At 42.5% G+C, this 144,179-nt stretch overlaps 1 protein-coding gene across 6 annotated transcripts; it reads right to left on the reverse strand.

Annotated features, from left to right (window-relative positions):
• Positions 1 to 717: 717 nt before the first annotated feature.
• On the reverse strand, positions 718 to 113,102 carry LOC119650978 (protein windpipe). Of its 6 annotated transcripts, none has more exons than XM_038054280.1 (3): positions 112,763 to 113,102; positions 111,915 to 112,124; positions 718 to 3,855 (listed from the first exon to the last, which is right to left on the reverse strand). In XM_038054280.1, the coding sequence occupies exon 3, from the start codon at positions 3,838 to 3,840 to the stop codon at positions 1,744 to 1,746; it is 2,097 nt and encodes a 698-aa protein (XP_037910208.1). In that variant the 5' UTR covers positions 3,841 to 3,855; positions 111,915 to 112,124; positions 112,763 to 113,102; the 3' UTR covers positions 718 to 1,743. The 6 variants fall into 6 exon arrangements, with proteins under 6 accessions (XP_037910208.1, XP_037910200.1, XP_037910189.1 ...); XM_038054272.1 differs by having other exon boundaries at positions 112,750 to 113,102; XM_038054261.1 differs by having other exon boundaries at positions 112,741 to 113,102.
• Positions 113,103 to 144,179: the final 31,077 nt, after the last annotated feature.

Genomic DNA, 144,179 nt, shown 5'->3' on the forward strand with positions numbered 1-144,179 from the left:
AGGATTTTGTAAAAATCGGATCGAAGGGCTCAAATTCCCGCGTTCAAATTCCCGAGGCTGGCTAGCACAGAGGCGTATAAGAACGTGTCAACCGAGCGCTTATTGAAGCCTCAGTATTTGCGGGCGGACCTTCATGGTCACTTCACCAATTTTTTTAAGGTTTTGGGGTAGCTCTTCCCTCTGGCTCGTTCTCGGCCACGCAGCATGCTCGTTTGACCACCCTAATCCAAAGAGTTAATTTCTTAATTCTCTTCAACATGTTTTCTACTTTCTTTTTTACTCCAAATATCCCCTTCTTCTGAAATGGCTTTCTCCTTTTTCCGCGCTCTAAACCCCATAAAATCATCTGCCTTGAGCCCCCCCCCCCCCTTGTCTCCGATGAGGTATCAAAAGTTTCGCGCGTCACCAATTCCATCAAGCCGCCTCTCACCGCTCACAAACAGTACGCTCAGCAACAACAAAGGTTCAATCAGTTCACAACTAATGTACGTAAGTAAAAAATTCTCCATTGCTTGAATCGATCCGTTAGACAAAATGTATCCGATGGCATGCAATTAAGGGAAACATACAAGATCAATAATGATTTTAGTTTGAAATAGTTAGTAAATAGGATTTTAGAGTTGTTGGGAAGTTAAGGATGATTATAAAAATTTTAAAGTGGAACTAAGTTGATTATTTAGGACTAAGGACTATTTTTCAATGTAAATGAAAAACATATTTTTTTAATAATTATTATAAATTTTATTTTTCTTCCTTCGTATGCAATAAAGTTCTCTACAACATCAATGACAGTTTTACAGCTCGTGTAAAGTATCTGACAATTAAAATAGTAATAATTTACATATTAAATTCTTTTAATACGAATTAAAATTTTGACTCGTCACTCATATTTTACATTAAAACGTATTTTCACTAGGCTCGCACGTCTTCATCTTTTGGCATTTGATTTACTTCCTCACTCTGTATTGTTTCTTCACTAGCATTATTTAATATAAACTTTATCTTTATCTTGCTATTTTACAAAAAACTGTTATTTTAGAGGAGTTACCCTTCTCTGCAGCGCATTCGTTTAAAGTAAGTTTTAACTCTTATGCCCTTTTTTGTTTCTTTACATATAACTTACTTAATTTACTTCTTTAACGTTAAAAATAAAAATTATATAATAGTAAAATAATGATAGAAACAAAACAATAAAAAACAATATTTTAGAATCTAAAATATTTATAGTAATAGTAGCAGTAGTAAGGGCGGAGCAGGGCCACCCTTCACATATTTGTTTCTTTTTTTTTACACATTTTACAATTTTTGCTTGATAAAGTACAATTTGATGGTAACAACGACTAACACCATGAAATTTAGACTGAATTCGCTTCTCAATGCATTCCATGCAGGATATCAGTTCTACGTATTAGAATTTACTTTTCCTTCTTAAAAGATACGCACACACATGCACAGGATATATCGTAATAGGAATCTTTTTCCAATGGCATATTTTAAGTACCTCGAAAATGCAATACTTGATGAATGTGAACACAATTCGGCTCAATTTCTCGGCGTGAATTTATGAAAAAATGTTGAGCTAAGGCACAATAAAATGGTCCACCCGTTTCCTTGTGCCCTTACGGAGCAGTACTTAAAATTTACCATGGAAAATTCAATGAAAATTTTGTTCCGCGTATTTTAATTTACGAAAGAAAACGATAAAGAATCTAAATTAAATGTTTCTTAGGGGGAGGATTAGTCTCAATGACTTTGGTCGGGCGACCGCAGACTATTGCCATTGGGGGTTGTGATTACGTCGCCGGCATTCGATCTGGTTCGGTTTACCAGGAGTGGAGTCTTGGGTTTGGGTGTTTCCAGCAGTTTGATTTTCACACGTCCTGTTTCGGGCGAGTAAACCGGACTATATCTGGAAGCCTTTGGTGACGAGGGGTTCGAAGTCGGTGCAGAAGCTGGCAGGAAGACTTCGTCATCGCTAGGAGGAATGCCGTCTGTTTTTCGATATGGGTCTCTTGGACTTTTGGGTTTATGAACTGGTTCAACATTTTGAGCTGATGGTTGACTCTCTACTGGTTTGGCAACTTGCGGGGAAACAGCATCGTTTGCGACGTTGTTGTTCGATTCAGGTCCGGTGGTGGCTTCGCCGTCTTTCAGGAGTGGCTCTTGTGATTTAGGATCCTTTTCATCACTGGGTGAGTAAGGAGTCTTTTTGTCACCATTGATTGGTTTCGCTAAGTCAGACTTGTCACGATCGCCTATAAGAGGAATATGTTCTGGAGCTCCGTTCTTGTTGAGTGGTTTACCGAGGTTCTTTTTATTCATATCGACGAGTTCTGTTGCCCGAGGATTTTCAACGTCACTTTGGCGCCTGCGATTTGCCTTTCGCCGTTTGACTGCCACAAATACAATTAGCACAACCAGTAAGACTAGCACAACCACCAATAAAATATATGTATTTTTACTAGCTCCACTATTTGCTTCCTCAAGTCTATTACTTTCTCCAGCCACCATATTTTCCTTTTCTGCTGTCTTGGGTACTCCTTCAGCAGCTTCACTGGCGACGGGTCCATCCACTTCATCTCCAGGCTTCGCTTGATCCACAGTCGCGACTTTCTTTTCCACAATTGGTTCTTCCACAACTGGTGCTTTGGTCACTTCTTCTGATGTCATAATTCCTAAGCCCGGTCCAAAAATGTCATCAGGCGACTTTGTCACCTCCTCCTGAGGTGGTGGAACTGGCGTATTTTCGTCCTTTTCATTGTCGGCAATATCATCGTCATCATTTTTGTTATCTGCTTCCGATTCCAGTTGAATTTTCGGTATATATGCAATCATACCGCTACCAGAACCTTCATCATCATCTTCCATGAGTCTTCCTTGTTCATCATCTTCAAGTTCGTTGCCACCTGATCCAATTTCAGGTGGTATTCCATCGACGACATCCGTAATTGCTGATCCATTCGCAGCATCGGATGTTTTGTCCAGTTCGTTTATTGGGAAAATTTCTCCAGATCCTTCTTCCGCGTTGATATCAATGGTATCCTCTGTTTTCTTATCCTTTTTGTCATCAACGGGCAAGAAATCTTTCCCCAATTCGTCATCGTTGCCTTGACCGGAACCTTCACTTTCGATAGGCTGGTCGCCCAGCATAAGTTCATTCTCGTCATCGCTGGCTAGTTCTTGTTCCTTATAGAGAACAATTTCATCCTTGTGGTCGTCGCAAATATCTGACTGCTTAACATGTAACCAGGGCTTGCCCTTGGCTGACAGTGGATATGTGCATTTAATGTGGTTGTCTGTCCAAACATGATGCTCTTGCAGCCAATTTCTTATCTCTAACGTCTCACACGTGCAATTTATAGCATTTCCAGTCAGTTCTATTGATTTAAGGGAATGTAGTTTCTTCAGGTCCAACGGCAGATATGTGATTTCATTTTCAGATAAGTCTAAGTTCTCCACATAATTTGGAATTTTCCCTAATTTCCCTGATGTAATTTTATTGTGGCTAAGATTCAATGTCTTTATTCTCCTTCCCAGTTTTCCAACCTCGGATAGTTGATTGTTCGACAGATCTAACATAACAAGGTCCCGGAACTTTTCCAAGTGACTCGTTATCCGTGTCAGATTTGCATTCGATAGATCCAAGGAATGGAGCGGGATGTGCTTCCCTTCGACAGCTATAAGTCCTTCAAGGCTGTGGCACTTTGCATGATTCTGAAGAGCGCCATTATCTTGTGCTACAGTGCATGTACAGAAGTCCGGACAGTCAAATGAGATCGCTGGGTTTAGTGATGAAACTAATATGGCAAATCCGATTAGAATACTTTGTGGTGACATCATTTTTATGAGTTTTATCTGAAACGAAAGAAAATTAAAAAACTTTAGTTGTTTTATATTTAAACTGTTTGACTTCTATAAGATTGTAACTAGATTACTGGCTTATTTGGAAAATTTAAAATGTATAATGAGAAGCTTCGGTAAATCTAATTTTCGTTTTTGAATTAGGGCATTTCCCCAAAATATGAGGATGCCTGCATGGATTTTTATCTGCGATTTACATTCCTCAGTTAGGTAGCTCCACACCCAGACTACACACGGGAGATTGAAAACATATGGTGGAAAAAAACTATTGCGCATATTCGACCTTCTAAGGTACGTGCGCGGCAAAAAATCCACGTGTTGGTTCTGGCGTTAGAGTCGTCCATGTGATTCAGTGCATTGATGTGCGGCTACGTGGTTGAGATCACATGGCTGCGAGCATCTCGCATTTATGACTTGTCAACTGTAGTGAGAAAGCATACACAAGAAAACCGTCTAGACGCCATCAACCCACCGACACATCGATACATGAACCCCAAGGACAAGAAGACTGTTTACGGGAGATTCAACTCCCAGCGAATTGTTCGAAATTTTATGGAGGAGAAAAATCATTGCGCATCTTCCGCCGTCAGCGGTAATTGACATGACAGACATGTGACATTGCACAGCTGTTTATAGCTGTTCACATGGATCGGGGAAACACATACGAGAAAACCATCTAAACACCATCGACAAACCGATAAACCTCTATATTAACCACAAGGGTCACGCCAGTTGGCTACCTCATCCCTACCCCAAAGATACTCAAAGACATTCCATTTCCATCCAGGATTTGCTCCACCTGTATACAGCTTTCTTGCCCATGGGTCACTTAGCTTCCTCGTCCCTACCGCACGAATACGCCATGGCATTCCGTGCCCCCTAACAACCTGATATGTTCCTCCTATGTTTAGATACCATGGACCAGCCACTAACTTGCAGTTTTCTCCCTACAGCTTCATTAAACCGAGAATTGAGTTAGTTTTTTGTGATCTTTCATACTCTCCTATAGGGTCCACAATGTCCTTGTGAGCCAATATAACCCCAATAAAAAGGATATATTTTCAGTCCAGGTTTGTCTTTCTCCTCGTATTATAAATCCGGCTCTACACATTTAGTACTTGCCGCAAACACCAAACCTCCCAAACGTTTGGCTTGATTTTGAAAACCAGCAATTGCCATCCACACGTTGGCAAATGCGTTAGTGTTTTTCGAGCAAACAAGCAAATTCCCTTTGATTTGTTCCAAAAAATGGTCGGTCGGGTCGACTGCAAACGCTTGCACAAACCAATTAATCAACCCACAAGTTTGATTTTGCGTTGGAATACTTATCTTCCTTTTGGTCCTCTAAAACGTCTCTTTGGTTTCTTCGCGTAGTTTCAACAGATTTTTAGTGGATGCGGTGACCACTTCTACATCATTCAGCTTTTTCAACTCCAAGTAATCTTTCAGCATTGTTTGTGTCCCCATGACATGGTTCGAATACTTTCGCTTATGGTGCTGTTCAGTTGTTATTGAAGCTTTTCGGCATGTTTGTACCATTCTGGTGGCTTAAACCTAGACTTTTTGGTATAGTTTGGTAGTGCGACTTATTTCTTCTATTTGGGAATTTTTTCGTGGCAGTCAGTAGTTACTACCTTGTGCTTAATTCTCCACTCTTTTAAACACTTTGCAAATGTCATTAATGTGAAAGTTGATTCTCCTGCTGAGATTATTCTCCGTGGATTACTGAAAGTCGCTTCTGCTCAGTCACTTCACCACCTCCACCCTTGGTGAGGTATCATTATCATCATCAACGACGCAAAAACTAGTATCCGATCTAGGCCTGTCTTAATAAGGAACTCCAGACATCCCAGTTTTGCGCGGACCATAGATATTGCCCTTATAGACTTTCCTTCATGTAGAGGGCCAAAAATTCTTCGAAGGATTCTTCTCCCGAACGTGGTCAAGAGTTTGCAATTTTTCTTGCTAAGAACCTAAGTTTCCATGGAATAAACGAGGACTGCCAAGATCATTGTCTTGTACAATAAGAGCTTTGACCCTATGGTGAGACATTTCGAGCGGAACGGCTTTTGTTAGCTGAAATAGGCTCTGTTCGTTGCCAACAACCGTGCGCGGATTTCACCATCGTAGCTATTATCGGTTGTGATTTTCGACCCTAGATAGGAGAAATTATCAACGGTCTCAAAGTTGTAGTCTCCTATCTTTATTCTTCCCGTTTGACCAGTGCGGTTTGATGTTGTTGGTTGCTTGGTTTTTGGACTACCACTGAGGTATATATAAGAGTTCGAGGGAAAAAGGTAAGTTTTGACAAGCCTTCGGTATCGTTGTGTATAACCACGAACTCATTTGCGATATCGAACCATTCCACAACTATTTATTGGAGGATGGTTCACCGGTTTCCCGGGGGTCGGCATAATCTGTTGGCGCTTGGAGTGCTTTCCGAATCCCATAGATCCTTAATGTGATTGAATGGACGATTCCATCGACTTAGGAGGAATGTTTTGTGAACCTGTGCCTTGGGGTTGGGCAGCGGTTAAGGCATGCTTCGTATGCGCTCAACGGTAGAGCTGGACTCGAGGTGGCTTTGGTGTTAAACAAGTCAACCTGCCAAAGTTCCACCCCCAGTGAGGGTCTCATAAGGGCGCACCCTTCGACAAATCTTCCATCTGGTTTGCCAGAAAAAAAAAACGCCGTCTCTTCGGAGGGGAAGTGTGGCCGAACGGCTTAGGTATTTTCAAGGCTAGTGCAGTAGACACACATCTCTGCCTCCAACGTGTCACCGGTGTACCGACATAATCTCGAATGAGGAGCTGTATCGGCGTACGGGCCAAGTATAGAAAGACGTGTTGATTAGAATAACTCTATTCCAACAATGCAATGCAGTAGAACCTACTATTCCCGAGTCGTCGACCAATGATTCGCCTTAGAAACACATGGCGGAGAGTAGTAGAGCATAACCATATATTTTCGTGAAAGGAACTAATTTGAATGTCAGAATCTGGAGATAAAATTTCTCCATTCGAAACAATGAACTTAGACAAGTTTTCAATTTGACATGTTTGCTAGCTTCCATGAAAGGTTTTCCCCCTATACTAAACTCAAATATTAAGAAAACACTATGAAAAGGGAAGTGCGTTTTCTTGTATAAAAATTTTCTTTATTTGAGTAGATGACGTATTTATTATTTATTTTATTGGATACAATTGGTTCCCGAAAAAAAAAATTAAACCCTTTTAGCCAAAAAGGGGGCATATTTCTGTATATATACTCAAAATTCACAAACTATCTTACAAAAACCATTATAATATCAACAATATTATTTTCCACCAGAATCTGTAAATGTAGTAGCATCATGTAGAGTATGAGAGAACTCGAACGACGCATGGTATTTTGGATAGTAATTTACATCTAAGAAATGCCACAGTCGCAACAATGTAACATTAACCCTCTCTGGCACACTTAACTAAAGACCTACTGCACCCACTGATATGTATGAATATACATTATAATCAATTTGTTATGGCGACAATAGCGCCGATTTATCAATTTGTTGAAATGACTTAAGCTGCATCTCATTATCAATTGGAATCGTTGTCGCGTTCAATAGCACCATTATCACTACCCGTCCATGCAATTTTAGCACTTGTTCACAATTGCATCTTGCCACCAGTTTTTCCATTCGTTGGTGCACTTTATATTTTAATGTAAATCAACGGGCGAGCAGCATGAATTGACCAACAGACAGACAGACAGAGAGACAGATATCCCATTGACACGTGCTATCCTATATAGACATCATCTTATGAAGATTTATTAGCGGAACTACCTCTTTTGGGGTCAGGAGATGAATATTGTGGATGCACTACATATGGTACATATGCACAGAGTTTATTGATAAGACGGAGATGTGCGACTCACATATTTAAGATAAGAACTTCAGGGTGGTTTGAACTCTTATGAAATAGGAAGGGTTCTGCTCTGAAGAATGAATGAATGATGAGTTTTGACCGACTAAACTTGAAAGAAAGTGTTAGATTGTGGGTTAGGTTTGGTTCACCTTCATTTCTTCAATCTGTTAATGAAATTTCCCGGATCGTTCAAGGAGAGGGATTGATTACACTCCTGCGTTCATAAAGTCTAGTAAAAGACTGAAGAAATATCTACTATTCCTTTTTGGGGTGAGTGGCGGGAATGTAAAAATCATAGGCTCATTGGTAGCTCCTCTAATCACTGTTGTCTCCTTCTAAATGGTGTTCTGAATTTTTATAATGACGCACAAAATTACCAGCCTGTTTTCCTCTCCGACTCAAGAATCTCACCTTTTCTTTTTATTCTGGTTACACCCTTCAACCATTGAATCTGAAGCGACGCAAATACTACTTATAGCAACCACTGTATTCCGTCACTCCACTGAATAGTACGGACACGTTTTTGCATCTACATCTACATCATCAGTGATTGTACGTCTGGCTTCTTTCTGCGGGTCTATATTCTCTTCTTGTTTCCGATAAGTCCATCACCCTTTTTTGTAAAATGAATTTATCTTTTGACAATTCGACAAATCTACAACATCTCCATCCATTCGAATGAGGCATACAGCACAATAGTTAACACTATTCCAGTTATGAGTAATATGTCCCTGTGTTTCGACCCATTGACCTTTGGCTTTGATATGACCGTGTGTCTAGTGGCCTCCATCTTGATTTTGCTCCTTTTCAAGTAGACTAGGACTAGGGACTAGTTCGCTGTAGCCTTAACGGAGCGGTGGATGGGGGATCGACCGGTCGGCTCGGTAGAGGGGTCTCCCACCACTCAATTGCATTTTAGTTCAGACGCCTGAGGGCCTTCGAGACAGGGGGTAGATTTTTGTGACGCTACGCCTGATGATGCCTTTATTCGACAAGCGTTTTTGAGTGGCACAACATGTTTAAGGAAGACGACCACTCGAACCAATGCTCAGGTGGCCAAAGTGGAAAATCTTTTGGACTCTGACATTGCCCTTATCAGTGAGGAGACCTGCCTTTCAATTGGAACCGTCTACATCATTAAGATGAATTGAAAACTTCACCATGACAATGAAGTACCCAGAAAATGGCAGCTGCTGGCGAAATTCGGCATTGCAATGTTACCTTACCCTCTCCCCCTCCTACAGCCTACACTTATTTCAACCTTTCTTTTTTTCACGAATAAAAAAGCAGCTCAAAGGATATCGGTTCGACTCCATCAAGACGGTTCAAGCGGTGGCGACAAAGGCTCTCAATAGTATACCGGAAACCGACTTCCAGCGGGATTTTGACGAGTGGTAGTCGCGCCGAACTAAGTGTATCGATGCAGGAGGAATGAATTTTGAAAATTATTAAGTAATTGCAGTGCAATAAATTTTGATTTTTGGAACCACTCCCGATACTTATTGAACGGGCCCTGTACATTCATATTTCAAGTTTCTCCTGTGTCTGTGTCAGCTCACTTATTTTTTCATTCGAATTATTCACTCTCGATTCAGAGCTTTGCCATACCTCAGCCAGATACTTCTTATCTTAACTATATGTTCTCAAGTAAGTTTTTCTATCTTTGCCGGATTCACGGAGGCTTATTATCTTATTTTCAAGAAGTGAAGCAAAAGCTGTTCCCGTGTGATCATTTTCTCCGGCTGACACGGAAGAAACTCTGCAATGACAGCTGGTGCTTCATGGTACACATATGAAAAACTTCAAGATGCACAACAGCCTAGCAAATTTCAATTTTTAAGCATGCAATTGCGTTTTTAAATTAAGAAGTGTTGTGCGAAGAAAATTTGGTGATCTGTACATATATCCTTTTATCACATTAACATTCCGTTGCACCAGTAAAGAGTACTAATTGGGGCTAGTTTGTAGGATCTAAATGTCACGTCCTGCACCCAGGAAAAATCTCGGACGATTTTGAGGTCCAAAGCGTAGTCCGTCAGGGCTGCATTCTGTCACCAATATTATTTCTTCTTGTCATCGGTGATGTTCCCCATACTGCCGGATGACGTAGAGGATTTCAGTGGACGATAAACTCTTTCCTCAAACACCCCGACTCATGACATCTGCTTGCTCTTTCACCGGGTCATGGACCTTGACCAAATGGCTCTAGATTTAGAAAGTAGAATTGGACTGAAAATAAACACCAACAACACCAAGGTTCTCAGTATGACGGGTCAACACACTCTCCCAATCTACATTAATGATCAGAGCATCGAAAATGTCGAAGAATTTGTATAGCTGGGAAGCGTGATTTCTGCGAGGGCGTCGACGAACTAGATGTTGCTCGACGCACTAACAGCGGTAGATCCGCTTTCGAAGCTTTGTCTGAAATCTGGAAATGCGATCAACTCAGCACTAAGATCAAGTTGAGATTATTCTGTGTTAATGTTGCTATATGGTAGTCGCACATGGAAAGTGAACTCCACTGTTACCCAAAAGCTTCAAGCTTTCGTCAATACGGCCTGGCTGGCCTGACATTATCTCAAACGAATAACTTAGCCGGCACACAGGCTTGCCACTCGTATGCGATGGGATCAGAAGACGGTAGTGTCAGTAGATAGGTCGCACTTTAAGGAGGAACAATAATTGCATTGCGGGCAATGCCATTCAGTAGAATCCATTTTCCCGAGATGGCTGACGAGTGTGTCATCCCAAAGGCAGTAGAGGAGGAGTGCGAGCGTCTTACGAAGTTGTGGGGGAAGCGAAGCACATTTCAAGTAACCGCGAGCGATGGCACGTAGGTGTGGTTGACGTTCTATACCCCACCAAGGGGTGAAAGGCAGCCATATCTCCTGTAAGATTTAAATAATCATTGTGGCTTTTTCGGGTAAACAAAAATGTTTTCGTAACAAGATAGACTTGGCATAAAAACAACTTAGTACTTTTCAAAGATAAATACAATCTCAGTATTAACTTAAAAAATCCCTGAAATTCGCACATGTAAACATTTTTACTCTATTATTATGTTCTACCGGTGGGAAAAAAACATTGCGCATATTCAATCTTCTTAGTTACGTGCGCGAGAAAAATTCTGCGCATTAGCTCTAGTGTTAGGGCTGTGTGTGTGGTGGATTGCACTGGTGTGCCTGGACCAAAAACTGGGAGAAAATTTCTCTCTAATTGGTCAGGTACCCTAGCGGTCTGGGGCCCCTAAAACAAAAATTAGTTCTACTACTAATACAATATTATTCACACTCATATCCGGTTTGTGGATCTAATAAGGGAACAGATAACACGTAGTAAGCACTTTGGTCATGTTGCTCCCAGAGCAAACGTAAGGCAACTTGTGATGAGTTGCTTCTACCCTGGACGAAACTGAAAGTTGTCTGTTTTTTAAAAAAGGGGGTAGTAGTCCAAAAGGAGGGACCACTTTCAATAGTTCTAGATTGCAATTTTTTATTAACCCATCTGAAGGCTAAACTCATTTTTCTGCACTACATAGAGGTATATATTCCGCCTGAATTAATGGATATTTTTATAGTGAAGTATCCGAGATGCCCCAACTTCATACAATGGGCTTTGTAACATAAAACAATAACCGCCCTCTTATCAATCATTAGAAATTAGATTGTTACATAATTCTTGTGGACAGCTAGAGACCAGCTACGAACAGTGTAGAACAACTACAATAATGATGAGTCGATTAATCTATTCAATGAGCTTCATTTTGTCGGTCCCACATTCAACTGAAAACTCTTTATTCGCCAAGATCTCCGCCGGTAAATTCAGCTTTGAAGAATTTCAATTTCTCGATTACTGGACATTCTAGAATCATTCACAACCTCTAGTCGGCAACAAAATCAACCAAAGGAATAATACAGACATTATAGAATCTAATTAAGGTTGTAAAGACTCATTTGTTGTCGGGAGCGGATCAACAACTTTTAACTGATCCTATACGTTGGCTAGGCTTACCAATCATAGGTTTCTTCTGTAGCACTTTTTCTCATTGGTTTGTGATTCTCATATGTTATGTTCGAAAATGTGGCTTTGGCTGATAAAAAATAATTAAAATGCAATCGAAGTTCATTTATTTATATAGGACTTTTATATATATCTAACAATTGTAGGAACTGTGTCAACAATGACTTCATTCTCGGTTGAAAAGGATACGAGCTTCTATGACCTGACATATAAGATAGTGACACCTTTGTGGACTACATATTAGCAGAGGATCCCCGTGTTTTTATTGACTTGCTCTATAGTCACCTGGAAAATCCATCTAATTATCTCCTTCTCCTTTGCACCCTTCTTGCGCCAACAATGGTTAAATTTTATTTTCCTCTCAACATTTGCTTTCAAAATCAATTTTGTTTTCTTCCCTTCATTAATCTTTAGGTTGCTGTACAACTATATTGACAATTGGTTGCATGACATGAGGTAAGCAGTGCTGAGAGGGTAACAATGTCTGAGCGTGGAATCTCCGTTGTGCGTAATCAGTTTCGCTTCCTTCAGTGCCTCTAACGCATAATCGGATCCATTTTTTCTCAGCCCTAATTATTCACTTATAAAAGTTCTCATTTAATTATTATTTGTTTCATTATTATCTCTCCGCCAGTTTTCATTTCCTTCCACTTCATACGTACTTTAGGTAAACTAGACTACAGGATACTCAGCATATTCAAAAAATATCCGTTTTCTCTCCATTCCCATTTGATTGAATTCAACTAATGAACGTTGGTACTTTTCAACCCAAATGATCGACATTTTCAATTGACACTGATCTATACCAGCTCAAGCTGTGCTACTGAGAATTTCCTGAGTAGTTGCTGAGGATGAGGGTGAACTTTCCTCGGATACGTTGGGTCCTTAGTAAACCATTATGATTTGGATGGGCGCCTTAACTTACTCGTACTTGCATTAAAAGCATGCTACTGGGAAATTCGAAAGATGCTGATTGATCAGCCATAATCTAAGGTCATAGTTAACGGATCGACTGATCGGAGGATTTCGAGAGGAAGATATGGATTTTGATGATGACTGATTCTTTCGTTTTGAACCAGGTTGGAGTTCAACCTGAATGTTTTAGGGTTGGGGCGGAAGTATGGTCAAATAAAAAGTACTTTCAGTAGGCAGTAAAGTAAAACGAAAAGTGTAATAAAGTGAATAAAGGTTTTAAAAACGAAAGTTATTTTCCAAAGAAAGAGCCAGCCAGAGGTGCAAAGGAAGAAGGGAAAGTACAGGTTTGAGACACACACATTGTACAACAGGAAAGCAGGAAATAATACAAATGGGACGATGATTGCAATTTTTTCGTAGAAAGAGAATTAACATTTACGAAAGGGACCTGGAGGGGAAGATTATCAGGCATCCAAGTCTCAAAAAGAGGGAGCAGTAGGTTTTGCAATCAAGTTAAGATTCGCTAATCAATGCAACCAAAACCTTGTTAAAGTTGGTTTACTGTCTGACTGTCTATCTATAAGTCTGTATGTCTGTCTATCGCACGCATTTTTCTAAGGAGTGGTTATACCAATTAACATCAAATTTGGTACGAAGGTGGGAACTTTAAACATCGTGAACTGGGAACATCGTTCTATGTGTAATTTTCTGGGAAGTCTCCATAAATGCAAAAGAGATTGTACATTTTTTCCTCAAAGATAGTCTAGTGGTCTCCTTTCAAAGCTGGCTTCAGTTCTGACATCTAATGCACACGGAGGGAGGGGAAGAGGCGGGGTTTAGAAAGTGGGTAATTTCTTTCACGAACCCATTCTCAGAACTTGCCCAACCGAAAAATCTTAAAAAATCAAACAACTGGTGCTTAGGTTCCACAACGATATCTGTTCAAATGAAAGTAATAATAGCATTATTACTTCAATTTTTAGTAATTAACTGCTAAAACCACTCCCCCCCCCCTAAAATTCATTCGAGAATCTGTTACGAAGAGAGCAAGGCGTTGCATCGAATTTAGCCTCCAACGTAGGGTCCGAAAAGTAGCATTCCCGCTATCTTTTGATGCTTGATTGTATTACGATCAGAGCTTGCTTCGCTTGCGAATAACTGTGATGCCTAAACAAACTTAGCAGAATTTTGTTCGCCAGGTGAGCATCTTCTTGTAAGCTCGGTGCTCAAAACTTGGCTCTTCAGCGGATTCCTCTGCATAACCGGTTGAAGCTGGCGCCAAGGTGATACATCGCTTTGCTCTCATCACAACAAATCAAGTTTGGCGGAAATCCCACTATTATTAACAAAATTATAATAGGCCGAAATTGTTTGCTTCAGTGCCAATAATAAGGCTCTGAATGTCAGTATCACGCTAAAGTGAATATTTTGGCCTAATATATGTAAATACAATACATTGCGTGCTAGGTGCAAATGGAACAAATGTCCACTGATATATTTTCTTGAAAGAAATACATAAAAAACCTTTCATACGTGAAGTGTCCAGCTTCCGGTTTCCTGACTTGCTTTTATGAAGTTTTAATGTTTCCAGAAATTTCCCAAAATCATAATCCTCCTCTTGTATGCCCGATATGTTTTGAATTTTTCCGCTTTTCCCTTTCGATGGGTTGGGACGATTTATACTCATACTCACTCCGATTTATGAGTATAAATCGTCCCAACCCATCGAAAGGGAAAAGCGGAAAAATTCAAAACATATCGGGCATACAAGAGTTATTCGGCTCGTCATATGCGGTCAACGTAGAAATTTTATTTTTATTTTCAACGTCCATCATCCTATTGTTTTCCATTGTAAAGGATTTAAAATTCATCTGGGTTCAGTTTAGCTTTAGATTTTCTATGAAACAAAAGGAACACCTCCATATATTTAGATTAGGAAATACCAGAGCTAGCAGGAGACGCTAGAAATCATCTTAGCGAAGATTAGCAAAGAGGCGATCAACCATGCGGTACTAGAGGACTTGAACTGCTAAAAATTATCCTTTTGTCTACTTGATTGATAGCTTTACTACTGTGATTGACAGTAGTTAATTCAGATGAACACTTTTGAGCAGCTAGCCGATACCCTGTCCCAATATAAGGCTGATGTAACAGCATTGACAGAGATGCGATGGACAGGCATCGGTTTCCTGGAGAAGAGCTGCTAAACCATATATTATAGCTGCCATCCAATAAACCATGTGTTCGGAGTAAGTTTCTTAGTCAGCCAAAAAATTAAATCTGCTGTTATCGGCTTTGAAAAGAAATATAAGCCTCTTAAACCTTCACGCCCCTACAGAGGAGACTGCAGAGTCGGAGAAGCATACCGTTTACGAGTCTATGATATCAAAATCATACTTGGAGATTTCACCAGTCAAGTAGGCATGGAGCCCGTATTCAGGCGATACGTCGGCTCCCATAGCTTACATAGGAATACTAATGATAACGGACTGCGGATTATGCCACCAGCAGTATCGCATGAAACGGTTTACACGGAAAGCGCTCCACAGACATACGTGGGCCTCTCCAGACGGGACCACTTTCAACCAAATTCAGCCTTGATGAATGTCAGAATATATAGGGGGCCAATATAGACTCGGACCACTATCTCGTTGGCATAGTGCTCCGAGCTCGAATTACGACACCACCTAGAATCCGACAATCAGGTGAGAGTAAATACCGAAGCCATTCACAACGCAGCCCTCCGTAACACCTATAAGGGGGAAATGGATGCCGCAATAACCGCAGTCAACAGAGATCCTGGAGATGAAGCAACACCAAATGATCTTCACAACCACCTGAAGAATGTTATCATTGATACGGCCACAAAGATACTTGGCCCCAGCCGCAAAAGGAGTCGGAACGGCTGGTTTGACGATGAATGTAAGCTAGCTACGGAACAGAAGAATGCCGCATACCAAGTAATGCTGCATTCACAAAGAACGCGGGCACGTGCAGAGAGTTATCACGAGCTCCGTCGAGAGGAGAAGCGACTTAACAACCGAAAAAAGGAAGCCTGGGAAAACCAACAAATCTGTGAACTCGAAAAGTACAGGGAGCAACCGCGCCAAGCGAGCAAGTTTAACGAAGTCAGCAAGATGAAGCCTCATACACTTCTATGCTCACCCTGCCGAGACAAAGAGGGAAATCTGATTTCCGACTGAATGGGCATATTGGGTCGATGGATTGAGTACTTTGATGAACTACTGAACAATCAGAACATCGGTGGGTTGGAGGTCTCGCCAACTGAAAACGACGGACAAATACTTCTACTACCAAGTATAGGAGAAACAGTCCGTGAAATTCATCGGCTTAAAAATTGGAATCACAACCGAATTAGTTAAATATGTAGGCGACCAGTTACACCAAGTGGTTCATCAACTTGTGCTCAAGCTGTGAGAAAGCGAATCAATGTCTGAGGACTGTTAAAGAGGCATTATCTGTCCCATACATAAAAAGGGAGATATCACACAGTGCAGCAACTATAGAGGTATTACGTTGCAGAGTATCATCCATAATATACTCTCCCCCATCTTGCTGGGCCGGATAGTCCCACACGCTCAGAACATCATTGACCCATACCAAAAAGGCTTCACTCCAGGCAAATCAGCAACAGATCAGATTATCTCAGTGCGGCAAGCGATGGAAAAGCTATTGGAATATGGACATCAGTTGCACCACTTTTCATCGACTTTAAAGCCGGCAATGATAGCATAGCCAGGGTAAAACTGTACATGGCCATGAGAGAATTCGGTATCCCGACGAAATTGATAAGACTGACTAGGCTGACACTGACCAATGTGCGGGGCCAGATAAAAACAGCAGAATCACTCTCAAGACCATCCGACATCGACAACGGTTTACGATAAGGAGATGCCATGTCATATGTCCTCTTGAACCTGGCCCTGGAGAAAGTGATCCGTGATGCTGAGGTTAATCCGAGGAGGACGATTCTCTTTAACTACTGACGATATCGACATCATAGGAAGAACGACCCGAGACGTACAAACTGCATTCATCCAGATCGAGCAGGCGGCGTGAGATCTTGGGCTGCACATCAATGAATTCAAGACAAAATATATGGTGGCAACAGCACCGAAAACCAACCTGCCAACAACATCAAACCGCACTGGTCAAACGGACAAAATAAAGATAGGAGAGAACTTTGAGACCGTTGATAATTTCTCCTAGCTAGGGTCGAAAATCACAACCGATAACAGCTCAGACGGTGAAATCCGCACACGGTTTTTGGCAGCCAACAGAGTCTATTTCAGCTTCCAAATATGTTTCGCTCGAAACGTCTCACCATAGGGTCAAAGCTCTTACTGTACAGGACAATGATCTTGCCAGTCCGCATGTATTCTTCGGAGATTTGGGTTCTTAGTAAGAAGAATTGCGAATTCTTTGCCGCGTTCGAGAGAAGAATCCTCCAAAAAATTATTGGCCCCCTACATGAGGATGGACGATTCCGTAGCCTACATAACGACGAAGTCTATGATCGATACCATGACCGTCAACTTGTGGATAAAATCCGGCTCAATAGGTTACGGTGGGCGGGTCACTTAATCCGTATGGATGAGGATGATCCAGCCCGGAAAGTCTATAAGGGCAATATCTATGGTAGAAAAAGGAAACGAGGCAGACCCTGCCTGAGATGAAGCGATGGCGTAGCTCAGGATGCCAGACAGCTTTTAGGGATATCGAATTGGTGGACCTCGACGCAAAACCGGGATGCCTGGAGTTCCATATTAAGGTAGGCCTAGACCGGGTATCGGTTGTTGCGCTGTTGATGATGATGATGATCCGCCTTCTTCTTTATGCTTAAGAGAAACAGCTCAGGCGATAACCTCACTAAATCGTTTTCGACTTTTTCACTTCCAATTTCAAGAGTCCATGTCTTAAGCACTAAGCATTTTTGAGATTCCCCGTGTTTCTAGAAGCTTTGGCTATGGCTGAGTTTAGAATTGTCTCTTGGTCTCTTTTTCTAGTACTACCATTGCACTGATCCCATCGGTACTTAATTTGACAACATTGACATTGGTCAATGGCTTCTAGTAAAACCTGGTAAACCTCCTGTGGTTATCCATTAATCAGATTTCCTATGTTTTTCATATTAGAATCAAATCACCATTGGTAACCATTTCGTTAAGCCCCCGACAGGCAGTGGCACCCTGCTTCAACAAAACATCGCTTAGAGATGATGTTAACACGTGCATTGCGGGGTCTATTTTGACCAGAATCCATTAGCTAAATGTCAGACTGTAAGCTCATTATCTAATTTGAAGATCTGCTCTACTTGTGTATGCAGAAAAACCAGGCCAACCACCTGCTGTCGACATAATGTTTTATTAACTATTTAGTGCTGAAAATAAGTATTAAGTGTTTTAAAGTAAAAATATCTTCTCATTGAAAGATATTTGCTTGTGTATACATGCAAGCGTTCAGCAAAAAATAAAATAAAAAAATATATTTGGTAAGAAAGGTAAGAAAAAGTGGCATTAGACGAAATGTTTGGTGTAGACGTTTTATTGTATTAAAAAATCGATATTTAGCTTGAGTATCTACGAACGGATTTAAGATAGTTGATAGAAGCACGTGTCGATATGAACACTTAAGAACTTTCCAACCTACAATTTCTTCAAAACTACGTCAAAATTCGAGCTGTCTAGTATGAGTTGGCCTTAATTCTGATTGGTAACCCTTCATATGAGTAGCAAACTATCTAAACAACATGAAAATCCTATTCAACTTTCATACACCACAAGAGGTGACCGAGAAGATCAACGTTCGATAAGCGGCCGATCATCTGGACACGTGCCCAGAACTTGCTTAGTCACAGCTGGGCATCGACATTGATACCTTACCCAGGTAAATGGATTAATAAAATTCTGAATGGTCAGATAGATTGGGTATCAAGACAGCTTTGATTGTTGTTTACTTTTAGATAACGAACTGAAATCCGTTTCCAAAGAAGCCGGCTATTAATAGACGACTGTAAACAAGACGAAAGATACAATCTTCCCAAAGAAGAAAGTGAAAGTTCTTCTAATAATACCTATTTCAAGTTTGTCGTCTGGCAATGGATCAATCACTGGTGACTCACCGTTCATTCAGCCATAAAATCACTCAGACGATTCTTTAAGTAGATCTATCTTTTCTTTTAATCTGGCGTCTGCGGTTCGCATAATACGTATTTGCTAATTTTAGTTATATGTGTCAAGGTTGGCTTTGAATCCGCGGTGCTCGCGTTTGTACCTTATTAAGTAATGCAACCGTTTTGGAGTCATATGAGCTCCATATGACCGTAGGTGGTTACTTGGATTACCTCTTCCTGGAAATGAGTCAATGGCTTGTTTATGATCATGAACGACACGGTCTGAATTGAAATGCAAAAATAAATGTGACGAATATGACGGCTATTTTGAGCTTTAGATAAGAGGCGATGTCATCATAGCAGAAACGCCATTTGATTAGGCGGAGAATGGGGTAGGTGAGGTTTAAGCAGTTAAGTTTGCTGTAAGGAAGGGCCTGGTTTATAGAAGGTACATATGATGCACAAAAGCGCCTGATCCCCACCTTTTTGAGCGCAATCTCTACGATTTATATGATAGTTTGGTACATATTAACTAAATGATCGCTTTACACAGCGAGATACAAAGCTATTCAAGTCATAGATATGGTTTTATTGCCCACCAAAAAGACAAGGAAAATATCTGTTAAGCATGTAATTTTCCAAGCCCCATGCAAGCCGTGTGCTTATTCCATTCTCAAACAAACTCACTATACGTCGACGCCTATTTGCTTTGTATTTATTAAGAAACAGATACGCAGGTAACTGAGCAAACACCGCCTGGAAGTCATACATTTTCTTACGCGAGTATTCTGATTCTCTAGAATCTAGTTGTTGAGTACTGAATACAGACTCGATAGTATCTTATCAGTTTTCGTCACTAAGCGCACGTTTTATCTTAGTTTATATAGAAGAATGTCTAATTATATTCGCTTGATCGGGCTGTATTAGTTGTCCACATTCCAAGGTGCTCACCGCAATTATATGCTCATTTTCCTGTGGTGAAGTTATATGGGTTATTTTCACTGGACATACTCGTACCTAGGTAACCATGTCGCCAATGGCTCAAGCTACCTTGATAGGGTTAATCGAATACAGCATTAGCCATAAAAGCTCATCTATTTCTAGAGCTAGTTCAATTACCTAATGCGATTGAGCCCAATCTTGGAATGAAATTGAATTTATAGGAAAATTGCTTTGAAATTAAAGTGGAATGTGTTGTCTTTGCCATTTTATTTAAACGTATCAATTGATGCAATCGGGAAAGTTATTTTTACAGGGTAAAGTCGTTATGATGTGCACTATTTAGAGCTCACATTAGTCTCGAAAGAAGGCACGACGTTTTTCTGATTAATACATTGAAATGATCGAGTTGACAGCATTGGACCTAAAGAGATAGTTTACGTCGGAATCATGGGAAAATCAATTAATTTCTCCCTCGAGATCGGAAACTAGAAAGACATTTAAGAGAAATACCAAAGCGTAACATAGAAATCGACAAGAATGAATTGCTTTATGAGAGACCTTGAGATATTGCAAATCGAGAAGTAGATGTATGGTAGGTAGGTATCAATGGCCGCTATGGTGCGCCGTTTTGATGCCACAAATCATAAGACCGTGGCTGCCATTGTGAGAGAAGGGAGGCAGAGTCTAGCCGGCTCGGATCTTCAGAGGCAGCCCGTAGCATTCACGAAGGAAAGCAACTCACTGCAACACTGCAGTTAGGAATCTCTCAGGGATCCCCAAAGAATAGTTTACCCAGTGTCCGTAGCCTGACTCTATCTAGAGCTGGACAATCGCAGAGAAAGTAAATAAGGGTTTCCCTTCCTTCTCCGTAGCTTCGGCAATGCGAATTGTTGGTTATGCCGAGCCTGGCGGCATGGTCCCCTATGGGCCAGTGCCCCGTGCAGACCGCCATAATGTTGAATGCATTTGCGCGTATCTGGCACAGGAGTTCTCGTGAGCGGGTTATGTTATAAACGGGTCAAATTCCCCTTGACTTGGCACAGCTCGTAAGCCCTCGCCATCTAAAGCCCGCGGCTGCTAGGTAGTGCGAGTAGACTGCGCCCTTGACAGCCTCCAGCAAAACACCGACTGTATTCACTGAAGGGCTTCCAAGAGCAGAGCCTCGCTTGTCCAATCTGCCAGCACGCTCATTCCCCTTTATGTTCCTATACCCGGAAACCCAGAAGAGGGTGACCTTGAGTGTGCCGCCCAAACGGTTCAGCACGCCTCTGCACTGCCCCACCAGTCTGGAAGTTGTCGTTGCTGAGTACAAGGCCTTGATGTCTGCTTGGCTGTCGGTCAGAATGGCTATACTACACTTGGCGCTCGAATCTCGCTCCACTCATCGACAGACTTCCAATATCGCCAGTATTTCCGTTTGGAGTACACTGGCGAAGCATAGGAAACTATCCAATTTGGATACACTGTGTGAATTCAAAAAAAAACCCACGCTGACTCCACAGACCATCTTTGATCAATCTGTAAAGAATACTGAGTCATAACCTTGCAACACGCCGCCAGTCTTCCACTTTGCCTTTGAAGTTCAGCTTGCGTGTGGCATAGTCCGTGGGGAATGCCCAGATTTCCCGATGTACTTGGTCTCGGATGTTGCTGTGGCCGGAGGACTTCGCTGCTCAGCATCCGGACTCACATTCAATGTGGAGGTCTAGGGGGAGGAGATGTATTATAAGAGTATATTGAGAGCAACTGCCGGGCAGAATTGCAGAGCCCCAGTAGCACCTGCACATGCGGTTCTTAGCATCCTATTAAGCTTCATCCTATTGTATTTTTTGCTCAAAACTTGCCACCACACAATAGAGTAGTACGTTAGGATCGAAGGCTCTACAGCGGTGTACATCCAGAGAACCATCCTCGGTTCGCTTATTTTTTAGGGTTGCGTCTAAAAAGTTGAAATGTATGTTCTCAATTATTATATGCTTCGAAATTTTCCGACTTTATTGCACTTCCAAATCATTCTTGCATAAAACGCCTTTATCATGCTAGTTAATTGATTGCACGCTCTTTCAGCTCAAATGACTGGAACTGGACATTCCCGAGGGATAAATTGGCACAACTTCCCAGCTGAGTATGAACCCATAATAATGAGTATTACTAGATGCGGCTCAGTCACCTCAGCAGTTTCAGCAAGGATGAAGCTCCTGGAAAACTCAAGGGCGTGAAAACAGAAAAGTATTCTAAATCGCCACTCCCTGCTAGAACACGAAAAACACCTGATGTTACTACTGCGGTAGGCATGAGCATTTGGCCTATTTTCATGATAACACGTATCACGTAGAACACACTGTCAAACGCATTTTCTAAATCCGAAAAAGCCAAAGAGGGCGATGCTTCCCACGGTGTTTCTCTACGGGTAACCGCGCAGAGTATATTGTGTCAGTTGTTCTTCAGTTCTTGACAAACCGGGCTTGATTCACGGTTATTTCAGCGATGTCACGAATACAGTTTTCAAGAATGCGTTTCAAAATCTTCATGGTATGGGACAGCAACTGGATCCGACGGTAATTTGAACACTCTGCAGAAGTACCCTTCTTTTCCATATTGGAAGGGTCGAGTTTTCTTACCAGTCAGATGATATTTTCCCTTCCTCAATGACATGATTGAAGAACTCATTGACCCACAGTGTTGGGTCCCAGCTCTTCGCTTTCGAGACCTCAGATAGTTGTTGTTAGGTCATGTTGCTTTCCTTGAATTCATTCGTTTTATTCTTTTCTCTACTGCAGTTGCGCTAACAGATGGAATTGCTCCAAACGTCGGCAATGATTGTAGAAGTAGAGGATGAACAAATGATGAAAAGGGGTCTCGGATGATCCATTGCGAATCTTCTCTCCATGATGAGGACTTACGGAAGCTTTCGAGTTTTCCATTATTTTCTTTTCACTTTTGTTACGCATTTGTTGTTGTAAGATAGGTGAAATTTCGCGTATGACGTTGAAGGAAGACTGAAGTGTCCAAAAACCGTTCAACCTCCAAAACCAAGCTTCCAGAGAGGCATGCAAGTAGGGTGCCGAGTAGACAAGTCAGTAACTTGATGTTGGCAGATCCCTCGACGACTAGATACCTTGCCGTGGTGGAGGAGAAGGAACAACAATCCCCTAGGCAATAAGAGGAAAATTCTGAAACTAAATGGCAAACAAAATCTCGAGCCAAGGTCTGACAGTATCGGGAACTGAATGGACAAGTTTGAATGTTAAGATGTGGCCGTGAACGGTAAGCTCCGGATTCGAAACGACTCCCGGCTTTAACGAACCTTATCTCGGTAAAACGGAGCTATGCCGGCAATAAACCCCAGTAAAACAAAGGTTAGAGCAGCCAATCATGATATGCAATTGTGAGCAAGGGAGCAGTCCTGAACTTATCGGTATCAGAGTTTAGGCTTGTATTCTTCACTTATTAAATTGAGGACTAATCCTGTTGGGACCCAACTTTTAACGAGCAAGCCGAGGTGAGTTTCTCATGTCAGCACTCCAGACCTTGCCTCTGGAAAATCATTCGCTTGCGAGCAAACCACTTTCGAGCAAAATACCGTCGGGCAAGCCACAAACTCTCGGATTATGCTATCATCAAAGGGGAGGCTAATGCGGTCCCAACTCGTTAACCGAAATGACAGCGAAGGGAGTTTGGCCGGAAACGGTCTTCATTTTCCGGTGCGACCAGCATGTAAGAATTTCATCGTCAAATAACATCATACTTTGCTTTCAGTCGATTGATGTATACCGTAAAATGTTATGGCGAAACCTTGCCGACAATAATGCGAACAGTTGCCTTCAGCAATATTGCTTTTCTCTGAACAATGTGGGAGGAGTTTCTCGCCTAACCATGAATAGAGTCTTTGAGCTTAGGGATCTAAATTAACGGAATGGTTATCTATTGTACTTTATTGCATGGATTGATAAAACAGAAGAGAATAACAAAGTCACTACCAAATCGAGGGCAGTGGAATCCAACTGACATCAATACTTATCTATTTAGGAGTGTACCTCGACTCCAAATTAACGTGAAAAAGATAATATGCAAAAACAATATCAATTCTGCAGATTACTACTACTATTAACGATACATACTTGACCACCAGCCATACGGCCATGCTCCCACCTGGAAGTCAGTCGCATATATTCAGAAAGTTGGGCAGCGTTATCAGAACTAAATAACAGCTCCCTATTAAGCCAGTTATCAAGGAGCTGCCACCGTTTATTGCTGGAATTTGGCCCACTGAACCAAACATTCCTGATGCAGGTAACAATGCACTTGAATATTGCTGACAGACTGGCTCGTCAAGGATCTGGTTGCACAATGGTCGGACCAAATCCAGCATTTGGCGTCATGGCATCTATTACCGAAGCCGTTCTAAAGCAGAATTGAGAAATTTTTATTTCTGCGGCCGACAAAAATCTTCATGAAAAAACTCCGAGGCCCCTAAAGCGGTATCTTAAATCCTCATTAAGAAGCGGGATATGAAAACCACTGATAGAGCTTTTAAGAGGACCCTGCTACTCAAACTTCCCCATGGGAAAAACTGGTGTAGTGGTTTCGGCTATACGTAGCTAAAGCCCTCCTTTTGAGTTGAAGTTATCCAGCGACCCCAGCCCTTAGATAATGATCCCTCTGAAAGGTTTTCTTCAACGAAGAATCTGCGTCGAGGTCCTAATAAAAGCCCTGAGTGTTTGAAGTTGTGGCTTTCCCACTAATCCAACTGAACTTAACCTAGGTGTTGTGAGGACCTGCACGGTCAAGTTTCATCATTTTCTAGGTTCTTGGGATAGTCAGTCCTACTAATATTTCCGCATATACATGCGAACGTATGAGTGGGTTAGAACTGTTGTCGTTTAGATGTGGTATACAATGAATATGAGCAACGTCAGTTTCCAGTACCCTGATGTCATACTTATCGATAAATTACTGAATCCGAAAGACTAATCGATATTTGTTGTTACGCATCGGCAATTATGCGCTTCTACCATTTCAAAAGTACTACTTCAATGACATCAGTATTATTCTGCTGATGTTTACTTACAATTTTGGCACCCCTACTTTTAGTTTTTGACTCACCTTCTCACAGCAGAAAATTAGTCATCGGTTTGGCTTCAACAATCTTTTTAAAGAATAATCGACTGCAATTATCGAAATTGAACTAGCCAAACAAAGAAACAAAATAAAAAGTTTCTGCAAGAGACTCCATTTTGGTAAGTCTGGATGTTTTCTTTGGAATCTAATTTCTAGAACTGCGCTCGTATTTAGACATTTCAATAAAGTGAATTCGTTGTCAGTTGAACTCATTTTCGATTTCTCCACATAAACATTGACAGAAAAATTCAAGAGCAATTTCCGTTTCATTTAGCGTGTTCAAGGTCTGTTTTATAATTACAATAAAATGTTCAATACTTGACATGATAATTGCTCTCCATTTTTAAAAGAAATATTTAGGGGCTTTTCTGGAATTTCATTCGCCCGTGTTCAAGAGAATCAAGGGGAGTGAGTGCGAATATACAGACGAGTTGTATACAAACAAACTTAAGAACAAATTAAGTGTAATGAGGGAGAATTTATTTTTCGGAAAGTGTTTAGACTGCTTTGATGCTGAGTGCACGCGAGTTTGAAAATTACTTCAGTATAGTCTGGAAAAAGTCGGAAAGATATCTTTCTTCAGGATGAGTCTTCATCTTTAAGATTTCATCTGAGGCATGCAAGTACTATATCTTTCGTTGTGTTATATCCACTTTCGAGTGATATTGGCATTCATAGTTTCGAATTTCTAAAGAAACCAGAACTATAACCTAATATTACTTTGTTAGTAATAGTGCGATTTCCATAAAACTTGGGACGATTACGCTCTATGTTATAGCCTTACTGCAAAATTTCATGGCACTAGGATGAACTTAAGGGAAGTGCTTAATATACTATAATTAACTTTATTTGAAGGGATATCGGTATGGGAGGTATTTTGGAGCCTAGGCAACATATAGTGGCAGCCTCTTAATTTTTTTCAGATTTTTCGGTTAGGCAGTTTCTGAGAATGGACCCGTTAAATAAATTGTCAATTTCGACCCCCACACTCCCTACCTTTCCAACAAATATGAAAACTAATACCGACTTCAGGAAGTACTAACCGAGACCTTTCATTTGATACCCCACATGACTATATTTGGTGAAAAAAAATTACACGCTCCTGTATGGGAACCCCCCTCCCCCTTAAATTCGACGTTAAAGGATGTAACTCATTGAATGCGTGAGCGTCCCAACTTTCCACCAAATTAGGTGTTTATCGCTGCAACTATCTCCGAGAAAAATGCATGTGACGGAGAGACAGTTGTCTGTTCTGCAGGCAAATAAACGACATTGACAGCGCCTATATCCCAGACAGCAGAACATGTCCGGTGTATAGAAAGGCGATCGACACTATGCGCAAATGAGGTTCCTGCAGCTAAACCTGAACCATTGCCAAGCGGCTCAAGACCTGCTCTCACAGACGCTATTGGAAAACAAAATCGGCGTTGCTATTATTTATGAGCAGTACAAAAATCAAAAAAAGCAGCGATATAGACACGCGGAAATGGAGCCATAGAAGGAACCACGAAGATTCTCGGGAGTCGCTTCATTAGAGCTAAAATAGGCAGAATATCTATTTACATCTTTTATGCGGCTCCAAGCTTTACGAGAGAGGAGATCTATTGTTTGGTGGAGAGGCTAGAAATGAATGACCATAGCTCTAAGATAGTGGCTGGCGATTTCAACACATGGGCTGAAGAATGGGGCAGCCGAGAATCGAACGCAAGAGCACGTATATTACTCGAAGCTCTTTGTCGTCTGAATCTTGTAGTTGCTAACACCCGATGCCGGAATACTTTCCGAAAGAGAGAAATGGAGTCCGTGATTGATGTCACTTTTGTTAGCGATGTTTTAGCTAAGGATCTCCAATGGTATGTCAGGCAAGAATATACACATAGCGACCACCAGGCCATAATTTTTTAAATCACGACACGAATGAAATGGTCCCGGACGAGAGCTGAAAGGTGGGCAGCTAATAAGTTTGACGAAGTGATTTTCAAAGAAGTTCTGCAGCAAAATACAGCGCTTGAAGGAAGTGCAGAAGATAAAGCTTTACAGATCGACGAAAAGTTGCGGCGGGCAAATGACGCCTCCATGCGAAGGAGTGTTGTACGGCAGGAGCGAGTTCCGAACTTTTTGTGGAACTCTAAATCCGGCAAATGCCGCAAGGCCTGCCTCAAGGCCATAAGGCGCAGTCAGCGAAATAGAAACCAATCTGGATACATGAAGAATACAAAAACGCTCGGAATAAATTACATGTGGCCATAATATGTATGGAACGCTCCCGACCGATTTCTCACCCTACTCTGCATAATGTAATAGTAACAGATCTTTGTCCACAGAATGTGAGTACCGCTATTCTTCCCACTGTTGAGATAGACACCGGCGAAGTTCGCATGGGAAGTGAAAGGGAGGCCCTCGAAATTGCAGAAAAAAAAGAGTTGGAAATAAACACCTGGCTTGGATAGCATCCTCAATAAAGCTCTAAAGGCAACAGTAAAAACAGCTCCTAATATGTTTACCACATGCCTTAAAGAAGGAGCATTTCCTACACAATAGAAGAAGCAGAAATTAATACTAGTCCCCAAGCCAAACAAACCTTTGGGGGAAGCTTCATCCTACAGACTGATACGCCTTCCAAATAATACTGGCAAACTTTTCGAACGAGTAATCTATAATAGATTACTTCTAATTGCCGAAAAGGATGGTGGACTCTTCGAGAATCAGTTCAGTTTTCGAAATGTGAGGTTTTCAACGGATGCAGTTGTCCTAGTAGCTACATAGCTAAGGCTGCACTTAACAAGGACAAATATTGTGCAGTGATCGCACCCGATGTGAAGAACGCCACCAATTCCGCTAAATGGAGTAAGATACTTGAGTGCCTAATCAACTTAAGCATGGCAAAGTATCTGGTGCGTATCGTTGCCAGCTTCCTAATCGATAGGGGCTACGAATCAGATGAAAGTATGAAATTATACCAAACGACATGCGGAGTTCCACAAGGGTCCGTTCTAGGACCACCGCCTTCTCGAAGAATTCGAGCTTTACGCAAATGAAGCAGTCTATGAGATTAAATCCTGGTTACGAATGCTGGTCTACAGCTCGCAGAGCATAAGACGGAAGAAGTACTTATTACCAAGCGGGGAAAGTGAACTTCCATGAAGATCAAAGCTGGAACCTAAACAATTCATTCGAAGCTTCCGTTTAAGTACTATTAAACATCAGATTGCATGTGAAGGGTGCAGCAACCAACGCATATAACATCGGAGCGCTAGTTGGCAAATAAGAGAAAAATTGGAGCTGCGTATCGTGTAAGTGTACTCCGAACATGCTGCGCTTACAGAACAATATCCAATGAAGCAGCTTGCATGATAGCAGGAATGGTCCCGATTGAGATTCTGGTGAAAGAAAGACAACGACTTTATGATCGAACGTATCTCACCGGAGAATCTCCTGCCCATCGAGGACAATTCGCACGAACTGAAAGTGTCGCAGAATGGCAGGAGAAGCAGGATGAGTCACAAAAAGAACGCTGGTTTCACAGAATCATATGGGATATCCGGAAATGGATCGAGCCACCCCGCGGCGAGGTAGGTTTCCACCTAACTCCATTCTCGTATCGATTTGGGCATGATGATTCGCCATATTGCCCAAAGTGCCCAAATATTGCAGAGGACGCAGAACACGTTTTTTTACATTGCTTAAGATTTGAAGCCCAAAGGACTGCTTTGGAAGCTCCAACCGGGGAGCATTTTACACCCGAGAACAAAAAGGAACATATGGTGAAAGCAAAGGGGATACGTCAAAGGGTAGTACAGGTCCTAGGGCGAAACGTGGATTGGTACCCACGATGAAGCATAAAACCTGGGAAACGCCTGCTCAACCAACAACAACAGCTCTACTACCAAACCCTATCTTCACCTCCACGTGGTGATCACTGGGAGTTCTTTCTTCATGAAAAACTGCAGACGGAGAAGAATGAAGGCGAATCTCCCGCGCCTAAAAACGGAACAAATTCTACTAACTGGTCCTCCGAGTTGGGAGTTGGGTAGGGCTGACAACCTTACACGGAAAACCGATGTTACGAAGCCACGAAAGGAGCCTCGGACAGGATGGATTTTACAACGACGAACCCGGCAACGACAACGGATTAACGATTTGTGCATTTTCTCATGGAATATGCGCTCCCTATACAGAGATGGAGCTGCCAAGCAGCTAGTCGATACCCTGTCCCCCCTGATGTAACAGGGTTGCAATAGATGCGATGGACAGGGGACCGGTTTCCTGGAGAAGAACCGCTACACCCTATATTATAGCGGCCATCTAGTAAACCATGTGCTCAGAGTAGGTTTCTTATGCTATGCATCCAGCGTTTGCGAGGCAAGTTTAGAAATATAAGCGTCATAAACGTTTACGCTCCTACAGAGGAGACTGCAGAGTTGAAGAAGGATACTTTCTACGAGGCAGTTGAGCGGACCCTGTAAGCCTAACCAAGGGACGGTGCCCGTATTCAGGCGATACGTCGACTCCCATATCTTACATAGGGATACCAACAACAACGGACTGCGGATTATTCAATTAGCAGTATCGCAAGAAATATTGTATCTGGTTTGCACGGAAAGCGGTCCACAAATATACATGGGCTTCTCCAGACGGGACCACTTTCAACCAAATTGACCACGTGCGAATTGAACGCCGTCACCTCTCAGCCTTGATGAATGTCAGAACATATAGCGGGGCCAACACAGCCCTCCGCAACACCTATAAGGGCGAAATGGATTCCGCAATAACAGAGATTCTGGCGATGAAGCATCAACAAATGATCTTCACACTCACCTGAAGAACCTTATCATAAATACGGCCACAAACATAATTGGCCCCAGCCGCAAAAAGAGGCGGAACGGCGGGTTTGGCGATGAATGTAAACTAGCATCGGAACGGAAGAATGCTGCATACCGAGTGATGTTACGTGACTTATTACGAACTCCGGCGAGCGGAGAAGCGACTTCACAGACGGAAAAGGAAGCCTGGGAGAACCAACAGGTCTGTGAACTAGAAAAGTATAGGGAGTAACCGCACCAGGCGCGTAAGTTTTACCAACAATTCAGCAGGATGAAGCCTTATACACTTATCCTACCGAGCCAAAGAGGGAAATATGATTTCCGACAAAATGGGCATATTGGAGCAATGAGTTGAGCATGCGTTCTCTTCAACCTGGCCCCGGAGAAAGTGATTCGCGATGCCGATGTAAATGCGAGAGGCACCATGCTCTGCAAGCCCACCCAACTACTGGCCTACGCTGACGATATCGACATCGTGGAAGGAACAACTCGAGATGGTACAATCTAGCTGCATTCAGATCGAGCAGGCGGCGATTGGCGCGAGATATTGGGTTGCGCATCTATGAAGGCAAGACAAAGTATATGGTGGCAACGATAGCGGCAAAACCAAAAGAACGAACAACATAGAATTGCACTGGTCAAACGAAAACAATGAAGATAGGAGACTACAACTTTTGAGACCGTTGACAATTTCTCCTATCTAGGATCGAAAATCACAACTGATAGCAGCTATGACGATGAAATCCGCGCTCGGTTGTTGTCAGCCAACAGAACCTATTTCAGCTTACAAAAACTGCTTCGCTCGAAACGTCTCACTATACGGGCAAAGCTCTTATTGTAGAAGACAATGATCTTGCCAGTCCTTATGTATTCCTCGGAACCTAGGGTTCTTAGGAAAGAAACTGCGAACTCTTGGCGGTGTTCGAGAGAAGAATCCTGTGGCGAATCTTTGGCTCCCTACATGAGGATGGACGATTCCGTAGCCTACATAACGACGAAATCTATGAACGATACCACGACCGTCCGGTTGTGGATAAAATCCGGCTCCGCGGTGGGCGGGTCACTTAATCTGTATGGATGAGGATCATCCAGCCTGGAAAATCTATAAGGGTAATATCTATGGTAGAACAAGAAGGCGACACAGACCCTACCTGAGATGGAGCGATGGTGTAGATCAGGACATCAGACAGCTTTTGGGGATATCGAATTGGTGGACCTCGGCGCAAAACCGGGGTGTCTGGAGTTCCTTTTTAAGGCAGGTCTAGACCGGATACCGGTTGTTGCGACTTTGATGATGATGAAAGAGGATATGGACCGAAGTCAAAAAGGTGCTTGCAGCCATCGGTAAGAAGCTTAGGCAGGAAGAAGTCATCCGAAGGAATGAACGCGAGAGAAACACGAATGTTAACACGAGCGCAGAATAAATTCTGATCCAGCCGACGTAATACCAAATGGGAGTACCGCGGGGAGGGTGGAAGGAAAAGGAGGTGATTTTAGCGGATAAAAGTCCCACATAACCGTGTGGCAAGAGCCTGCGGTAGCTTTTGAAACTTTCCACCTTCCATTGGTAAAAAGAAAGACAGACAGACAGACAGTAAACCGATTTTAATAAGATTTTGTGTAAAACGAAGCATATTTGACTGATTCTTAATTGGAAGTCTGCGGTGCATTTTATTAGAAATAAATCAAATCATACTCAATGGAAAATCAATTGAAATTATATTCAATACAAGAAAAAACCGGATATTAGCTTCTGTAATCAATACCTACCAATCTAATCTCATTACATTAATCGTTTCTAATCCCCGGCAGTATTTCTGGATTACAACCTACATCCAGTCACCTCATTGCAAATGTTGGCACAATAATTCAAAACGTTGATGCAATTTCAATTCAGTTCGAAGGAAAGTCGAACGGTTGAATTGCTCCATGTATTCCTGACCCACTTGCTTTAATTGCAAATTTAAATATGCATGTCCAGATTTAAATCTGCCAGGGAACGTACACAAATGTGAATGTTAGTGGTTATGATATGCAACTTTCGCAGCGAATTTCCCCTGCAAGAAAACCCACTCGAATCGTCTAATGGTCTTAAGTGACCGCCGAGTCATTCGGTTCAGTCCATTCTAGCAATTGAGCGGCCTCACTCACAGTCCAATGCCAAGATCAACTCGATGGAGTTTTTGCTTTAACCAATATTTCAAAAAACTGGGTTTGGTCTGGTTCCCGACTGTCTGCTTAATGGTCTTGTGGCTTGGTGAAGTGGTTAATGGTCCAGTGCTTCGAATGGTGTTACCGGGTTTTGTTAACTCAACTTGAGAACTTCTAAGCTAGCTCAGTGGTAAGTTTCGAAAATCAGCCTTCGATACTTGCATTACAAAAGAAAGTATCTTCATTGACTATATGGTTGTATCTAACGAAGTAATATCACTTCGCTCAGAACTATTCGCTGTGGAGTTTGCTTTGGCATTTTTTGGTGTTTCCAACTATTATTTCAACTGTTTGGAACCATTAGCACCTACTTTGCTTGGAAGACAGAAAAGTTGATTTCTGTCAAAAACATACCGCGTTCATACCGCGATACCTGTCACTGTAGGAAGGGATTATTGAAATTTAAGACAGTTTTATCAAATGGTATCACTTTAAGATACGTATTTTTTAGTTATCGTTATTCCTCAAATTAGTCCTTTTTCACTTGTGTCTATGCATACTTTTCTAGCTGGTAAGTTCAGCGTCCAACTAATGAGGACTTTGGAAGGCCAAGAGAACGCCAACCATTATTAGATGCTAGCACACACCTTGGGGGTATGCTGCATACATTCACCAACCTACACTAGTGCCACTTAACCCTGGTATCTGGACAGGTTCCGGCATTCAGTCAAATGCACTTTGAGGTAATTACCAGTATGCAGCCTAAGATGCATTGAACCAACAAACAGGTGTCGATGCATGTAGTTCATACAACTCACTGTGATTGCTTCTCCCATGCCAATATTGAAATTAATTGATGCCATAAGTCAAAGTGATTACTGATTAAGCTGCAACACTGTGGTATTCACTCGTACTGTTACTGGTTTAGTTGATTGTATGCATGTTACGTTACTGTAATTGGCTCAGGTTTCTTTTGATTTATTAGCGAAACAGCACTATAAAGCTCGCTACTTCTGAGAAACACAGTCAAAATATTTTATTAGCCTTTAAAGTTATGAGGTTAAGCGGCTTGTTTATTGTAGCTCTTGTTAACACACTGCTCTACATTCTGCAGTAGATAGGGAAATGGTTTTACCTTATGGCCATCAGGAGAGAGCACGGCGAAATTTTTTGATGATTATGAACTGGTAAAATATGAGTTTGGCGAAGATTTTCCAAGAGAGAGTGCTCAAATGCCCGTACCAATTTGCAAAGTATGTATGAAACTGTATAAGTAATGCAATGCTTACTTCAATAATTAAATTCAGTTGGAAAAATTAATAATTCAAATTAGGTCAATTATCCTCAATGCTGTTTTCGATTTAATCTCACTGCAATGGCCCTGTAAGTTAGAGCTTAAGTATACACTCAAAGCTTTTCCTGCTTGTCGTATGAGGCGACTAAAAGGTTAGAAATTTCTGGGCTAACAACCTGCAAATTTTGCACATTTGATACTACCGAAATGTCAACAACGCATCGGACTGACTCACGCCGAAAATCTTTTTCTATCGAAAACGGACTCCAATTGGTTTGTGTAAACTGTAAGGGCCAACACCCAGCCAATTACAGACCTTTTGAAGTAGTGAAAAAATTACAGAAGCAAAGACGTAAAGGACCACTGCCGCCAAAGTTGGCTGCTCCAAAAAACGACAAACTGGGCCACGCAAAAACCAATCCAACGACCAACATAGAATGCAAATGGACTGTAACAGCACCTCAAGAGTTGGAAGTCTTTCTTAATACTGAGAAGATGGACATATGCCCTATCTCAGAAAGTGACCTCACGGGGCCTACGAACACTAATTGCCTAATTGAGATACAAAGTCGCACCTAAATCGGACTTTGGACTTCGTAGCGAATAAATCCAAACAAGTCTTCAATAAGGACCAAGAGGAACTATTAAATATGGTCTTAAACTTTCCACTCCAACAACCAAGTCTGACGAAAGAACAGGTCGTCATCAATATTGAGAAAGCATCCTTTCCTCGCATAATAAGCCTGCCCTCAAGGAACAACGGATGGCGCAAAGACAGTGAAAAGTCATGAAGGGCCCAAGAGAAAACTCGGTATTTTATTTAAAAGCGGACAAAGGAAATGCGGTCGTAATAGTGGAAAAGATGGATTACGACAGGACTATCCTCGAAAAACTTCGGACGGGAGGGCACTTTAAATTCAGGAAAGACCGTTCGCCGGATTCCATTAAACGGGTGCCAAAAGTTTAAAGGAATGTCACCGTATTATTTCAAATCCAGTCAAACTTCAGATGCCCAACCCCGTGCATTTATTCGGCGTGAAGGCCTTATTTCCAAACATCCTTGGGCCTTGTTCCCCATATCCTTGGCGTGGAAAAGAGAAACAGGATATTCATGAAACTTGCGGGGGTATACATGTCGAAAAACTACCTGACATTCAGAGGAACGTTCTACAAAGGAACCAGAGGGATGGCAACGGGGAACCCCCTTTCACCCTTTTTGAGTGATTTATTCATGGACAGAATTGAGAATGATCTACATTCCAAAGATCTGGTGTTACAGCATTTCGTTCAAAACCATAACGATGCACTACAGGATTATAGAACACTATAGGAGGCAATGTGGTCAGCATTGCGCTCGCCTGAGATTATAACCCTGATTTTACTCAGGTACTCATTCACAGCTGAGTCGATGACAAACCACGATACAAATCCCACTGCCACCAGCAAGATTTGAACCCCGACCTTCCGTAAGACAGCCTTGTGCTCTAACCACTCAGTTATCCGGACACTGTGTGCCTCCTAATAAAGCTCCTGGCAATGAACTTATTACAGGGAGAATACTAAAACAATTGCCAGAAAAGGGTTCAGACCAATAATAATTAATACAGCTTTCAGATTACGTTCCTCGACAATGGAAAGTGTCCGAAGTTATAATGGTCCCTAAGCCAGAGAAGAAGCCAAGTACGGTCGAATCGTATCAACCAATATCGCTACTCAGTAAATACAGCCAAGCATTTGCATGGCTTTTCCTTAAAAGACTGAAGCAAATCATTGAGGATCGAAATCTAATACCACCCCACAAATTTGGTTTCCGCGAAAAGCATTCCACAATCGAAAAGGTGCACAGTATCACGAATCCGATAGAAAATCCATTGAAGAAAACAGGCGTGCTCAGCTATTTTTCTGGATGTCGCCTAGGCGTTTGATAAGGTGTGTTGTATAAATTGCATAGAGACCTCCAAGAAGAGTTTTTCAATATCTTAAAGTCATATGTAATAAAGCACCTATTCAGAGTGACATACGAAAGAACCTACTCTGAACTGAAAAAATTACAGCTGGTGTACCGCAGGGCAGTGTTTTGGATCCAACACTGTTTCTCCTGTATATCAATGATATACCTTGCTATGAAGAAGCCTATATAGTGACATTTGCGGACGACACTGCTATCCTTACTGCGGGTGAAACTACGGAAGAAACAAAAATAAAGTTACTAACAATGTACATTAACTTCACATTCTACAAACAAAAACGTGAATCCAGCTAAAGTCATAATAAACGAGAGGGACGAGCTAAATGCCAGATCCAGACAAATTTACAGGCTAGCCATTAACAACAAGCTGCTAATTTAATTTAGCAATCCTAAGGCCCATATGGACGTATGGCATCCAGCTCTGGGGCTGTGTCAAAGAATCAAACCTGAAGGTCGTACAAATGTTGCAAAATAAAGTGCTAGGAAGCATAGTAGACGGTCTCTGATTCATTCATAATGAGGATCTACATAGGCACCTGAAAGTACAGTTGGTTAGTGAAGTCATCATAGACCAAGGAATTAAACATAGCCACCGACCACGACTACGATAATGAGACGGCTGAAAAGAGTGATGCCAATCGACTTTCTAAAATAAAGAATACCTAAATTATAAGCTACTGTGGAACTGGCTGTTCCTGTGTGGCGATGCCACACCACCACCAGTCCAGTCTTCTCCCAACGAAATCAAAACCTTAAAGATTTCCACCTCTTAACAAAAAAAAATGCGCACGCTTCTAGACAACGGTAGCGAGGGTCCTCAGAATGTTCGACTACTCCAACTCGAGCGAGAATTCCAACAATATAAGCTGGACATACTGGACTCTGAAGAGTACTCCTCTCCCTCTTGTGCCATTGTACAATTACACGCAGTCCAGGAGAGGCTTCCTAAAGGTGACATTATGATCGGGTAATCCGAATGTCAACACCTTGCTTGGACATTCGATGGAGAAGCACGGTCTTGGCGATTGAAACGATAATGAAACAACTTTTCTCACGAATTCAAAAAACTGAGTTCGCTGGGAGACGCGGCGTCTGCCCGAAGCGTAGCAACACTTCGCCTTATAGTGCACGACCCACTTATGTGGCGCAGTTATTTAATAGACAGATTCACGGAAGTCTCAGTCCTCTCAGTCCGCAGACCCAACCAGCTTTTCCCTAACAGCTGAAATTAGCGGCAGCAAACTTCACGCTCATCACAACTTATGGCTACGGGCAAGTAGACGTGAGTCTTGGCTAGCGTAGGACCTTTTGGCGGCACTTCATTTTGGCTGACATCAGTGTTCCTATATTAGACACAGACTTCCTCTGTCACTATGGGCTGCCGGTGAATATGCAGCGTAGGTCCCTGAACATCACTTAGGTGGTCAGGGAAAATATCAGCCAGCACTGTTTCTATCGTCTTTGAAGACGGTGCCGACCCCGTATTCTTCACTTTTTTTTAAAAAAAAACCCGCAATATAATTACGGAGCGTAGTTTCGCTGAGCCAGTTAAGGTGTTGTGATGTTTAGCACCACATCAACACTCAGGGTCCCTAATCTTCTCGAAGGTGCGTCTTTTACTACCCCGTTGCGCGGAAAAAGTTTGAACTGCTGCTTAAACAGGATATATGTATGTAGACCTTCCAAGAGCGGTTGGTCATCTAGACTCCATTTAGTCCCCAAGTCCAACGACGAGGTACAAGCCTTCTACAGATTCATCCACTCTGTACTACGAAACTTGGGCTTCTGTTTCGTCTGCTTGAATAACATTCTGGTTGCATCTTCCATCAAATCCGAACATTTGGCATATCTCGAATGCATTTTCCAACGTCTTCTTAACAATGGTCAAATTCTTAATGTTGAAAAGTGCAACTTTCTCCAGCAGCAGATGAAATTTTTAGGCCATCCCATCACTACTGACGCGGTACAACCTGACCCAAACATGGTGCTAGGGGTCGCGAGCTTTCCGCTGCAAAAGAGGCTCAAAGATCTTAGAAGGTCCTTGGATATATTAAACTTGCACAATCGTTTCCTGCCCAAAACCACTCATCACTGCTGCCTTTCTATCTGGTTCTGAAAGCAATTAATCGCGGGTTGTGTGGTGTCCAGGATCCATTCAGTGTGCTCACGGACCATAAGCCTGGAACTTTTGCCTTAAGGCAGAAGTCCGACAAAATGCCCCCTCGACAATTTCGGCACTTAGCCTACATCAGCCAGTTTTCATCGGACATTTAGAATGTGCCCGGTAAAGACAACATAGTTGCAGGTGCTTTCTCACGGATCTCTAAAATCAACATCCCAGCCGCAGTCAACTTTTCGGAAATTGCTGTGCCCCAGAAAGATGTCACAGTTCTTCAGGGCATTCAGTCAGGCTCGAAATACAATATTAAGTAGGGTTTTTTTAGTTTAAAAAAAAAAAACAAAATTATTCTTTTAAGTCAGTGAATTATTTCTTTATTCCGCATATATCAGTGGTAGCAGTGGGGTGACAACCCACTGATGAAGGTAGCATGTAGCTTGTGAAATGCGCATGTGAGATAATAAATAATTCACTGACTTAAAGGAATAATTTTGTTTTTCCAAATATTAGTTTAAGGAGTTCCCCATCTTCCGCTGATCTTCCTCCATCTATTGAAAGATTTTCGAAGACTGACCTAGGCCATATATTCCGGCCGGAAAGTATTTCGCTCAGTGACGATTTTGCGCACCCCCGTATTCAGACAACGAACCGGCTAATCTCCTACCATATATGAACAAGGACATGATCTGTTGGGCCAGAAATTGCATCGTATGCCAAAAGTGTAAGGTTACAGCACAGTCATGTGCTGAGCCCCTCTGTCGACAGTGGACTCCGTGCTTTAGTGTTCCCGCCGTTATTATCACAGACCAGGGAATGCAATTTGACTACACTCTTTCTGAGAACTAGAAAAGCTCCTTGGAATCAAGTGCCAGTGGACAACCACAGACCATCCGCAGTCCATTGAGATGTTGGCATCGGATGCTGAGCCATTATAGTGTGCCACGAGCCCTCCTGATCGCAGGTCCGCAAACAGTTTGCTGATAGCCATGCTGTTCTTTTGTAAAGGGAACTTGAAGTTTACACCCATGTTCTGGTGAGGATTGATGCCACTCAGAGACCGCTGCAGCCACCGTACGATGGTTTCTATGAGATTCTTGGGCATGGGGAGCACGCGTTCAATTTGAACGGCGGTGACAAGCCCAAGACGGTCTCCTTTCTCCTGAAACCTTTCTTCAAGCTGTGCGGTATGAACGTACTCGGTTTTACGAATTGTTTTCCCGATGTCGGTTGTTTAACATCAACCACTTGTGTGATCCAGCTGTCACTCGACAGTGAGAGAGCTATCTTGCTGATCAGATGGCAGACATACTTAGTAAACCGCTTGGGAATATCGATGAGCATTATGCCGCCATCAAAAACGCAGAATCGTGGTGAAGCATCAATGAACGGAGACGGGCTAATGACACTATCGACCATTGCGAATAATGGGGGACATGACGCGCTCGAACTCCAATACTGAGCGAAATCCCTGGAAATTCAGCGTAATATGCGACGTGGCAAAAGGAAATTCGGTAAGGGGAGCAAAACGCAATGGTTTTGACAATCGCATACGACATTACTAAAAAACTTACATTGGTCTTACAACTTTCGTTAAGGGTCGACTTCCCAACCACGATAACGAGTAGCTGAACACTTCACCACGGTTCTTAACCGTATCATATCCGGTGAGGTTTCTCCTTTTGTGGATGAAATGGCTAGTCACTGAATTCGGATACGGACTGTTCGCCCAAGCAGAAAAGACATCATTTCAGATATCAATGCACTCAAACGGAGTAAAGCCGCTGAGCTCAACGGTCTCCATTTAGAAAGAAAGAGTTAAGTTTAAGAAAGCGATCATCGTTCAAATTGCAAAGGCACCCGTCCTAAGTGTGACATGGGAAAGGTATCTGCGTGCTTCCTGCCGTAGCAAAAGTAGTACCTAAAATAACCCGGAAAGACATCGAAGAACACCTCGAAAACCTGATCAACGGAGAGCAAAGAGTAAGGCTCAGACTTTCGTTTCAAAATCTCAGATTTTCGTTTCAGCTGGTCGGCACGCAGGCCTGACACCCGTAGGCAATGTGTAGTGTTCGTAAATGGAGCACAGTATTTGAAGATGTGAATTCCTTTGATTTCGGCTCTTATGAATCCTTTTTCTAAATACGCCAATATCAGCTGTATTGGTTTTTCTAAGTCATACCCATACATTGCTACTTGCAATTCAGTAAAGCTCACTTATTATCTTAACCTGTACTCCCGTTTCCTATAAGCTTCATTAAAGCAGATGTTGCATATTTCGCACTGGTTGAGGTTAGTTGTTGTCAAATTCGGTATCATAGGACCGTCTTAAATAGCGGGTGCCAACTATTGCCCAGAACAGGATCTACTTAAACGCTACGCTTTTTTTTTGTAGAACATATATTTGGGGTTTTTAGTATGTCGAGGTACTGAATTTTGTTCATTGTTCCCTCAATAAAAGCTTAACTCCCAACTCCGGGTGCGGAAATTCAGGGTCCACCCCCACATAACCACCCCCACGGGTGTCTTGAGGTTCTCTTTATTTAGCTCAGTATTTGCTTTTCGTCAGACAAAAGACATCCCATCAGAGCCGAAAGTGCTAAACTTTGACTCGTTCAAATAATTACGGCACTTCAAAACGTAGAATCCTTACTTGGTGCTCCTTGGCAAATCGGTGACTATACCAAATAAACTGGTAGTCACTGTAGGCCTGATAAGAGATTAGATATTCACAATTTCCTGCTCGTCGCAGAAGATTACTAAAAAGTTGGTAAGGATTGAATTTCAAAATGACACCGAATCACCCCAACGTGGAAAGTGTAATGAAAGCAACTTTACTTTGAGAAAGTAAAAGTGCATATGACGAAACCATCTATGCACTCTTCACGACTGAAATAAAAAATTTTATGGAAAAAAGCCAGTTGCCATCAGCTTGCATTAACCATTAAAGTTCGTAGTAAATTGTAGGAATGGAAATCGTCTTAACCAGCACTAAAAACCAAGGTAGAAGATAACAGCATAAAATTCTTAGAAAGGTCAGTAAGCCCCAAAAACTCGAGGAAGACGAGCGCTTCGAAGTTTTCGGGATAGTCCCTAATTAATTGACTCTGCGCTATCAGGGAATATGTCCACACTTGTATTTTTTTATCGAAAGCAAAAGTTAGAATATATTCATGCATATGCATATTAACATAAACTTATTAATGGGTTGCACGTTAGAAAGTAAAAATCAAAGAACAAAAAGAGGATGAGAAAAGCTTTAAGAAATATCATCAATTTGACTTGTCTTGTCAGTTTCATAATTGGCCAATGACGCAACCGAAGTACAAAATCGAATAATCGCTAACTGTATCAATGCCACTAACCCTAAAAAAGATTCCCATCTTTTGAAAGTCAAACCATCTTACACCCCATTAATCTAAACCAGAAAAATGTTAAAAAAGTATCCGCTCCACTCATTCATTGACCTATCAAATGCAAATTTGATCAAATCTTATATCTCTAATCTTTGTTGAAAAAAAATATAAATTAAAATATTTCATCTGGACACAAAACTTAAACTTGTTCCATTCAAATCAATTTCGCAACATGTGGGCGTGTAACTTAGACGAAATAACGAAAATTTATGCTTTTGAAAGAGTTTTATGAGTAATTATCATAAAAGTGTAATTCAAAACAGATTTACAGGAAAAATAACACAGTTCAGCTTAGGGCGTTCAATGACTCCTCAATGTGAAACCAGTATTTGAATATAAATAAACCATTTTCATGGATGATGATTTTACTTATTTTTATTACAACAGAAACATATGTATTACAATATTTTTGAATTTTCATTCATGATAATTGCCTTTTAAATATTTTGCGCACTTATCATGCTCAAATAGATACATCTGGGGATTCGTTGCTAATCTATGCCAGCCAAATCCAAGCCTCTGTGTAAACGAAGCTATAATCAAATTTTTATCCTTCCAATTCCTTCACAAATACTGTCATGTGAAGCTGTTGACAATCTTTCTTCTACATTTAACATCAATTGCAATTTATTACCGCACCTAGGCGCCGCCCATATTGGATTCTGGGAATGAATTTCAATTCCCAATAAAACTTTGCGACTCTCCCTCCACTGCCAGGCAATTCTCTTGTCGGGTATCTTGGGATAGTAGGTCGATTTAGCACTCTTAATACGTCAATCGATATTAAGTTAGATACCGCTGTCGATAGAAGCAGCAGTTCCTAGATGCATAAAGTGTTCCACGCCCCCGAAATTGCAAATTGCAAAGAACGATCCGATTGAGAGCCTTGGTCAACTTCGTGTTTATTTTCAGTCCCTCTTTATATGCCGCTTTCTCCAAATTCAGATCTATTTGTCCAAGGTCCATGACCAAGGTTGAATATGATGCAAGGAGTGTGCATCCACAAGGACAACTCTAGTAGGTTCACTCTTCCAGAAAAAGAGCCCTGTACTTCCTTTCTCCCCAGAAAGTTATCGATTAACGAATACATATAATATTTTCATCTCCGTCGACTTCTTGCAGGTGTTATCAAAGTGCTATAAGTTTCTATTCATTAAAATGCAGTACATTCGTTATTAGCTAAGCAACGCTGATAGCTTTACTAATAGGTGGAAGTAGAATTCTTCAATAATAGTCGATGAGCGACCGTAATAGGGTATACACTTTGTCTACTTCTTTCTAGGCTACTGCGATTCCGTAAGAGAATGAGAAGACGCAAAGGAAAGCATAAGTGTTTGAACTCACGCTAACATGGTCTAGGCAGACAACTATGAATCCCTGATACTTCTGCGAATCAGGAGGTACGAGTATTAAACTTTATTGGGAAAAATTGAACACAATGGCAAAAGGAACCCTTTTGACCTTTGAATATCCGACCAGGAAACATTATTAGACACAGATAAATCAGAAATTGCAGCTTTGGTGCTTTGTTTAAAAAGATCCTCAATTTGACTAATACAAAGATTGATAAAACAATTACTGCTTCCACCATGCTTTAGAAGAAAGAATGTAATGTAATTGAATTCAAAGCCTTTGGCGCTCTACTTTCTTTATATGGGGGTTCGAACCCTTCAGAGAGACAAAATTTTAAATATTGAAGACCTCTAGGCGTCCACCGGCAATATTGTTGAAAGAATGATCAATCAACTGGAGTGAAAAGAATAAAGATATAAACAGCTTTAACAAAGGGACGATAGCAACAGTTGACGTTGCTGATAAACTGAGCTTTGCTAAAAGTATTTACCGAAACTCGCGCGAATAACGTCTAACCACTTTGCATTACTCAATGTTGTCAGAATAAATGTAATGGTTGCTGATTGCCATAACAATAGCACCAGCCAAGTTCAACCTAAAGTCTTGACCCTGGGTTTTACAAGTAAATCTTTTTGGTTCAGGGATAAGTGATTCCTCAGTAATTCTGAGGAGCGACTTAGCCCTTCTTTCTCTTGCACGGACCACTCTTTCCTGTAATCCAATAGATAGCGAAATGCATGTGAAACAAAACCTTATTAGAATCGAGTCGATGTAAGTCTGTCTTCTGTTCGTCTGTCACACCCGATTTACTCGGAAACGGGTGGTCTGTGGATTCCTTTACATACATTCCTCATACCTGCGAAATGAATTTTTATTCACGGAATATGACCATCTGGGATATCAAATGAAAGGGCTCAATTGGTACTCCGAAACTAGTCCCATATTTGATCTCGTTCTCAGAACCTATCCAACCTAAAATTTTGAAAAAAATCACAGTGGTGTATCTAAATGAAATCTTGGCCGAAAAATACATCCCCTTCCAACATCTGCTCAGATGAAGTTAGTAATAGTAGCCCACGCTAGAAGTACAAAATTTGGCACTCGCATAAAAGATAACATAGGGCATAACTTTGCGAAGTTTGAAGGAAATCCAACCATTATTAACAAAGTTATAGGATATAACTTGATGATGAACAGTGCATGAAAGGCAAGTACGAAATTTAGTTTTTACGTTGATTTCTATGAGATCTGACCTTACTTAGTCTGTATCATGCAAGTTTTTTTCCAAATGCCTTTTTTTCTTTATCTGATGTTTAAAAAAGAAACCTAAATCTAGTTAACATTTTCAGTTCAACTAGAAAAAACTCATTAAATTTTATTACTTTTCTCATAAAAATCACGTTTATACGAGGGCGGTCCGATAAGTACTTAGCCTACCAAAAAAAAAACGAAAATTTTTGAAAAGTGGCGATTTATTTCTCGACATAGTCTCCTTTTAACTCGATACACTTCTCCCAGCGATGCTCCAACTTCTTTAACCCGTCTGAAAAATACGTTTTCTCGAGGTCTGCAAAGTGGGCTTCCGTGGCGGCTATAACCTCCTCATTCGACTCAAATTTCTGCCCGGCGAGTGACTTTTTCAAGTTAGGAAATAAATAATAATCGCACGGGGCCAAATCTGGGGAATACGGTGGATGGGGCAGCAGTTCGTAGCCTAATTCGACCAATTTGGCCGTGGCGACGGCGGAAGTGTGAGCCGGTGCGTTATCGTGGTGGAAGAGCACTTTTTTCTTCACCAAATGCGGCCGTTTTTTCCGCAATTCGGCGTCAAATCGGCTCAATAATTCGGCATAGTACAGCCCTGTGATCGTTTTGTCCTTCTCCAGGTAGTCGATGTAGATCACACCTTGTGAATCCCAGAAAACGGCGGCCATCACCTTTCCTGCCGATTGCACAGTCTTTGCCTTCTTGGGAGCACGTTTGCCGGGTAAAGTCCACTGTTTCGACTGTTCCTTGGTCTCTGGAGTGTACCAGTGGATCCATGTTTCGTCGACGGTCACGAAACGACGAAGAAACTCCTTCGAATTGCGCTTAAACAGCGTCAAACACTGCTCTGAAGTGGTTTCACGGTTGCGCTTGTTATCCGGAGTGAGCAAACGCGGCAGCCATCTCGCCGACAGCTTTCTCATGCCCAAAATTTCGTGCAGGATATGACCCGCGCGGTCTTTTGAGATGCCTACTGTCTAGGCTATCTCGCGTACCTTCAATCGGCGGTCTGCCAATACAAGGTCATGGATTTTTGTAACGTTCTTCTCCGCAGTAGCCGTTTTCGGGGCACCGGGGCGTGCTCATCAAAAACTGACGTGCGACCACGTTGAAATTCATTAAACCAATTTTTGACGGTCGCCATCGAAGGAGAAGCGTCACCGTACATAGCATCCAAGCGTTCTTTGATTTCGCTGCGCGATTTCCCTTCCAAAAACAAGAATCGAATCACCGACCGATATTGTTCTTTTTCCATTTTTCTAAAATTCGCCCGCACGCCCGCTTCTACACGCGCTAAAAACAAAACTACAAGGCCTATTCGACTAAAATTTTGACAGTAGCCGTCTACGAGAATGTTCTACACGACAGTAAATACTTCTTGCGATAGTAGCGCCATCGGGCGGAGAGGCTAAGTACTTATCGGACCGCCCTCGTATATTGAAATAAGATTTTTTAATAGGGAAATAACCGAGAAGTCTCTTTTAATAAAAAATAAAGGAAGAAGGTTTGAGGTAACTTACTTTGCACTATCCTCAGTAAAACAAAAATAAAATGCTGAGATCAGGAGAGAGATAAATATAGTTTGAGTTTTTCCACTATGCTAAATCCTATGTGATCTCTCTTTATGACAGATCTCGCGATAAGTCGACCAAGAAAATGCATCCAATGTCATTAAACACAAAATGATCGTGTTGAGTCATAAGCCTCGGAGAAATGCTACGACGTTCACCTCAGTCGATGCAGCAAGACGGGTCCCGGTCCTGTCGAGGAATGGACAAGGGATCTTGGCGCATGGACGATGTCAGGACGTAAGTTAGTCCGGGCAAAACAAATACGTGTCTGCACACTAAATCTTGCACTCTCACTGGAAAGACCGAGGAACTCGTAAGAGCCTTCGGAAAAGGCACATTGTTAACTGCACCCTACATGAAACCCGATGATCTGGTGCCAAAAGCTGCGACATAGAACGCGAGCCCACACACTTAATACGGTGTTAGCATCACCACCTCTCCGGGTTTCCGTGATGCCATTAAAGAAGTCGAGCTATTTGATGAGTGGCTGATGAAGCTCTGCATTATATTAGCTAATCGCATGACTCACTTTTCCACCGCGTACGAATAATAGACAGGTCGGCCTGATGCCTAGAAAGGTGCCTTCTAGCAACTTCTTGATGCCACATCCTGTAACGTGCCCGCTGGTGAATATGTTATCATTGTATCGTTAAACTTAAGATCCAGGATGACTCCCAGATATTTTACACAGGAAGAAAGAACCAATCTTGGCTTGGTGATAAAGAGCACCAGCTCCATTTTGATGGATTTATATATAAGTCCGCATCTTGCACCTTACATGCTTACCTATTCCAACGAGCACAAACATTATTTTGCTAATAACAGAGGGAAACATCCCTGACACTAATATCACCAAGTCATCGGCATACACCACCACCTTCAACGTACCTGTCCAATCAACCTGAGTATTGGAGAGGTGGTGACACCATGGGGCATACCTCTGCTCACACCTTTTGTCAAGTGGCATCCAGAACAGATTGAATTATCTTAGTTCTTAACATGAATACTATTCAATACGTAAACCACCCCTCCAATCCTGGTTAGAGCTGCCTTGATGTTTTTGATTCTTAAGTGCTTCCTCTGGAGGAAGCTGAGGAATATTGTTTGTGAAGAGCAGTTTCTGTGCTGAGACTTGGAAAAGGCCGTCATGATCGTCTTTAGGTAGACGTGCAGGATTCACGATTCAAAACGAAAGACTGAGGCTGATTGATCGATAGTTCTCCGCGAACTCATGACTGCGCCTGCCCGGTTTCAGTGCTAAAACTAAGCTCGTCTCTTTTTGCTGTATTTTGCAGGACGCAAGACTGTATGGTAGTTTCGAATGCTTGTTGCGCCAATGTCACTGATTCGCGCATCGGAGAGTTTACTCTTGACAACTAGACCAAACTTCCTCTTATCCATCCTCCTAGGCTTTCTAAAAAGCTTGGAGACCTTTACAGCAAAGATTGTATTGAAAACTATCCAACTGTGATCTGAAAAGGACCCCAGATACTCTTCAGTTTTCAACCGTATTGCGTCCCAAAACGTATGCGTTCCCTGTTGTGATAACGGTTGTCAAATAAACCAGTTCCTTTCGCGAAGCTGATCAATCATGAGCCATGTAAGCCGAGAAGATATCCACATTTTCCACTCACGCCTGTTATAGTTTGACCAGGGTTATATTCCTGGAAATCCCCCCTCCCCACAAAGAGAAAATTTGCTGGCATAGAATCCAGATACCCACTTTAATGAAAAAGCAAAAGTGACAGCAAATACCACACATTGGGAAGGGGTGATAGCTTGCAGTGGAAGACACAACTCGAGGATGAAAAATTATACAGCCAATAAGAAGGTTTACATCTTAAAATTTTAAAAAAATAATTAAGGTAGTCTCAGGAGAAGAGAGAATAAATCTGCTTTAAACAAATTCCCTGAATAAGGGCCAGAAGTTTCTGTCAGCCGACATCTCTATCATAAAATCACCAACTTCTTGACATGTCTACATTAAACTTTCTACAAGAATTTGGCATCGATGACAATCGGTCTTTTCAGAGCTCTCTTTCGATTATTTCCACGTCCTCAAAATGCGAGCTTACCTATCATCGCTATCATCTTCCCTTTTATCCTCACCTCATTTGAAGTATAATATGTATATACTTCTGTTTCTTGACAAAGTTATAAAGTACGTTTACCGGCGGCGAAACCCTTCGCAGTTACCACTAGCACTTATGACACGGGTCAATGCTATCAGCCAAAGGAGCACTGCGAACTGCTTCATGCATTAGCTCATCCTGGATGAAGTAGCGTTCCACAATTTGTGTTTTTTGGGTTCGACTTATCAAAGATCGTCTCAGGTCTAAAATTTACCGCAGTGTCGTTCGCCTTGTCACCTCTATGGTTCTGAGTGTTGGCCATCTATAAAAGACAATGAACGGCGCCTCGTGATAATGGAGATGAAGAATCCAGATCAATCAATCAGAGCAAAATAGTGCAACCGATCGGAACGAGCCAAGCCTACTTCTGAATGGGACAAAAGCTAAAGAAGAGTTTCTTTGATTTTTATTGTTACGCTGTTGCCGGTATTATAATGTACTGTATAAAGGAAATCCCGGAAACATTTCAAACAAGCAAAAAGGGAATTATCCAACTGCCAAAATGAAATCTAGATGACGCTAGAGGAATAAATGGTGTAGTTTTCCTTTGTTTTCTAAGGCAAAACGGTCGAGAACGATGACCAAGTATCGTCCTAGCTGGAGCGGGTTGGTCATCAATCCAAACAAGGATTGATTAAAAACGACGTTTATAATTTCGTTTCGCAGTTTTCTGAATCGAACTTGACCAGGTCGGGTTGCTTTAAGTAAGGTCTACTTGTACATATTGTGTCACCCTTGAACGTTGCTTGAAAAAATTGACAGAATTCAATATCCACGTTAAGCCATTCTCATAGTGAGGGAGCCAATAATGCGCGCAAGCATTTGAAAAGAAGATGATCGGTTGCGAGGCGGCAAAATACGCTATTTTAGTACCAGTTGCGCTGCATAGCATGTCGCATGTAGCATAACATAAAATGATAACCGAGTAATATCAGGTAGCCGCTAGTGACGGGAGAGGACTACGTTGAGAGTAGGGCTGTAGGGCAACCAAAGAAAACCAGGAAACAATGAACCATATCCCACGATGATTTCTGCAGAAACATCGGTGAGGTAAGCAGCCTAAATGAATTTTCTCACCAAGTTACAACAAAATATTTCCATTTCTATGTTCGTTACATCCGCTTCCCAATTATTTCCAATAACATACATATGTACGTATTCCCATCCCACTCAAAATGCCAACCAATTCTGAACCGATACTAAACATTCTTTCTCTTAATTATGTGGAATAGTTTTCATTCCCGCCTAATATATAGTAACATCTTGATTATCCTCCTTGGCTTTCTCCCCATCGAATCACACTATATTCATTCGTGGATTGTTTATAAACAAACTAATGAAAACATTTCCCCCGAGAGATTTATCCTCTACTGATGTGCGTATAGTATGTTACGTATGTCGTAAAGTTTAGTGAACAATCTTAGTGGAGCATAAAGTTGCAACTTATGTGTAACGTTCAAGTGTAAAGAAAATATGTATGAGTATCCACAGAGAGGTCTAAAAATAGGGTATCGATAGGCATAAATATTCTGGGAACATAAAAGACATTTAGTTCCACTCTAATTTGAATAGTCAATGTAGTGTGCGATCGGTTTTGCTTATTTACATGCCAAGAAAAATTGTTATCGGAATCTTGACATACGGTGTGAAGCGTAAATACAATTTTCACTGTGCTAGGTATCCAGAATAGACAGACAGATTACCATACTTACAGAAATGTGCTAGCTCAAGCTACTTTCATCATCAAGTGTCTAATTACCTGCAAAAGAAAAGCGTTAGTTAGCATAAATCTGGTTGAAATATAAAAAGATACAAATTTATATAGAACCGATGAAATCATAGTTCATATGTATAATATATCAATAAACCTAGCTTCAAAAATCAATCTAAAAAAGTAAAACCAGAGTCATCTCATAATCATTCGTAGAGAATCAAGGCTAATGTGTTGTGACACCAAAGAATCCATACAAGTTCATAAAGACGGTATTGATGTACTACAAACTGTTATGTACGATTATTTGCACAATTCTTTAATAAATAGATATTACATATTCAAGAGGGAGCTAATCACCAGACATGTCTCGTATTCGACACTAAATTGATTTAAATTTACAACTGCCTTCAGTGAAATGGTCAAGAGCGACGTCAAGATGCTAGGTGGAGTCAATGTCACCAGGGAATTATCTGTTATATAAGAAACTTAATTTAGATCGCTGGTTACATTTATAGAATTCAATTTAATGTTTACATTCTAACTGCTGATTTACTTTAGGCATATATGTTATAAATATTCTTTAGGGATCAGACCGGTAAAGCAACGATATGGGCTTGTGACGGGCAGGCCATTCAGGAAGTAATGTAGCTTCCGCAAGCTGGTTTCGTGAGAGCAAAGTTGGGCGGGATTTATGTTCACAGCTGTTACGAGAAGATGTTGCACCATTTGGTGCTGGACGCAAGAAGTCATAACCTGAAAATCATAGCTGGTGACTTCAATGCCTGGGTCTGTGAGTGGGGTAGCCGAAGGAAAAACGAGAGAGGACGTATCCTGCTTGAGGCATTTGCCGAGTTGGATGTTGTTCTTGTCAATGTTGGGAACTCATTTACGTTCAAAGGGAGAGGCCTGGGCTCTATCGTCGACCTAACATACGTGAGCACCGCATTGGCGAGGGGAACCACCTGGTATGTCAATGAGCATTACACCTATAGTGACCACCAGGCAATCTTTATTAAGGTCGCTGGTTGGCCAAGTGGCGGGTTGAACGCTTGCAGAAAGTGAGTAGGTATGCCGGGCTGGACGACGAGGGCGTTCGAGCAGGATACATTCTCTGAAGCTCTGGCGGGTCATGACGTCCTGAATGGTCCGGCGACCGAAATGGCATTCAGAATCATCATCGATGGGAGACCGAGGCATGCGACGCTGCTATGCTCCGGACGCGAGAGTTTACAAGCAAACTGCCAAACTATGGGTGGAATAGCGAAATCGCGGAGCTAAGATCGACATGCCATCGACCTGACTCCACTAGCGACTCCCCACAACAATACTGCGACCTTCTCTGCACCTACTTCTTTTCAGTGTTTTCTCCCTGGAACCCTTCACCCTCTACACCTCTCATAACTGCAGACTGCTTCGAATCTCTGGCCATTCCTCTCCTTATACCTTCCTTGGTTGAGTTCCTCATTGGTAATCTTGACCCCAATGTCGAACCTGGCCACGATGCGCTTCCTAACCTCTTCTTCCTTAACTGTATAAAACACATTTCCCTCCGCCTGAGTATAATCTACAACAAAAGTCTAGATGAATGCTACTTTCCCCGTCTCTGGAAAGAGGCCCTTATCATCTGCTGTGAACTACCGCCCCATTTCTCTTCTCTCCTCTTGCTCCAAAATCCTCGAAAGATACGTCAACGATTGGTTGATCGCACACTTCGGTAACCTCATTGTCAAGCAGCATGTCAGCATGATTTCGTGAAACATAGATCTATGGCTTCAAACCTTCTGTTCTTTACCAACTTTATTGCTAATTGCTTGAATTCACAACAGGAGGTACATGCTATTTATACCGACTTCTCCAAAGCCTTTGACACCGTTGACCATAGCATTCTCCTCTCTAAACTTTCATTACTAGACTTCTCTCTCTCAGCCATTTCCTGGCTTTCCTCCTATCTCTCATACCGTTCCTGCAAAGTTTCTCCTTCCTTCCTTCCTCCTTCCTCTGGTGTTCCCCAACGCTCTATACTTGACCCGCTACTCCTCCTGTTTTTTATCAATGACCTCGCCTCCATCCTCCCCTGCCCGTATTTGCTTTACGTAGACGACCTTAAATTGTTTGCCTCTTTTTCGTCGCCAGCCCTCCTTAACACTCTTCAATTCCCTTGTCAGAAACATCCTTGAATATTGCTGTATAGTCTAGTCCCCCTTCCGCATTCGTGACTGTAGCGTTGTTGAAGTTGTACAACGTAAATTCGCTCGGACCTTCTTTTACAAAAAGAACCTACCACGGGTTGGTTACCCGTCACGACTCCGATCCCTCAATTTCCCTCCTTGCAGTAACGCCGTGTCTTCCTTGATATGTGTACTCTTTTCACACTTCCGTCTCGCCTCGTCTCATAGCACATGAGACCGACATTTTTTATGTACCCTTCGCGAAGTTCGAGATTTACTTCCACTCTCCTATTCCGAGACTATGCCGGTCCTACAACGCCCTACAACTTGATTCCTTGAGGTCTATTTCCTTCTCTAGTTTTAAGCGTAAAATAAGCCATTCACTTGATCCTCCCTCTGAGGACAATATGTAATAGGGAATTTGTTTTCTATGGATTGTCCTCATTAAATAAATAAAGAAAGAAAGGAATTCCAGCGATCCAGCGGAAGATCCGATTATGAGGAGCGCGAAGGGATTATAAGACGTTACGCGGCAGAATAAAGGAAGCCAATCGTAGGAGCAAAAGATATTGGTTTAGGCGACCGTGTATGAATGCCAATAAACCCTAGGGCATGGGCGACAGGCTGATTATAAAGAAGTTGAAGGGCAAAGGTAACCACGCTCTTTCCTCACCATACTGGAAGCGGGTATTGAACTGAGGCCCAATTCGAGGTGGTTGTAATACCTCGCGTTACCAAGGAGGAACTTCGGGAGATCTGCGGAAGAATCGGCGATGGCAAGGCTCCGGGTTTGAATAGCATCCCTAATAAAGCGCTGAAGCTTGCGGTGGGGACCAGACCTGATTGGCTTATAAATACCTTCGAGGCACGCATGGCGGAAGGCGTATTTCCTCCACAATGGAAAAGGCAAAAACTGGTGTTGTTGCCCAAGCCCGGCAAGCTACCGAGAGACCCAGCATCCTATGGCCTATCCATTTGTTGAACACCATGGAGAAGATGTTCGAGCGTGTCATCTACAATAGATTGCTTCCAATCGTGGAAGATGGGAATGGTCTTGCGGATGAACAATATGGGTGCGGGAAAGTTCGCCCTACTGTTGACGCGGTGGGAAGAGTGGTGGACCTGGCTCGGGAGGCAATACTTTCTAGCAAGTGCTGTGCTGTGGTGACGGTGGATATAAAAAATGCATTCAACTCCGCCGACTAGGGCCGCATTAAGGAGTCATTGGCCAGAATTAGTGCACCTGGTTACTTGGCTAATCGAGAGTTACCTGTCGGGCGGAACTCTTTGGTACGGGACGGACGACGGGTCCAATGAATACATCAGCACAGAGGGGGTACCACAAGACTCAGTGTTGGGCCCTTTGTTCTTGAACGTGATATATAACGGGGTGCTTTTGCTTCCCGTAGCAGAGGAGGCCCAGTTGCTCAGTTTTGCAGATGACTTGACCATAGAGACCGTTGCAAAACTCCCGGAGGATAAAGAGAAAAAAACATTTTTTTATATAACTTTAAAGGAAATGTGATGCGTATCGATGAATAATTCTTGAATTTTATGTTTAATTTTTGTAGAAGTTTCGACAACTTAATGGAAAATCTGGCAGATAAAAACTGTATGAAGCGTTGACTCTCTCGTTTCATAATTTACCTTATAATGCTATGTGCATAGCCATGTAAGAGTGCAATTATATGCATTCATCTAGTGCGTTCAGCACAAGCAATAGAAAAATATTCAAGGAACGGGTTTTTGACTTTTTGTCTCGAGGGACTGACAGAACAGGTGGCTGATAAAAAAGAAGTGAGTTTTTGGATCAAAAGACCGATGGTTGTTTGTTTTTAATAGAGAGAAGGTTTTTGGTACCGGTTGAGGCGATTGAAAATGACACTGGCGAGAAAAAGTAAAATGGAAAATCAACCTTGTGAAAAGTTGTATCTTTGAAACCCTTAATGAACATTTCTCGAAGCCAAGACAGTTTTTCCGTTTCGAATTCACAAAAGGGATGGTAATCGCCTGTTTGGATGGCTCAAGTGGTTAGAGCGCTGGGCTGTCATAGTGGAAGGTCGCAGTTCAAATCTCACTGGTAGCAGATGGATTTATTATCGTGACTGGATGTCGGATACCAGTCGACTCAACTGTGAATGAGTACCTGAGTCAAATCAGGGAAATAATCTCAGTAGGGCACAATGCTGACCACATTGACTCCAACAGTGTACTGTAATGTACCATTACGGCCTTGAATGAAGAGCCCTAACGCATTTCAAAGCCTTGATCCAATATGAATTGTTGCGTTATTTTTATTATTATTTGTTTTACATGGAATCTTAAAAAGAGATAACGGAATATTTATTGGGTAGTTTTGGCTCAGTTTTTATTTTTGGTTTTCAATCTTTTGCTTGTGAAATTGTTATTAAAATCCGTTCAATATCTGTTTGTCTGTGCGTCTGTCCGTCTATCGATCTGTCGGTCTGTCCGTCTGTCCGTCTCTCCATCTGTTCGTCTGTCCATATGTCTATCTGTCTGTTTGCCACACGCACTTTTCTCAGAAACGGTTATACGGCACGAAATTTGGTCAGAAGGTGGGAACTGTGAACACCCACACATGCAGTAAATTACATCTTTTCACGTCAAAATTAAGGGGGGCGGGGCGGTCTTCATACATGCAAAAGTGGGGAGGGGGGGGGGTAAATTTTTTTTCCCCGAATATAGTCAGGCTGGGTAACAAATGGAAGGTCAAGACCAGTACTTTTTGAAGCCAGCGTTAGGCGGGCCTAGACATTGGTTGTTGCACCGTGGATGATGAACCGTCTATTACCTCCCTAGCTGAAATACGGTTTTCAATGGTTAAGTCGTTCCCTGCTAAGTGTTTAGGAAAAACCGATCTTTCCGATGCCATTATGCAAAGTGAATCAATCTACATCTGTAGAGCCCACCAACTGATTTCCAATCGGTGTTTTTGAAAGTTTTGTGTAAAAAGGTCAGTAGTCAAAAGTCGGTTTACGGCTTATCTATTCGCAAAACCTTTTCATGGCTGTAACGGCGAATTTCCAGTCTCCGCCTGATTTTTAAGATTTTGTGTAAAACACAACCTTATTAAAATCGATTCACTGTCTGTCTGTCTGTCACACGCACTTTTCTCCAATTCGAACAAAATTTGGTGGGCAGATGGGAACTATGAATTCGCACGCTTACAGCGAGTGACATAAATTTAAGTGGAGTTTAAAAGGGGGGCTCCCCATACATGCAAAAGGGGGGATTTAAAAAAAATTTGACCGGATATAGTCGTCCCACTGTTGTTTCGATCGTTTACCATTAACTTCGATGTTCAGACCAATGTTGGTAAGTGAATTCTCGTTAGCGGGAATTACGTAACCACACCATCGAAAACACCTCTCTCGCAGTTTTTCCACGATCGGTGCAAACCTATATCGATCGCGGATGTCCTCATTTCGGCTGTGGTCAAAACGTGTCACGGCACTAGTCCTACGCAACATTTGCGTCTTCATTACCGCAAGACGCCATTCGTTGTCTTTTATAGTGCGCCAACACTCAGAATTATAGAGAGCAGCAGACGGACGACATTGCGTTGAATTTTAGCTTTGAGACGTTCGCTGATACGTCGATCACAAAGAACACCAATTGTGGCACCCCACTTCATCTACATTGCATTAAAGCGTGAAGCAATTTCATTATGCAGTTCGCAATTGGTCGATAGTATTGACCTGAGATATTTAAATCGCTTAGTTGTGGGCAGGTCACTGCCGCTGACAGAACTGAACGCTTTAAATATCTCCAGTCGATGCTACCGACCAACGGAGAACTGCGTTATGCTTCCCACATCAGGAAACACAAAACCTTTTATACCTCAAGCATCAAGTATCAGGTTTTCCGACTTGTTTTGGGTTTTTCAGGATTTTGATACTTTAGATTTTCTTGGTTTTTATTATAGAATATCCCCAGAAAAATACATTTCTCTTCACATTTCGTCGTGTCCTTCTGTCAGATCAGTTTTATGGTGTCAAGAGACTAATATAGAACACTTTGTTAGGCAGAATAGGAGCTCCATTGAAGGTTCACGTTCTCCTATCTGTAGTACTAAAATTTAAAAACTATGGTTCCCAAAAGCTAACCGGATATTTAACACAATTCTTTATGTGTCATGCTTGAGTCGTGTTAACATCGGAAGTGTCAAATAATCATTCAAAAGTATTTTTGCACGAAGGTTATTTTGCAAATTTAAATCACCGAAAATGCCAAGAATTTATCTCGACTCTCAGCACTTTCTAATTCCCTGTCTAATTTAATTATTATAAATAAGATACGATACACGAAGTGCCCATTAATTTAATCTTCCTGTATTTATTGGCTTCTACATTTATTTCCTCACTATATCGGATAGTTCTTTAGAGATTTAAAGCGGGTCTTACATTGATTTACAAAGCAGTAATAATAGAAAACGGACACCCAATAATATCCTCGGAAGCAAAAAAAATTACTAGGTTAGTAGATGCCAAAATTTGGATCATCATTTTTCTATTTGTTATTTTATACTATTAAAATTCGTCGAGGAAATATTTTATTGCGTCTGAATAACAAATTATAAATAGATGTACCTCTTTTACCTCTTTAAATATATTTTATTCACTTCTTTTGTTGAGGAGAAAAAAATAATAATAAAATTTTCTGCCAAAATGAATGGTGTGAGAATTTTCAAAAGTAGCTCATGAGAGACAAGTTTGAAGAAGAAACTCTGGATGTAGATACGTTTGGCGTTGAAACTGTATAAGAAAAACTGGTTAATATAAAGATGGATATTGTATTTTTTTTTCGCAAAGTAGTTAATGCATCAGAGGTATTGGCAGGTTGATGACCAAAAAAGTTGAATCAATCATTCAATCTAAGCGCAGATAGGTGCTGCTTGATCAGATATTATGCATATCTACTATGGTATATATATGTATGGGATTTTCATATGCAATTATTAATAGAAAACACGAGCACGAAATCCGAGATTCGTGCATGCAGAACACCGACCCCATCTTAATGAGTGTAAATTCTGCCACAAACCTGTTGATGCTTTCCTAGCAATAAAAACAAGCCAATAAAGCAACAAAGGAACCAATCACACTTATTACACCAATAATGGAACAATAAATGCTTCCAATAACCTGAGCGTCCTAATAACCAAAATAGCTGCTTCCAATTGCTCAATCATGACTACTTCTGCAAGCGCTTCTGAAACGAAATCATATCGTGAACTTGAACAAGTATTCGCTCCACACTCCCCACAGACTGGGGGGTTTGACAATGAAGCTCCGCTCCGTTGCCAATTCATAAAAATAATGTGTGCAAATTTATTTTTAGTGTTTGTCATCTTTGCACATTTGAGAGCAAATAGCGTTACCAAAGAAATAGACAGTGGGTCAGCTTTGCAGTTCTTTCCCATGTTGTCTCCTCCAGTTACGCAAGAATGAACCGCCGAAATAAATCTGGGACAACGGGTTGACATTGAAGACATCATGGCATATTTGAGACAACGATTAATCTTCTGTAGTTCATGTACAAAAGTTGTTAATCCTAGACGGTATACAAAGGACCACTTATTTGTTCATACCATTAAGGTGTCTACATATGTAGACATATAATGACCGAAATTTCTAGCCCCGGTACCAACTAAACCGAGTCATTAATGAAGACATTTTGACTCTGAAAACAGCTACAATTTAAAACAATCCTATTTTGGTCTTTGTTTTTAAAATCATTCTTTATTTTTAAGAAATAGTTAACAATAATATATAGATTGGAAAAATGAACAAAAAAAAACAATCTACCCTTTTGTCCGCGGCCCGTCCATGTATACGATACATAACCGGGTCACCGGCAGAGTCAAGAATTAGACCATTCTTGTCAAGATACACGAACGCTTCGGGAGGAATTAAGCCTGCCGTGAGAGTTTTCTCAAAAAAACCCATCATTTGGGTAGAACTGCTGCCAAACCCAAGGGTTCTCGCCATGCGAACTGTGTCGATTCTCGGAACAGCAGCAGCTGCCTACATCACGTCATTAGTTACATAGTGCTCATAGTTTGACGAAGCAGACCTATTAAGCCCCAAGCAAGCACGCAGACATTTCCTTTCAAAGACCAAATAGGACACCCGTAGGTGAGCACCGGTCTAACCAAAGTAAGATAGCGAATAACCCTTAACCTTCCGGCTAAGATGTGGAGCATAAAAGAGTCTTCGAAGAGACATGAGTGCCTTGCGAGCGCTTTCTAGCGCGACTTTAACGTGCTCGGTAAATTGGAGACGCTAGTCAAGAGGCACACCCAGGTATCTAATGCACTTCTTATGAGGAATGCGCTCAAAACTATCCTCGATGGCGATAATGTGGAAATCTCTTCAATTCCCTTTCAAGTTCCAATGGGCGTACGCTAAGAAATTTCAAAACAGAATCGTTTAACACTTTTCATCCGCCAACTGTTCGTGAAGAACTTAATATCATTGAATATCTTCTGAAGTTCAACTTTCACCTCAGTTACCTTCTTGTGTGCCGTGTAAGCTATCAGATCGTCAACAAAGGCAACCAACGACCTTTTAGGAGATTTATTAAACTCAAACGAGTTGAGTAATTCGCCGGCAAATACTGCGAAAAGTGTAGCAGTCACTGCCCCTTGCTGTAATCTATTCAGAACATGAAATTCTCTGCTAGTAGTGAGATTTCCGTCCGTAATGACAAAGTACTTGTCATACAGCATACTACACATCATCGCTACGAGGTGGCTGGGAAACTCATTCTTCAAGAGCCTGAAAATGTGTCCATCCATCAAAGGCCTTCTCCATGTCTATAAGACAAGCGCCTAGGCACTCACCATTGTTAATCCGCCAGCAAATATCAGACATAACCGTTCTTCTTCTTGATATGCCCGTTCAAGGCTTTCAATACCAAAACCTCAAACACCTTGCTGATGTTAGGCAGCAAACTGATTGGACGGTGGTAGCTCTTAGTACAGGATGAATCCTTCTCTCTCTTTAAGATCGGGAACACTCGGGCTTTCTTCCATTTTCCTGGAAAGAAAGAATTGTTCAATAAATTATTGAACAAAATGCAATAATTACGAATGGCAATGTCTGGTAAATGCCTCAGGACCACGTTAGGAATGCCATCCATACCGGATGGATATGGAAGTTAACTCCACACATGAGACGAAGTAATCAAGCAGATTATCACTCGGTATGAGAACAGTCTGCAACTCAGTGCTAAACTGGAGAACTGTGGTGCCGTTCAGGCAATATTTGAAATGGAAGAACATCTCGTTCTACAATATCCGAAAGTCGCGTTGAATCTTAAGCCCGTTCTGGGCCGATGCACCGACTCAAAGTGCTCCCCTATAAGTTCGAGTTTCAGAGCATCATCCATCACGATGTAATGGCCTTACGCATCAGCAGTTACACTATTCGTGTCTATGCCTGAGGTATTGAGGTGTTGTCACAGTTACTCGTGACTTCTTCCGGAATAACATATTTATCTTTGCAAACATGTTCTCCAGCTTGAGAAAATACTGAAGTATCTGTGAAGTTGCTCAAGTTCCTGTCACCTGACGCAATTGTACTATCGTTTCACCCATCAAGAGGTGGGCATTCCTCTCGATATCCCCGAATAAACCTCTCTTGGAATTTCTTCCAATCTGTTTGTTTAAAGTTCAGCCTGTGGACGCCACATTCCACCGGTAGAAGGCGAACTCTTCGTCCATCAAACAGAACTTCAGTAAGAATAGTGTTATGATCACTATCGTAAGGAAGAGTCTGTAGTGCAGGCGCGCGTCAGCAATGCACAAATCCAAATAGGAATTTTCCCTGGGCCAGGTTGGACTCTCTGACCCATATAATTCGCATTTATACTCTATCTGGTATTGCTCTATCCAAGATTTGAGGAATACCCCTCTGGAATTGTTTGTGGCGTTTAGCCACGAGGTCATTTGACAGTTCACTGACGAGTGACCATAGCGCTGGTATCTTCGGCACTGGACTATTTCGTCCCTCAGCATGCGCTCAAAACGAATCGCCTGGTAATTAAGCGACCTGATACCGATCAGATTGCTTCCCCGGCTCTCCGGGCTTATCTGCACGAGGAAGTGAGGCAGGATTTTTTTTTCCAAACCGGATCTTCTCGTACTAAAAGATGACACTGAGAGGAACTCCACCTCAGTTCCCGTCTCCTGGAGCATTTTAAGCACCTCATCGGGCTCTTCCTCCGCATCCAAGCCGTTGAGAAGGAAGGTTTGCACCTTTTCTTCCTTTGGAGTGTAGATGAAGTGAAGAGCCTTCACTCGTTCGAGGACCTCCCGTGCTTTCTTGTAATCCGCTATTTTTTTACATTTTATTTGCCTCGTCTTTTTGATAATAAAATTTGAGAGCCCCGCGCTCTCATTAAGTAGAGTGGCTAAATCTATACCACCAAATTTATACACATTAATAGACGGCACCCTTTCACCCTTTTCTTTATTTCGGGTGCTACTTGTGGCCCCGGTCGGACGGTTTTTATTCACCCAGTTTTCCCTCTTCACTACTACAATCAGCCTGGTTAGCACCCTCTTCTCGGAGATTTCCACCGCCACCATTGTCGCTGTCTCTCGTACCATCAGGTTGATTGTTTTCCGTGTCCTCCATATGGACAAATTCGCTCCCGAAAACTTGTTCGCCCTCAAGGCAACCCGGCTCCTCCATGGCTGCAAAAATAGTCGAAGAAAGCTTCACTTTCTTCGTGGCTACCTTTGGAGACGGCGGGCCCGCCTCCCCAGCCATTAGCTGCTCCGAAAGATTTCCACTTTTTTCATCAATAGTGTCATTTGATTCTTAAGACCTTCAAGTGTCTTTGCCAGTTCGCCATTTCAAGGTTGGCTATCCTTCCTTTGTATCTTTTGAGGTCTGAATCCTCCTCATTACGAACTCCACGACCAATCCGAGTGTCCCTAGGTCTTATGGTGGGGGGCAGTCTAGCCTGCTACCCGTGTTAATTTAAGTTAAATTTTAAATTCTTTTTATTAATAATATTAATTGTAGACACGTCCGTTCTCTACCTCCTATTTTGGTCTAGCATAAAACTAAGTGCATTCAAGATCCTGAATTATTTTCTGTCGCCACTAACCAACAAAAAGCACTTGACATTCATTTTGGAGAAGGAGGAAAGTTGCAGGTGAAAATTCGCTCTCTCAATCCTAGGGTTAAGTCTAAGTATCTAAGTAATCTCTACATGAATCGTTTGACTCCACAGATTATTTTTTTGCCAAGTAGCCAATATGCAATTTTCAAGGTTGTTCCAAGAGAAGACATCAGCAGCATCATGATTACGGAGCATCATCAGTGTGGGATTAAAACCGCTCTGAAGACCAGCATCCGGCATTTGAAGGCATCTGAATCCGCAATGCTATGGAATCAGATCATTAAATACCCCTTGAACAAGAAGGAACGGTCACAGAGGAGTAGAGTTGATTTAATTTTTTCGATTATAACAAGTCATGCATGTGATTAGACTGGAGGCCAGGAAACAAACCTACCTATATAATAGGCATATGGCGGACGTTGTGCTAGCTCGCCATTACGATTAGACCGCTTAGAACTGTCGATGTTTCTTTTATCTCTTCTCATGGCGACTTAGCATCACTTTTCTGCATGAATTCAATTCGTCAGATATCAAGAAAGATGCGGAAATGTTCGATAAAAACATTTAAGCGGTCAATCAAGAATTTTGTATTTCGTACCTTCTGTAGTACTCGTGCATACATAGTTGAAACGGGTTATTTGGGAGCTCATCTTAAGATAGATGAGAAATGAAATTTTTGCATGTCTCTTGATGAATATTCATTACGGACTGCCAACTGCTGCATATTTCTCAAGAGTTAATGAACTTGTCGTTCACTCTAAGATTATAATCTTGAAGCACTAACATTTAGTTTCCGGAGAGAGACTGGTATGGATTGAGATGTTCCCTTTAAAAAGAATACGATTTTCCATGAAAATTCTGTCAATGTCAAAGGCAAAAAGGACTAAGACCACCCGAAACAAGTTGCAAAACCGGAAGCTAAACGCTTTAGGTATGAAAAGTTTTGTGTATTTGTTATAAGCTCTTTTGAATGTTCATTTGCTCCACTGATACTTAGTTCGTAATGTTTATGCATTTAGTTTGTCACACCATCCACTTTAGTATGACCCTGATATTCAAGGTCTTAGAAAGCAATAAAGTTGCACAAAAGTGACAACTTCGACTTCTCATAATTTTGTTGGTAATAGTGCGATTTGGTAGTGCCGTAATCTATAGTATAACCTTTATTATTGCAAAACTTGATGGGTCTAGTATAAACGTATGAGCCCCCCCCCCCCCCAATTTCTAAAAAATATTGGCATTGGTGTGGAAAGTATTTTGCGGCCTAGGCCACCATATTATTCTTCAGAAATCTGGGTTGGTAAGTGTCTGAGACCGGGTCCATGAAATAACTGAACTTTTTCGGACACCCGCACTTCTCTCCTTTGCAACCAATGTCAAAACTAATACCGGATTCGGAAAGTACTAACCGAGACCTTTCATTTGTTATCCCACATGACCATACTCGGTGAAAAAAATTGTATGCCCCCCCTTTTACATTTATGGAGACACACCCCCCCCCCCCTTAAAGTCCACATGAAACTATGCAGTTTGATTCATAAGTCCTACCTTTCCATCAAATTTCATTAGGAGTATTCATTTCTGAGATATAAGATGTGACAGACGGACGGGGGCTCCCGGCCGTTGATATCCTTTGACCGCAGTTGCTCGGTGGTGGACATCTTGGCCACCGTTGCATCTAATGATGCATGTATTTTAGATTTGGAGAAAGGAACTGTTCAAACGAAGTACCATTCTACCGAAAATACCAGTAATAAAATCGAAGAAAGATGAGTTGAAGCCAGATCGCTGGACGACAAAAACAGCAACAACACCGACCGCACATATTCAAGAGGGGCGACAGTAGGACATACTTTAGGACCAGGAAAAGGACCCATTCAAAAGAAGTTCGTCAACTTTGAGATCTCTGCTAATGCCATACATCATAAAAATCATAAAAGAGAATAGAGGGAAGGTCTATGAATGCCAAATGTGAAGGATTATTTAAAAGTAGCAATCCGGTTAGCAGAAACATGATCCAGAGGAAATAACCTTCACACACAGCTTGGTTCAAAAATACTAGAGCTGTCCGAGTTCATCAAGGACAAGCACAACGTCCACCAAGTCATAAAAATTATGGTGAGAGCTATTTAAATGCTGTGCAACAAATCGAAGCAGGAGGAACGAAATTCCAAGGACAAGTCGAAATCGACTGCCCCAACGGTGCCACAGGCGACCCAAGTGGCACCAAATTGTATTGCAATCGACCTGCCACCAAACAAGAGAGTGCGAGAAAAAAAATGTGGATCCTCTTGTAAATCAAAAGGCACCTAAAAGAAAAAAGACCCACAAATAGTTCCGAAAAACGGAACTAAAAGCACCGAAGAGAGAAAGCAGGTCCCCTAAGTGCGAGCTTCGGGAATCCAAGGGGAATGAAAACGGTGGATAGATCAAAGTAGTTAATAAAAAGGTAAAGAAAAGGGCAAAAGTACTAATTCGCCCAGAAGCAATTGTGGTCTCTAGCAAGGGAAATTTGTCCTACGCGGAGATATTGAAAAATGTCAAAGCTGACCCCGTCCTAAAAGATTTAGGGGGAAATATGAGCAAGATTCGAAGGACCCAAAAGGGTCCCCTCATATTTGAGCTGAAAAATCCAGCGTAAGAAAAAGTGGTTGCTTCCAAACTCAAGTTAAGAGCTCAGTTGGGGAGAATGTCACAGTACGGACCCAAAAACATGAGGTGTATATACATTGCAAGGATCTCGATGAAGTGACATTAAAAGGACAATTTTTTTCTGCCTTGATTGAACAATTTAAGTTGGAGGAACTTGCCGAGGAGCCCATTGTGACTTTCCCGAAAGCCTATGGCAATATTCAAACGGCCACATTGGGATTACCAATGGACGCAGCGCAGAAATTATTGGCGACCAGGAGGTTCAAATCGGGTGGGTTGTTTGCCGTCTGAGAGGGCAGATTTCTCCAAAGAGGTGCTACAAGTGCCTCGCGTTTGGTCATTTCACGAAGGCATGCACCAGAGGCCCTGATCGGTCGGATCGATTCAGAAGGTGTGGGGAGAAAGGTTATATTACCAAATAGTACAATAGGGACCCCAAATGTTTACTGGGCGAAAAAAAGGAGGGACGGAATTACCGGCATATAGCCGGAAATGCTAAATGCCTGGAATTTAGGAAGGCGCTGACTTCAATAAAAAAATAAGGTTTATTCAAATAAACCTGAATCATTACAGAGTGCACGCCGGGTATGCAGTGCTTATTGAACATCAGGAAAAGCAGCATATGTACTCGCAAGGATAATCCACATAGACATCTTGGCGAATGTAGGTCGGTGTCTCTACGACATCGATCGGAAAGTCTAGTGTATTTCGACGGCAATTAGCACAGCGGGAATCCATCGCAGAATGGCAAAAAAGATGAAACGAGGCAGAAACTGGCGGTTGGACCTACTGTATCATTCCGCACAATCGAAGATGGATTGGAAGAAGCCGCGGGGAACTAAACTACGAGTAAACGCAGTTTTTAAGTGGACTTAGAGGTTATCCGGTTTATCTACATCGATTTGGTCTCAACGAGTCACCATGCTGCCCAAGATGTGGTAATGCGGTAATGCTGCCCAAGATGTGGAATGCGGAGCATGTTATATTAGATTGTCGTAGGTTTCCCGCGCACCTAACTAGCCTGGAGGCGATGGAAGACAAGCGCTTGGAATCGAGTTGTAAGGGAGTTGACGCTGCCATGCTTTATAGCAGCCCCGTGGGGAGAGTAGAAAGAAGAAGTGAGTAAAAGTTTCGCATAACTGCCCGGCTATAGCCAGCAGTAGCTTTCGAACCTTTCCACCTTCCAACGATGAAAAGACCTTAAAAATGGGCCACAGCTTTATGAATATGATATTACCTTGAGTGCAATTCGACTATCCTACGTATGCTCGAAACCTAACCGATTTAGTTAAAAAAGGAAGAAAATTACCTGCGTTTTTGAAGAAAAAAATATTTCCAAGAAATATTAGACCCAGAATAAGGAAATCGCGCATGTTTACGTACAAAAACCGAAGGTTTACTTGAACAAACAAGTGCTATGTAATTGTCAGTAATAATCTCATTAAAAAATGTTAGGCACTGCGTGCACTTCTCAGTTTTGAATTAAAAATATGCAATTAATTCACAGCAAATGATAAACACGGAAAGACAAAGTGCTTATTGGATTTTAATGGCTTCACCAGAAAGAGCTAAAACATGGAATTGGTTGTATGCTTGATGCAGTAATGATAGCATTGAAAATCTAGAAAACCGAAACATAAAAACGTGAATTTTTATAAAAACCTTGTATGAGGGTAAATTGCTATCATTAACAAAGTCAAATGGCTACCAGATGAAGGATCATCGTAATAGTACAAATTCTCGAAACATGAAGTTTAAATAAATCTCATCCGCGATTTGTGTTGAGGGCTCGCCTATATTTTGGGCACCTGTTATCGCCTGCAATTTACCAATGGTCCATATCCTCCTTCATTTTGTACAGTAAGCAATTTCGGTCAGCTCAACAGTTTTTGCTGATATGGCCGCTCCTTATCACCTGCATTATTTCGACCTATCTTTTGGACTGGTGTATGCCTTCGCAATATGACCGAAGCCAAGGCATCTAAGCATCGCTTTACCTGCTCCCTAACCGACACATAGTCCAGCCTATTCTCACTCTTCCTGCTGCTAGCAGTTTGGGTGCTGTCTACACTGGTAGGCTGGTATTGACGGTTCCTCCGTAGGCTTTCCTTAGCATTTTCATCGCCGACTCTTTTAGTCCGATAAGATCAACTTTCTTCTCCAAGGCCTAGCAAACCTTCTCCTTTGTGGTGATTTCATCGATATTTTCGCAGATTATAGTGATCTCCGGTCTGCTAGCCCTCATGTCGGTTTTCTGCTCTAATGAATTTCCGATTTGGTCAAAAATTTGTCTGCGGTTACATCCTTGGATTTGTTCAGCATCAACATAAGGTTTGGGACCATCTAATGTGGTTGACATTGCCTCCTAAATTGGTGTGTTAGGGGTCTGCCCCCACTTTTCTGAGAATGTCCGCGTATGACCCCTCTCCTCATTTGGAGATGATGATCACCTGGAGTCTTATCTTCCAGTATAGTGTGACGCACCAACGTAGACCTACTACACAGAGAGGAAAGAGACTGTGATGAGCTTATTTGCTGTTTGTAATCCAAAAGAAGCTTCCTAATGGTTATCTTGTCATTGTGATTAATCATTTGAGTACACGTATTCAAATGCAGGTGATCACCATCACCCTTCGCTACCCCTAATCGTTCTTATCGTGGATACTAAAATACTCAACCTCCTTTTTTCTGGCGTCTTAGTACAAACTTAATCTCAAAGAACTCCTCCAAAAGAGAAAGGAGATGACATATACAGTGATGATAACATGTGTAATCAGCCGAATATTAATAATAATAATCATTGGCGCAACAATCCATATAGGTTAGGGCCTTGAAGTGTTTTAGAACACTTCATTCAAAACCGTAACGATACACTACAGTACACTGTAGAACTGTACTCTAATTTGACTCAGATACTCATTTGCAGTTGAGTCAACTGGTATCTTGACATCCAGTCACGAGAACTCATCCCTTTGCTACCAGTGAGATTTGAACCGCTACCTTCCGCTGCGACAACTCAGCGTTCTAACCACTCGAGTCATTCGCACATATCTCGCATATCTCTCGATTGCAGATGTTCGACAGAACCTCAGAAACTCCCTAGACAAAGTTGGCGCCGAGAATAGATATGACCAGTTCATATTTACTGCATTACTACTATTTAAAGATTGGATGCACTTCAAGCGCTGGTTTCACCTTCAAGCGTGGAATTCACCATAACCTCGTAGTTTTTCTATTAGTCTTCCGCCACTGTTACTAACCAGACGCGGAGCGTCGTTACCCAGGCCATTGGTGATGTTAAGCTTTTCGTTACTGAATCCCTCCCTCTGTTTACTATGGTGTTTACCGGCCGTATGTGAGACTGACAACACTGAAAAATTATCTTCGTTCAGGGTTTGTTCGGGAAGGGAGAGTCTCTGCTGGCGAATATGGCGGTCGACATGTTTGACTTCTGCTTCGAGCAAACCATAAATGTTACATTTTGTTTTGTCTTACGTCGCAACCTGTCTTCTCCTTTGGCCATCACGGCTAAGTATCTCTTCTCAAAGACAAATCTGAGAGGGAGTCCTTGATGCTTACCCAGAAATTTTCAAACGAACACATGACCTGTACTGTTGGTTGGCTTTCTACCCACCAATGGTACCGAATGTATATACATCATTGATTGCCTTCCGTTTCACCCCGAGGTTAATTACGTTAATCTGGAGTCAAGATGCGCTTCTTGGTACTCAGCTGTGCTACGGTGCAACCTCCATCCAGGTACTCCGCTCAACATTCCTCATGAATAGTCCAGCCTTCATAGAGGTCAACATTTGTTCTAGGTGAACTGATATGGTCGTATATGTATGCCTAAAAGCCTGTTGCCAATTATTTCCTCTAAATCATCCGCAAAGGAGTGTGCAAAGACCCTTACGTCAAAGTGTATATTACCAGAAGCAATAACAAGAGGAAGAGAACTCCTCCTTATGCATAACCCATAAGACAACCCGCCTCAGTAAATTTCTCTCCATGTACATATCGTGGACCTTCCATCACTGGACCATGGAAGGTCCATTCCAAGAAAAATATATTTGAAGATACCTTTGATATGGGCTTCTCAATTTTCGTTGTAGATTCGTAGACTGCTGTTTTCTAGAATCTGCCTTCCTGGTGGATATGCTGCCTGCAGTGAAGCGACCTATCGGGCATATTTTCTTAGTCCTTTTAATATGGAGATAAACTGTTCAGTCTGAAGTTCCTCATATCTATGCAGAAATATTTCCCAGACTTGGGAATAAACATCGACTTGCGTTACACAAGATTATTGGACTATAAGCACATACCAAGTCTGTTCCTTTAATATCCAAGATGTTTCTAGCTAAAAGTCCTTAGCTGGAAGCTACGCAATAGAGGAGTCACCGTCATTGAGCTCAAAAAATCGGAAGGGCCAGGACCAAAATGATGAGGCGTCATTTTTCTTTGGCTGTGCATAAAAAGAGCGGCACTACCGAGTACCGAGATGCCAGAGTAAATAGTTCTGACCCCCTAGCTGCCAGTATACCTGCGTCTTAGGTAGTAGCCTCGAGAAGGCTTCTTAGTGAAGAGCGAATCGCGAATGACCGGAGACGTCGACAACTGTCATGGGTGATGTGAGCGTAGCTCTGCCAAGGTGGTAGTTGTGACGCGTATCAGGAGCCAGCTCCTTCGGGATCATGGTCGGGTAGTGTGCATTGAACCGGTGTTAGTAGACCGCATTGCCCCGAGCGAGCGCTGATTCGTCCGTGTATTCCGGGATCAGCTAAGCGTAGGTCAGGCCTCAGGGAGCTGGGGTAGGGGCACAGAGAGCTGCGGGTACACTCGTTCCTGACACGATGCGCTGGTGAGCTTTCCATGGAGAATACAAATAAATTAATAAAAAAATCGACCAAACAACAGGGAAGGAGGAAGAGCTGAGTGCGTCTGGGCGCACCACAAAAATACGCGAAAGAGGCAGCGAAGGCTGACATACCCGATGTGACACCGGGACGCCCAAATAAAGAGGAAGCCTTATCAAGTGGTGTGACTGACCGTGCGGAGATAGCAACTCCAATATCTTGTAGTGTCCTTATTCCGAAAGAAAGCCTAGTCAGAATCGCAAGTCCTGAGAGGATGATTCCGGACACAAACCGAATGCAAATACAATCGACCGTCCTAGCTAGAGCCGAAGAGGAAAGGTGGAATTATTGGACCACATCTCCTTCTATAGGCGAACTTGGAGAGCAGCGGAAGATGATAAGAGAGCAAAAACAGCCGCACTCCCCGCTGAGAACGCTGCTTGCGTCAAACGCACCGTAGACAGTCTACTGCAAAGCGAACTGGGGAAAAAGCGGAAAGAGAATGACGTGCCTGAAAGAGACTTTATCGAAATAGTTTCCAGGGCCCAAAAAAGAGAGGCAAAGAAGGAAAAAAAGAAACAACTAACAGCCATCACCACGTCTCTTCAAAGACAAGCAGAAGCAAGCCAGTAGCAGAAAAGACGAGGAAACGAAGAAGGATTAGACCGTGGGCTCTGATCATTAAGCCGAAGTAAGACAAGATATTTTCGAAGTCCTTAGTGAAATCCGCTAGAGAATGGAACATGAAGACAACGGAGCAGAGGTGTCATCCATACGGAAAACGACGGAGTTCTCGTCGAAATGAGCCCAAAGAAGACTAGCAAGCGCTCGTTCTGCGAAGCGGTCAGTGTTATTGGAGCTCACCGTGGTGGAAGTTCCCGAGCAATATGCGAGGAGACTCCTTAGCAGAGGGAGAATCAAAACTGGATTGGTAGTATTCAGAGTGAGAATGCGGATAGTCCCCACCAAGAGCTACAGGTGTCTGGACAATGGACACCCGGCAGCGACTTGTAAGGGACCGGACATGAGGACAGCATGCCGGAGATGTGGCCAAGTGCAATGAAGCGAAGCCCTGCAATGAAAGCGAGAGTTGCATTCACAGCAGGGATCGTGGCGCGTCTGGTGAGAGCGTCGCACACACTGCGGGCTCGGGATGATGTCCAATATTCAGGGCAGAATTGCAAAGGGCTAGGGTGCACATAGCGTGATCCGCATTTTACAAATTAAAATGCACCGAAGTACAACCGCTCACCAGTTGCTAGCACAGTTCACTGCGGAATTAAATGCTGATCTAGTGCCAATTATCCAGCAATACCGAAACAAGGATCCGACCTCATGGCATCTTGACTTATCGGACACCGCTGCCATCTGGGTTCGGGACGTTCAACTTCATGTTCTCACCCAGGAAGCGGATTTGTCTGGATCCCGTGTTTAGAGATAACGTTTTTTAGTGTTTACCTGACGCCGAACGAGACGATGCCGATGAAATTACAGCCGAATTGGTTAAATATGGAGGCGACCAATTACACCAAGCGGTTCATCAACTGATGCTCAAAAAAAGGGGGATATCACGCAGTGCAGCAATCATAAAGGTATCACGTTGCTGAGTACCATCTATAAGATATTCTCCCCGATAGCACCATACGCCCAGAATATCATCGGTCCATACCCCGTACGGCCAAAACATCATTGGCCCATACCAAAGAGGCTTCACTCCAGGCAAATCAACTACAGATCAGATTTTCTCTATGCGGCAGACGATGGAAACATTGTTGGAATATGGCCATCAGTTGCACATCTTTTCATCGACTTTAAAGCCACCTATGATATCAGAGCCAGGGTAAAACTGTACACGGCCATGAGCGAACTCGGTATCCCAACGAAATTCATAAGACTGACCCTGCCAGACAAAAGCAGCAGGATCACTCTCGAGACCATTCAACTTCAACAACGGTCTAAGACAAGGGGATGCCCTATCATGCGTCCTCCCACCCGGCCTTGGAGGAAGTGAAGTAAATTCGAGAGGCACCATCCTCTTCAAGTCCACCCAACTATTGGCCTACGCTGACTATATTGACATCATGGGGAAAACAACCCGAGATAGATTACCTTCAATCAGATCAAGCAGGCGGCGTGAGATCTTGGGCCAAACGCCAAACAGCTTTTAGGGATATCGAATTGGTGGACCTCGGCGCAAAACCGGGATGTCTTAGTTCCTTATTAAGGCAGGCCTAGACCGGATACCGGTTGTTGCGCCGTTGGTGATAATGACGATGAAGTTTTATTGTAAAGTGAATAATTACATTATTCATATCGACACAAAGCATTAACTACATGTTATAAGTTATGCCATAATGCTTCAGTCTGACCTCATTTTCTCCATGTTCTGTCAACGTCACCAACTGGCAATTAGTTCTCCTATAATTTTGTAGTCATATAGTACCTAAATGAGGTAGGTTTTCTTAAGCCTCTACCTAACCGATTGGCAATGTAACAATTAAAAAATAATTGCAATTTTCTCGTATATCCACGCCGCTCTATAAAAACCCTGATAGTAAGGGGTATGAACGCGTATTCATAGCGCCAAGTGGAAAGCTGAAAATGTTCTTGCGGAAAATGTAATTATCACCGCATTCCATTTGCATAATAGCAGGTAGGTCACTTACTGCACAATTGCATTATAAAGAGATCAGTTCAGTGGGCCTTCTTTCACTTCCACGCGAGTATAATGGTCCACTGCAATCAAAATCAATTACCAAGTTCACCGCAGAGTTGAGGTTACGCAGTAAATCGTTGCAGTAACTAATTTGATAGTGTTCACCTTCAGCGTTTTATGATGCATCATCTATTTTTAAATGGGCACCTTTGCTTTTCCTGACAGGGTAGCACACATATTCATTCTCCCGTGATGAGGTTCATTTGGAGAGGAAACTAGTGAATGTTCCTGAAAATGAGGTGGAAACGTGACAATGCCCATTATTAAGTCTTTAGCATCTTCTCTAAAAGTATATAAAAAACAAATTTGAACATCTAATGAAGAGTACAATCTGAAATTAATATTTGAGTTGGACTTCCTAACCCAGTTTCAAAAGTGAACACAGCATTTTCAAGTGCTATTTTCTATTTTCCTAGACTACCCAAAAGCACCCTGTGCAAATAATTCATAATATAAAACACATGCACAAAGATAATTCGCGTGATTTGATAGACAGTAAGTAGGCACTCATCATGCATCCATCAGTCGGAAAAATATTTTGCTGGCCGTTAACAAGTGGTTTTTCCTGCCGGATTAATTCCCCTCAATCGTTGGTAGCTAAATGCATTGGCCCTAGACGCGAACTTCTATGCGGCCCACTATAGTGCTAGTGTGGCCGCTACTTGGCCGGCTGTGCTGCTTGACTTTGGCATTGATTATATCTTTAGACATGAACTTGAAAATGGCTAGCCAGTGAGGTATCCAAGGGTCAGTAAGATAGAGAAAGTTTCATTGAGCAGTGGTTTTTCACAGAAATTCATTGTCATCAAGTTGGGCTACCTGACAACGGTCTTTCCCAGGTAAGACGCCGTCCAAGATTAGGAATCCCCAGAGTTTATAACTAACGGGGTGTTAGTATCTGTAATTGTACTTCTTAGCCAGGTAAAAATACACCTTTGGTCTATCTAATCATCGCAGCTGTTCGGTTAGCAAACGCTGACCAAGAAAGCCCAACTGACCGTGGATCTGTTCATCGCGCCGTATGATGTAATACCATCTAACATGCGCGAACTTGAATCAGCCCCCCCCCCCCCCCCCTCTACTTGCTTTGATTTAATGCATTCTTCAGTCTCTAGACCAATTTTCTCTGGCGTGGCACTTTGCCTGCTTAATTTATCGCAATTCTTTTAAAATAGTTGACTGGTATATATCCACGGTCATAATACATCAGCCGAAACTATTTCATCTTATTAAATGTATCTTGAAGATGCTCGTCTCTGACCCGAGGAAAATATGTTTTCAAAACATCTGATCTACTTTTTTAACTCGTTGAAAGCTTGTCGTCAAAAACAAGCAACAACAAAAAATCACGAGGGAAATGTAGAAAAAATAACAATCTATTGTGAGAGTCATTGAGAAAAGAACTACAGCAAAGCAGATAGATACATTGTGTAAAGATGTTTTTTGTGTCACTACCCAAAAAATGACGACTGATGATTTTATGCACTAACCAGGAGCACGCGGAATGAAGTGGTCCTTGGCGAAATTCAAGATGACAGAACATTTCGGAAACATGTCAAATAAGAATAGAAAGCGCCGAGAAATTTTCAGCCAAGAATATTCGAGTTCACTTTGAAATGGTGCGAAAATGATGTGAGTGAAAATATCTTTAAATATTACCAAGTTTAATGAAAATAATACTTTTGAAAGTCGAGATAATGTGAAATTAGCTGGTTAACCTTGAAGGTTTTCCACACTCCATATATTTTAATATGTCCAAGCTATGGTATACGCTGATAGTATTTTCATCGTTATCTCCGCCGTAACTTCGATAGCGATTTCAATTATAGATTCAAAGGTCTATCAGATGACCTTTGTAATTAAAGTTCATTCATAGTGTATCAGTAATAGGATTTTATATAATACATGCGTCAGCAGCGCAACTATTTGAAAAGAAGGAAACAACAGATTCAGGATTCACAGAGGTAAGCAAAAACCTTCGCAACCTTTCAGATATTCACTGTTTAGTGTTTTCATACCTAGGGAACTTTGGCTGCACGATTTTTTCAATTGTAAGTACCTTATGAAGAGTTTTTAAAAGCAAGAAGGGGGGCAAAAGCCAACTACTCACGACCAGGGTAGACGACCGATCCCGGGAGGCAATTAAACGCCGTAACTACCTCACCAATCACAGATTTGGTAGCGTGTCTGTGCATTTCGGAGGCCACATCGGGTGGAAAACCTACCAAAGTCCCCAAAAGAAATGCGGAGGCCATTGAGGGTGAAAGGGTAGGGCCGACCAGAGAAGTGGACCTGCTGCGCATAGAAGAGGAATAGCTGCACAATCGCGACCTAGAACATATAGAGCTCAAGTCGGACAGCGACAATACTCTGACATTGGAGAAGTGCTCCAAACACTAACAGAGCCAATGGCTAGAACTATAATAGCCCAGGTAAATGCCCATCATATAAAAGCTGTATCTGCAGTAATTATGAGAGCAAGTTCCAAAGATAACATTAGAATAGCGCTGACTCCCCCTCTGCAAGGAAGAAGCATGTAGGTAATTTGGGTTTCCTCTTATGAAAAACCAAGACCTTGAATCATTCTCAAAAGGAACTTAAAGTACATTTATCTTTCAGAGTTTCTAACTGAGGGCCTCGTTGCTGTCCAAGCCTAAACGGCAGCCGGAGGAAGAACTCGAGAGGCAGATAATTCCCAGGAGACAACACCCTGATTCCACCGGAATTAGTCCTTAGATTGGCGAAATTATGCGAGAGGAAAGGACTACTTCTTCTTCTCAGGTTCGATGTCAACACCCACCATGAGACCTGGAGAAGCAACGGCATTAATCGAAGAGACCAGTACCTTCTGGAATTCATCCTTAGTAATAAGTTAGAAAGTTAGAGCACTAGGCGGTCATACGGAAGGTCACGGTTCAAATCTCACTGGTGGCAGTGGAATTTGTATCGTGATTTGACGTCGAATACCAGTCGACTCAGCTGTGAATGAGTACCTGAGTCAAATCAGGGTAATAATCTCGGGCGAGCGCAATGCTGATCACATTGCCTCCTAGTGTACGGTTACGGTCTTGAATGTGCTCTAACACACTTCCAGACCCTGATCCAATATGGATTGTTGCGCCAACGATTATTATTATTAATAAGTTAGAAATACATAACGTAAACAACATGCCAACATTCGCGACCAGCACCAGGCAAGAAGTACTAGACACAACTCTAGTGAACACTCTGATGAATGACTTGGTCAAGAATTGGAGGGTGTCTGATGAGCCTTCTATGTCAGATCACAGAATAATTAGATTCAACATTGAGGACAACTCCAAAGTAAATAGAATAATAAGGAATCTCAGGAGAACAGACTGGAACTCCAACGTAACAACTTAGTTCATCCACAGGTGAGCGGTGACAGGAGCGAAATAAAGCTAGAAACAGTGGCGAAAGGCTTCAATAAAGTCGTCATTGACGCGTATGAGGTCAGCTGTTCGGCTAAGACAATCAAGTCACCAAGGAATGTAGTCTGGTGAAACAGGAACGTAGCTAGATGAGAAAAGAGTTGCGAAAACTCTTCAACCGTCGAACAAACTGGAGAAACAGTGATTTGAAAGAGCATTGACGACGTAAAGCAACGCGATAAGGGAAGCAAAATGAAGCAGCTTCAAGGAATTCTGTGAAGTGTTCGAGCAAAACCACAGAAGTATCCAGGATACATAAAGCTAGAGCCGAAGACAGGGCAATATCTTCTGTGAGCATGAAAAACGAGGAAGGGACATTTACCGAGAATGAAGAGGACAGGGTACATTTTTCAAGGGTCCTTTCCAATGGTGGATGGCAATAGCACTCTATCTGACACCCCAGCGGCGGACAGAAAGGGGAAAAAGGTGAATTAGAAATTAGCCAAAGAGGTATACTCGGAAGCTAGAGTAGATAGGCAGTGAGAACCTTCAAACCACTGGAATCACCACAGAGTGACCTAGAAATCATCTTGGCATCTCTCCTAAGAGTCCTAAGGAGCATCATAACATTGGGATATATACCAAGTGCATGGAAGCGAACAAAAGTGGTCTTTATTTCGAAAGCGGGTAAAAAGAATTCTTTTCATCCTAAATCTTTCAAACCAATCCCACTCATTACTCAAGGTAGTCCATAAGGTGAGATATTACTACTATTAATGTGGGTAGAGAGGAGAGTAGAGGTCGGAGAGTGGAGATCGTAGAGTGGAGAAAAGAAGGAGGAACATGATAGTTTATGAACTCCTAAGAGAGCTAACGAGCACCGGAATATAAGTTCAGAGTTACGCTGATGATACTGTTTTAATCTGTTGAGGCAAATATGAGGATACCCAAACCGGACTGTGAGTCACTAGTAAGTAGTGACGGAAGGCGGAGCTGCACATAAATCTGGCCAATACATATGTTGGAAAGCTATAAGGGCTCTGATAACTTGCAGGTCCATAGCAGGGAAAAATGGAAAACGAGCATGCGCCGGAGTCATTGATCCAAGGAAAACGTAAACGTAACGTAAAAATGAGTAAGCATACTAGCATATTCTAGGCGGAAATATATGCCATTGATAGAACTGGAAGAACTCCTAAAGCAAAAACAGCCGCGCTTCCCACTGAGAACACTATAAGCGGAGCAATACGGGAATAAGGACCCAGATTTATGGTATCCCGACTTATCGAATATTGCTGCCATCTGAGTTCGAGATGACACTCGACCTCGGGTTTTTGCCAAAGACCGAAGAGATAACTTTGTTTGAATTTGGGGATTTGGGGATAACGTTTTTTAGCGTTTACCTAACACCGAATCGGACTATGCCAAACTTTCGACGCAGACTTGATTTGAGCATAGAGGGATGTATCCTGGTAAGAGGTAACTTCAATGTTAGAATCATTGAATAGCGCATGCTTCATCTGGATTCCAAATGGAGACTGATCCTGGAATCAGAAACGAGAACTGAGCTCGTAGTTTTGAAAAACGTTCCGATGCATCGGCTGCGAAGAATGTAACCCTTGCCTCCGAATCATGGTCGTCGCCAGTAAACGAATAACAAATTCTGGAAGTGCGGTTACTTCCCAGCACGTGGAACAACACGAAGGGTGAACTTCGACCAATTAGTCGAATCTCTTAGAGCAGGTAGAGTCACTCTGGAGGACACTTCAGGGGATGATAGCTTTGAAGCTAAAACTGCCGAAAATTCAGGCCTAACAATGATAGTTTGCAAAGCTCCCATGCCCCGAAAGGCACCCAACGCGTGTCAATTCTTCTATGTCCTAGTGAACAGCGCGAATTGCCGAGCGCCGGAAGAAGTGTGATGAGCTCGACCATTTGATACAACATTTACCCGTTTGGAAGGATTCATGCACCATAAAGGCAGAGTACAGATCAGCCGAAATGAGAATCCGCAGCGGTATAAACAAAAGGCAAACTCACGGCTGGCAGGACCTAGTCGACGAGATAAATGGGGTTCCATGGGGACTCAGCTTTGAAATTGCCAACCGCAAAATCGGAAGTCTAAATACGTAGGGCCGATCAAATGACCTGCATTGTGCTGACATTGTTTCCCGGACAACCCGTGCGGGTTGATAACAACTGCGCGGAGAGCAACGAGGGTTACCCAGTTTTCACTAAAAAAGATTTCGAAGAAGCAGTTTTTACTATGAAAAACGAAAACGGTCGTGATGGTATTCCGACAGAAGTATATAAATTGATGTTCCTCCGTCGGCCAGTGTTACTACTCGGTGCTTTCAACTTTTGCCTTGCCTAGAAGAGGGCATTTTTCTTTGTCGCGTTTGCGGTGATCAGCAAAGGGAAAGGAGAGCCTGAGTTACCGTCTGCATACCGACCGTTGTATATGCTTGACACGGCTAGGAAATCCCTCGAAAAAGTCATCGCAATTAGACTAGCTGAAGCGATATGTGCCGCCGGGGACTTATTCATGAAGGCTTTAGTGCAGGGATATCCACGGTGGATACTGTGATAGGGGTCGTGGTTGAGGTTTATCAAACTGAGGCACGCAGTCCCTTAACGATGAGTTGGGCTCCTCATGACTCATATCAACAACGCCTTCAACTCTACAAAATAGACAGATGTGCTAGACACCTTAGAAAATTTGTTCCACATCCCGAGCAATCTCTTGCGGAAATTAAGGGATTATCTGAGAGACCGCTCCCAGCTCTATGGGATCCATGGGAGCCAAACCAAGATAGAGGTCACATCCAGATCCATTCTAGAACCTAACCTCTGGGGAGCTCCCTACGATAGTCTATTAAGACCCAACATGCCAGAAGAGTCATGCCTAGTCGGTTATGTGGATGCTGTTTCGGACGTACGCGTCGTTAAGATACGCAAAGCAAACTTGGTATATTAATGCGGCGCCTGCTCATGATTTCAGCCTTCCGTTCGAAAAAAACCCAAGTAGTCATCTTGACTAGAAAGGGAGTCCCGATCGAAGTCAGTTAAGCACTTTGGGGTAGCGATTTACTGAAAGATGAGCTTCTTCGAGCAAATAAAAGCAAGAACTGACAAGGCTGTAGTTGGAATCTCGGGCTTACGTCGAATGATGTCGAATATTTAGGGTCCTATATATACCAGAAAATATCTTCTTATTGAAGGTATGGGCTGATGGTCTTTGCAAAAAAGTAGATCGGTAGTGAATTACCAAATTGCAGAGATGAGGAGCTTTGCGGATGGCGTCTGCCTATCGCACTGTCTTGCAACCGGCTATGAGGTAATCACAGAGGTAATCTACGTTGTCTTTTTGCTAAAGAACATAAAGTTACTTGCATACGTAAGGGAGAAGACATAAGAGGGATGATTGCTGGTGGAGAACAGGAACGTACACTAACTGAAGGGCAATTCTCTTGGCAAAATGAGTCAAAAGGCAGATGGACTGCGCGGCTCATCGCCAATTTGAATCTGTGGCTGAATCAGAAGAATGATGAGATTAAGACTTCCTTAGCATGAGGATTTTCAGTTTTACCTACACAAGATTGGGAAGGCAGGATCTCCAGACCGTATGTTGTGCACTGAAGTGGTAAACGACGGCAATCACATCAGCTGCTCTGTTCAGACAACGTAGTCAGAGAGATGCTGAGGAGCGCTGGCAGATGGAGTCATGTTAGGCATCATGTTCAGCTTCTTTTTGTTGCGAAGCAGAGCTTGACCAATGGATCGACCAAATAGTAACGGGTTCTTTGTACCAACAACTTCCTTTCTCCTGTTCTTAGCTCTGGTGAAAATAAATCCCTGGCTTGAGACTCCCTATGCTGAGAACGAAAGAGATAGCCCAAAGCATTGTGTTACACGGTTCCAGGCTAGTTGTGTGATGACCGTGAGGTTTTTAGTTCGTATTCTGGTGGTGTGGTGGCGCGAGACTCCAACACTCTCTGCGGAAATGCATTCACCGGCTCTAACCACAAAAACAAAACACACAGCGAAGCTGACTTTAGGGCTATCAAAGGTGTTCCAATAAAACCGGCAAATGGATCGTCCTAGATATGGTCAGCGAAAAACTGCCGAGAAGCCATAGAATATTTTCAGAATATTTTAAAAACAAGTGAAATGATTTAGTAAAATTATTTTATATCAATTAGTGGTACTAAAGTATCATAATCTGCTTTGTAATAGTCGCAATGTCATAGTATAGATAAAATTTAGCAACAGCTCGACTGTAGTAAAATTAAGAAACTTTTGATCCAGGAAGCAAACAAGTTTCTCTCAAGCTATTTCATTAAAATTTAATAGGTTATTTCATTTTGTTTGTTTTGAAATGTTTTAAATTACACCTAAGCCATCTAAATTATATAAAATCTGACCAAACTCAAAACTTTTCATTGCGATTAACTTCGTGTAAATAATATGGAACTGGGTAGATATAATTTTAATTTCGATTAGTAATGTATTTTAATAAGTTGTTTAGTTGAGAGAACACCACTTCAGACTTATTTTTCTCCTATTTCTTATGAAATAACTTTTACCTTAACATTCACTTTACTTATGCATCGTTAAAGAAGATTTTCCATATATCTCCGTTTTTTCGTTCTTACCTGAAAAGATGAAAGCTGCTGTTAGTATTTTATTTAACTGTAATTTTGAAAATAGTTACTTTCACTTTTCATTGGACCATTAGAAAATAAGAGTAAGAACAGCTTTACTTTCCAGAAACGTGGTTATTTCATTTCTACTGACGAATTGACTGATTTATTGTCAACCTTCTGAACATTTACACGCGTTTACAGTACATGGGCTTTCACGTAGGAATACAACTTGGATTATTTATAGTACATTAGCCGCCTTGCATGAAATCGCACATTCTCATTCATAATTTCAAAGTAAAGTAAAATTCGAGATAAGCAGACACAATGCTGTCCAGAAGCAATGTGGGACGAGGACTTAATAATTATTGATTTTAAACGGCGATAGGCTCACATTTCAAGATTATTAATTCTTCCAGTGAGTAGGCAACTTACTACTTGGTGCCCACTCAAATTTCAATATTTTTGGATGCTATGGCAGTAAATTAACACTCGATTTGAAACGGTAGCAATGAGTAACTAATTGGTATCAATTTCGTAAGAAATTGGGAATGTTATGGTATAATTCAATTATTGTCAATCAAGAATGACCTGGCAGAATGAAATATTAATTTCCTTTATTTGCTGGTAACCGGATTAAGTGTACCCACTTTTGATTAGATGTAATTAAAACTGTGGAATGGGCGTTACATTAAAAACCAAAGCAGTCGCTTAAGAAATTCAAAAACCTTCCAAAACAAAGCACAAAGTTTCGTCATATCGCTAACCGCCCTGCGATTTTTCAGATGTATTAAGAATTCGGATCGTGTCGGTGAATAATGAAGAAGGTACAATAGTAATAAAGGAATCTATCTAGTCTAACCTTCATCAATCTAGATAGATACATAAATAAAAGACCGAAATCTTCATATTTAAAATTATTTCTTGCCTTTTCCAGCACAATCAAAAGTTCTGCAAGGATGGGACTATACTTTCCTTCTGAGAGCGGAAATAATATAAGATTGAAGTTAATGTAGTCTTCAAGATTTGGTGCTCTAGAGGTTTCAATATTTAAGGCAATTGCTGACATTAGTTTTGAAAGAAATTATTATCTTTATTGATAGTCAACATTGGCCTACAAGTTAAGTTCACTACCAAGTAAGACAGTTCCAGTTCATTAGGGTATCCTGAAGTCCAAAAAAAAACCTAGCTGATGACAAAGGCTAACCGAGAAGTAGAACTCTATAATGAGATAACCATGGCATAAATAATTTCAAATATCATGACTTCTCAGCAATTTTCATTACTTTTCAACAAGTGATAATAATTAATTCTAAATTAAAAAAACAAAAAGAATTAATTATGGTTTATCAAGTAACGTATCATCACCCAAATTTGAAGAAAATTGATATTGCTGCCTAAATTTCAATGTCATGCTGAAAACGCGGTTAATTATCACTTTCAATTGTCTCTCTTATCAGGCAATGATTGACCTAAATTTTCACTACACAAAAAAGTGGAAAAGTATTTCTTTGATAATTTCCAATATCCTTCCCAATCTAGATCACTCTAGGAAGGGGCCAAAAGAAAACAGACGCCAAATTAATTAAACTGAAGTTAAAGGAAGGTGTCCGCTATAATTGGAGGTTATGCTTGACTTTCAATTGAGGGAGTGCAGTTTTATAAATATTCGGAGGCGTCGTCGCACTGAAAGCTCCAGTTCGAAGGACTCACCTTCAGTGAATCGTAGTGTCCACTGGTCTCAGGGCATGCGACTTGTTTATATTTTTATATTATCCTGCGCGGTGTTGGGACAAAATTCACTCCACTGTTAGCAGCATTCTCCTCTATTTCTTTTCTTCCAGGCGGGCTCAAACAAATGTAAAAATATTTGTATGCGTATTTTTGTGGGTCTAGTCGCAAAGTACAATTGCAATTTTTTCGATCAATCCCTAGACGAATGCGTTGAAAAAAGGGAAACAAGGAAGACGTTTTCTGGGACACGAGGTCGAATTTCAGACGCGATGGAAAGTAGAAAGTACTTCCATGTGAACTGCTCGTGGCGCATAATATTTTAAATTTGCCTAAAATGGAATTAATAAATTACATTGCCCAAAGAAAAATTTGGCCCGGATGAAAGCAGCAAAATGTTGTTTGCATATCGACAACTATTATAGAAGGAAATGTTAAACCAGAAAACATTCAGACATTCTCAGTTTCATCCTGCCAACGATCTCGCAGACAAAAAGTTAAGAAGAGGCCAAGCAACATCACCGCTATGTATATATCTTGTATATGTATAGCACGGCAGACTTAAACATGAATCCTTAGCTCGTAATTGAACGATTTAAACTCAACTAGTTTTCGTTAATTTAAGGACCACTCCTCCATATTCCTTCTAGCTCCTCTTTGGATCCAAAATTTGAAAAGGGGTACCTGAAAAGCCCATATGCCCAGCCTCAATGATACCGGAAGGTCGGATGTGTAAAACAAAATCTTATTAAAATCAATACAATGCCTGTGTGTCGGTTTATCGCACTTGATTTACTCGACAACCACTGAAATTCGATGAGAACGTGTGGTCTGTAAGTCCTTTTTCATATGGTAATTAGCACCAATTTGGGGTGAATTTAAGGAGGTCTAGCCACACATGCGAAAGAGCGGTGCAATTTTTTTTACAGAATATGATCATGTGGGTTATGAAATGAAAGGCTCCAATTAGTACTTTGCGAAACAGATCTGCTTATCGCAGGGGTGGTGGAATTCATCCTACTATACGCGGCTCCTGGCTGGACGTGAGCACTGGATAACACGGCGAAACAGGGAAAGTTAAGTTTGGCATTTCGGCCAACCGCGCTGAGCGTGTGCAGTGCATATAGATCGATATCAGGTGAGGTAGTGTGTGCCATCGCGGGAATGATTCCCTTGGATCTTCTGGCGAATGAGCTATACTGTCTCTTCCGGAGAAGGGGGGTAAATCCGTCTGAAGTGACTGCGGGCTTCCTAAAAGCCACTAGGAAGGAACTGTACAGAGGATCGCAGCAACGGTGGGATAGTTCCGAAAATGGCCGCTGGACCCATACAATGATCCCGTGTATCGAGAGTTGGGTCGAGCGCAAGCATGGAGAATTAAATTACCAACTAATGTAGTTCGCTACGGGACACGCTGGATACAGGAAGTACTTTTATCGCTGCGGATTGGATGAGCCTCCAGACTGTCCCCAATCCGCCACTACACCCGAGGACCGGGAGCATGTTATGTTCCACTGTCCTAGATTCACGAATGAAAGAGGAAGGTTAAACGATGCCTTCAACGCAGTTATCGGACCCCATAATTTCGTTGAGGACATGCTGAAGTCCGCAGCAAACAGAACACTAACTGCGATAAATGAGAAGCTGAAGGAACTGGAATCAGCTCGGAAATGGCGACGGACACGTGACTTAGTTGTGCTGGTATAAACCAGAGCTTCCCTCGTGAAATAATACTTAACGGTGGTCCCGTGAGGATATGGGCGGAAAAGTGGGGTTGGTTTTTGTGGGTGAGAATTCCACACACTGCTGCAACCTGGCGCAGCCGTGTCTTTCTAAGATTTCCACCAATTAAAGAAAGAGTTTATTTGACTCTATGTTGTCGAAAGAAACTGCTTTATGCGAAACATATATGTTTTGACAGACCGGGACAATCCTTATCATTGAAGCTCCTGGTCCTCGTTGTGTATATTCTGGAGCAGCCTGTCCTGATGTTGTGCCGTATGTGCTGATCCTCAGTATATAGCACTTCAACAGATCCTCTCAGGTGTTTCTCATCAATCAACTGGAACCTCTGATCGGATTCGCCGACTACGATCTGGCGAAACATCTTTTCTAAATCAGCGGCATCCTAAAACGGATAAGCACTACAAACCGGTTACCGTGAATTTTGGGCCCTGCATGTAGAATTTTCATTTCAAATCATACTTAGGAATTTTAACAGCCTAGTAGGGACGGAGCCCTTATTCCAGTGATAGTTTGGCTCCCATAGCTTACATCAAAATACAAATGTTAACGTACTACAGATTAGTCAATTAGCAATGTCACACGAAATGGTTGTTGGAAGTACCTGGTTTGCGCAGAAAGCGGTCCACCAACAAAAGGAGCTATTTCAGACGGGATCACTTTCAACCAAATTGACTAAGTGTTGATCGAGCGCCACCACCTCTCAGCCTTGATGGATGTCAGAACATATGGGGGGGGGGGGGGGCCAATATAGACTCGGATAACTATCTCGTTGGCATGGTGTTCCGAGTTCGAATAACAACACCACCTAGAATCCCCTCTGACGATCAGGTGAGAGTTGACACTGAACTCATTCACAACACAGCTTCCGCGACACCTATAAGAGGGAAATGGATGCCGCAATAACCGCAGTCAACAGAGATCCTGGAGATGAAGAATCAACAAATGATCTTCACAACCACCTGAAGGACGTTATCATAAATACAGTCACAAACATACTTGGCCCCAGTCGCAAAAAGAGTCAGAACGGCTGCATACCGAGTAATCCTGCATTCTCAAAGGATACGGAACCGCACCAGGCGCGGAAGTTTTACCAACAAGTCAGCAGGATGAAGCCTTACACACCTCGGTGGTCATCCTGCCTAGACACGGAAGGAAATCTGATTTTCGACAGAATGGGCATATTGGAGCGATGGATTGAGTACTTTGATGAACTACTGAACAATCAGAACATCGGCGAGTTGGAAATCCCGCCAACTCAAGAAGACGGACAAATACTACCACCACGAAGTATAGAAGAAACAGTCCGTGCAATTCACCGGCATAAAAATCATAAGTCGCCAGGAGCCGAAGGAATTACAGCCGAATAAGTTAAATATGGAGGCGACCAATTACACCAAGTGGTTCATCAACTTGCGCTCAAGGTGTGGGACAATCAATTCCTGACGACTGGCAAAGAGGCATTATTTGTCTTATCCAAAAAAAGATATCACACAGTAGAGCATTTATCACGTTGCTGAGTGCCATCTATAAGATATTCTCCACTATCTTACTAGGCCAGATAGCCCCATACGCCCAGAACATCATTGGTCCATACCACTGAGTTTTCACTCCAGGCAAATCAACAACAGATCAGATTTTATATGTGCGGCCAGCTATGGAAAAACTTTTGGAATGTGGACATCAGTCGCACCATCTAGGGTAGAACTATACACGGCCATGAGAGAATTTGGTATCCCGACGAAATTGATAAGACTGACTAGGCTAACCCTGACCAACGCACGAGGTCAGATAAAATCAGCAGGATCAGTCTCAAGGTCATTCGAAATCGACAACGGTCTACGACAAGGGAATGCCCTATCATGCGTCTTCTTTAACCTGGCCGTCGAGAAAGTGATCCGTGATACAGAAGTAAATGCAAGGGGTACCATCCTCTTTAAGTCCACCCAACTACTAGCCTATGCTGGCGATATCGACATCATAGGAAGAACAACCCGAGACGTACAAACTGCCTTCATCAAGATAGAGCAGGGGGCACGCGATCTTCGGCTAGACAAAATATATGGTAGCAACGTCAGCACCAAACTAACTAGCAACATCAACCCGCACTGGCCAAACGGGAAGAATAAAGATAGGAGACTACAACTTTGAGACCGTTGATAATTCCTCCAACAGAGCCTATTTCAGCTTACAAAAAGGGTTCCGCTCGAAACGTCTCACCGTAGAGTCAAAGCTCTTACTGTACAAGACAATGATTTTGCCGGCCCTCATATATTCCTCGAAGATTTGGGTTCTTAGCAAGAAAAATTGGGAACTCTTGGCCGCGTTCGAGAGAAGAATTTTTGGCTCCCTACGTGAGGTTGGATGGATTCCCTAGCCGACGAAATCTATGATCCAGCTCGGGAAGTCTATAAGGGCAATATCTATGGTAGAAAAAGAATACGAGGCAGACGCTGCCAGAGATGGAGCGATGGAGTAGGCCAGAACGCCAGACAGCTTTTAGGGATATCGAATTGGTGGACCCCGGCGCAAAACCGGGATGTCTGGAGTTCTTTATTAAGGTAGGCCTAGACCGTATACCGGTTGTTGCGCCGTTGATAATGTAGAATTTCATTTAATGATTCACTAGAGCTTGTGGTGGCAAATGCGTCTAACACGACATAGAGTTTGGTGGTCATGCTTTCTAGTTTAAACGCGCAATGATGCCCCAAGCGCTGGTATTCGTTCATGAACTTGAAGTATTGTTGCTTAAGCTCGATGTTATGGTCTAGCTTCTGTTTCAAGGTGAGGAATCTGTTGTAGGCCATATCGCGCCTAAAAACAGTGAATCGACCTGTATCATCCCTTCCGTGAGTTCCGCTAAATTGGAGCTCACACTTCCTCTCATTCAAGGTCATTTCGGGATTGCCAAACAGTCTGATAGAATATATTTCTCTCTTCTACAACTCCCTTGTAGAACTGCATCTGGAACCTCGCTGAAATTTAACTCCACCCACAGAAGGTATAGGGAGGATATGGAAAAGGAAGCGGACGTCCTTTCTCTAACTCTGTTAAAAAGTTTTAGGAGTGGACTCTTTCCCTTAAAAAGTCGTGCTGCCACAAATAGTGGGGGCGGGGGGTGTTTTAATATCATAATAGTGAAGTATAGTGAAGTTGGATTGGTCAACCTCACTCCCGAAGTATAATCGCTTAAGAGACGTTTGCATGGAGAAGAGACAGATTTCCCTTCTCTAACCTCGCTAAAAACTCGCGGGTGTCACCCTTTCTTATGATATAGCGTTCTTTGGGATCCCGTAAGTTTCGGAAAAGGGGTGATCGTCGCGGAGATATAACGAAGCTATAGATGGAGGACCTTTCTTTTTTGTCTCCTGGGAAGTCAAACTTACCATGATGACATCAAGAAGTAAGAATCTGCTTTCATTTCAAAAATTATTTTTAGAAAATGTTAAAAAGATATTGTTCACCAAATCTGGGGAATTATTATTCATACGAATGCATACATGTGGACACCTTATCATCAAAAGAGTTGAGAAGTCGAACTGCTAAAAGCGCACAATTAATCATACTCACATTATTTATCATGATGATGATGTCAACAACGCTAATATTTGTGAATATTCGGGAAATGAACAAAGGTAGGCATTTCCGATACATGTAACCACTCTGAAAGCGTTCACACGTAGACCTTTTTTCCAGAAAAAGTGATTGCGGTTTTGCAGTTGTGACGGTCATAGCTTATCACGGTCGTCTGCTCAGTTTCTTTGATAAAACCGAAAATGTTCAGCGGAACATATGTGGGTTCGTTTTGGATTTTCCCAGGGGTTGGAAGTGGTAATGGCAAGTCTTGCAAGTCATCTAATCAAATTATATTTACTATTTCGTACGAAACCTGTCGTTAATTTGAAAGAAACGAAATTGATTTTATCGAAAAGTGGTTCCACCCTCCACATTTCGTAGACCACTATCATTATTTTTATATCTTGAAAATGTAAGATAAATACTAGGCGCCACTTTAGATACTTATTTACGAAAGTATTCAATTTAGTACCTGTCCCAGAAATTTAATATTTTCCTAGTAAAAAGCGCTGTATCAAATGATAATTTCTGGAACATATTTTGCAAAACATTGAGGGTCATCCACACAGATTCTGGTTAACCGTTAACGAGCACAAAAATCTGCTTTCAAGAGTAATTCTACCAAATTAATTTCTTTATCTTGTTTTGTTACTATTCGGGTAGCAAGCAAAGATAAAATTGCGTACTTGTATGCATTATAAGCTACCAGAGTATGTAATAATTCCACAGGTTACATTCTGTACTCTGGTCCAATATGTGCGTATTTGTACAGTTCCATGAAGCGGATAACGTCTGACTCGTTGCCTCACCTATTGTGACATCATATCCGAAATTAGGCCATGGGAACAAATGACAGTAAATAATTAGACTTTAACTCCTCTCCTATCATTTCGATAAGTGTGGACGTAAAGAAAAAATCATTATGAATATTTTATAACCCTCAACATACATCTAAACTGATATAACTTTTTTACGAGTACTATAGCAACCATTCGATCAAGGAGTGTTCAATTTTATCTACGAAATTTCCTCGGAAGCGATAAGAAACGCGCACACTTATTACACATTACTGGAGTCGATAATTAACACCTTCCATGACACATTTTTTGGCAATGATGTGGAAGGTGACCTGCTGAAATGTGATACCGCATTGTTGGCAAAACTTATTTTTGCGGAAAAATGATCAATCCATTGGATAATCATGCAATTACCAGGAAGCTTATTATGTCAGCGAATCATGTGATGGACATCAATTCTAAATTGGCCGTCCCAAAAGCAATTTGGTGATTATTCGATGAAGCAATTAGTAACCATTACTGAGCAGTCCCATGCGATACCCTTGGCACGAGGTTGCAAGCCTGAGGCGCTCCATCTGCCAGTAGTAAGCAGTTAATAGGAAAATTGTCCTTCGTATCGAATGACAAAGCATTATTCATATCTTCAATGTTTGCAACAAGATTCTTTCATAGGATTGTTGCTTCTGATTTATCATTATTTCTTGGTGGTTCAGGTATGAACATTTTCGCGCTTTTTTATGTAAGGAACTTTGGGAGCACGTTGCTGAAATTTCGATTGCGGACTATATTTCGTTGCGGCAAGTAGAGCACCTATCAATTATGGTCCACTTGCGTTTCGGAATTTCATTTTAACTATTATCGCTTCTCTCAAACGCTCTATATAGGCTTTGCTAATTCCTTATAGAAGAGAAACAATGACAGTAACGAGTAATGGCTTCCCACTCGTACAGTTACCGCAAAACTCCCTCATAGAATCTCTTGCTTATGCCATGAATTAAGAGGGTTTACCAATGAATTTCCGAAATCGTGCAATGTAAGGATATGTAGAGCCGACCTAGGAGTACGTTCATTCAACTGGCAAGGATCTGTTTGTCTGATGGTTATATGTTAGGGCCAAGCGGATCAAACGGAGGAGTGTACCGAAGCAGAAGCCCGAGAAGCGTCTTTCCTATCCTCAAAAAAGTGTTCATAAGACCACAAGTCAAGGTGGAACGGCTTCCGCCAATGGGGCGGTTGGTCTCTGATATCCGGAGTCTGAATACCTTGAACGCCTGGTTTAGCCAGGGTGAACAATTTCCCGGATTATTCGTAGGACTACGGGATGGACTCAACAAGCAAAAACAAACAAAAACTAACGATGGACGAAGAAGACGTGGTGATGCCAAACGCAACATCGGAAGACGAACTACTAGTATTGAGGCGGGAGTCAGTAGCCAGCTGCCAGACGCAGTACCATTGTGTCAAAACCAACAATCGGTAAACGAATGTTAGCCAACGGCAGTCAGCAAAGAAGAGGATTCCCTCTGGAATCCTGCTCAAGAACTAGTACCAAAAGACTATACATATTTAGAACAAGATTGCAAAATCAGACCAATTCGATCAATACAATAACAAGCGCCTAGGAAATCAACCACCTCTAACCGCAGTCAATCTCAAGATGAGGTCGACCCGTGACACAAGTGGAGCAGAATATGCAAGCACTCGGACTTCAAACAACGTTTGCAAGCAACAACAACGAAACCCTTCAGCAAGACAGCCATAGGAAGTCAATTACGTGTGGTGCTTATTCTTCTTCCTCAATGGCGCGACAAGCCAAATCGGCCCTTGGCCTCCAGTATAGACTTCCTCCAGCCATCTCGATCCTGCAATCGCGTTCCCCAATTGGAAAATTTTAGCAGCTTCTTACTGGCCTCGTCCACTGAGTCGTTCCACCGTCTGTATGGCTTTCCCAGTGGGCGGCGTCCTTCCTTACCCTGTTAGGTATTCGCTCGTCACCCATCCATTCTACGTGACCGGTCCCCTGCAATTTTCATAGTTTTACCACAACCGATGCTGTTGGGTCATCATACAGCTGGTACAACTCATAGTTGTCCAAGAATTCAACGCAGAACTTTACGTTCGAATGTGTCGATGGACTTCTCCAACACCTGCTTCCTCGCTTCAAAGCCATACAGTATAGCAGCTCGTATTATGGTCTTGCAGATTTGGAGCTAATATTTCCTGTACACCCCCTGACTTCTTATTCACCCAAGGACTGGCCATCACTATTCGCCGCTGAACTTCGTCCTTTTCATTACCATCCTTCGCTATGCTTACTCCTCAATACACAAAGTTGTCCACGTTTTTAAAATTAAAGTCGGCCATTGTCACGGTTTATCGTATTGGCGCCTGTCTTCTTGAATGCGTCATGCATTTTATTTTCTTTTCATTAATTCTTAGGTCAACTTCCTGTGCTGCTTCATTTGGTCGTAAGAATACTTCCTTGGCGTGCCATGATATTTATGTCGTCAGCGAATCTCACTATTTGCGAAGATTTATAGAGCAATGTTCCCGTGGTACCTAACTCCATGTCATACCATGCTAGGATCGATTCTCGGCTCATGCGTCGCTAAGATCAACAACGCCAGGGAAGGGGTCAAACTCAAATGGCTTGCATCTGATTGCCAAAGATTCCCATTGACAAGGTCGTCAAATCTGTGCGCATTCAAAATCCCATGATCCCCAGAATGACTGAGCGTTTATCAAAGAGCATGAACGTGAATAGCCAAACTTTTCTGCTCCACATAAATCGAATGCGTCTGGAGGCACTGAAAGAGGCGAATTATAAAGTTCAGATAGGAGTCAGGAACGCAGAGTTGGTTTCGGTACCGATAAGAAACTGTTCGGGAAGATCAAGGTTTTCGGGCCGACGGAACTGACGAACTCCTTCGCAGACAGACTATGCGCACTAATCTGCTCGCCTTCCTCGGAGAGAAAGACGTCGACGTCGCATTAATACGGTAGCCCGGGATCGGAGAAGGCCGAACCATCAAAGGGCTCCAAAACAAACATTGCAATTTATTCCACAATACTGACAGACACAGATACTGATCGGAGCAGACCTGGTGCATGTGGCCTACATGACTTTCTGTGTCCGGGCCTGAGTTCCAGCGATCTTACCGTGGTGAAACTTTAGCAGTGGGAGTGAAGAAGCTCACAACCGATCAGTTTCACCACAAGATCTACGACGCTTTGCGTTCACCAGCGCAGCAAAAAAGACCAACCTGTTAAAAGGCTGCGATAAAAGTGTAAGGAATACGCTTTGGACGCTTTAGGGCAGCTCGGAAATTGACGAAAGAGGTAGGTATCTCTTTAATTTTATTATTAACATAAACATATCGGTATGTAACCTTCCATTTCCCCTGATTTAAAGGAATCCTTGATATCACCCTACTAATCAATAAATAGACTTTTACAGTGGAGAACTGGAAAATGTTTGACCAGAGATACTTGCTCAATTCCATTACGGGTTAGATCTCACTGCAAAGGTTTCCAACCCTTTCTGAGACCCAAGAAGGATCTAGTGGAGGAAATTTGGTCTATCCATCAACAACCAACCCCCCTGTGGAAATTGGTTATTCTGGCAGGATAGGTGGACTAAAATCAAAAGAAGAAAAGACGTTCAAAACCGCCTTCAAAATCTCGTGCGCTGCTAAATACAGCAAGAAAACTGCGGTGAAATGAAGACTTGTCCAACCTCAGAAAACTGGTCAGGAAGATTTTTCACATTTGCTACACAAATTGAGAAATTACAACTGCTAAAATTAGCTTCTAAAATTAGTAGGTTATATTAGGTGAGTAGATTTTTGCAATAAAGATTTTTATAGCCGCTCGCATATCACGATACTTTTTATAAAAACCGGAAAGACTTTTACGATTTGAAATAAAAAGTAGAGTTTTATCAGGTGTAACTATGCTGTAATAATCTTTTACAATGTTGAACACCATTATTCTACTTAGGACATGTGTTATTAATAAAGGTATCGCTTCCACGTGCATTGCAATTTATGACATAATGAATTAAGTAAGTTTCGATGAACTATGAAACCTATAAAATTTGAAACTAGGGGAGACAGACGGTGACTCAAATGGAAGGAAACAACTTAACGCCCTGAAAATTATCGTGAGTGGTTAATAGTTAGTTAACAGCATTCGCTTTGATAAGCCAATTTATCAACTAAAGTGGAGAAACCCTCTTATAGTTCTTTTATCTTACTTTGGATTGACAGACCAGAGGTAATAAACTCGACTATCTAATACAACTGTCGAATATTCTACTCTGTCAAAGCGCTTTACAGCCCGATATAACTACAATCCCTCCCAAAAACCATCTCTGAGCCCATTATCGGTCAGTCAACCCTGGACGTTAGCCAGTATCAATGAGAGTTAAGCCAGTCTAATTTTATTGAAGGGATTGCGTTAGAAAACTAGAAGGTGTAAAGACTTAACGAAATTGGCGATAGTCAGAAGACCAGCCTGAGTGGTCGGAGATGACCAAGTAGGGAGAGCTATCCCAAAATCCTAAAAATTTGAAGAAATTGACAGAGAAGGTCTGTCCGCAAATACTGAAGCTCCACCGAAAAGTGGGGGCGGTCCCTTACTTGTTATTTAAAGACTTTGCATATCCTTATACCGCCGCATAGATCCGTATCGGAATCTGAAAAGAATGGGATAAAACTCCGGAGCCTAGTGCGGAAATCGACAGGGAAGTTTCACGACGGATGGTATTCCCAATCCGTGCTTCTCTTGCCTCAAATGTCTATGAGCCGCTGGCTTCCCATCATGCCTTGGTATTCTTGGGCCATTGTACTGGAGGATAGCCCTTTAGAAAATGAGGTTTAGAGGTCGGAGTGGAGGATACAAAGAAGGAGTCCTGAAAATGTATAATCAATACAGGCAAAAACAATTAATTGAAGCAAATGGGACCAGAAAATTCCCTCGCTTCAGAGCTTGAAAGAAATTCACAACACCAAATATCTTAACAAGCGAAAAATTTATGCGAATTGAAGAATTGCATAAAATGTTCAAATTTTACACTAACTTTCTTGTTACTTGCTAATTTGTTGATATATCGAACGACCGATGGAAGAAATGGCATCTCCCATTTCTTGTCTAATTCCAAAGCAGAATATCTCCATCAAGCAACGCTAGAAATCTAACCAAAATACAATGTCGATCTACTTAAATTTCAATTTCACCCAGTTCCTAATACAAAGCAGTTTCTCTACATTAATTGGTAATACGACACCTAAAAAAACACCAAATTCGACACTTCATGTCCTTTCACTAACATACAAAGTATCCATAGCATGTGAAATTTTCGACTGGATCACGAAAATGGAGCTAATCAACAAGTCAAAGGGATACGCAAAGAAAAACGGTGATCAGGAATATTCACGAAGGGCGATAAGTTTGATTTACGATGACTCTATTTTCCAGACCTCCACCCGTGAAATTTGGCGGATTTGATATAATTATGACTAATCATCTGACGGCCCCCGAAATATGGTTGTTATCACTCTGCAAACGAATTAACGAGTTCTTCCTGTTTTTCCTCAATTCTATTGCTCTATTTTCAGAGTCCTTCTTTTAAGATTCCATTAAGGATCCATTGCTCGCTAAATGCATGCGTAGTGCAGCGGGACAGCGAGGCATGACAGAGCTTATCCTTACGTCGGCAACTTAAGCGGTTGCCCATTTTCCGCTCCGAGGCCCGAAACTTGAAATATGTCCAACGTTACGCTAAATTAAGACGATTCGTCTAAATTTTCCATAATGACACCTGCACTTAGACTAGATTTTTTTTAAAAAAAAAAAGAAGATTGGACATATGAGAATCGCCACTAAAAATACCGACCAACATTGTACTCTCCGCCACTCCAAACTGGTTCGACACAGGAAGTTATCCTCTACATCTTCTCAACACCGATTCCCCAACATTCGTTTGAGCCAGAAACAAGCATTAGTAATGCACTTCATGATATGCAATATTATTAAAACTATGTGTAAGCAACAATAACAAAGGTTAATGATCGTTTTCAAAATATTACAAATTTCTATATTAACCTTGGAATATTTAAATAAATTTTCGGGTTTTGTGGAAAATTGAATGGTGATAGGGTTTTGTAAATAAAATTGTAAAAATGGAAAATAAAAATGAAAATTTTTGAATTATTATTATAAAATTATTGAATTTGAGGATGGCAAATAGGGAGTTATAAAGAAGGTAATGCAGGTGTGGAAGGGAATTAGATACACGAAACAGAAATATGCTGCATACAAGGAAACGAATCTCTTATCCGCTCATCTCCGGACAAAGAGAACCAAATTATTTTCATGCTGAGAACCAACCAACTAAAACTCTAAAGAGTCTAGTCTCAATATTTAGTTCATACGCAGAGCATTGAGGAATTAACCATGAGTCGATAATACTCCGTATTCACCCATTCGTGCAAAAAAAGACTTTTGGTTCCTCCCTAACGCCACTAAGGTATACTGGTCACCGCATACTAATAATTTTGAATGATTTGGATCATCTCCTACCTTGCATCCTTTCTGAGCGCTAAATAAAGTGCTATTTGAAATCGAAGATCTTCTGAAAGTTATGCGTTTATCCATTCTTTACGAAAGCGGCTGATTTGATTGATATTCAAGGCTGTCATTTAATGACGACATGAAAGCCACATTCACCTTAAGGTAGAACGAATAGACATTTAACTATCATATGATGAAAATGAAAACCACTAAGATTTTTGGTATGCAACGGTTCTCAGCGCGACCTTCAACACAAAGCTATCGCTGTCCTGGGGGTGGGGATCAGGATGTACAGGAAATGCTTCTGTATATCTGATCGGTTTTCCAATTTTTTCTAGACCCATCATCTAAAAAGATACTTCAAAATTTGTATATTGCTCAGTGTGTACTGATAGTATAGAGGCATCTATCTTAATCATGATATTATGAATTGAAATGAGGCTTCCGTTTCATCTTAGTTACAATTAATACCGTGCAAATGATGAACCTATTCAAGTGAAATGAACCCCATGGCACGTGCAAGCTCCCATGGCCAAACCCTTTTGAAAATCCAGACTCAATCGTCCAGTTGAATTAAGAGGCAAACTTTCTACCCACATAGCTTCCGCCCCATCGAAATTAAGTTATGTAAAATAACTTTCTTTAATTTCATGCGGAATACAAAACAATGACCACTTAAATGAGTTCGCAAATCCCGAAAAAAATCTGTTAACTGACAATAAATCCAATTCACGATTAAAACTCATTGCATTGCACTTTTTTCTTCTCAGGCCGAGTCGTTGTAAACCTTTCTCCAAATGCATTAGATTACGCGATCAATACAATCTTAAATCCGCACAATATTAAATTTTTGCGAAGGCGCAGCAGCGCACTTTTCATCTGGATTTAGATCACTAATCCGTCAGATTTATCTTTCTTTATAATGGCGGTTTTTTCATGGAGTTTTTTTACATATCGGAATGATTTTCTCTTTGGTCATGATGTAAGACATAAGGCTGGAAAGCAATAGATATGAGACCTCGATGACTTGTGGGATTCGGTGCAATGGGATATAGATATTATTGTGGTACCATCTGAAATGCTATACAGAAAAAAAGATTCGCCTAATGAAATGATTCGCATTTGTGAGTCTGCTCAAATTTTTTTTCTGCTGCTAAACTTATGGGGTGCGGCAGATTTTAATAATTTATTGTCTGTTCATCTTTTTTATGGAAGATATAGATATACTAGTTGGTTTCTAGATTAGCAGCTACATAATGTACTTGTGGCGGATCAAACGAGGTCTGCGCTTCAGATTGCATATTTTTTCTGTTGGGAAGGGAACTTAACCTACTTTTTAATTTTAATGCGGATAATAGGCTGCATTAGCAATATATTTGGACATTTGTCAACTACATATGGTTTAATGGTATTTAATAACTTTCAGCAGATTTTTATGAGATATTCATATGCAGATGTTGGAATGACGCTCAAGGATTGACGCCAAACGTTCGGAAAACCCAAGCCTTGAATGTTTAGACTCCATCGATTCTCATCATCATCAACGGCGCAACAACCGGTATTCGGTCGGTCTAGGCCTAATTTAGTAAGGAACTTCAGACCCCAGGGTTTTGCGCCGAGGTCCACCAATTTGATATCCCTAAAAGCTGTCAGGCGTCCTGACCTATGCCATCGTTTCATTTCAGGCAGGGTTTGCCTCGTCTTCTTTTTCTACCATAGATATTGCTCTTATAGACTTTCCGGGTTGGATCACCCTCATCCATACGGATTAAGTGACCCGCCTACCGCAGCCTGTTGAGTCGGATTTTATCCACAACCAGACGATCATGGTATCGCTCATAGATTTCGTCGTTATGTAGGTTACGGAATCGTCCATCCTCATGTAGGAGGCCAAAAATTCTTCGGGGGGGTTTCTCTCGAACGCGGCCAAGAGTTCGAAATTTTTCTCCAGGGTCAGGTAAAAAAGGACGCATGACAGGGCATCCTCTTGTTTTAGACCGTTGTTAATGTGTGATCCTGTTGCTTTTATCTGGCGTCGTGCATTGGTCAGGGTCAGAAGAGAACGATTTAAATATCTCGGATCAATAATAGCGCCAATGGAGTAACGCAGTTCTGAAATTGCTTCACGGATTAGCGCAACCAGAATGAAGTGGCGGTCCAGAACTGGTGTTCTTTGTGATCGACGTATCAACGAACATCTGAAATCGAAAATATATCGCGATGTCGTCCGTCCTGTCGGTCTTTATGGTTGTTCTAGTGTTGGCCGACTATAAAAAACAATGAACGGCGTTTTGCGTTGATGGAAACGAGGAAGTTGCGTTGGACTGGTGGCGTGACACACCTTGATCATATCCGAAATGAGGATATTCGCGATCGATATGAAGTTGCACCGATCCTTGAAAAATTGCGAGAGAGGCGTCTTCGATGGTATGGTCATGTAATTCGCGCTAACGAGAAATCACTTGTCAAGATTGATCTGCACATCGAAGTGGATGATAAGCGACTAAAAGGTCGGCCGAAACAACGGTGGCTTGATAAGATGGATGGTGATTTGAAGACCTCACGACTACATCCAGATTAGGCTATTGATACAATAAAATGGTGCAACCGATCACGACGAACCGACCCCGCTTGTGAACGGGGCAAACGCTAAAGAAAAAGAAGAAACACCAGAACCCATATAGAGCTGAAATTATAAACAGTGACTATTTTAGTCCTTCTAACTTTTCAAAAAGGCACGGAAGAAATGCAAAATATAGTATGTGCTACTTTTAGCAGTATTTGCTGTAGATATTAGCGTTTGAATTTTTGAAATTTATAGAGAAAATGATTGGCCGCTGAACGTACAAATTTTTCATACATCATCCATTTCCTTTGACAAAACCGATCTTTTCTACAACGTCAAAGAATCAAAAGATTTTCCATTGAAAATGTGTCCTCCATCTAGCGTAGCTTCGTTAATAATTGTGCGATTCACACCAAATTTTCCACTTCCACTTTTATTGACTATGTTTTGTAAAACAAATTAAATGGAAACTGCTTGATTAGCGCGTTCCGAAATATGGCAAGCTAACTGAAGAAACTTCCTCTTTTGATAACAAAGTAATTCATTAAGCAAATATCTTATTTCGGAATTAACTGTTCCCTCCATCAGAGTTTTGCCTCTTTTATTCTTCTATTGAGTTACCGTGGACTTTCTGTTGACTTGTTATCGGATAGCTGCTACTTTGGTGGTAAGATTTTCTTAACAGAGCCATCACCATAATTTCATCGTAGACTTTTTGATTGGGCCGTTTTCGAGAAGAGAAGCTTTCACCGTTGGTAGCTAGTACTGTTGACTCCTTATTCTCCTTGACTATCGCCTCAAGTACTAACCACAGTTGTCATTTGACAGATATTTGGAGGAAACATTGTATGCAGGAAGTTCCTCAAAAGGGAGCAGAAAATCATGATTTGCGCCAAACCTACACTACCAAAGTTTAGCTACACAGAATATCTTAAGGCGTCACTATATATATATTTGAACTATCTTTCTGAACAAATTGATTGCTACACCTACTGTCTTTAACGAGAAGAAAAATTATACCAAAAAAACGGAATTTTCGAGTAAGACCATTTGTCTCTAAATATTGAAACTCAGAGGAAGACGCGACCAGAACTTCACCCATAGATAAGGGACAAAAATAGATTTTTCGCAGCACAGAGTGGATGAATCTCTGAAAGGTTTGCGCCACGTTGCACAGTCCGAAAACCATCCTAGTGAACTCGAAGAGTCCGAAAGGTGTGCATATTGCCGTTTGCCGGAATGCGTTCGGGAAGAACAAGGGTTTATTGGTGTCCCTTGACTAAATCCAAAGTCGAGCAAATACGGAATTTTGGATAGTGGAATGAGGTACCGTTCTGGAATTGTCTGAGCCGTCTTTAATCGCCACAAGGTCTCCATTGGCTATTAGGTTTACGGTCCATGTAAAACGGAAAAGGCCAACAGCTGTCTGCAGGTTTGCAAATACTCTGCCTAAAAAGTTTTTTCCGCGCAACTACGAGCTTTTGTGGTTTATAATGCATCCGCGTTAAAAAAGATCGAGGAGTCAGTAGTGTTGATGTAGTACCGAACATCATACTTAACGGGCTTGGAAAGGCCATTTTTGAAGAAATGCTCGAATAGGTGCGTCAGAAACGATCAAAGATTTTCCCTGATGACCTGAGAGAAGTTATGAGGTCAATGAGAAATCTGCTATGCAGATCCACTAGCAATCCATAGTGCACAGGAAATCAGCACCCATGATGGAAATATTGATGTCCGTCAAGGAAACGCTCGTCGAAGTCCAAAACTCAAGTTTACCTGCATGTAGCCATAATTCACAGTTTTCGGGGATCCCACAATGATATCAGCATACCCCAGTATTTGCCGAAGGTCCCGTCGACCTAATACCGGATCGCCCATTTCAGAAAGCGGATTTAGACTTTGATCTGGTCTTACTTCTCGGACGCAAAGCACCGACGACCTCTGTCTCTAAAACGGTAGCTATTAATGTTACCACCTCGCCAACCACGGGTCCTACGTGTCCAGAGACCCCGAATTTGCAAATGCCAAGAGTGTCTGCAGCCCCAAAGACTGTAGCAGCTCGGTGCCGACTTCGTCACCACCCAATTGTTTCATTTCACGCAGCGGTTGGCTTGGCGAATCACCCACAAGGATCAATAACATGTAAGCGGGACGAGTGCAGAAAAGGGCAAACGGAAAGAGCAACGTTCCTTTTAGGGTTTTGTGTAAAACAAAACCTTATTAAAATCTGTTTACTATCCGTCCGTTTGTTTGTCTGTCACACGCATTTTTCTCGGAAACCGTTATATCGATTGACACCAAATTTTTTTGGAAAGGTGGGAACTGTGAACGCTCAAGCATACAGTAAATTACATCATTCTACGTCGAATTTAAGAGGGGGAGAGGAGGGTTCTCATACGTGCAAAGAGGGTGTACATTTTTTTCATCAAATATTGTTATGTGGGGTATCAAACGAAAGTTAGTACTTTCCGAAGCCATCAAGTGGATGTGGACTTAGGATCCCTCATATCCCAAACAGCTTAGCCTAGACTCAAACAATTGACGGTTTAAACGATACGACGATATAAAGGAGCGCTTTCCACGCTGCTCCCAGGGCAGAAGTGAGGGAGCGTCTGATGAATTGTCTCTGCCCTGGATGTTTGTTAGCACTTTAACTTTCCACTCGCCACCACAGAGGGTTACATTATTTCACATATCTACATAAAAATGGACACACTCCCTGCACTTTACAACCCTTCGCACGCCATTTAAAGAGGTTCTAGTTCCCGATTTCTAATTGTCTTCTTTCTTTTAATCTAAATGGCAATACTGCCTCAAAAAGCTGTAATATCCTCTTACTCATCACGAACCACCATTCAGCAGTTTATCAATATTTCCATATCCACTTGTGGAGGAGTGGAGAAATTTACAAAGGCTCTTTCATACTTTCGCAATATAATGGCATTTATCTGTAAATTGTTGAATCATTTTGCATTTTAATGAAAGCTTAAGGTGAACAGCACATGTGGCACTGGTCAAAAATTACGCTATCCAATGATATTTCGAATATGATCACGCGATATGTGTATACCACCTGAGAGCCGGTAACCGGTTACCTGTGAACACATGTGAAATGTATATTGTACCCATGTATGTAAATATATTCATATGTGGTTATTTTGCTTTTTCCCTGCAAAATTACCTGAGTGACGATGTCCGGACTCACAATTTTATCTATTTTTATGAGTATGACTTCTGAAGGTGGTTTTTGACACAGAAAGGCCATAAAAGATGTAGACAGTTCAAAGAAGTTTTTTGTCATGTTTACGTGACTGACGAAACACGGTTTTTACATATGTGGACATAATATATTGCTTTTAATTAAATAATGGTGTGATTTGCGTCATTGTAAGAACATATATTGAGGGTGTATATTCTTATATCTGGAAATTGTAAAATAATGAGTTACTTTTTAAGTACTCCCTAAAATGTGTAAAATGTGTACTTTCGGGGCTAAAACCTTGAAAATTCCCACCAAATGAAATGGCAACTGAAACATACCTCAGAGAAGTATAAAGCGGACATCGTAAACATCATACCTGAAAATGTAAAAAAATTAAATGTAAATTAAAAAACCTAAAGTTAAGAAGACTGTTTCTCCGTGAAAAAGTACATCAAAGGATATTTTTGACGCTACCTTAGTTGATCTACAGTATAATAGGTTTATCTAACTAGTGCCTAGGATCTTTGTTGAGGCAGCGATATTCTAGATCTTTATGAATGCCAGGTCTTATGTAACTATAGTTCTAAATCTTTCTGTTCTGCGCTATTCACCTGAGAGAAGAAATGAATTTCGCTTCATAAACAAAACCGAAACTCTAGTTGGATTACCAGAACATTAAATTAGCTTGAAGGCGGGTTTATGGACAAAATATGTCCACTAAGCGGATAAAGACAAAAGGCCCCTCAGAAGAACTGTCAATTACTGCGAGTAGTTATATCAATGGTAATGCATCTAACGAAAACGACAGGAAAGCAATCAAAAACAACTTTGGAAAAGAAACCATTAGCAACGAAGGCATCAGCAAAGACCATATGCCACTACCCGTAGAAGTTCAACCTTAGCGAAAGCAGTCACAGCTAGTAATGTTAGAATAGGTAATGTTAAAGTGGTTCCAACCCCAACCACATACAAAAATTGAACGTGCCCCCAAATCCAGAGTACAAATTAAAAGCCTCGTTAAGAACGCGGGGGCTGAGCGTACCTTCATATTCACCGAATCGGGGTCATGACATATTTCTCACGACCATTCCACCTACTCTTTTTAACAAACCCTGCTAATAAAAGGGCTCCAAGGGAAACTGATCCTTTGGATATAATTGAACTTACGTAGGAACTGTAAGAAGTTTTAATGTGAAGCGTATACTTCATCAAAAAGTTACTTTTGACAAATTCAAAAGCGTAGGACGGGTACACTTTTACAACTGTTGAAATTTCGGAACAATGGCCATAATTGACAGATGACGCAGACACTGAAGACCTCGGCGTAGAATGCCCCACCTTATCTACGACGAGGGTCGTCAACGACCCTTGACGATGGGGTGATGTGAGCGTAGCTCTGCCAAGGTAGTAGTTGTGGCGTGTATCAGGAGCCAACCCCTTCGGGACCCTGGTTGGGTAGTGCGCATTGAACCGGTATTGGTAGACCGCGTTGCCTCGAGTGAGCGCTGATCCGTCCGTGAGTTCCGGCATCAGCTAATCTTAGGTTAGGCCTAAGGGAACTGGGATAGGGACTTTTTCCCCGAGGGTATACCCGTTCCTGACTATTGAGGCCCGCTTCTTTGCACACGATGCACTGGTAAACAACTTAAATGGAGAACAAAAACAAATCAAACGAGGGGATAGTGAAAGTGGAGAGTGAGCTGGCTACGTTTATTCGCAGCACTAAAATGTGCCGCTCGCCCCAGCGCAGAACGCAACAAGGGCTGAAATGCCCGGCAAGTCATCGGGATGCGCAGATGAAGAGGAGGACTCGCAAAGTGATGCGGCACCTGCAACGGAGACAGGAACCCAGACCCAGCCTCGAGAAGCTGACCAGGGAAATCTTCAACATTTGCTGCAGACATAAATACTGGCAGCCAAACAAGCACTGCCTGAAGAAGTACAAATCGGCCAACAAGACCGCTAAGAGGCTTTCTTGGTTGGATTATTATCGGAACACCAAAAGCACCAGCGAATCCGCGAGGCTTACTAAGATTTTTTCCAAGGAAGAAAAGAGCCCATCCTTTCTTGAAAAGTTGGAGGGTTTCTGGACGGAGTTTTCTAGTGAAACCTTGGAGTTGCTGGTTCAGACGCACTTTCCTCCCAGCGAAGAGGACTGTGAGTCAGAGCCTTGCTTGGAGGGTTTGCGGTCACCCCAGCCGTGCGAGACTATCAAATCGGTAATTACCGAGAATAAGATCGGCTGGGCTATAAACAGCTGCTGCGCATATAAATCTCCGGGTCCAAATGGCATAATGGCAGGAAAGGGTTGTGTCGTGGCTTGTTGAGATTTACTGGAGTTGTATCTCTTTATAATATGTACCACAGTCTTGGAGACGGGCACGAGTGGTTTTCATACCGAAATCGGGCAGGCGCGGCCATGAGTCCGCGAAAAACTTTCTATCAACCAGCCTCACCTCTTTCGTGCACGTCCTGGACATCCACTTAAGCGCGATCATGGAGAGAACGCTTTTCTCTAAGTCCCAGTATGCCTACCTCAAAACAAATCTACAGAAACCACCCTCCACGAAGTAACAGCCACGGTTGAGCGGTCCCAGCAGTACAAGCAGTATATCCTAGCTGCCTTCTTGGATATAGATGAAGCATTTAACAACGTTTGTACCAACGCAATAAAAGAAGGCTTGACCAGTATTGGAAGGGGATCTTACACATTGGTTTATATCCATGCTAAGAACCAGGATAATCCAGTCGGATCTGTGTCACCTCACGGTGACGCCATCTCTTCGGTGGTTGTCTGGTTAATAGTCATGGACGAAATTCTGCAAATATTGGACAGCATCGAGGTGAAGGTAATGGCGTATGCCAACGACTTGTCAGGATGTTTCACTCAATTATGAGCGACTTCATTGATGGAGTGTTGCGAAAGGTGTGCCTGTGAACCGTACCCAACGGTACTGATGCTGTTCACCACCAAGACCTGAATTCCACCTACCACGGCTGAATGAACAAAGATTGGTTCTTTCCTCCAATGTAAAGTATCTTGGTTCAATCTTGGATCCAAAGCTAAATTGGAGATTGACCATAGAAATGAGGGTTAAAAAGGCCTGTGTAGCCTTCTATGCCTGCAAGAGAACCTTTGCAAAGAGATAGGGTCTTCTGGTGGATCTCTGGATGTACACAGCTGTGGTGCCTCCCATCCTAACGTATGGCTTTATTGTATGGTGGCAGATTTTGGGCAAAAAGCACAATAGAACGAAGCTTAATAGGATTCAAAGAACCGCGTGTACAAGTGCTGCTGGGGCTTTGCAGTCCAGCTCGGCAGATGCTCTCAATGTACTCCTCGCATCGCCCCCCTATAGACTTCCACATTAAATACTGCATGAGTCTGAATGTTGGACAGCGAAGCCTTACAGCCATAGTAACATCCTAGACGAAGTACCCCGGGAAATCTGGGCATTCCCCACGGACAATGCCACACGCAAACTGAACTTCACGAGAAACTTTCCAACTAAGGTGAAGAGTGAAAGACCGACGACATGCAAAATTATGACACAGTATTCTTCACCAACGGATCAAAGATGGTCTGTGAACTTTGTGTGGGAGTTTTCTCGAATATACGCAATGTATCTAAGTTGTATGGTCCCCCAAGTTTCGCCAGTGTATTCCAAGCAAAAGTACTGGCGATACTGCAAGTCTGTCGATGTTTGGAGCATAATCCGAGGCCCAAGTGCAACATAGTCATTTTGACCGACAGCCAAGCGGCCATTAAGGCTTTGTACTCAGCGGCGATATCCTCTAGGCCAATGGGGCAGTGCAAAAATGCGTTGAATAGTCTGGGAGACACGTTCAAGGTCACCCTCCGTTGGGTTACGGGGCATAGGAGCATAGAGGGGAATGTGCAGACTGACAGATTGGCAAGGTGGGGCTCTGCTCTTGGCAGTCCTTGGGCGGGTACAGTCGGTGTCTCGCTGGCGACTGTCAAGTCGAAATCTACTCGCACTACTTAGCAGCCACTGACCTCAGATGGCGAAGGGTGACTTACTGCTGTGAACGACCTGTTCACGAGAGCTCCTGTACATACAAGATTACGGCGATCTGCAGAGTGCACTGGCCCATGGGCGACCATGTCGCCAGCCTCAGCATACCCTACAATTCGTATTGCCGAACCGCGGAGAAGGGAGGGAAACCCTCAGGCACTTTCTTTGCGATTGTCCAGCTCTAGTTAGAATCAAGCTACGTACACTGGGTAAACCATTCTTTGGGAACCTCAGTGAGATTTATAGCTGCAGGGTGAGAGAGCAGCTTTCCTTCGTAAATGCAACAGGCTGGCTCTGAAGATCTAAGCCGGCTGGACTCTGCCTTATTGCTTTCATAATTGTAGTCATGGTCTTAGGAGCACCGCAGCGTTAGTTGGCCTCCTCGGGACGGACTTTGATACCTAGCTACCTATGTTGCCCTCAACTTGCATTGAATAACTAACTTCACCCCTTCTGTAAATACAAAATGATTTTTCCGAATCCCCAGTCCCTATGGTTAAACTTGGAAAAGAATAAATTTTCAACCCTATCTCCGGAGGGGGTGAAGAGTTTATGGAGAGGGGATTTGAAGGTCAGATGATCTTCCTTCCTTAAAAAGTTATGGCTTTTCAAAACAGTTTTTTTCTTCTTATATTATCACAATTTTGAATTTTCAACCCTACCCCGTGTATAAGAGAGGATAAGGAGGATATATAGTGAAAAGGGAGGTCTCCCCTCTCTACTTCCGTTAAATAATTGTAACGATCGTCCCCTGTTTAAAAGTTTGGGCACCCCGAAATGGGGCTATTTTTTCGTCAAAACGGTAGGGTTTAACTTCCAACCCCATCCTCGCATTCGAAAAGGAGGATATGAGGAGGAGGAGAGGAGAGTAAGTAAGAAGGGAGAGATCTTCTCTTTGAAACCCAGTTGAAAAATAGCAGCGGCCACTCCCTGAAAAAGCATGAAAGTGGGATGTTTTAATATCGTCATGGTAAAGTTTCATTTGCCACCCCCACCCCGGAGGAGGAGAAGATAAAGAGGAGGAGGAGGAAGAAGAAGGCTCCTTCTTTCCAACACAGCCAATGAATCATGGCGGCGGCAAGGGGCCGACCCTCCTCTTTATAATAAAATGTAATAAGCGTATTATTGACACCCCCCCCCCCTTTCGGGGCCTATGACCTCTGATGATATCATGATCAAATTATCATGATAATTTGAAGTGGGATTGAGCGCGAATTGCTCTACATATATCAATTGCACCAGCACCAAACATGGATTAGTTGTTCCACAGCTAGGCGATGGTCTTACATACACTTTGAGGACCATGAAGAACATTAATCATCCCTAAAGCAAAAGTCAAATCAGTTCGAGAACATACTCTCAAACTGGTTCAACGATTCTTCTTTCACCCTTCTTTCACCAATATATCCTGCAGGTATAAACTGTCCAATAGCAACCCTTTTTAGGGCTAGCCAAATATTAGATTCAAACACCACCTCTTCATCTTTACGTGAAACCATATCCAGCTTCAAGTTCAACAAGTGCTCGTATATATTTATAGATCTATTATTATTCTGTTAAGGCAAAGTCGCACAGCGTCCTTAAATAACTATTGTGCCCTATTATAAGGAGACTGTTACTTTCTTAATTGATTTGTGCTTCAATTACTCACCATCGAACCAGATATGTTAAAGTGCGACAACGCAGATACCAAAGTCAAATCAACCCAACCCATTACAAGAATACTACTATTGCTTCCCCTGGGTCCCTGACACGCATTTTCAAGTGATAATTATTACATCAAAATTAAAAATAGAGAAAATTACAACCATTTCCTATTATCTAAAAGCACTTCCTGTAAACCGCTTACAGCAAGCAAACACTCCCTTTTTCTTCATTTTCCCCGAGTCATTGACTGCCTTGAGTCAAGTGTGTGCACTATCATGCGGTTACCACAACAAGCTGTTATCACATTCTGGTCGACCCCGGGATTGACCCCTAGAATCGTTTACAATCGGATTGGGTAATTGCCGACATTGACTGATTGGACGGTTTCCGATTTTGATTCGAATTTTCACATTCTCAATCGCCGCCGTGTTTCGGTCCCTTTGGGTATTTGCAAAAGGTTACAGATAGTTCACTAATGAATTTATGCAAGGCTAGAAGTTGGATTCTATTTCACAAACGCAGCATTCTGCTTCTGAGAAATGGGAAATGTGCGAATTTTGATATTTCCTGTGGAATATATTTCTGCACCGTAAAGTAGAAAGTGTGTGTAAACAGTTTTTCGATTTATGAGCAAAATTTGTTAATGAAAGAAACATGTGCTCTAAAAAATGAAGTGATTACGAAAGGAAGAGAAAGGTGCATGGATCTCCTTTCCTTTCATCGAGATCTAAAAACGTAAACTTGGTACTCAAGCATGTTCAAAAGACTTCTCTCTTTAAGAAAAAAAAAGACAACTTTGGAACCAGACAAATGAATACTTTTGAGGAATAACGATCCCATTTTCAACATACATATAGATTTTCATATTCTCGTTTCCTTATGTTGTTTTTTTGAAGCACGATCTCGCCTGGAAAGATAAGTTCATTACTTATATACGCGAAACATAACAGCACTGATTGGCACTGCGCTGGAGATCAGAGGCCATACGGGATATTTTACAATCCCAATCACAAGCTATTTAATTACGGAGAGTGAATGAAGATAGTGTAGTAAAACTCCTCAGATACTATAGACAGATTAGTAACTGAAGGCGTGGAGTTGGAACTAGAACCGCACCAAGGACGTAATGATTGTACGTAAACATAACTGTAGGCATAATAAGCATCAAGCTATAAAGCACATGGTGCTGGGTATTAGAGTCCTCCATAGCAGATTGCAGGAGGAAAATATAAATTCCATAGAGAAGTTTAAACCTATTGTCTCAACACTGCGGTAGGCAACCACAGTGACATCTTACCGCAATACCGTCGCCTATTTGCGGCCAAAGAAAAGCATACGGGAAAAAGAGGAACATTTTTTAAGTAAAAAGAATGTTTGTTGGCATGCGATCGCCAAACAAGCTACCAGTGGCTTCGTATAGGCGAAAATGCCTGAAGCATACATGTTGAGCTGCTACACCCTTCTCGCCGCAGCGAAGCCTAAAGGCGATTAAAGCTTTTATAAAGATATTATTAACATAGGATGCTGGTCCCAAGCCCAGATAAAGGAGGAGGGTTTGAGACAACGTACTTTGTACTATCCTCAGTAAAAAAAAAATAAAATGTTGAGATCACGGAAAGAGATAAATAGAGTATAGTTAGAGTTATTCCACTTTGCTAAATCCTACCTGATCTCTCTTGGTGACAAGTCCCGCGACAGGCCGGCCAAGGAAATGCATACAATGTCGTTACAAACATGATGATCGGATTGAGTCACAAGCCTCGGAGAAATGATAGGGCGTCCACCTCAGTCGACGAGACAGGACAGGCCCCGGTCCTGTCGAGAAATGGGCAAGGGTTCTTGACGCATGGGCAGCGTCAGGACGTAACCAAGTTAGTCCAAACAAAATAAACAAAACAAATACATGTCTGCACGGTAAATGTTGGTACCCTAACTGGAGAGATCGAGGAACTCGCAAGAGCCCTTCGGAAAAGGCGCATTCATATCAGCGCTCTGCAAGAAACCCGATGGTCTGGTGCCAAAAGCTGCAACATTGAACGCGAACGCGGTAAAAATGGCTATAAACTTCTCTATTTTGGTAGCTCACACACTCAATATGGTGTTGGCATTGCCATCTTAGAGGGTTTCCGTGATACCATTAAAGAAGTCGAACGGTTTGATCATCGGCTGATTCACTTCTTCACCGCGTACGCACCACAAACAGGTCGACCTGATGCCGAGAAAGATGCCTTCTGGCAACTTATCGATGTCACGTGCCTGCTGACGACTATACTATCATTTCCGGTGACCTTAATGGTCATGTGGGTGAAAAAGCAGACGGTAACAGGTGTCTTGGGGAAAGGGGTTCAGGTCGCACAATGAGGGTGGCGAGCGTACAATCGATTTTACGGACACCTACGACCTTGTACTTTGAATACATGGTTCATCAAACGATTGTCTCATCTTCCTACATTTTATAGTGGGAGCGGTAAAACGCAAATCAACTATATTCTCATAAGACGCCGACATTTTACCACTGTCACTGATTGCAAAGTCGTTCCCTCTTAGACCATCGCACCTCAACATCGGCCGTTGATTGCCGTCTTGCAAATTAAGCCACCGATAAAACAGCGTGAGGAGCGCACTGGCCCGCGGCGCATTAAATGGTGGCGATTTGGTGAAAGAAAGAAGAAACGGTCTCACGACCATTACGAATGTGGAAGAATCATGGAACGAAATGAAAGCGGCCTCTGCAACCCTCCGGGTCACCAAGCCGAGTAAACGGTACATAAACCGAGATACTTGGCTTTGGAATGATGATGTTGAAATAAAGGTCCGTGAAAAGAAACGCCTCTACCACAAATTTCTCGACGATAAAACGCTTACTAATTGGCAAATTTATAAGAATGCCAACCGGGAAGCAAAGAAAGCAGTCACTGTCACCCGAGCGGACCATTACAAAAATCTTTACTATAACCTGGATACCTGGGATGGCGAGAGAGATCTGCACCGACTTGCTAAAAGCCGTAATGAACGTACACAGGATATAGAACACCTCTGTTGTGTTAATGACAAGAACGATATTTTGCTTACCAACTGTCGGACCGCAACGGATAGATGGCGAGAATACTTCGAGCAGAATTCACTTCCACAATCATTGCCGACATTTGGACTAGTTCCACCTGTCAGCGCAACTGAAGGCGAGGAGGCAATAAAACGAATGAAATTGGGAAAAGCCACAGTACCTGACGACATCGCATCTGAGTTCTGGAAAGCGAATAGCTGGGACTCAGTGAATTCTTTAATCGGGTTATTCAGGAAGGAAGAACACCATCTGACTGGCAAGAAAGTACCAAACTGCCAATATGGAAAAAGAAAGGTAGTCCAGCAGAATGTTCAAATTACCGACCGATCCGGTTACTTTCCCATACGATGAAGATTTTTGAACCCATTTTTGACAATCGTATTCGCGAAATCGTTGAAATAACCGTAAATCAAGCCGGACTTGTCAAAAACTGCGACCTACTGACGCAATACACGCTGTTACTTATGGGGAAACACCGTCAAAAAACTGTCAAAAGTTTTTGCAGATAACAAATCCGTTTTATTGAATAAAGATTCTCTTTAAAGACTATAAGGGAATGTGCTGACCTTGTCAAGAACACCGCCGCATCCTTCCCTGCCTAGGTTTAGAACACAACACAAAATACACAAAAACGGAAGCGAAACATGGGAGGTTATTTTGGAAACTAGTTCCCCCACCGACAATATTGCGAAATCGCTACTATAGGAAGTCAACACTACCGGTGAATACCGTAGCAAATGTGCAGTGAAAAACAGCTACCAGGTGGTTGAGAAACTGAAAGATGCGAAGATTAGACACCATGAAATTCGTTTCGTTTAATATAAAAGCATCCCCCCTCCCCAGCATATATATAGGCCAGACAAAGCGGTTGGTGGTGGTCAAACGATAGTATAGGTCCCAGTGCAAAAAGTGGATTGGTTGGTGGAGAATAAAACCTGGGAAACGTCTGCTGAACCAACACAAACAGCTCTACTACCAAACCCTATCTCTAGGTCCACGTGGTGACCACTGCGAGCTCTTCCTTAACGAAAAGCGGCAGACAGAGGAGAATGAAGGCGAGTCTCCCGCACACAAAATGGGACAAATTGTACCAAGTGGTCCTCCTGGTTGGGGGTTGGGTAGGGCTGATAACCCTACACGGTAAAAAACTGGCCACTTTCAACCTCTCAGTCATGATGAATGTCGGAACATATAGGAGGGCTGATATAGATTCGAATCACTATCTCGTTGGCATGGTGCACGGGGTTCCAAGAACAACACCACCTAGAATCCCTCTGACAATCAGGTGAGAGTTAACACGGAAGCTATCCACAATACAGCCCTTTGCAACACTTATAAGGAGGAAATGGATGCCGCAATAACTGCAGTCAACAGAGGACCTGGAGATGAAGCATCAACCAATGATCCTCACAATCACCTGAAGAACGCTATCATTGATACAGCCACAAACATGCTTGGCCCCAGTCGCAAAAAAAGTCCTAGGTAGAGTAATGTTGCATTCTCGAAGGACGCGGGCACGGGCGGAGGCTTATTAAGAACTCCGTAGAGCGGAGAAGCAACTTTACAGCCGGAAAAGGAAGCCTGGGAGAACCAACAAGTCTGTGAGCTCGAAAAGTACAAGGAGCAACCATACCAGCCTCGCAAATTTTACCAACAAGTCAGCAGGATGACACCTTACACACCTCGATGTTCATCCTGCCGAAACAAAGGGGGAAATCTGATTTCCGACAGAATGGACATTTTGGAGGGATGGGTTGAGTACTTTGGTGAACTACTGAACAACCAGAATGGTGGAGGTCCCGCCAACAGAAGAAACAGTCCGTGTAATTCATCGGCTTAAAAGTCATAATTCGTCAGGAGCTGGTGGAATTACAGCCTAATTGGTTAAATATGGAGGCGACCAATCACACCAAGTGGTTCATCAACTGATGCTCAAGGTGTGGGACAGCGAATCAATGGGTGACGACTGTCAAAGAGATATTATCTGTCTCATACATAAAAAGGGAGATATCACACAGTGCAGCAATTATAGAGGTATCACGTTGCTGAGTATCATCTATAAGATATTCTCCGCTATCTTGGTGTGTCAGATAGCCCCATACGCGTAGAAAATCATTGGCCCATACCAAAGAGGCTTTATTCCAGGCAATTCAGCAACAGATCAAATTTTCTTTCTGCGGGTAGCAATGGAAGAACTGTTGGAATGTAAGCATCAGTTGCACCATACTTTCTTCGACTTTAAGATCGCCTAAGATACCATAGCTAGGGTAAAACTGTACACGGGCATGAAAGTCTCGTCGGTATCCTGACGAAATTAATAAGACTGACGAGGCTGACCTTGACCAATGTGCGAAGCCAAATAAAAGCAGCACGACCACTCTCGAGACCATTCGACATCAACAACGGTCTAAGGCAAGGGATGCCCTAGCATCCGTCTTCTTTAACCTGTCCCTCGAGAAAGTGATCCGTGATGCTGAGGTAAATGGAAGAGGTACGATCCTTTTTAAGTCCACGCAACTACTGGCCTATGCTGACGATATCGACGAGAACGACCTGAGACGCACAAACTGCCTTGATCCAGATCAAACAGGTGGCAATTGGCACGAGATCCTGGGCTGCACATCAATGAATGCAAGACAAAATATATGGTTTCAACGTTAGCACCAAAAGCCAACTAACCAAGAACATGAAATCGCACTGGTGAAACAGGAAGAATAAGATAGGAGACTACAACTTTGAGACCGTTGATAATTTCTCCTATCTAGGGTGGAAAATCACAACAGATAATAGCTATCACGATGAAATCCGCGCACGGTTGTTGACACCCAACAGAGCCTATTTCGGCTTACAAAACCTGTTCCGCTCGGAAAGTCTCATCATAGCGTCAAAGCTCATGCTGCACAAGTCCTTATGTATTCCTCGGAGACCTTAGCAAGAAAAGAATCCCCGAAAAATGTTTGGCCCCCTACATGAGGATGGACGATTGCGTAGCCTACATAACAACGAAATCTATGAGCCATACCATGGCGGTCTGGTTGTGAATAAAATCCGGCTCAACAGGTTGCGGGGGGCGGGTCACTTAATCCGTATGGATGAGAATGATCCTCCCGGAAAGTCTATAAGAGCAATATCTATGGTAGAAAAAGAAGACGAGGCAGACCCTGCTTGAGATGAAACGAAGGCATAGGTCAGGACACCAGGCAGCTTTTAGGGATATTGAATTGTAGGACCTGTTTGGTTTAAATAAATAAACAAATTGAGTGTCCACTTTATAGGCAGGTTAGGGCTGTCGAACCTTTACCTTTACCTCTGTAAAATTCTAGCCAATGCCGATAGGTCTGTCTAAAAAGTTTTGAAAAAGAAGCAGGCACCACTGTAACATCACCTCAAATGGCGGTTATCAACCCACTTTCCTGTTTTTCATTACACAAGTGCAAAACACACATTGCCAAATCTTATCAATTCGTAAACATTGGATCACTGGCACCAAGAATAATATACTTGGCTCGAATTTTTACTTTTGCAAAAACTTGAAACTTGTTTATGTATCGATTCATTAAATAGATAAAAGTAGATTTTTATTTGATAAATCGCTTGCAGGTACGCGTTACTAAGTGTTTACCACACCCTTCATTATTGCAACGATCTGAGGTTTAGATACTTTAGAACCATGCTATGCTTACGTAGGCTTAAGATTGGGGATTCAATTTTTCCTCCTTTCGTTAGATACCGAAAGTGTTAGGAAATATTATTTACAAAGCTCTTCAAGTTATGGAATCGACTTAAGGTCAATTTTACTCACTCCATTAATCACATGACGAATTCAAACTAAAATAACTCAAATTCCGCAGATACACTTGCTAATATTTCTTCTAGCTGTGTTCACCTTCAAAATCGTGACGATAACGTTATCAGGTAATCTTCCTTCTCCAAAAAAAAAACTTATGCAATGAAGTAATTACGAAAAAAAAGTCACACCCATATTAAAGTCTTAACGTTTTGAAAAATCTACAATCATTTTCTTGCCATTTTTTTCGTGTTATCACAATTTCAGTCAGTTTACGACAATTTATGATAAGAACGAAGAGTAAAGACGAATAGTTGGGTCTGGACGATGATAAGTTGAAATTAAAAAGATAATTTTAACTGAAGACATTTCAATTTAAAATTTCACGCTTTGAGGTTTTTGAAGAAAAAAATAAACGCCATAAGCTGCGTTCTAGACCCTTCTAGGCCCAGAATTATGGAAGACCGTCGAAATGGTTAAGTATATCGACGAGAACTCAATCAAAGACTTAACAATTATTGTCAACAAATTTATCAGTTTTTCGAGTTTCTCTTGATTGCCTTTCATATTTTCAATGTCATGCGTGTACAAATTGAAATAGCACCCCCTAGAAAGTTGCCCACATTTGAGTAGTATGTCCACACACCGTGGCAAACCGTGTCGTCTCAAACACCTTTGGAAAGCTAAAGTAATTATTACTTGACTTTCTCACTACCCTGCTAGAAGCATTGAAAATGTGCAACTAGAACACGCGACCTAGATACAAATCCATTTGAATAACTCTTAGAAAACCTTCCTAAACCTGCTAATTGCCAGCTCATGCGCACCCCCCATATCCGCAGTACGCCCAATGCAATCTGAATTGCACTCGCGAATTTACACATGATTAAGCCATAAACCTACCTTTGATTATCAGTGTCACACCGCATGGAAATTCACTGAGCCCAACAGCGCGAACTTTTTGCTGATGAGACCGCCTAATGCAGCTCGACGAATTATAATCCACAGAATTTCGGTTGGGGAGAGTCGTTCAGAACTTCAACCACAATCAAGCACTTTTATGAGTGAAAGGCAATAGATTTGCGAACAATCTCGCAGTCGCTAAAATGCTCACTTTGAAAAAAAAAATTGCACGTTCTATTAAATTGCCAACGGAAAAGTGTCACAATTTCAATATCGGCCGTTACGCAACACTTGAACACCAACAGAAAATTGGAAAAACTTAAGTGAAAACGGAAAAGCGGAAATCATACACCTTTGGAAAGCCAAAACGAAAAAAAAAATCACTATCCGCGAGCAAGCACTTCCTATTGCAAATCCTCAGGTAATTTCGCACGATATCTGCTTCTGTTTAGATACTTTGCTTTACTCGATTATTTTCTCGCTCGGAGCATTGGCGGTATACGGTCAACTACCTGTTGATTGGATCACACTTCAAACTTAGTCAAGCACCACGAAACAACACTGCTGGGAGCTCAAATGTCCCATTTAGTACCACTTCATTACGACCATCATCTACCCGGCAGCAAAAGTCGATTAGGAGACTCTCACCTGTAGCGAAAATGGCAATATCAACCCCTCGCGCCAAGTGTACCGACTTCTTTTTGAAGGTGTCAAATTTCCACCCCAACCAGATACCAGCCTAGGACATGTGTGACCTTTCGACCGGCACTTGTCGCCTCCGTTTTCTGCTTTAGTTTTCCCAATTTTCTTTCGAGTGCAATAGTACGTTGGCTACTTCCAAAAGACACCTTCTAGCGACCGACAGACAACAGCTGAAACCGTACGATACTAGAGCTTTGCTAGTAGCAACCTGAATGGGGGAATGAGCCACGACACCCCAAATCGCGACGAATTTTCCACATACGCGCTTATGGCACTATATTATAACAGATGGGTTATCTTGTAGCGATTGTGATACGGCATATGAACGATATGAGTGTTCTTGGGGAGCTTCCGCGCAACAGTATGTGCGCGAGCGCGACTAGGTCTTACTAGGGCTACCGCAACGAATGACTGAGCTAAATGGCGAGTTGGTGCTTGGAACTGTTCCCAACACAAACCGACTACTTGGCCGGCTCCAAAGTTTGCTGGTGGAGCCCCGTGTTCGTTCAGTCACTAGCATGGCTAGAAACAAGCGCTAGTTCCGATCTCCCCGTATGCGTTTGCTAAGAAAGCTCACCTAGGCCCCAGTGGCGGACCTGGCGGATAAATGGAGCCGGCATATGAAAGTGATTCATTCACCTGGTGGTTGTAAAGGTGGGCAAGGTAAAATAAATATAATTATCTCCTTAGTTAGGCTTTATGGTCTCCTCCGATAATCTAGAGATTTTCCCAATCCCGAAAATTGATGCTGAGGTTAAATGAAACGGAAAAGGAACAGTTCAAAGTTACGCGAAAAACTATTTTCCGACAAAATGGCTAGACTGTTTACTGCTAAATTCTTAATCGTCGAGAAACATCGAAATGTTTTAAAAAGTACACGGAAAAAAGCCCAATATGTGTCAATAAATTTCTAAATTAAATGCACCGGAAACTCTCCTACCATCGTTACTTTTCGTAAAAAGTGGTCAAAATGGATACAACTTTGAGGTTGATCCTGCAAACCCTGGAATATCCTTTACTAATGGAATGTTTTCGATGACTCGATTAAGGGCAAAATTTTCAATTAGAAGCGAAAACTGTAGGAAAATTCCCTAAACTAATTCTAAGCCAGGTGGGATAATAGCCTCGGATGAATACTTTTCAATCACATGCGTCATTTTCTTTTGCGTAATCTCCCTCGTCGATTACCTACCTTGTTGTGGTGAGGGAGCTAAGTAAGGAGTAAGGAAGATCCTCCAGGAAACGGGAGGTGACACTTGAAGCCAAGCGGTAATCAATATCCCCAAGCCAAGGTGTGACTACCGTGCCGAGGGCTGAATGGTCACAGGGGTTAAGATGTGGCCGTAAACGGTGAACTCTGGGTACCAGGCGACCCCCAGTTTCAACTAGCCTTGTCTCGGCAAAAAGGGGCTCTGCCGAGATCGACTTACTTTCCCCGGAAAAATTGAAGCCATGGCAGCCAACTACGAAAAAATAAAAAAACAAAAGCAGTGAGGGGGCAACCCTGAGCTCATTGAGAAGAAAACCCAGATGATCACAATTAGCATGAGAGAAGCTTTCGAAGAAAGCTGTCCACTCAAGATGCCAAAGAAGGGTAAAACACCATGGTGGAACTCGGATTTGGCAAAACAGAGGAGAACCACAAGGATGCTCCTTAATCGCGCTCTCAAGGGTAAATCAAGCACAAGCTGGAATCGCTATAAAGAGGCACAGAAGGCTCTAACGAAGAGCATAAGATCGGCTAAACGATCATCTTGGAGACGCTTTTGCGAAGAGACTAACTCTCTTGAGGCAACCTCAAAGCTGAAGCGGATTCTGGTCAAAGAACGTAGCCAGAAACTGGGTTATTTACGTTTACAAAGTGGGAAGTACACAGAAAGCGATGAAGAAATCATTTGTGTGAAGTGCACTTCCCAGGCAACATCCAAAATCTAACCTCGGGGCCAACAGGTGCATACAGCCCTCAACCGAGAGACTGGAATCTGGCATGTAAAGTAGTATCACTGGAGCGAGTGAAATGGGCGTTTAGCTCGTTCCATAGATACAAGTCTGAAGGTCCGGATAACATCATCCATGTGAATATATATCGTGTATGCCTTGCACATGCCTACATCCAATTAAATGGCGGGATGTGAAGGTGGAAAACCCACTTACACAGACGCAAAAAACTTTCGACCGATCAGCCTAACATCTTTTCTGCTAAAAGGACTAGAAACACTAGTAGATGGGTTCATAAGGGATACACACATTCCTAAGTGGTCACTTCACCATGGGCAACACGCCTACCAGAAAGGCAAATCCACGGAGACAGCACTCCATGGACTTACGACAAAAATTGAAAAGGCGATGTCCGAAAAAGAATACGCCTTAGGTGCATTCATGGACATCGAAGGTGCCATCAATTATGCGTCATTCGCGGCAATTTGTGATGCGGCAACACAACATGGAATCGAACCGCTGCTAATCAGTTGAATCCTTCACATGCTAGAGTGGAGAAAAATCCACATATTGGTCGGCCAGAACTCAATTGAAGCCGGATGTCTCAGGGGCTGCCCACAGGGAGGGGTTCTCTCTCCACTGTTAAGGCTCTTGGTAATGGATACCCTGCTGTGGCTCCTGAAGGACAAAAAAGTCTTCGCGCAAGCATTTGCGGACGACCTAGTCGTAATAATTACCGGCAAGTTTACGGCCACAGTATGTAACCGCTTGAATGCAACTCTGCATGTAATCCACAGCTGGTGCCTCCGCAATGGACTCACGCTGAACGCTAGGAAGATTGGACTAGTTATGTTCGCTAGGAACGTCAGGTGGGGCAGCTATACGCTACCCACTTTAGCAGGGGCGGAAATCCAGCTGGCACAAACAGTCAAGTACTTAGGAGTACATTTCGACTCCAAGTTAACGTGGAAGCACCATATCCAGCAACAATATCAGAAATCCTGCAGATTGCTCTGGTGCTGTAGGAATGTGATGGTAAGACCTGGGGACTTTCACCTAAACGGATATACTGGATGTATACATCCATAATAAAACCCATTTTGATGTATGCATGCATCGTCTGTTGGCCAAGACTGAACTTTGCTAACAGCAGGAAGCTGCTAACGCAGATTCAGAGGCTTGGTTGCCTAAGTATTACTGGACCAATGAGTACTATGCCGACTGCGGCACTTGAAGCTATCCTAAATTTACCCCGCCATTCACTTGGAGGTAAAACTGAAAGCAGCCAACGACGCATATAGGCTCGATACCAATGGGGCGTGGAAAGGCGGCCAATCAAACGGTCATGTGTCTATCTGGAAATTCCTTGAAAAACATCCGACCGATCATATGGTTTCCAGATTCGTCTTTGAAAAGGCATACACTGACGTAATCACCCAAAGAGAAGAATGGTCGACAAGTGGCCATGAGTCTTTTCAGATTACAGACCTAATAATCTTCACCGACGGGTCAGCCACGAAGGATGGATCGGGTGCAGGTGTGTTCTCGGAGAATCCGCTTATAGAACTGGCCCGACCCCTCGGAAAAATGACGACCATATTCCAGGCGGAGATATATGTAATTTCGTTGGCAGCAGAAGAATGTCTGCGACAGAAACAGAGGGGTCGCACCATTCGAATCTGTTCCGACAGTCGGGCGGCATTATCAGCACTAAATGGCAACGACATATCAAGCCAGTTGGTGTGGAGTTGTCATCAGGTGCTGCTGAAACTTGGCCAACTGAACGAAACATTGCTTATGTGGGTGCCGGGGCACTCTAACATCGCCGGTAATGAGGAGGCTGACAGACTGGCTCGCCGAGGGTCTGGATCCACAATGGTGGGGCCAGAACCAGCTCTTGCAATCCGACCATCTACTGTCAAGTCTACTCTGAAGGGTGAAATTGCAAGGATTCACGCAACGGAGTGGAAAAATTTAGACTCTTGCCGGCAAGCGAAAATCCTCGTGAAGGATCCTAGGGCCACTAGAGCGGCATTTTTGTTGTCCCTTAAGAAGTGGGACATGAAAACCCTAGTAGGGCTTTTGACTACCATATGGAAAAAATTGGGGTAGTGGTTTCGGCTGTGTGCAGCCAATGTGAGGAGGAGGAGGAGGAGACGGCCGTGCACTTTTTATACATCCTCAGATCTCAGACGAAGACACCTTGGCAAGGTTTTCTTCAATGAAGAATCTGCACACTCTCTGCCTCTGGAGAATGTTCTAAGATTCGCTAAAGCCTACGAACACCGTAGGCTGAAAGCCATTGAACAGGCAACTTACGAGGATAGTACAATGGGCCTAACAATAGCCTGAGTGCCCGCAGCTGCGTTAACTAAACTAACAAACTAACTTCTTTTGCACTTTAGTAACTTTGGATAGACTCTGCAGAGATCCGAAAATTATGCTTCCATTATCTTAGAGTCATTCTGCAAGTTATACAAGATAAGGCCAGAGGAAAAACGAGACGATTACAACCCATCAGATTTCCTAAATATGTATACGAAACTGACGAAGGATCTGGCCTCGCACATTAGTCAGTGTCAGTCTAGTCAGTCTTATTAATTTCGACGGGATATCGAATTCTCTCATGGCCGTGTACAGTTTTACGACGCCTGCTGTCATAGGCGGTTTTAAAGTCGATGAAAAGATGGTGCAACTGATGTCCATATTCTAACAGTTTTTCCATCGCTTGCCGCAGAGAGAAAATATGATCTGTTGCTGATTTGCCGGAAGTGAAACCTCTTTGGTATCGGCCAATGATGTTGTGGGCGTATGGGGCTATCCGGCCTAGCAAGATAGAGGAGAATATCTTATAGATGGTACTCAGCAAAGTGATACCTCAATAATTGCTGCACTATGTGATATCTCCCTTTTTATGTATCAGACAGATAATGCCTCGTTGCCAGTCGTCAGGCATTGATACGCTGTCCCATACCTTGAACATCAGTTGATGAACCACTTGATGTAATTGGTAAAACTTCCGCGACTGGTGTGGTTGCTGCCTGTACTTTTCTAGGTCACAGACTTTTTGGTTCTCCCAGGCTTCCTTTTTCCATCTGTGAAGTCGCTTCTCCGCTCGACGGAATTCTTGATAAGTCTCTGCGCGTGCCCGAGTTCTTTAAGAATGCAACATATTATGTCGGTGACTGATTATCGGCTCATTTTGGTCGCCTCATAGCGAAAGAGCAACATGCTTTATCAAACGTAGGTCCACTGCTTGCTCGACCTTAACAACTTTGTGACCAAATGTCTAAATTTCGGCATGAAGTGCATACTATCTACATTGATTTTTCTAAATATATCACCACTCTAGATCACAAGAAACTTTTGTCTAAATCGACCTCTAGCGGTATTCCCATATAACCAGTAACATGGCTTACCTCTTTTGATGGCTGCACATTCCCTCCTTTCCGTCTCCTCTTGCATCCTTTTCCCCTAACTAACTAGCTTAAGAATAAACTGGAACTCTTCATTATTTCTCGTAAGAGACGGCTAAAAGGATAGAAATCACGATCAACTTGTTTATCTAGAAAGCGTTGTTTCTCCCGACGGTGGCACTGAACTTTATTTGCCCGACGCATTAACGGCGCTAGATCCGTTTTCGCCGCCTTATTTAATTTTTCCTCAACACCAATATCAAGTTGAAACTGTTCTGTGCTAGTATTTCTGCTGTCTTGTTATATGCAAATAGAACATGGAAAGGAACCCCCACTGTCACCCGGAGGCTCCAAGCCTTCGTGGACACCTGTCCGAGTCGTATAATCGGAATACGCTGGCCTCATTCTATTTCAAATGAAGAATTTGGTCGCAAGCCTGGGACCCATACGCGATGTGATGGGAAAGCCGAATGGGCAGTGGATTCTTACCCCTTCTTGCTCTGCACCGGCGACCTTAAGCTCTTCTCTGCTATATTGTCCCTAAGTACAATCAAACCTAAGCGGTCTCACAAATGCTCTGCTAATGGGTTAGCATTAGACGTTAGTCAGCCCCACTCCATGTGATACTGGATCAAAACGTCATCCTTTTCCAGCGGATATTCTCTATCATATCAAAACTTCACTCAACAGCTTGAAGTTGCTTTCGGCAATAAGCTCCGCTTCGACACATAATACCTTCTCCAATCCTCAGATTTTGAGTCCTTCCAGCCCTCCTTAATTCAATTTAACTCTGTCGTTAAAAGTATCTTCTACTACCGCAGTATAATCTGATCAGTCGCTCGGTCTTCTTTAGAGAAAAAACTTTCGCCATGTGGTAATAAGTCACTAACTTCGAATCTAAACGCGATGAGGTAGCCGAGGCACAGATTTTGGATTCCTCTCTTGCTCCTTCCGAAGAAATCTTGGAAAGGTATACTCTTCACCTCAATGGAAAGTCTGTACCTACTCCCTATAAATCAGTCAACGAGAGTATGACAACTCTCATGATGAGAGAAATTGGAAAACCTCCTACGGCCAACTCGTACGCGAGGAGGCACTACAAGTTAAATTCTTCCTCTCAGGAACATCTCCTTCTCGGACTCAACTCGACGGACTCTCGAACTTGCTAGGAAAAACGGAGAAGGGGCGTTAATAATGTGAACGAAACTCGTCTAAAACCGGTAGTGAAAACGGACTCAGGAACACACCGGACCTCGCGAACCAAGGAAGACTCCCAGCCGACGACAAATGAAGGCACTGTCAAGATTCCCTGGGACAAATGACACTTGCATTACTGCATAATCAATTGTGGCAATGTCCATAAGGGGAACCGTCTGCAAAAGGTGAGAACGGATCTGGTAACCCCCGGCAAGACCCACACTGGACGTAGCAGATTCTTCAGCCAGTGGTAATACCCGCGCAAGGTGTAAAGCCAACACATCAATGGAAGGTAATTCTTTGATATGCCCGCTCTAGGCCCCATCAGCACACCTTCCGTGGGAACTAGAAACAATGTGTCGAAAGTCATCGAATCAGCGATATAGGTCCTAATAAAACTGATCCTCCCATAGAAATACTAACACTAATGCGAGGAAGAAAAAAACTTTGCCAAGGTAATTTCCTTTAATATAACAATAATAATTAGCACGATAATCCAATTAGATCATGGCCTTGAAGTGTATTCGAACACTCATTCAAGACAGTAACACTACAGGATTACAGTACCCTGTAGGAGGCAATGTTGTCAACATTGCGCTCACCCATGATTATTACCCTGATTTGTCTCTGGTACTCATTCACATTAAGTTACGATACAAAATACACTGCCACCAGAGAGATTTGAACTGTGACCTTCTGTAGGATAGCCCAGTGCTCTTACCACTGAGCTATTCGCTTTAGCATTTTCTCTAAAATTTCCAAAATATCAGGGAGACAATATAGCATCCTAAGATATTGCATGTAGTAAAAAATGTTCAAGCCTGAACCGAAGCTAAGGTTCAATACTCAAGTTTTCCACGATAGGCTCCCAGCCTTCAGCAGACAACCTCAGCTATTAGTTCTAGAGGTCAGCATAAGTCCGCCAAAGTAAACACCGAGCTAAACAAGACAGAGCCTGTTGGATGTGGATATCCGACCCTTGATGGAAGGCGAGGTACATCATCTGCATACTTGGTCAACAGGATCCCGAAATTGATCTCAGATGCTGGAGGATAAAGTTCATGAAAAAAAGGATAAATCCGCAGATGTGTAGGATTTCAGTTTGGTGTTCAAACTGGCCCAAGAAAGTGTTAAAATACTTAAGTATACTCTAAATCCCACCAATTAGAACTTGCTCCTTGAACGGAAAAGCGCGAGAAAGGGAATCCAAAGACGTCGGGAATCAGATCTAGGCTGGCTGGATACCACGAAATTTAGAAGGTGCTAAATCCAAGAGATAAGTTATGTAAAGACAAGAGTCTGGGGATTAGGACCTCCTGACTACTCTACCAATAAATGAGGGAATTTTCAGAGAAACCGATGGGACCGAGTGACGTAGAATGTAAGGCAACCCTGGTGGCAGCAGTATGATTCAAACCGGAATACACTTCTAACTATTTTCCATTACCTATACGAATACTTTTATGTTATGTCAAAAACCACAAGAACGATAAACAAGTCGGGAAACCGGAAGCTGGACGCTTCAGGTACGAAAGGTTTTGTGCATTTCTTAGTACGCAGCACGTACTATTATATATGCATATATTATGTGGGAATATCCACTTTCGGATGATATTGACATTTATAGTCTTGAATTTGCGAAGAAGCGACAACTTTGACGTATTATAACTTTGTTAGTAATAGTGCGATTTCCACCAAACTTGGTAAGATTATGCTCTATATTATACCCTATATTGTTGCGAAATTTCGTGGTCCTAGCATGAATTTAAGGGGGGTTCTGCAGCGAATTACTAAAAATTATAGTAATATACTATTATTAACTTTATTTATGCAGATATCAGTGTGGAAGGTATTTCGGAGCCCAGGCACTATATAGTGGTAGCCTCTCATTTTTTTTCAGATTTTTCGGTTGGGTAGTTTCTGAGAATGGCCCCCGTAAAGGAATGGTCACTTTCAACCACCCGCACTCCCCACCTTTCCAACAAATGTAAAAACTAAGACCAGCTTCGAAAAGTACTGGCCGAGACCTTTAATTTGATACCCCACATGACTATATTTGATGAAAAAAAAATTTACACCCTCCTTTTGCATGTATGGGGACCCCCCCTTAAATTCGTTGTAAAAGGATGTAATTCACTGTATGCGTGAGCGTTCACAGTTCCCAGCTTTCCACCAAATTTGGTGTCAATCGCTGCAACCGTCTCCGAGAAAAATGCGTGTGACGGACAGACAGACAGACAGACAGACAGACAGACAGACAGACAGACGGACAGACAGACAGACAGACAGACAGACAGACAGACAGACGGTAAACCGATTTTAATAAGGTTTTGTGTTTACACAAAACCTTAAAAAGACCCCCAAATTGCTAACTATCTCCAACTTGAGTGAGAATTGCGTCGATATAAACTGGCCCATCTGGGCTCGGTAGGATTCTAGAGAGTATTCCTCTCCTCACGTGACAGAAAAGGCAAGGCCTTGGTGGCGTAACAACATCGGTGCATCATCCATAAAATACGTGAAGAAAAGAAATAATCACTGAGATCACGAAGCAAGGCACTTGTCTTAAGTATGACAACTGAAGGGACATTTATGAGTTGCCGGTTCTTACGAACATATTAGTCAATGTAATCAAACAGAGACACCAAAGAACATCTCGAAAGCTTGATCGATAGGAAGCAATCCGGTTTCCACTCTGCACTGGGAGGTTGTTTTGATCAAAGTGACAGTGGATAGCCGGATTCCAAAAGCTGGTTCTGTCCCCACCATTGTGGACCCAGACCCTGGGCGAGTCAGTCTGCCAGCCTCCTCATTACCAGCGATCTATGAGTGCACACATCGGACACTCACATCAGCAATGTTTCGTCCAGTCGGCCAAGTTTTAGCAGAACCTGATGATAACTCCACACCAACTGGCTTGATATGTCGTTGCTGTTTAGTGCTGATAATGTTGCTCAAGTGGCGAAACAGATTCGAATGGTGCGACCCCTGGGAGGTAGATTTTGGATAGTTTCAACCGAGCCTCTGAATCTGCGATAGCAGCTTCCTGCTGTTAACAAAGTTCAGTCTCGGCCACCAGACGATCCACGCATATATCAAAATGGGTTTTATTATGGATGTATACATTCTATGTATCTGTTTTGGTGAAAGTCCCCAGGTGTTACCTATCGCATTCCTACAGCACCAGATCAGTCTGCAGGATTTCTGATATTGTTCCTGGTAATGGTGCTTCCATGTTAACTTGGAGTATAAGAGAGAAATGTACTCCTAAATACTTGACTGTTTGTGCCAGCTGGACTTCCACCCCTTCTAAGGTGGGTAGCGTACAGCTGCCCCACCCGATATTCCTAGTGAACATAACCTGTCCTGTCTTCCTACTATTGACCGTGAGTCCGTTGCGGAGGCACCAACTGTAGATTTCATGTAGATTTGCATTCAAGCGGTCACATACTGTGGCCGGTAACTTGCCGGTAATTATTACGACTAGGTCGTCCGCAAATGCTTGCACGAAAACTATTTTGTCTTATAGGAGCCACAGCAAGGTATCCATTACCAAGAGCCATAACAGCGAAGAATGAACCGCTCCCTATGGGCAGCCCCTAAGACATACTGCCTCAGACTTCTGTCCGTCCAACATGTGCATTTTCTTCCACTGTAGCATGTGAAGGATCCCATTGATTAACAGCGTCTTGACGCATCACCAATTGCCGCGAATGAGGCATAATTGAAAGCGTCTTCGATGTCCATGAATGCGCTTAAGACGTATTCTTCTTCAGACATCGCCTTCTCAATTTTTTCCATGAGTTCATGGACTGCTGTCTCCGTAGATTCGCCTTTCTAGTAGGTCTTTTGCCTTTAGTGAAGCGCCCACTTAGGAATATGTGTATCCCTCATGAACCTATCTGCTAGCCCCACTAGTCCTTTTATTAGAAAGAACGTTAAACTGATCGGTTGGAAGCTTTTTGTGTCCATGTAGGTAGGTTTCCCTGGTTTGGGAAACCCATATCCCCCTTCACATCACGCCAGTTAATTGGAATATAAGCATGCGCGATACATATTCCGAATATGTAGAACCCTTAATTACTAGAGCAGGATTGATGCCATCCTGACCTACAGACTTGTATCTATGGAACAAGTTGAATGCCCATTTTACTCGCTCCTGTGATACAACTTTTCATGCCAGATTCCAGTCTCTCGGTTGAGAGCTGTGCGCACCTGTTGGCCCCGAGATTAGATTTTGGATGCTGCCTGGGAAGTGCAGTTCAAGCAAATGGTTTGCCGTTTCTTCGTCGTTTTTTGTGTACCTCCCGTTCTGTAAACGTAAATAACCCAGTTTCTGGCTACATTCTTTAACAAAAATCCGCTTCAGCTGTGAGGTTGCCTCAAAAGAGTCAGTCTCTTCGCAAGGGCGTCTCCATGATGATCATCGATCTTATGCTCTTCTTTAGAGCCCTCTTTGCCTCTTTATAGCGACTCCAACTAGCGGCCGAATCACACTTCAGAGCACGATTGAGGGACATCGTTGTCTTCCTCCTCTGTTTTGCCAAATCCGAGTACCACCTCCTTTGGCATCTTGAGTGGACAGTTTTCTTTGAAAGCTTCTCTCATGCTAATTGTGATCATCTGGGTTGTCTTCTCAATTCCAGCAATGGATTTGATGCCCTTCCCAGGGATCGTGACTCGGGCGTTCAATTCTATTTTATACGTCGCCCAATCTGTCTTACGCGGATTCCGAAATGGAGTGAGTGGAATCCATTACGTCCATTACGAAATCCATGCGTGTGTGATCCGAGAACGTGATATCGTTTGATACTCTCCACTCTCCGACCAGAGCCGTGATGTCAAGGGATGTCACTGTGATGTCGATGACCTCTCGCCTGACCACGTTGAAGAAAGTGGGTTCATTACCCAAATTAAGTATCTGCAAATCGGTTTCTTCTAGATACTCTAGTAGTCTCGATCCTCTTGCGTTGATGTTGGAACTTCCCCAGCATATTTGATGAGCGTTGACATCACATCCTGCTATTACCTCCATGCCGTGTTCCACTGGGAATTTCTTCTACGTCATAGGGGAAATATGCAGAGCACCATAGTATCTCTTTATCTCCCTGTTGACTTTTCATGCTTAGTTTAGTCGATGCGGTGTTTCCATCACATAGTTCGTTAACCAAATTAACCTGGAAATCTTTTGAGACTACCATGTGGACCTCATCTACGCTTCAGATGAAGATGCCGAGGGTTGCACGTCCCCTTCAATAGTTTTAGGAGCCAATATTTGTAACTTGACGGTTCCTTGTCCGTAGTAGAGCCAGCAGTCCAATTGTTCCAATCCTTCTTAACGTCGGCTTCGGGATCGTCGATAGCGGGAAAAGTTCCTGACCTATCAGCTCTCTCCCCTGTTTTGCTGCCTAGCAACATCCAGATGGAGGTTTTGAGGTTATTCTGGACACAGTTTCCTCATAAGCTGTTCGTACTGCTCAATATCGTAACCGGATCGGTTTCCCCTTAGCCCCAGGTCCCGAACGATCCTTTCCCCTCAACCTTGGCACATGGGTTGTGATTTGCTTTTAGGCGGTTTGCCCGAAGGTTGTTTGCTGTCCGTGAACAGGTGCTTACCCATGGGCAAGACTTTAGCAGGTGCCACCCATTGGAGCCTGGGGTCAAGAGAACTGACAGAAGGGGCCCGCTTCGACTTCCCCGTTACGGACTGTCTCTCAATTAGATTGATTCCCACTTGAGTAAGTGGAGAATCTCAGTCTAGACTCAGGTTCTCCATCGAACAGCTTAGGGTTGCCCTTTCACTCGGGGCTGGATCGTCACGATCGAGATTTAATTGTAATTTTTTAAAATGTTTTTGTTTTTTTTTGTTTTCTTATAATTGGCTTTGGCTTTCTCATAATTGGCTGCCTCAGTTTTATTGGTGAATGTAAGTCGATGTCGACAAATCCCCATTTTGCCGGGGCAAAGCTAGTTGAAACTGGAGGTCGCCTGGCACCCAGAGTTCACCATTTACGGCCACATTTTAACGTGATGACGAACTTAGGTATCACTCTTGAAAGTTCTTTGGTAGGAGTAGTGCCACTTTCAAGAAGCTCGGAAGGTAAGGAATCGTTTGGTAATATATTACAAAGAACGGGTGATATAGAAATAAGCCGAGAAAATCTCTGGGTAATGTCATCGTCATCCAGCAGACTAAAAACACAATTTAAAACGGGAGTAGTCTATTATCTGAAATTTCACTTTAATCATTTCCCGTTGGGTGGATCAGGTTCTTTAACAATCATGACAACGATGTTAGCTGATATTAGCGAAAAAAAAAATGTCGGTTATACAGACTAACGTCATTCATAATTTCCGCAATTTTGCTTTTGTATTTCCCTTTTCAGACATTTTACCTTGAAAGTAAATCACCTGGGAATATGTTTGTATGAATAATTCCGGAAATTCCATAAAATAGAGTGAAAAAACAAACAAACTTCAAACTACGCCCCTGATGTTCATAAGCTTTCAGGTTCTCCAAGATTGTTCGCTCTAATACCGGCAAAACGTCATTCGCCCTCGTTGGTAGGCCCAAGCTGACCGTCTGGCAGTTTTTCTGCCCTCTCTGAATATGTTAATTCAACGTTTTTCCTGCGTATGAGAACTTTGATCACCTGTTCAAAACTTGAGTCAACGTTGAATCGATTCATCCGCATTTGTGGTGATTAGATTATGTAAACAACAAATGACTTCCATGTTCGTATGCACATGGGCCGCATGGCTCGCCAAACCGTGGGTTATCAGCAAGGTGGAGCCTTCGCTCGCGACGGATTATCGGATCGAATTGTAATCTAAACTTCCATTAGGTTTAAACCACCTTTCAATCTACACACAACTCTGTTCGATAAAAAATTGATAAGCTGGCATACGTTAGATTTGCGGTTTTTTGTCGTTCTGCGAAACAAGCTCAGCACGCGGAATTTCTATAAATATTTCTATCTGAATGAGTTATTGGAGTAAATGACGCATATGTACGTATATAAGATAACGTCGGCGCGAGCTGAGCCAACCTTACTATCACCTGTCTATCCCTAACCGAACATAAAATTTTGAAAAAAGTTGACTGAGGGTTTCGTCCAGGGCAGAGGCAACTCATCAGCCGCTGCCTCAAATAGCGGCAGGTGGCAATCGCTACATTTATATATAATTGCAAACACAACATGTTCAGGATACTGGGAATGCTGAGTCCGCACCCACTTGGAAAGCAACTTACTTCCTTTCTTGTGGTCCACGGACTCCTCCTTTTTTGGGATAAACACCCAAGTTTTTCAAAAAGTCGGTTGACATCTGAGCATCCTCAACAAAATAAAATTTTGGTCATGAAAAGTCTTTGGATATTTTCAACATTTTTCTGAACGCTTTTGATATATTCAAAACCTGCTTCGCTTTTCAAGTAATTTAGCCCAGCGATTTTCGGATTGCTACCTCAGAATCTGCGAAGGATAATCACAAACCATTACAGCTTCCCTCAACTTACTCCCTCAACAAACGCTCTAGAAGTAGTTCGTCAAAAAACTTAAAAAACTGGTATCATTCTTGTTTAGGGATTGAGGGGTCCTAAGTCCGTATTTACTTGATGTCAGACCGGACCAAATGGAAACCAACTTACTCCCACTTCCTCGGACAACCCACTGCCCTTTTCGAGTTTATCACTCAAATATCAAAAATTAAGAGGTAACGAAAACGAATTCATCCGACGTTGCCTCACCTCTGCCCCGGGAGGAGCTGAACTGAAGCGGTTAGCAGGTGTTATGCGGTCCTTTTTATATTTATATATAAACACAACGTACCAAAACGTCACCCGAATGTGTTGCCTCTCAATTTTTGATGCTTGATAAACCCGCAGAAAGGGGGTCCGTGGACCAAAAACGAGGACCCGCGGGGATTTGGCTATAAGCTTATCACCCGGAAAGTTAGGGTTCCGCGAAAACCCTGCATACTAAGTATCGAATAGATCGACGGCATTGTACCTGTACGGATGGATGTCAATAGCACGGAAAGCGTCGAGGATGGAGCCCTTTTTACAATGTGAAAGCTCGGAGAAGGCGTCAGGTCCTGATGATATTCCAGCGAAATTTTACAAATTGGTGCTTCGTCAATGGCTAGATTTGCCGCTTGGGGCGTTCAACGCTGTTTGAAGGAGGGAAAATCGAAGTACTTATCTTAATCAGAACGAGAATCCCGACCCAGCATCCCATATCGATCGGCGAGTTGACTATAGGGTCAAAGCCAACAGTTAATACCTTGGCTTGTTGCTCGACTCGAAGATGAGCAAATTAAAGCAGCAGCGGACATGGCTGCAGCTGGAGCCTCGGCCTTGAGTCGGCTAATGGCGAATGTTGAGGGCCCTATATCTACTAGAAGACGTCCCCTTATGGGAGCAACGCAGTCGGTTCTGCTCTAGGGCGCGGAGGTATGGGGTAATGCCCTTGACAAGGGGGTGCATCGTAAGTGCCTTGCTCAAGTGCAGAGACGAGGAGTTTTAGGAGTGGGGTCTGCTTATCGCACTGTCTCAGAACCGGCCGTGATCCCCGTTGTCTTCCTTACCAAGGAGCATAAAGCTATCTACCGCCGTAAGAAAAAAACTTCTTAAGACAGGTGGTTTCCCGTGAAGAACGTCAACGCACCGTTACCGAGTGGCAACTTTCTTAGCAAAATGAGCAGGTGGACTGTGCGGCTCATCGAGACTTTAAAGGTTGATTACTTTCTTACCCAACTTCTAAGCGAGCATGGAGGTTTTCAGTCTTACTTACACAGGATTGTGAAGGCGCGATCTCCTGATTCTGTGATTGTGAAGTGGCGGACGACACTGAATACACCTTTTTCTCTTACAAGAGGTGGGATGCCTTTCATCAATAACTTCATGGAGACAGAGGGGAGCTCTCTTCAGAAAGCATTGTCAAAGAGATGCTGAAGAGCACTGGCAGCTTGAGTCTGGTTGTGCATTATGTTCGGACTCTTTTTATTATGAATGTGTCCAACACAGTACAGACGAAAGTATTCAAATTATCCAGCAGCAGGCGTTTCTTTTCCAGCACGGAGCGTGTCAGACACGGCACCATAGAAGCCAAGATCACACGTCTCTCGGCTTGAATTTGTATGATGTAAGAAAATCATTGCGCATGTACGCCGTTCCGCGCATCTTAGTCGACTTTGTGCAAGTACTTTTTTTATCAATGCAAACTAATGAGAAATTAATGCATGTAAAATTAATATCGACAATTGCAACTATGATTCTTTCTGCATGACATTGTAATTCGCTAATTTATCTAAGCTGATGATAAATTCATAGTTGAAAAGTTGAAAATAGTGGCACAACACTACTATTTACCACGATCACTCAACATATGCAACCATTTTATATTTACGAAAATTATGTTTGAATTCTTGATGCTTTGATATAGATTGACCGCCGACGTAACAATTCATGTCTATACTTCTTCGCTTCCAATGGAATAGCATTTCAGCACTGGGAAAAATATTCTGTGCAAGATTTCTTACCTATGCTGTCTGTTCGAATCCGGAACGCCAGCTGCTGCATAGCATGAATACTCTCATATTAGATATATGAAAAAAATCTTCTGTGTCTGATACGTTACGTGAGGGACACGCTAGCCGCTGGATCGTATGAATGGAGCTACACCGTCTTCGACCTCAAGCCTGGGAGAGCCAACAGGTCTGAGAACTCGAAAAATACAGGAAGCAACCATATCAGGCACGCGAGTTTTACCAACGAGTCAGGAAGATCAAGCCTTGCATACCTCGATGCCGAGTCAAAGAGGGAAATCTGATTTTCGACAGAATGGGCATTTTCGAGCAATGGGTTGAGAATTTTGATGAACTGGTCAAAAACCAGAACATGGGCGAGTTGGAGGTCCCACCAACTGAAGACGACAGACAAATGCTGCTACCACCAAATATGGAAGAACAATTCATCGGCTTAAAAATCATAATTCGCCAGGAGTCGATGGAATCACAGCCGAATTGGTTAAATATGGAGTCGACCAATTATACCGAATGGTTCATCAACTTATGGTCAAGGTGTGGGACAGCGAATCAATACCTAACGACTGGGAACGAGGTATTAACTCCTCCATACAAAAAAAAAGAGGGATATCACACAGTGCAGCAATTATAGAGATTTTCTCCCTGCGACTAGCCATGGAAAACTGCTGAAATATGGACATCAGTTGCACCATCTTCTCATCGAATTTAAGGCCACCTATGATAGCATAGCCAGGGTAAAACTATATATGGTTATGAGGAAATTCGTTATCCCAACGAAGTTGATAAGACTCACTAGGTTGACCCCGACCAATGTGCGAGGCCAAATAAAAACAAAAGGATAACTGTCGACATCATTAGACATCAATAACGGATTAAGACAAGGGGATGCCTTATCATGTGTCCTCTTTAACCTGTCCCTGGAAAGAGTGATCCATGCTGCTGAAGTAAATGCTGGCGATATTGACATCATGGCAAGATCGACCCGAGTCGGTCAAACTTCCTTCATCCAGCATCCAGGTCGAACAGGCGGCGCGAGATCTTGGACTGTACATCAATGAAGGTAAAACGAAATATATGATGGCAACGTCACCATCAAAAGCCAATCAACAACATCAAATCGTACTGGTCAAACAAGAGACTACAACTTTGAAACGTTGAAAACTTCTCCTATCCAGGGTCAAAAATCACAAACGATAACAGCTGTGATGATGAAATCCGCGCATGGTTGTTCGCTGCAAAGCCAGTCTACTTTAGCTTACAAAAACTGTTTCGCTCGAAACGTCTCACCATAGGGTCAAAGCTTTTATTGTACAACACAACGCAGTTGCCACATCAATTCCTCGGAGACATAGATTCTTAGAAAAGTTGCAAGCTCTTGGCTGCGTTAAATTGTTGGCCCCTTACCTGAAACTGGACGATTCCGTCGCTTACATAACGACGAAATCTATGAGGGATAGCATGACCGCTGCAACTCCGCGCAATCAAGCTTTTATTAGGCCCAGTATACTATCCCCGTAGATCGCCTATTCAATGGCTTCCCGCCTACAGCCGTCTCTTCCTGCTCCTCACATTGGTTGCATATAGCCGAAACGACCACCTCGTTCTTTTCCATATGGTAGTTTAAGGAGCAGTGTCCAATTAAAAGCGCTACTAGGGGTCCCACTTCTTCAGGGCCAACAAAAATGCGACACCATGTTATTTCACATGGATTTTTGCCTGCTGGCAAGAGTTCAAATTCCTCCACGCGACTGTGTGAATCCTTTCAGAATAGACTTGACAGTGAATGGCCGAATTCCAAAAGCTGATTCTAGCCCCATCATTGTGAACTCAAACCCTTGACGAGCCAGTCTGTCAGCCTCTTGATTACTAGCGATGTTTGAGTGCCCTGCCGCCCACATCAGTAGTGTTTTGTTCAGTCGGTCAAGTTTTAACAGCACCTGGTGACAACTTCACACCGACTGACTTGATATGTCGCTGACTGTCGGAACCGATTCAAATGCTACGACCCGTCCATTTTTATCGCAGACATTCTTCCACTGTCAATGCAATGGCATGGCAAATCTCCGCCTGGAACATGGTCGTCATTTTTCCGAGGGTCGAGCCAGTTCCAGAATCGGAGTCCCCGGGAACACCCCTCTAACGCATCGGTGAAGATTATAAAGTCTGCAATCTGAAAAGACTCATGGCCATTTATCGACCATTCTTCTCTTTTGGTGATTACGACAGTGTATGTCAAAGACGAATTTGGAAACCATATGATCAGGCGCCATCAGAGCTACCAGACGATTTTTCAGGAGTTTCCAGATGGATACGTGGCCGAATGATTGGTTGCCTTTCCACGCTCCAATGCGCCGCTAGCTGCTTTCTGTTTCACCTCCAAATGAATGAGGGGTAGATCTAAGATAGCCTCGAGTGCCGAGGTCAACATACTACTCATTGCTCTAGTAATACTTAAGGAACCGAGCCTCTAAATCTGCGTCAACAGCTTCCTGCTGTTAGCAAAATTCAGTCTCCGTCTCCAGACGATGCGTGGATGCACCAGAATGGGATTTGTTATGGATGTATACAAAGTCCCCAGGTCTTACCGGCCGCATTCTTAGAGCACCAAAGCAATCTGCAGAATTGCTGATATTGTCCCTGGATATGGAGCTCAACGAGTGCTGTCTCCGTGGATTTGCCTTTCTAGTAGGCGTGTTGCCTTTGGTGAAGTGGCCACTTAGGAATATGTGTATCCCTTATGGACCGATCTACTAATCTTTCTAGACCTTTTAGTAGAAAGGAAGTTCGACTGATCGGTCGGAAGCTTTTCGTGTGGCTTTTCCTGGTTTGGGAATAAATATCACTTTCACATCACACCAGTCAATTGGAATATAAGGGCGGGCGAGGCATGCACGGTATAAATTCCGAATATATAGACCTAGGGTGTCCATTTCTCCTATTACTAGAGCAGGAATGATGCCAATCGGACCTGCAGAATTGTATCTATGGAACGATTTAAATGCCCATTTTACTCGCTCCAGCGATGATACTTTGCATGCCAGATCCCAGTCTCTCGGTTGAGGGCTGTATACACCTGTCGGCTGCGAGATGGGATTTTGGATGCTGTCTGAGTAGTGCACTTCAAGCAAATGGTTTGCCGTTGCTTCGTCGCTTTGTGTGTACCTGCCGCTCGGTAACCGAATATATTCCAGCTTCTGGCGACGTTCTTTAACAAGGATCCGCTTCAGCTTAGAGATTGTCTCAAGATAGTTTAGTCTTTTCGCAACAGCTGATCATTTAGCCGATCTTATACTCTTCTTTAGAGCTCTCTATGCCTGTTTATACCGATTCCAGCCAGCGATGAATCAGACTTCAGAGCACGATTGAGGAGCACCCTTGTCGTTCTCCTCTGTTTTACCAAATCCGAGTTCCACCATGACGTTTTACTCTTCTTTGGCGTGACCTTGAAGAAAGTGGGTTCATTACCCAAATTGATCTGCAGATGGATTCCCACTACATACTCTAATAGTTTTTATTCTCTTACATTGATGTTGGACCTTCCCCAGCATATGTGGTGGGCGTTGACATCACATCCTGGTATTACCCCCAAGCCTTTATTTTTTTTATATTGGATAGCTCTGATGAACGTTCCATTGGGAACTTCTTCTGCATGATGAGGGAAATATGAAGTGCATCGTAAAATCTGTTTATCTCCCTGTTGGCTTTTTATGGTTAGCTTAACGGTTGTGATGTCACTATATCATCACATAGGTCAATAAGCAAATTAGCCTAGAGGTCTTTTGAGACCACCATCCCGCGGGGTATCTATCATTTCCATGGGCATATAACAGGTCAGCATGTGGGAAATTTAGACGCCTGACTACCCCACCAACAACCCATGGTTGCATGAGATATATAAATGTCTGGCAGCTATTGATCCGACGACTGGTAAGTACAGTCGCCGCTTTGCCGCAAATTTATTTGGAAAATATGGCACCTTATCTACGCTTCAGATGAAGATGTCGAGGGTTGCGCGTCCTTTTCAATGGTTTTATGTGCCAGCATTTGTTACGTGATGGTCTCTAGTGCGTGGTAAAGTCGACAGCCCGTTTGTTCCCGAACCTTCTTAATGTCGCATTCGGGATCGCCGATAGTATGGAAAGTTCCTGGCCTATCAGTTCCCTCTCCTATTTTGCTGGACATCAAGTTGTTCCAAAAGCACCATTACGCTCTTCTTTTGGAAGCCAGAGGAAGCACTTTTTGAACGATGGCAGCTGAGAGGTCCTTTTCAGGGTTAGACGGCGCACCCTCCGACATATCGTTGAGGGAGAAGCAGTACCGCCTGAGCCACTCGTTCCTTCTTATAACAGATTAAAGCTTATGAAAAACTGTCAACAGTACAGCCTATGGGTTCCGGGGTTGATTACAAGGTCTTTCCCCTATAAATTTGAAACAGAAATTATTTATTTAATTATTTAATTAACGGACAACAAACAGAGAAAATTCCAATTAATTATTGTCCTCAGGAGGAGGAGAAAGCAAAAAACTTATCCTACGTTTAAAACTACTTAAATTAGGGAGGTTAAAAGGACCAAGCTGTTCTGCATTATAATTTCGGCAAAGCCTAGGAATCGGGGAATGAAAGTAGACTTCTAGCTTTGCGAAGGGCACGTTGAAAATGTCTGCACTACGAGTATTATAAGACGCAGAACGGCAGGTGATGTCATCAGCGGCGGAGCAGTCCATCAGACCCGAGGAAAGTTTAAAGAATGTGCATAGATCCAGATAGGATCTACGCTGTTGTAGGAAGTGAAGGTTCAGAAAGCGGAGGCGGGAGGGGTAATCCACACGAGGGAAGCTTTTCTTAAAGAACAGGGAACGGGTGAATTTACGTTGCACATTTTCAAGGGCAAGACAATCACAGTTACGGGAGGGTGACCAGATCACGGAGCAATACTCGAAGGTATTCCTCACGAGGGAATTGAAGAGAACTAAGGAGAGTTGGATGGAGTCAAAATCAGAGGAAGAGCGAAGAATAAAGCCTGACAATTTTGCTGCTCGATTGATGACATCGAGGCAATGGGTGTCAAACCGGAGCTTATTGTCGAAGGTGACTCCGAGGTCTTGAGTGGAATTTAAGCAGGCTAAGGAATGTCCGTTAAGCGAGTAGGAGAAAGAAGTGGGTGAGGATTTTAGGGAGTAGCACATAGAGTGACACTTGCTGACGTTTAGCGCTAAACCATTAGTCGAGCACCAACGAACCAGAATGTCCAGGTTATACTGAAGGGAAACACAGTCCATAGGCGACGATATAGCGGAAAACAGCTTAAGGTCGTCTGCATAGAGCAAACAGGGACAAGTAAGGAGGGGAGGAAGGTCGTTAATAAAAAATAAAAATAGCAAAGGACCCAGAATAGACCCCGCCAGAAGAGGGGGAGAAGGAGCGGGAAGTCCAGCCGTCAAAAGAGACGCAGCAGGATCGGTTGGAAAGGTAAGAGGCAAGCCATAAAACAAGTGGTATGGGAACGTTTAGAGACGAGAGTTTGGATAGAAATATCTTGTGATTTACAGTGTCGAAGGCTTTCACAAAGTCAGTGTAAATGGTATGCAATTTTTGCCGTGAATTTAGACATTTGGCGACAAAGTTGGTAAAGTCAAGCAGGTTGGAGGCAGTGGACCTACTTTTAACGAAGCCGTGTTGCTCTTTCACTATGTGTTGGCCAAAGTGGGCAGTCTAACTAGTCGCTGACGTATCTTTCCAGGATTTTGGAACAGGAGGAGAGGAGGGAAATGGGACGGTAATTCTCGGCAAGCGAACGATCGCCACTTTTGTGAATGGGGAATATGAACAAGAAGCTGCTGGATGGAGTAAATATCAGTCGTAAGCCAGCCAGAGGTTGTTTTATTGAGTGAAACTTCGCCCCTCCCCTCATCTCTATCTGCAAATGCTAATTAAGTAACTGTACTTCCTCCTAGATTCTGCCATACACGCTCCATTTATATGGTTGTGTTTACCCATAACATTCCACTTTGTTACTACCCAACTGTTTTGTTTCGAATTGGGCAAAAGTACTACAATTATGTCCATATGTACACCGAACTGCACTTTGATGACCGAACGCTACTCACTTAGTTACATAACCATTAACGCTAACAAAAGACTTCTTAAAAAATTAACACTTGTCATTTTCTTCTGAAATCTCATTTAAACAGACAATACCAGAGAAAATACAAGTAACATAATAACAAGGTGAAAAGTTAATTACCAGCTGCTGTACTAATTATTGCTGGAATCCTTGAAGCGAGCTTAGCGCTACTTAAAGACATGTCATATGAAGTGACACAAGCAAGCAATTGAGGCGATCCATCATACTACGTTCGTGTACCTAAGCGTACGTAGGAATCAACTATGAATGGAGGTAATTCAATAACTGTACACACTGCTGCCCATAAACGACCTTCCAGTGTACACCCCATGGCATGAGTTGCACTCTACCAACCCACGTCCCCATCAAAGTCCAAGACACAAAGCTATTATTCATCTCAAGAATAAGTGATTCGTTGAAGTCGCTATCTATTTTTGTAATATGTCTAATTTCGGAGCTATTTATGAATTTTCTCTTCAATGGCGACACAATGTAACTTGATGATTGTTTTGGGGAAAGCCGCAATCGGTGACAAGTAAAGTCAGGAAGGGATACTTCGGTGCAGATGAGAAATGTATCCTGCATTCAGTGGTTAATAAGTTTTTTGATAGATTGAATAGGAAACAAAGCAAAGTAGTATCTGAAGATAGGGACGTTCTTAATGTAGAGGCGTGAGCAAGATTGATCCAATTATTAAACAACAAAATTCCTTTTAGCTCACATTTCATGACCAAATATTCGACTAGACTCTGTCTAAACTGCTAGAAGATTTATAAGAGGAGGGACGTCTCAGATACAGATCTGAAATGCTATGTCAGCTCCTCTTCTACTCACAAACAAACATATTTGTATTTTCGAAGATTTTTCCAGCCAACCTTAAGCTAAGAATATCTCCAATCCGCTTCCAAATACAAATTGACTTAGGGCATCCAAAGAAAATCCGCGTCTAACACAGCCTCTGCACCGCCATGCGGCACATTAACGTTTAATAAGGAGAAAATGGAAATTGAAACAACAATTGCAAACACTTGATGACTTGTCACGGCCTTAACAGATTTCTTGCATATATGGTAACTAGCAATTGATAGTCTTTTTTCTGCTGTCGATTTCCTTCAAGTGAAACCAATGCACCATAGCGGCAGGCCGCAGTGACGAGGATGGTGTACGCCACCATATGGCCGCAGCAAGATATCAAATGGTTTGGAGATTTTTCAAGTTTTTCTTTTTCCAGAGGCAAGTGCATGTAAAAACATACACCATTAGCGTGTTAATCACAGCTGTCGCTGTTACATCACAGCATCACAGCGGCGGTATCCACTTCTTAGATAGACATCCTAGATTTGTTTTGATATCACCCAAGGGTGATGTGGCGTGCTCACCATAAACGACTGCGAGTATGTCAGTCTTGACCTTAATGAACGAATCTTATGGGCTTTTACGGGAGAATGTACTTTTTCCACTAGTTCGGATGAAAAAATGCGTATGCGAAGTTATTGAATATTTTATGGTTCTGAACATAAATTTCTTGGGAAGGATGGATAAGATATTCCAGTTAATTCACGCATTTACGCACCGACAGTGTCAAGATTCTCAAGCGACAACAAAGTTGCAGTCAGCGAGAATCGATAATAATTTACTCGAAAATATATAATAGTAAAAATAGGTTCCACAGCACCTACCCAAATATAGTAAGTGAACTGCAATGCCAAATAACCATTTTATAACAATTCAATCCAAAAAAATTTCTTTCCTTTCTGATTACACCTTATAGGCAGAGGAAATCGATTTGTTTGTGTCAAAGAATAAATTTGGCATATTTATGGTGGTCAAAGGTTAGGCACCCACGATGGAGCATAAAATCTGAGAAATGCCTGGTAAACTGACACCAACAGTTCTCTGCCAAACCCTATCTCCACCCCCACGTGGTGACTGCTGGAAGCTCTTTCTTAACGAAAAACTACAGACGGAGAGGGATGAAGGAAAGTCTCCCACCCTCAAAAACGGAAAAAAAGTACCTAGAGATTGGGGGTTGTATAGGGCTGACAACCGTACACGGAAAACAACTTGTTACGAAGCAACAACAGGAGCCTCGGACTGGACGGATGACACAACGACGAACCCGACGACGTAAACGGAATAACGATTTACGCATCTCATGGAACGTCCCTCCCTGAACAGAGAAGGAGCTGCTAAGCAGCTATCCGATACCCTGTCCCAATATAGGGCTGATGTAACAGCGTTCCAGAAGATGCGTTGGACAGGGACCGGTTTCCTGCAGAAGACTCACTACACCACATATCGTACCGGCCATCCAGTAAATCATGTGTGCCAAGCATACTGCGCTTTCGAGCCAAATTTAGAAATATAAGTCTCATTAACGTTCACGCCCCCACAAAGGAGACTGCAGAGTCGGAGAAGAATACCTTCTGCGAGGTAGTAGATTGAACCCTCGAAGCCTGCTCCAACTATGATATCAAAATCCTACTTGGGGATTTTAACAGTCAAGTAGGAACGGAGTGATACGTTGGCTCACATAGCTTACATCAAAATACAAATGATAACGAACTGCCGATTATTCAATTAGTAGTGTCACACGAAATGGTTGTTGGAAGTACCTGGTTTGCGCGGAAAGCGGTCCACCGACATACATGGACCTCTCCAGACGGGACCACTTTCAACCAAATTGACGCCACCTCTCAACCTCAGTCTTCCGACATAATAGGTATATTGGAATGATGGGTTGAGTAATTTGATGAACTGGTTAACAACCAGAAGAGCGGCGAATTTGAGGTCCCCCAACTGAAGACGATTGGCAAATTCTGCCACGAACATGGAGCCGACCAAACTACATCAAGCAGTTCATCAACTGATGCTCAAAGTGTAGGAGAGCGAATCAATGCCTGACGACAGACAACGAAGCACCCGTTACGGAAGGGAAGAACTTAATCTACTATTACAAAGCACACTCCCTCCCCCGTAATACTGTTAACGCAGAATGATTGCAAACCATAGAGCCTCTCCAAGGGTAGGATTGATAATTAAAAATTTACCATGATGAAATCAAAATATACCACAATTGAAGCGAACTTTTTGAGGGAGCTCCGGCTGCAATTTTTTTAAAGGAGTTCCCCTGATTCGAAGGGCTATGGGTACATCGCCGCAATTTTTCAAGAGAATAAAGGATGAAACATCTCCTGCGTGTACTTCCTATCCCCTCCTCACCTGGGGGTAGGCTTGAAAGTGCAAACTGGTCATGGTCATATAATTCGTGCTAACGAGAATTTACTCCGCAAGATTGGTCTGAACATCAAAATCGATTGTAAGCGACCAAAAGACCGGCTGAAACAACTGTGGGTCGATACACTGGATGGTGATTTAAACGCCTCACGACTACATCTAGATCAGGCCTTTGATAAAATAAAATGGCGCAATCGGTCACGACGAGCCGACTTCGCTTGTGACAGGAAAAAGGCCAAAGAAAAAGAAGTCCTGCCTCGTTTTAAGCATGCACACTTTGACTCCTTGCTCGCACCAGGTCCTGATGGTATCCCGGCGGAAGTTTACTAACTGGTGTTCCGCCAATGGTCAGACCTGATACTCGGGGCGTTCAACGCCTGCTTGAAGGAGGGCATTTTTTCTTGTCGCTCCAATGTAACGAGATCCGTACTGATCAGCAAATGGAAATGAGACCCGAAGCTGCCGTCTACATACTGAAAACTAGGTATGCTTAACACAGCCGGGAAAGTGCTCGAAAAGCTCATCAGGAGTACGGTCGCTGAATCGATTCGTGCTGCCGCAGTTCGGTTTCAGAACAGGGAGATCGACGGTGGATGCTGTTATGGAAGTCGTAGATACGGTGCATCGAGCCGAGGCAAACAGCCGTCGATCTCGTCGACGGATAGTGCTCCTCATAACGATGAATGCCAAAAATGCTGGGCGCCATAGAAAACTCATTCCATGTGCCAAGCTCTCTCTGAAAAAACAGTCTCAGAACCCGTCTTGATGATAATCGCGGGAGTGATCCCCGTTGCCCTCTTTACTAAAGATCCTAAAGCTATCTGCAGCTGCAAGGGCAAAAACTTAAGGGAGGTGGTTGCCCATCCCATCAACGCACTCCTGCCAAGTGGCGACTCTCTTGGCAAAATGAGCGAAGAGGCAGATGGTCATCAACAATTTAGATTCGTGGCTATACTGATCGCATAGTGAGGTTGATTACTTCCTTACCCAACTTTTAAAAGGGCAGTTTGGTTTTCAGTGTTATATGCACAAGGTTGGGAAGTCGAAATCTCCTGATTGTATGCTCTTCAATGGAGTGGCGGACGACGAAGAACACACCTTTCCTCTTGTAAAAGGTGGGACGGCTTTCATCAGTAGCTTTATACAGACATAGGGGAACTCTCTCCAGACAACATTATCAGAGAGATGCTGGCAGATGGAGTCGCGTTTTGCATTATGTTCGCCCCCTCTTATTGCGAAAAAGATTGAGCTCGGCTGACAGAGGGACCAGACGGCATGGGGTTCCCTGTACTAACAACTCCCTTTCTCCCTCCCCTCTCGTTGGTGAAGGGAATTCGAGAAAACGGGAAGGCTAATGTGTCGAACGGTTCCAGGCTAGTTTTCTGATGACAGGGAGGTGATTAGTTGATAGTCCAACGTACTGTTGCAGGAGTGCAACACTCTGTGCGTAAACGCATTTCCCTACTCCAGCCCGCCCCCCCCCCCCAAAAAAAAAATCGCGCAGTTTACAATTCACGTCAAAACTATGATAATATCAGCTTCGGAAATTATTAAAAGGGACTTTTCATTTGATATTCCACAGGACTATATTCGATAAAAAACAATTTACATCGCCCTTTTTCATGTATACGGAGCCCCCTTTATGCCCCGGACACTATAACTTTCGATTGTGCTGCTCCCAAGGCAGACGTGATACAGCGTCTGATGAGTTGCTTTTGCCCTGAACGAAAATGTCAGTCCTTTTTTTTTCTTTCAAATTTGATGAAACTGGACACGGTGTAATTAACTGTGGAGATATGGATGATCAAACGATCATCCTGAGTGGCTGAAGACGACCTAAAGGGAAGAGCTATCCCAAAAACCTAAAAGGTTGGTGAAATTGACCGTAAAGGTTAGCCCGCAAATACAGGAGCTCCATCGGAGCGCTCTATCGACAGGGGCGAGCAAGCCCTGGGCTATCCAGGCTCGGGAATTTCGGGGGGGGGGGGGGGGGGGGGGTCCCTTGAGCGCTTCAACCCCGTGTCATTCTACAGTATTCACGTGTCTATACTGATGTGTGGATCCGTGTAAAACAAAACCTTATTAAAATCGCTTTACTGTTTGCCTGTCTGTTCGCCACACGGATTTTTCTCGGAGGCGGTTATAGCGATTGACACCAAGTTCGGTGGTAAGATGGAAACTGTGAACGCTCACGCATACAGTAAGTTCGATCCTTCTGCATCGAATTTAAGGGGGGGTCCCCATACATGCAAAAGAGGGTGTCATTTTTTTTTCACCAAATATAGTTAGGTAGGATATCAAATGAAAGGCCTCACTTAGTACTTTCCGAAGTCGGTATCAATTTCGCCATTTGTTGGAAAGGTGATGAATGCGGGGGGTCGAAAGTGATCATCTCTTTAACGGACCTATTCTCAGAAGGCAAGACAAAGTATATGGTGGCAACGTCAGCATCGAAAACCAACCAAGCAACAACATCAAACCGCACTGGTTAAACAGGAAGAATAAGGATAGGAGAATTCAACTTTGAGAGCGTTGATAATTTCTCCTATCTAGGGTCGAAAATCACAACCGATAACAGCTACGATAATGAAATCCGCGCACGGTTGTTGGCAGCCAACAGCCTATTTCAGCTTACAAAAACTATTCCGCTCTAAACGTCCCACCATAGGGTCAAAGCTCTTACTGTGCAAGACTGTGCACGACCTTGCCAGTCATCATGTATTCCTTGGAAACTTAGGTTCTTAACATGAAAAACTGCGAACTCTTGGCCGCGTTCGAAAGAAGAATCCCCCGAAGAATTTTGGCCCCCCTACATAAGGATGGACGATTCCGTAGCCTATATAACGACGAAATCTATGAGCGAAACCATGACCGTCCGGTTGTGGATAAAATCCAGCTCAATAGGTTACGGTGGGCGGGCTACTTAATCCGTATGGATGAGGATGATCCAGTCTGGAAAGTCTGTAAGAGCAACATCTATGGTTTAAAAAGAAGACGAGGCAGACCCTGCTTGAGATGAAACGATGGCGTCGGTCAGGATGCCAGACAATTTTTAGGGATATCAAATTGGTGGACGTCGGCGCAAAACCGGGATGCTTGGAGTTCCTTATTAAGGCAGGCCTGGACCGGATACCGGTTGTTGCGCCGTTGATGATGATTTCGTGAGAAGAAAGAAGAAATGATCTCACTTACCCGATTTCCAGCCATTATGAATATGGAAAAATCGTGAGACCAATTTGTTCATCCTACACTTTGACAAGCATTGCCGACATTTGAACACATTCCACCTCCCAGCGATGGTGAAGTCGATTAAACAATAAAGCGAATGAAATTGGAGAAAGCAACAGGACCTGACGATACCGCATTTGAGCTCTGTAAAACGAAGAGCTGGGGCGCAACACTGTGGCTCAGTAAACTCTTCAATCGGGTTATACAGGAAGGTATAATACCATCTAACTGACAAGAAAGTACCACAGCTCCAACATGGAAAAGAAATTTAGTTGCCCCATACCTTGAAGATTTTTAAATTCATTCAAGGCGACCGTGGTCGCAAAATTATTCAAATAATTCATGGAGAAACACCGTGAGAAGTATAGCTACACGAACCCATTTGGTATGCTCTACAACAATACCTAGTACCAGAGGCAATCGTTCGCTGGGCTAAACTGCTCTTCCATGATCCGAGAAGTAAAGTTCGAAGTGTGGCGGGTGTATCAGAACCGCTTCTGGTTTCTGCTGGTGTTAATCAAGGAAGCGCCCACCGACCCTGTGAAACAGGCAGAACTGAGCGATTTAGATATCCCGATTTTGTCTGACATTTGTAGTCTAACCTAAAATCCTTCAAACTACAATTTTTTTGTTTTCAATGTAAATATATATTTCGGGAGCAACTTCATCAGTACAAAGCTACAAAGCTACTTATCCACTAATTACTTAAATTACTTTTAAAACTTTGTTAAACTATTAACCTAATTACCGCGGCAAGTCTTATTAATTTTAACGGGCCGTTACCTGAATCTGTGTTTAATAACTTCATCGTGTCTTCTCTCAAAATTTCTAAACTTCCCCAAGGTTGTTGTTCGGCTTGCGTGACACAAGATCTCAAGCTTTTCCCGTTGAAGGATATGGGCTTCTTCGACTATGTGCGTTGCCCCTGATGATCTTATGCACGACTTTTGTTTCTGATCACTACGTACCGCTTCCTTGATGTGTTCACTAAATCTGGTCATTGTCAGGCGTTTAGTCTGTCCTATGAACATCATATTACAGTCACTGCACGTTATTCGGTAGATTCCACTTTTTCCTCTGCTACCAAAGAATCCTTGACGCTTCCCAGTAAATTCCGCAAGGTTGACGATCGACTCGAACCTACGACTTCCGGTTGAAACTTTTTTAATCCAATTCCTGATGTTGTTGAATAGATAGGAATACGGGATATTTATCCGTCTCATGATTTCCTCCTTATGCTGCGAGAATAGTGTTGTATAGGCATACCTATTGTGTTGCTTGATTTTCCTTACGATTCGCTTCCCAATAGTCTGAAAATTATACCCATTCTTAATAATGGTGTCAATAGTATGCTATCGCCCCTTATTGAAGCCGTATTCCGAAAGAGGGTATGTGACCAGTCGGTAAATAATGCAATTATAGGCTGCCATTTTTTGGGAAAATATATGGCGTGAAGTGCCTGGTATCGTTCTCTGCGCTGCTGTAGGCTTACGGTATATCTCTAACTTAAGCTTCTCGCTAGAGTTGACGATATTCAGATCTAGGAAGGGTAGTACCCCATCCTTTTCTACCTCTAGTGTAAACTCGATTTTTTGATGAATCTTGTGTATAGATGAGATGACCAAGTCAATAAGGAACGACAGCATATTATTGACACCGTTTTTAAGAATGGGTATATGGGTATCATCAAACGCCTCAAATCCAAAATTTATCATAATGACGTCCGTCCTTTCGCCTTTATGGTTTTGAATGTTGGCCAAGTATAAAAGACAAAAAAACGAAGTCTTCCGGTAATGGAGACGAAAATGTTCCATTGGACTAGAGGCATGGCCTGGATTACATCCAAAATGAGGATATCCGTGGTCGATACAGCGTGGCACCGATCGTGGAAAAATTTTGAGAGAAAGGTGTTTGTTGTCATTCAATTCGCATTCGGCAAGATTGGTCTGAACATCGAAGTAGATGGTAAGCGACCAAACGGCCGACTAAAACAAAGGCGGTTCGATACGTTAGATGGGGATTTGAGGGACCTTTGATAAAAGCAAATGGCGCAACCGATCAAGACGAGCTGACCCCGCTTATAAACGAGTAAAAAGCTAACGAGAAGGAGATCCTATCTCACTTTAAGTGTCCACATTTTGACTCCTTGCTTGCGCAGTTTACAATTCACGTCAAAACTACTATCAGTTTAAAAAAATACTAGTCGGGACCTTTCATTTGGTATCACACATGGACGATTTGGTAGCCTACATAACGACGAAATTTATCAGCCATACCATGACCGTCACGTTGTGGCTAAAATCTGGCTCAATAGGTTACGGGGGGCGGGTCACTTAATCCATATGGATGAGGATGATCCAGCCCGGAAAGTCTATAAGGGCAATATCTATGGTAGGAAAAGAAGGCGAGGCAGACCCTGCCTGAGATGGAGCGATGGCGTAGGCCAGGACGCCAGACAGCTTTTAGGGATATCGAATTGGTGGACTTCGGCGTAAAACCGGGATGTCTGGAGTTTCTTATTAGGGCGGGCCTAGACCCGATACCGGTTGTTGCGGCGTTGATGATGACGATCACACATGACTATATTCGGTGAAAAAAAATGCATCCCTTTCTCAATGTATGTCACTCACTATGCGTAAGATTTCATAGCTCGCACATGTCTACCAAATTTCGCTCGGATCAGTTTAGCCGTTTTCTAGAAAAGTGCCTGTGAAGGATAGACAGTGGATCGATTTGAATAGGTTTTGTTTTACCTTTGATAAAGAAAATTTGGGTACCGTATTCCGGAAACGGATACGCATCACCTGACCATTATTTTAACATATTCAGAGCAAACCCATCCTCATGATAGAGTCGATGCAATCATAGAATGCGTT

This window comes from Hermetia illucens, chromosome 1 (genome assembly GCF_905115235.1).
Source record: "Hermetia illucens chromosome 1, iHerIll2.2.curated.20191125, whole genome shotgun sequence".
NCBI classification, from domain to species: Eukaryota; Metazoa; Arthropoda; class Insecta; order Diptera; family Stratiomyidae; genus Hermetia; species Hermetia illucens.

What these genes read in the sequence shown, in the direction of transcription:
- LOC119650978 (XM_038054280.1), bottom strand. Translation starts at nt 3,840, where the DNA reads ATGATGTCACCACAAAGTATTCTAATCGGATTTGCCATATTAGTTTCA.